General features: G+C 43.0%; 7 protein-coding genes across 21 annotated transcripts; 5 read left to right on the forward strand and 2 right to left on the reverse strand.

The window, feature by feature from the left end:
• Positions 1-8,978: 8,978 nt before the first annotated feature.
• LOC120719177 lies at positions 8,979-33,364 on the forward strand. 7 transcript variants are annotated; one of them, XM_040008194.1, is made up of 6 exons: positions 8,979-8,986; positions 11,616-11,618; positions 18,037-18,083; positions 18,182-18,237; positions 19,214-20,080; positions 20,164-20,218. In XM_040008194.1, exons 3-5 carry the CDS (start codon positions 18,058-18,060, stop codon positions 20,074-20,076), a joined length of 945 nt encoding a protein of 314 aa, XP_039864128.1. In that variant the 5' UTR covers positions 8,979-8,986; positions 11,616-11,618; positions 18,037-18,057; the 3' UTR covers positions 20,077-20,080; positions 20,164-20,218. The 7 variants fall into 7 exon arrangements, with proteins under 7 accessions (XP_039864128.1, XP_039864130.1, XP_039864125.1 ...); XM_040008196.1 differs by lacking the exon at positions 11,616-11,618 and adding an exon at positions 16,493-16,502 and having other exon boundaries at positions 18,048-18,083; XM_040008192.1 differs by lacking the exons at positions 8,979-8,986; positions 18,037-18,083; positions 18,182-18,237; positions 19,214-20,080; positions 20,164-20,218 and adding exons at positions 25,666-25,816; positions 25,910-25,965; positions 31,166-32,641; positions 32,735-32,964; positions 33,152-33,364 and having other exon boundaries at positions 11,616-11,620.
• Positions 33,365-37,634: 4,270 nt separating this feature from the next.
• Positions 37,635-41,918, forward strand: LOC120719178. 3 transcript variants are annotated; one of them, XM_040008200.1, is made up of 4 exons: positions 37,635-37,774; positions 37,873-37,928; positions 40,168-40,971; positions 41,006-41,918. In XM_040008200.1, the coding sequence occupies exons 1-3, from the start codon at positions 37,749-37,751 to the stop codon at positions 40,965-40,967; spliced, it is 882 nt and encodes a 293-aa protein (XP_039864134.1). In that variant the 5' UTR covers positions 37,635-37,748; the 3' UTR covers positions 40,968-40,971; positions 41,006-41,918. The 3 variants fall into 3 exon arrangements, with proteins under 3 accessions (XP_039864134.1, XP_039864132.1, XP_039864133.1); XM_040008198.1 differs by having other exon boundaries at positions 40,168-41,005; positions 41,089-41,145; XM_040008199.1 differs by having other exon boundaries at positions 41,089-41,144.
• Positions 41,919-44,262: 2,344 nt separating this feature from the next.
• On the forward strand, positions 44,263-64,520 carry slc12a3 (solute carrier family 12 member 3). 3 transcript variants are annotated; one of them, XM_040008009.1, is made up of 30 exons: positions 44,264-44,452; positions 44,546-44,601; positions 45,756-48,119; positions 48,194-48,350; positions 54,036-54,435; positions 54,510-54,653; positions 55,202-55,277; positions 55,372-55,467; positions 55,571-55,710; positions 55,809-55,919; positions 56,648-56,759; positions 56,844-56,974; positions 57,121-57,205; positions 57,513-57,673; positions 58,058-58,165; positions 58,506-58,629; positions 59,772-59,873; positions 59,978-60,133; positions 60,217-60,316; positions 61,008-61,119; positions 61,231-61,368; positions 61,468-61,574; positions 61,747-61,829; positions 62,033-62,110; positions 62,207-62,305; positions 62,397-62,508; positions 62,869-62,955; positions 63,728-63,866; positions 63,974-64,041; positions 64,179-64,520. In XM_040008009.1, exons 5-30 carry the CDS (start codon positions 54,154-54,156, stop codon positions 64,318-64,320), a joined length of 3,093 nt encoding a protein of 1,030 aa, XP_039863943.1. In that variant the 5' UTR covers positions 44,264-44,452; positions 44,546-44,601; positions 45,756-48,119; positions 48,194-48,350; positions 54,036-54,153; the 3' UTR covers positions 64,321-64,520. The 3 variants fall into 3 exon arrangements, with proteins under 3 accessions (XP_039863946.1, XP_039863943.1, XP_039863944.1); XM_040008012.1 differs by lacking the exon at positions 44,546-44,601 and having other exon boundaries at positions 44,263-44,452; XM_040008010.1 differs by lacking the exon at positions 48,194-48,350.
• A 982-nt stretch (positions 64,521-65,502) lies between these two features.
• herpud1 (homocysteine-inducible, endoplasmic reticulum stress-inducible, ubiquitin-like domain member 1) lies at positions 65,503-75,516 on the forward strand. The gene is made up of 8 exons (XM_040008017.1): positions 65,503-65,907; positions 66,669-66,746; positions 68,968-69,045; positions 69,766-69,899; positions 70,900-71,010; positions 71,100-71,468; positions 73,658-73,769; positions 73,988-75,516. Exons 1-8 carry the CDS (start codon positions 65,755-65,757, stop codon positions 74,159-74,161), a joined length of 1,209 nt encoding a protein of 402 aa, XP_039863951.1. The 5' UTR covers positions 65,503-65,754; the 3' UTR covers positions 74,162-75,516.
• A 468-nt stretch (positions 75,517-75,984) lies between these two features.
• LOC120719101 (cholesteryl ester transfer protein, plasma) lies at positions 75,985-89,178 on the forward strand. 4 transcript variants are annotated; one of them, XM_040008013.1, is made up of 20 exons: positions 75,985-76,165; positions 76,272-76,383; positions 76,597-76,731; positions 76,965-77,255; positions 77,761-77,875; positions 77,973-78,104; positions 79,034-79,104; positions 80,753-80,840; positions 80,913-80,982; positions 81,070-81,130; positions 82,157-82,248; positions 82,399-82,498; positions 83,446-83,525; positions 84,115-84,165; positions 84,239-84,391; positions 84,531-84,598; positions 85,965-86,007; positions 86,379-86,448; positions 87,635-87,720; positions 87,801-89,178. In XM_040008013.1, exons 4-20 carry the CDS (start codon positions 77,117-77,119, stop codon positions 87,876-87,878), a joined length of 1,497 nt encoding a protein of 498 aa, XP_039863947.1. In that variant the 5' UTR covers positions 75,985-76,165; positions 76,272-76,383; positions 76,597-76,731; positions 76,965-77,116; the 3' UTR covers positions 87,879-89,178. The 4 variants fall into 4 exon arrangements, with proteins under 4 accessions (XP_039863947.1, XP_039863949.1, XP_039863950.1 ...); XM_040008015.1 differs by having other exon boundaries at positions 75,985-76,383; positions 76,960-77,255; XM_040008016.1 differs by having other exon boundaries at positions 75,985-76,383; positions 76,634-76,731; positions 76,960-77,255.
• Positions 88,936-90,806, reverse strand: LOC120719103. Its single transcript, XM_040008018.1, has 4 exons — positions 90,517-90,806; positions 89,945-90,191; positions 89,487-89,624; positions 88,936-89,367 (listed from the first exon to the last, which is right to left on the reverse strand). Exons 1-4 carry the CDS (start codon positions 90,702-90,704, stop codon positions 89,098-89,100), a joined length of 843 nt encoding a protein of 280 aa, XP_039863952.1. The 5' UTR covers positions 90,705-90,806; the 3' UTR covers positions 88,936-89,097.
• Positions 90,807-118,731: 27,925 nt separating this feature from the next.
• Positions 118,732-138,466, reverse strand: chka (choline kinase alpha). 2 transcript variants are annotated; one of them, XM_040007633.1, is made up of 12 exons: positions 137,989-138,466; positions 136,737-136,845; positions 135,229-135,282; positions 127,614-127,727; positions 126,254-126,387; positions 125,400-125,504; positions 125,134-125,192; positions 124,953-125,040; positions 123,156-123,264; positions 122,974-123,080; positions 122,785-122,866; positions 118,732-122,050 (listed from the first exon to the last, which is right to left on the reverse strand). In XM_040007633.1, exons 1-12 carry the CDS (start codon positions 138,222-138,224, stop codon positions 121,991-121,993), a joined length of 1,257 nt encoding a protein of 418 aa, XP_039863567.1. In that variant the 5' UTR covers positions 138,225-138,466; the 3' UTR covers positions 118,732-121,990. The 2 variants fall into 2 exon arrangements, with proteins under 2 accessions (XP_039863567.1, XP_039863568.1); XM_040007634.1 differs by lacking the exon at positions 135,229-135,282.
• Positions 138,467-141,327: the final 2,861 nt, after the last annotated feature.

Here is a 141,327-nt window from a genome sequence, read left to right on the forward strand (position 1 = left end):
AGAAAGTGAGCACAGGAGACACGCTGCCGTTCGCCTGGTCAGTCTTGCCAGAATGGAAAACTTACGGCAGCTATGCACCCGACTCAGTTCCCAAAGCACGCTGCTGCCCCCTACTGTCCAAAGTGTTATACACTCTCCTGGCAACAGGGAACTTACATGACATTGTGGCTTTAAATTACACCAATAAACCAGCAAAAATAAAACATGCAAAATAATCTCCATATATCACGACACTTAACTCACAATTGTGACCACATTTCTGTGTGGATCACATGCTCCCAAACAAAAAAAAGATGGCTCCAGACATTTCAAGAAAATACACAAAAAGTTCACACTTCTTAACACTTTAACTCGCTCACCTAGAAACAGTTCTTGATCTTCATATTTCAGAGCGAAGGTATTTCGTCAGTGTGTGTATCAATATGGGTTTGTGTATGGTACAACAGTGCAGGGGAATGGTTGGTATGGGATGTAGTGTGGCACAGTGAGGGGTGGCATTCCCCAGACTGGCAGGGCCTGTACTGTACAAAGTCCAGCGGGGTTAAGTGACCCGTGTGCTCGGTAAGATGGTTGGCCCAGGGACTCGTATGTGAGAACCCGAGGGGGTTTCCTGCCCCTGGCGGATCTCCTCACTGTGGCTTCCTGAGGAGTCAGCGGTCGAGCCTCATCACCCTCAGTCATTGTCTCTGGACACTCCTCCGCATCAAGGTGTTCTGGATCAGCAACAGAGCAGTCTGCAATTTGGTTTTCACCTTGTTCTTGTTCAACTTCTCTTTCAGGAGAAGTGCCTCTGGGTTGCTCTGCCATATCACCTCCTGACATGTGGCATGTATATTTGTTTTCCAGGGACATTCTGGGCTCCTTCAATATTTCTCTGGGACTGATGTATTGGTCTCAGATTCTTTGTTTGGCGTTGAGCCTGTGGTGATACTCTGAGCCAGTACTGCACTCTGGGTGCTTCACTGTCTGAGTTTTCAGAGTTGCTGCTTTCGGGCGTCTCCATCCCGTCATGTCCCACAGCAGGGTCACTCCTTTTCCTTCGAGCCCCTCTGGATGGCAATGGCCCCCTCTGCAGGTCAGGTAAGTCCACAGGTAGGTTATTTACAAGGTGTAGAAGGTTTCTGTGAAGTATGCGGGTTTTAGCACCACCTGCCTCAGAGCATACTTTGTAAATGGGACTGTCACCCACTTGTTCCTTGACGACATACACAGTTTGCTCCCAGTAGGGTCTCAATTTTCCAGGTCCTCCCCTCTCACTCATATTACGGACTAGGACCCTGTCACCAGACTGGAGAGTGACTGTGTTCTGTATGTGACGATCATAATACTTCTTACCCCTTGCACTGGAGTGCTGGCTGTTCTCAGCTGCAATACGGTAAGCCTCCTTCATCCGTGACGCCCACTTTTTGGCATAACTCTGAGGTGTTTCAGATTGATCTCTGGTTAACAGGCCAAAAATTAGGTCTACTGGGAGGTGGGGGTGCCGACCAAACATGAGGTAGTGGGGTGAAAAGCCTGTGGCCTCATGCCTGGTACAGTTGTAGGCATGCACTATCTGGGGTAGGTGCTCCTTCCAGTTGCTCTTCGCCCTCTCCTCCAGCGTCCTTAGCATTTGGAGCAACGTCCTGTTAAATCGCTCGGCTGGGTTGCCCTGTGGATGATATGGTGTCGTCCTCGAGTGAGCAACCCCAGCCAGGCGTCGTAGGGCCATGAACAGGTCATTTTCAAATTCTCTGCCCTGGTCATGGTGTAGCCGCCTTGGAAATCCAAACCTGGGGATGAAGTCATTGAATATCTTCTCCGCCGCCGTCCTTCCCGACTTGTTTTTCGTGGGGTAGGCCTGAGCAAACCTGCTGAAGTGGTCGATGACTACTAAGATGTACTCGTAGCCCCCCCTACTGGCTTCCAGATGCATATAGTCCACAGACACCAGTTCAAGCGGCGCAGAAGTGGAGATTGATCCCATCGGGGCTCTGATCTGTTTGACCGGCTTCTTTTTCTTAATGCAGGGGCATTTCCTGGTCACATACGCTTCAATGTCCCTCTTCATAAAAGGCCAGTAAAAACGGTCCCTTGCCAAGTGAATGACCCTCTCTGCCCCAATATGACCCAGGTCATCATGAAGATGTTTCAGCACTAGGGGGTGATATTGTGTTGGAAGCACAAGCTGTCTCCGCTGTCCTGCCATGCGATACAGTAGCTGGTTTTCGATATTGAGCTTTCCCCACTCGTGCATCAACTTCCTCACAGGGCCGCTGGCTCTCCTTCTGTCGTCATTCGTTATTACTGTTTTTGTTTCTTTCAGTTTGATCAGTTCGCTGATAACAGGATCCCCCCTTTGTGATGTCACCAGATCACTGTGACAGACTGTAAATGGTGATCCGTTCACCGGTGGCTCCGGGCATGTTAAGCTCAGGGCAGCAACATATGCAACGTCCTCTGTCTTTGCTGACTCACAACCCTCCCAGGCAGCATGGACAGCCTCTCCCGTGAGCTCTTCCGTACACTTTGTGAGATAGGTGTCGATGTCAAGTGGGAACCGGGAGAATGTGTCCGCATCTATGTTCACCTTCCCCGGCCTGTACTTGACATCGAACCGGAAATCTGCCAGCTCACCCACCCAGCGGTGGCCCACCGCATTAAGCTTTGCAGTGCTCAGCACATAGGTGAGGGGATTATTGTCCGTATAGACTGTGAAATGGGGTGCATAAAACAGGTAATCCCTGAATTTCTCACATACCGCCCACTTAAGGGCGAGGAACTCCAGTTTCCCTGAGTGCAGGTTATAATTTTTCTCAGCAGGGGACAGAGTTCTCGAGCCATAAGCGATGACCCTCATTCTTCCACCCTGGCGCTGATACAACACCGCGCCTAGTCCCTCCTTAGAGGCATCTGTGTGGAGTACAAACGGGAGTTCAAAGTCTGGATACGCCAACACGGGTGGGTGCGACAGAGTGTCTATCAGCTGCTCTAGTATCCTCTGGTGCTCATCTGTCCACACGATAGGTGTCTTTGATGGCAGCTGGGCCCCCTTTCCCTTCGTGAGCTTTCCACTTGCTACTGCTGGGGCGGTTTTCACATTCAGCAGCTCGTAGATTGGCTTAGCGATGCTAGAGAAGTTTTGGATGTACATTCTGTAATAGCTCAGGAACCCAAGCAGCTTCCTCACCTCACCCACTGTATTGGGTGTTTTCTCTTGCAGCAGCCTGATCGCATCAGTGTCTTTTGGGTTAATCCTGACACCACCAGCTGAGACCAGCCTCCCCACATACCTGACCTCCTGCCGGAACAGCTCACATTTTGTGGGCCGAAGCTTGACACCATGGGCTTTTAGAGACCTCAGGACCTGACGTACTCCCTCGACATGCTCGTCAAAAGATTTTGCGTAGCAGAGGATGTCGTCGAGATAAGGGATGCAGCAGCTATCACGCAGGGAATCTAACATCTCCTCCATGCTGCGTTGAAAAGCGGCTGGGGCATTGGAGAGCCCAAATGGGATCCTCACCCATTCATAGAGACCCCAAGGAGTGATGAATGCTGTCATGTGTCTGGATCCCTCTGCCATGTAGCCCTGGTGATAGGCTTTGCCTTGATCCAGGATGGTGAACCAGCTGTGGCCTCCTAGTGTGTCTATGAGGTCCTGGATGCGAGGCAGTGGGTGGCGGTCTGGTACAGTCTTTTGATTTAAAAGCCTGTAATCGATACATAATCTCAATGTTCCATCTTTTTTTCTGACACACACGACAGGTGCTGCGTACGGTGACTTTGACTTAACTATCCACCCTTTGGCAAGCAGATCTTGGATGTATTCTTTAACCTCTTTGTAGAGGGGTTTGGGCACTGCAGCATAGGTTCGCTGTACTGGGATGTTGTCCTTTAAATTTATGGACATTTGCAGGCTTGGAATACACCCTATGTCTTCGTCATCACAAGCAAAAGCTCCTGACTCCTCGTATAGCATTTGTTTCACCTTTCTCTGTTGCTCATCACTTAGGTGACTAACATCCACTGGCGGGTGCCACAGTGTAGTAGGGGGCAGGTCACTCATGGAGCTTGGTGGCGGGTCAGTGTTGCCCCGGGCTTGACTGTGCTCGCCGCTTGGGCTGCCTGTTCCTATTACTCCATCAATAGCTTCAATGGTGCCTAGGACCGTGGAGCTGGGCAGGACCACCGTCTCGGTAGAGTGGTTGGAAACTGGTACCTTCACGAAGGGTCTCTCATCCTGCTGGATTGCCAATAGCCCTTCACCTATACTCAGTGGCAACAGTGGTGTGTCATCTAGGTTAGGTTCAAACAGCACGAGTGGGCTAGAGTCACTAATGTCTAAAGATACTCCACACCTAATATACGCTACTTGACCAGGATTAATAGTGGCACCTTTCCTGCCCACCTTTACAGTCGCATTCTGTTCTACTTTTGGTTTGGTCTGTATGAAGCTTACAATAGCCTCTGCCTTTGCACTGTTGATCTCTAGGGCACCAGTCAGCAGGTTGACGAGGATGGACATGATTTTGGGTCTGCTCTCGTTACTCTTGATGAGTTCTTGGATGACATTAAAACCAACCAATGGTCTTTCTAAATCTAGTCGACTAACTAGAAAAGGTACTCTAATGGATAGATCTGGATCGTTGTTGCCTTGCAGGTTTACCACCACTTCCATCCACCCATCATATGGCACTGCCTCCCCCGTGACAGCAGTTACACTGAGTTCCTCATCCATTAGTTCACTCAGTGGACGGATCTCTTTTTCAGGTAGGTACTTGTTCTTCCAGGCGTGGTCTATGATGCTCACATTTGCCCCTGTGTCTAACATGGCAGTCACTGCATAGCCATTCATGCTGCATTTCAATAGGGATTTTCGGCCAATCAGTGGGGCAACTTTCTCAGGTGGGGGTAGGTGGTTACCCATCTGTAAGCTCATAGACTGGTCCCTCTTTCCTAACTCTAGTACTGTGGCATCATGGGGCTGGGATTTGTCCCTTGGATTGGTCAGGGGTTGCCCCTCAGCCCTGACCGGCACTCGTTTCCCGACTGCATATTCCTTTTCAAGCAGCCAATAGCACGATGGCCTACTTCTCCACACGAAAAGCAGTGGTTACAGCTTGGCCTGCCTTGGGCTACACACTCTGGACACCCATATGATCTTCGTGTCTTTCTGTCCGCTTTGGTCTTGTCAGAGGCACTCTGTTGGACAATTTGATGGGCAGCCCCAGGCACCAGGGCTGGAGCAGTGAGCTTTCTCAGTGTCTCCATGGCCTCCGTTAGAGCCTCGACCTGAGCACTCAGTCTCTGAATTACATTGTCTTTACCTTTGACTCTAGTCTCACCCGCAACGCCGGTCATTCCCTCTGGCTCTGCAACTGTGCTGTGGGCTTGTGTGAACTTCCGGTTGGTGCTACGCCCCAGTCTGCGTTTTCTCTCGTTGTCCTCCATTGTGGTCTGGATAACCTGTCTTAAGAGAGCTTCATCAGAAACAGTGGGGTCAGCCAGGAGCGGCTTCAGGTCCCGCCTGAGGTCCTCGTGCCTTTCTCCCATGCCTTGATAAACTGCGTTCAGGAACACGCCCTGGAGTGTGGAGGCATCATACTTTATGACTGAACTTGCCTGCTTGGATGTGAACGTTATTCTCTGTTTCAGTCCGATCATGCGATACAGGAATTGCTGTGGAGATTCATTCTCGTGTTGTTTAGCACACATCAGTTCCTGAAAGAGCTCGGTGCTGGTTTTCTCTCTCAAATGGGACTGTAGGAAACTTTTCAGTTCTGTAACTGTCAGGTCTTCCTTGTTCACAAGCATGTCTTTAAAGTTTCCACCCTTGATTACGCGTAGGACTCCTCTAATTATGTCGTCATCTGTGTGTTGTTCCCTGCGACCGTCATCAATCTGTTTGCAGATACTGTTAAAACTAATGTCCGATGCAGTATCAGTTATTTGCCCACCATGTATTTTGAATTCCTTCCTCTGTAACAGGGGCAGGTCGCGAAGGGCAATCACACTCTCGTGGGCTGGGGCAGGCAGTGCTCCTGCGGCCATGTGATGTTGCTGGGGAATCAGTGGATGTCTGATGTCAGTTGGTGGTGAGTTAGTGGCACGAGGCCCGCTGATGTGACCGCAGCTACCCGTCCTACACTGTGGTCCCTCTGGGTCAGGTGCGTTGATGCTGTGTCTGTGAGATTTTTTCTGCCCCTCCCCTGAATCTGTGAGCAGTTGGTGTATGTCAAAGTTGGGGGTTGCCACTTCGGGAGTGTAGCCACCCATGGGAGATATATGTTTGCCATTAATGTTATCACTGGCTGGTGGCATCACAGGCGTCCCTTCACCACTAGCCAGATCTTTGGGGGGTGGTCTACCCTTATCCCGGTTAGTAATAACCAAGTCAATAGTGTCTTGTAAACATAACAACATGACCAAGCCCTCATCCTCTAGCTGTAGGAGTGTGGAGCTGTTCATATAAGCAGTGATGTACTCAATACAACCTTCCTCATCGTCCTTGTTTAGCCTTTCTGAGTCCAGTTCAGCCACCGGGTCAAGGTGAGTTGCAATGTCGTATGCTTCATCAGCCGTTAGCTGGTAGAGTTTCTTTTTGATGGACCAGCTGAGTCTTCTCCTCTCGTCGCCTGACATGACTTTTGTTGCAGCCTGGTGGCGTTACCGGTCCCACCCTCTTTAGCAACACTGTCACTTTGGGTCCAATGATCACTGGATCAGCCGGACGTGCTCCTCAGACGCCGCCGATCCCGGACGAGCCCCCAGAAATCTGTTACAGGCCCCACTATGATGGGCGCGTAGCCAGATTACGATCCTGTAAAACAGGAGAGAAAGTGAGCACAGGAGACACGCTGCCGTTCGCCTGGTCAGTCTTGCCAGAATGGAAAACTTACGGCAGCTATGCACCCGACTCAGTTCCCAAAGCACGCTGCTGCCCCCTACTGTCCAAAGTGTTATACACTCTCCTGGCAACAGGGAACTTACATGACATTGTGGCTTTAAATTACACCAATAAACCAGCAAAAATAAAACATGCAAAATAATCTCCATATATCACGACACTTAACTCACAATTGTGACCACATTTCTGTGTGGATCACACCTGTCCTGCCTTAGATGTTGTCATACTGTATACCACACACACCACCACATGTAATGTAATAACTGGAATAACATGAATAGAAATGAAGAAATACGCAGATAAAAGAAACACATGAAGAAGAGGAGCCTGTGGAGAATTCTGGTAAAATGTGTTTGGCACAACAGTTCAGATTATTCAGACAGGATTTTAAAAAATAAATAAATAAGATTTTTCCTCCATTACTACACAGCTATTGTCATGACACAAGGTCTTTGCTAATGGCTTCATACTTTAACCACAGCGAGTGGAGTGAGAAATAGCATTCAAGGACACTAGAGTTGTTACTAAAAGTCACTGAACATCTTTCTGCTCACTTTTATCACTAAGTGATTGTTGATTACTTGGATGAGAAAAGTCAGCCAAGATCATAAGCATGGTTTGATTCGCTCAATGACAAGAGGCAGACTGCTTAATGAGCTCAGTTCAAATGCAGTAAGTGAACCTCTGGATCTATACTGCAAACAGCTGGTGTTTCACTGATGAAGCTGGTTATTAAAGCTCTGTGATTGAGCCTTGACTGGACCATGGAGGTTTTTTCTGTTCATGTTCAAGCTCAGCTTTATTTTCTGTGTTTATAGTTTATAAGTCAGCCTAATTTGAAGATTTCCCTGGACTTTGTGAGCTGTGGGTATGTGCACTAGTCTCTGTTTTCCCAGGAACACGCTGAGCTCGCCTGCATGCTGTGGTGAAGCTTTCGGATTCAGCCACAGACCTGCACAAAACCTCTCCCAAACATGTTTGCAGGGGATGCGGTGGTAGATGAAACCTGCTGTCCTCACAGTCTGAGCAAATCAAATCGGAGCTTTATCTTCAAAGTTATGGCCACAGGCCCTCATTGTGTTTCTTCAGACTGGCTTTCTGTGCTGTGCTGCTACGGTATTTGATTCAGCCGCCTCGGTGTGCTTCTATCTTTGCAGGAAAAGCACAGGTGTAATTTAGAGTACTGCATTTCATTTAGCAGAGCTGGCTGTGTGCGCTGATGGTAACTGCCACTGCTCACACAGACTGTGAATGGGACTAAATCATTGTAAGGAAAATTTGCCCCAGCCTCTGCTGTTTTTACAACACGCCAGAAAATCTGCCTTGAAAAAAGATTTGCTGACATTATGTACATATATGTAACGTGTTACGGAAACTTGACCTAAACTTTAACAGCCAGTTTTAGCTGTTAGAAGACACAAAAGGAGGGAAAATGGACTCACTCTCATGTGGCCCAACAAACAATGCAAAAGCTGAAATCAGACATTAATAATAGAGCAATGGTCTGGACAGTGAATAATTCAGCTCACCGCCGATAGACCTCCTGCACAAGGCTGAATGCATAGTTGAGCAGCGTGTAGTCACTGCCACCTAGTGGCTGCTGTGGGAAAAATCAGATCAGGCATTGATACAAAGTAACCACAGAGCTTTTAGAGGCAGGGGCTTACTGTGCCGACAAGTGACGGATCCTTTCTGTATGGATTGTGGATAACAGAAGAGATTAAAGCAAAAACCTCTTTTTCAGCAAGTCTAACCTCTGGGCAGCTTTGTGTAAGCTGTAATTACCACCCACATGCCAGGATCAGTTTAACTGAAGTAGGACACAAAACTATGAGGGCAGCTGTTTGGGCTCAAGTTGGACTCAGAAGGCAGAAGCAGGAAACCCACTGCAGTTTTAACGTTTCGATTGAAAGCAGCAATAATTAGACTGAGTGAAGATAAGAGAGAGGAACTACAGGAAGGTGGGAGTGGCCAAGGTGAGAGTGAAAAGAGTGAAAAGAGCCAAAGTTCCCTCTAATGTTTCATGTGTCTGAGCGAACACACAAACTCCCTGAGCGGTCCCTCGGACCACTGTGAGCAACAGCAGACGTGTGCACTGTGGTCACGCCAGCATCAAATCCATCCAAGTCACATGGTTTATTAAAATAATCAAATACATTTCAATCAATCAATTACATTTACATTTGCCTCCCTCCCCAGGAGATCTACTGCACCTGCCTCATCTGGAAGGTCCTCTCCATTACAGGTGACTCCACTCATCCCTTCAACAGAGTCTTCAGTTTGCTGCCATCAGGAAGGATACTGAAGAGCCTCCGGGCCAGAACACGCAGACTGAGAGACAGCTTCGTCCATCGGGCTGTCAGGATGCTGACCATCTCTGAATCGAGAAGGGGGAAGAGCTGTTGCCAGTAGTAAGACGCCAGTTTCCACCTGAGAACATTTCATGTTTGAGGTGGTCACACCCAAGGTATCAGTGAGCCTAAAGTTGGCCAGTGGCTGGAGAGAATGAGAGTGCGAGCTGAGCTCAATCAGCACTCCTCCCTCACCACTGAACTTACCGATACCGGTGAGATACCCCTTACACTTGTGAATCGCCAGTGGTCTGTCCTTTTTCTGGGTCCCTCTCTTGTGGCTCCCTTCGGTCTCCGGCCTCCAGGATCCTTGCCAGCCCTGTGGTCGCCGAGACCGCCAAAGGGAACAAAACACCTTTTCCTACGCCTCCCTAACTTATCACGTTTGGGACTCTTTAATCAAAAGCATGATCCTAATTATCTTCTCACTTATCTGATCATCAACATCCTGTACACAAAACTGTCGCTGCTGCAAGTGCCTCCACTCTGACCTAAAAGTCACCTTTCACAATAGATCACAAGCAAATCATTAGAAGCGCCTATTATACTGAAAGATCAAAGAGAAAACAACCATTTTAATCAATTAGGTTTAAGCATATAAGCAATTATTCATGCGTAAATTTCATCATAGCTAAAAGCTGCCTAGAAACAACTCCTGTGTGTTAACACCAACTTCATTTTAAAACTCACATTTCCTGTGTTATAACCTGTTCTTGATATAGCATTTTTATTTCATTTTGCTCCTCTATAAACTTTAGTTAACTTATACAGTGGCCCCTTTTGTTAATGGCACGAATTATATCAACAAGTTTCTCCTCTTTTAGCATTAACAACACATAAGACACCTGTGGAGCTGCATGTGTTATTTCGGTACTTTACACGTCACACAGTTTCATTACAAGCAAAACTCCTATTCAGTTCCTCTTTTCTATCACTTGTTGCTAGGCAAGCTCAGCTTCAGTTATAAGCTAAATGAATTTCAGGCCTTTGGCCTGACAGGTTTATGGATTCTATGTGTTTGTAAGCGTGTGCGGCCTTCTATGCTCTAAGTCTCTTACACAATAGATTGTCTGGACATCGCGCCAAACAAAGCTTAAGACCCTCTGTAGACCAAGCAACAACTCCGAATGAGCACAATCGCAATGTATATACAGTGGGGCAAAAAAGTATTTAGTCAGCCACCGATTGTGCAAGTTCCCCCACTTAAAATGATGACAGAGGTCAGTAATTTGCACCAGAGGTACACTTCAACTGTGAGAGACAGAATGTGAAAAAAAAATCCATGAATCCACATGGTAGGATTTGTAAAGAATTTATTCGTAAATCAGGGTGGAAAATAAGTATTTGGTCACCTCAAACAAGGAAAATCTCTGGCTCTCACAGACCTGTAACGTCTTCTGTAAGAAGCTTTTCTGTCCCCCACTCGTTACCTGTATGAATGGCACCTGTTTGAACTCATCATCTGTATAAAAGACACCTGTCCACAGCCTCAAACAGTCAGACTCCAAACTCCGCCATGGCCAAGACCAAAGAGCTTTCGAAGGACACCAGGAAAAGTATTGTAGACCTGCACCAGACTGGGAAGAGTGAATCTACAATAGGCAAGCAGCTTGGTGTGAAAAAATCAACTGTGGGAGCAATCATCAGAAAATGGAAGACATACAAGACCACTGATAATCTCCCTCGATCTGGGGCTCCACGCAAGATCTCATCCCGTGGGGTCAAAATGATCATGAGAACGGTGAGCAAAGATCCCAGAACCACACGGGGGGACCTGGTGAATGACCTGCAGAGAGCTGGGACCAAAGTAACAAAGGTCACCATCAGTAACACACTACAACGGCAGGGAATCAAATCCCGCAGTGCCAGACGTGTTCCGCTGCTGAAGCCAGTGCATGTCCAGGCCCGTCTGAAGTTTGCCAGAGAGCACATGGATGATACAGCAGAGGATTGGGAGAATGTCATGTGGTCAGATGAAACCAAAGTAGAACTTTTTGGTATAAACTCAACTCGTCGTGTTTGGAGGAAGAAGAATACTGAGTTGCATCCCAAGAACACCATACCTACTGTGAAGCATGGGGGTGGAAACATCATGCTATGGGGCTGTTTTTCTGCCAAGGGGACAGGACGACTGATCCGTGTTAAGGACAGAATGAATGGGGCCATGTATCGTGAGATTTTGAGCCAAAACCTCCTTCCATCAGTGAGAACTTTGAAGATGAAACGAGGCTGGGTCTTCCAACATGACAATGATCCAAAACACACCGCCCGGGCAACAAAGGAGTGGCTCCGTAAGAAGCATTTGAAAGTCCTGGAGTGGCCTAGCCAGTCTCCAGACCTCAACCCCATAGAAAATCTGTGGCGGGAGTTGAAAGTCCGTGTTGCTCGGCGACAGCCCCAAAACATCACTGCTCTCGAGAAGATCTGCATGGAGGAATGGGCCAAAATACCAGCTACTGTGTGTGCAAACCTGGTAAAGACCTATAGTAAACGTTTGACCTCTGTTATTGCCAACAAAGGTTATGTTACAAAGTATTGAGTTGTATTTTTGTTATTGACCAAATACTTATTTTCCACCCTGATTTACGAATAAATTCTTTACAAATCCTACCATGTGGATTCATGGATTTTTTTTTTTTCACATTGTGTCTCTCACAGTTGAAGTGTACCTCTGGTGCAAATTACTGACCTCTGTCATCATTTTAGGTGGGGGAACTTGCACAATTGGTGGCTGACTAAATACTTTTTTGCCCCACTGTATGTCATCAGTACCAAAAATATATACTGATTACCTCACTTTGTCCCACCTGGGGCACACAGCAAATGCTTTTCTTTAAATGACTGTGTTTGCCCATGTCTAACCCAGGTGAAAAACCCAAGTGGGTCCTACGTGTGTTTCCCATTTTGGACCAAGTGAAGTGTTTCCCATGTTTGACCCAGCCAGGACCTACTATATGTTTCCACTTGGTTTTGCCCATATGGCTTTCATGTGAGAAACCCAAGTGGGTCCCATACTAAACAATTTTGAGCCCACGTAAAATATATGCCCATATTAACTTAACATAACCCATATGGGGCCCACATAGACATGTTTTCAGGGTCTGACTTGCATTTGCCCATGTGCGACCCATATAGTTGGACTCAGAAGGCAGAAGCAGGAAACCCACTGCAGTTTTAACATTTTGATTGAAAGCAGCAATAATTAGACTGAGTGAAGATAAGAGAGGAACTACAGGACGGTGGGAGTGGCCAAGGTGAGAGTGAAAAGATCCCACAGCGGTTCTAAGGCGTTACTGCTTTGTTTCCTGGACAGGAGATCTGGAGAGCGGACAGGAGAGTGCTGGAAGGCTGTGTGTATTATTGTTATTTAGAATAACACAACAAAGCATAAATTAAAAATACAGAATAGCAGCGTAATTTATTCTACTTCCATTTGTAATATACTATAACTTAGAAGCAAATTTGATCGAAATAGCTTTGATTTGTTTATTTTGTAGTTATCTTATAGAAAAAATTGCTCAGTCACCTCCAGCACTGAGATTAGTGATACACACACAAACAATACAACAATTTGATGTAACTAATTTTGCATATTGAGTATCAATACTACACGGATGCCATTATTTAAGTGGAAGTAGCAGTAGATGGACCTGTGGTATCAGTTTGAAAATCCTGGGTGACTCCTTCTTGCGTTATCGCATTCACAGCCTCAGGTGTCCACCGTGTGCCTGGCAGGGTGACAGTAATGCCCCGTCAGCCTTTTATGACTGACGGGTAAATATTAACCAAATAGAACAAGAATTCAGTCCACAAACCAAAACCTCTGGGTCTGAAATCCAGGACCATGACAGTACAGGCTAATAGGATTGTTTCGTTTATTGAGACATTTCTAAGATTTTGCCAATAAGGACATAATAAATAATTAACCATAACTATCCCACACCAGGTCTTAAAACAGCACTTGACCCGGTTTGGTCCAAGCTTCAGCTGTGGGACACACGGCCTCACACTGACTCTACAGAGGAGCTCATGGTCCACTCAGATCATCGTCCCTCCTCCACCGTGCTGACGGCTGTATGAGGTGTTTGTTTCCTCCAGACGTGCTGCTGTTCGTGATGGACGGACATCTCCACTGTGGTCTCGTCTGTTCCAGGAGTGTGGAGCTTTGTTCAGATGCAGCTTTGCAAACCTACGCTGTCCTGCCATGTTTGTTTTTTAGAGAGTCTTTTCTCCTTGATAACCCTTTTAAACAAACACACATTCAGTCTGTTCTAAGTGTGCTGTCATGCACTTTCATCTTTAACATGCAAACTGGGGCTTGTAGAGTCTGAGATGGAGCTTGAAGTTCATTGCTGATGCCTTTCCTCTCTGGCGTTGTGTTCACACACACCTGGAAGCTCCAGACATGCAGACCTGCTTCTACAGAGGCGCTCACACTTGCTGGTGACCAGTTAATCAAATGTATGTGATCGCAGCACCGGCTGCTATTCTTGCTCTTAATTCTTATTGAAGCAGAAAGACTGGACTTTTCACAGGCTGCTTCTCCATTTTCTTAAATTATTTGGATGAGAAAATTACTCTGAGATTGCATTTACTTCATTTTAAGACCTGCTGAGGACCAGAGATGGGCATGCGTTACTGTAATCTGATTACTTTTTTCAGGTAACGAGTAAAGTAAGGGATTACTATTGCAAAAACGGTAATTAGATTACCGTTACTTTCCCGTAGGAACGCTGCGTTACTGCGTCACTAAAACCGTGATTTTTTTTGCGGGAATGTCTCACGACAGTGACGTAAGCGAGTGCGCCATTAGTGACAACAGCTGTGTGCAGATCAACAGTGGATCACATATCGATTGTGGGAGAGAGTATGAGCGTGCAGCGTTTAAAGCGTGGAAGTACTGACCTTTGAGTTTGATTCCATAAAAAGTGACAAAAACATTAGTGTCCGCTGTGCGTGGGAAGAAAACTTCTTTTTACAGCGAAAAAAAACCCTAAACTTCCAAGCAAGCACCGAGTAGCTACGACGTAATGGGAAACTCACAGAGAAACTCGCGGATTCTTCCACTGACCGCAGCACACCTGCACCAGGGTAAACTTCCGCCTGCCCCACTCCTGCTTTACAGGTGAAAATAGAGCAACAGGACCGCTGAGTCTTTGACTTTATTTATTTTCTGCTGTGTTTTACTTGCATCTATTTGAAAGACTGAGTGTAAACACAAAAAATATTTTATTTTATGTGCTGGAATGTGCAGAAAATAGGTTTAAATGTTAAACTAATTTCTTCCAGTCAGAGAATGTTGCAGATAATTTAATTTTCAGGTTGTAAATTGTGTTTTTAAAAAGTAACTAAGTAACTAAGTAATTAATTACTTTTGAAAATAAGTAATCAGTAAAGTAACGGGATTACTTTACTGATTACTTTTTTCAAGTAACTTGACCAACACTGCTGAGGACCAGATTACTTTAATTATTGTCTGATATATAAAACCTTATTTACACGTAGAAACTTTCTGTTTACTGTGTCGCCTTATTAGAAAGCTCAAATGTTTTGCAGCTCCATTCAGATGTTTGTGGTCGAACGTTGCTCGGTAATGGCTCTCGTTAAGTAAAGGTTACCAACTCCTGCTCCAGGAGCCTCTTACTAATAATGACAGATTGATCAGAAGCTCGGGGAGAAAGCAAATAACATCACTTTCAAAGTGATTTTTTATTGAGCCCAACTATGGTTGATTGGTTGGCATTTGGGCTGCATCGTTCACTTGAAACCACTTGGAATTCACTCATAATTCATGCACAATTAGCTCCAGATAGATAGCACCGCTTCAGCCAGCTGATAGCAGCCCTATGATTTATCCACAAAGAATAGAACCATTTTTTCTCAGTTGTTTCCACCTCATTATTCACCAACACACACACACACACACACACACACACACACACACACACACACACCTCTGTGCCTCACTAAATCTAATAACTCTAAAGTCCCCCTCCCTCAGACAGGTGTCCCACACCATATTATTTCCCCCACGTGTGCCCGCCTTGCCTCTCTGAGAGTATACTTGACATTAAAAAGTTTGAGAAGCCTGTAATTCCGCAGCCTTCCAATTCACACGCCGCCGACCTGATTACCCATTCAGTGTGAAATGACATTTTGAAAGAGCCCAGGCTCTGACAGGTGGCTCTTTGTCATCATTATTCCAGCGTAACACCCGCTCAGCCCTGCTCACTGTGCTGTGGCTTGTGCCAACTGTTCCCACAGAAAAAAAGGCACGGGCGCTCAAGACGCCCATACAAGCACACGCATATTGGATTGTTTAAATCAACACAGCCGGTATGAGGATGAAGTCCTAATCAGCAGAGCAATTAGCCACCGACTCAATGAGAGCTTTCTGGCAAATACATAAGCAAACATAAACAGAGGTGCACGTTTGCACACGCAGCATCTGAAAATGAAACAAAATGAGGTATTGATTGGCTGTCGGAGGGGCAAACAACATCATTTATCCCCCGCGGGATGACACGGAGCACAAAGGAATCAATCCAGAGGAGAACGAGAGGGGAATACATAGGCGAAGAGCAAAGGCCAAACAAACGACAGCAGGCCGGCAGTAAACAATGCTACGGCTGATGGTCAAAAGGTTTAGACTGAGCTGCGCAGCAACACACATTTTCCTTTTGAACATCTGACTTCATCATTTAGAGTTTTAAACGTTTGATTCGCAAATAATGACTTAACATATCTACTTTCAGCCCCCTTACTTATCATTTTAGAAACGTCTTATGGGACTTCTGTAGTTACCTGCTATAAAGATGTTTGACCACCAGGGGTCTAAGGAGCTTGGAAGGAAAAGCGTCTGGACTTCTTTGACTTGTTGAAGACGTTTCACCTCTGAGAAGCTTCTTTAGTTCTAAGAATCAAATGGTGGAGAGTCCCAGTACCATTTGACTCTTAGAACGAAAGAAGCTTCTTGTCTTCCTTAGACTACCATGACCTGGATGACTGAGAACCTTCAGACACCAGAGTGCAACGTTCACCAGAAAGGCTTAGCGTAATAGGACATGCCGTATTTTGTCTAACCTGTGTTTGCATGTGTCCGTGCTTAAACAGTGATTCTACAGCTGGGAGAGGCCCTCTCCTGTCCAACCCCCTCACTCTGTGACCTACGTCTATAAACGGATGGATGGAAGTGCTGCATTGACTTGCTGTGCCATCTTGTGGTATGAATTAGTATTACACAAAAGTGCAGCCCGATCCTCGTTCAACTTCAGCCGATGTCTCACAGCGTAAATATTACTGAATGATATTTACTGACTAGAAGTAATAAATAGAGTCATCTTTTCATTTTAACTTTAACACTGAGCCTGCAAAGCTAAATTTAATTTAAAATATGCATTTGCACTGTGGAAGACTCCAACCTGAGCTGGAGAGACAGAAATCCATCCAGAAAACAGAAGTCTGAAGCACATTAATAATATCACTGTGTGTCTCATAAATTGTAATTGGTAAATAAAAAAAGAGTGTTTTTATTTTAAGTTTTTAATGTAGTTCTCCTTTATTCTGAAAGTGGCTTCATATCTTGACTGCTTTCATTTTTACAGCAGATTTATATAAGAAAATGTGATTGGTGAAGGGAGTTACAGCGAGGCACTGATTGGTCCCAGTATGTTTGTCAGTATTATTATTATGGGGGACTGGATTTAGGTTTCACCTGCAGCTACAGGAAGTAGATAATGCTGTGCTTGTTAAATTCAAACCAGTTCATCAAGCAAAAAGTCGCTGCTGCTGCTGCTGCTGTGGGCCTTGGGAGGAAATAAACCAGCGAGGAAATGAATAAGTCAAAATAAACAAGTCGACACCTTGTGCAGATCCATCATTGTTAAGCTGCAACGGTGACTGCACAGCCGAGGTTCAATCTTTATGGCTCCGACAGCCAGCTTGCTTTGTTGTGACTGGAGTACCAAACAGACTGTTGGAGTACTGTGCATGCATGCAAAGTCACAGTCATAGCTGTGCGATCAGATGCATGGCTTCTTAAAGCAGTTAACATTATCAATTCAGAAAGTTTACTGCAGTTTTTTTATGATTTTAATGGATAAAAACTCAACTCCTAAATATATACTTAGGATGATTGAAATACAGTGCATCATAAATAAACAAAATAAGTTTATGACAGAAATTTTTATTTCACTTTTCCTTTGTAAAGTCTGAATTTAGCAACACGGGTGAGGAGAAGACAAAGATCTGATGACGTGATGACTTCGGTGACATTTAAAGTATTAGGGATCTGCTGTATTGGGTGACCAACGTGCTTCGGCTTGTGGTCTTCATCAGGGTCATAAAGTCAGAATCTAGACAGAATTCTTTGGTCTTCTCTGGATTAAACCTGCGAGGCCCTGGAGCAACAGTTTATGTTTGAGCGACGAACAAAATGAACATGTATAAGTAAAAGGAGAGAGCAGCTGAGCAGAAAATCCTCTGCTGTAATGCATCATATCCTCTGCAGAAGACAGGCAAGTGCTCTCTGCTGGAGCAATCACATCTAGTGGTCACACCTGCGTGAGGCTGCCTGTGTGTGTCTCCCTCACACTTGTATGAGGGAGGGAAGTTGACCTGTTGGGTACCTCAGTTCAACTTCTCATTAAAACAGGCTAATTGGAAACACCTGCAGTAGGAAGGACCTATAAAGACAGCAGCATGTCCTGAACACTTGACTCAGAAGCACACTGGTGTTTGGCTGGAGTAGCTGACAGGGCACGACTGCATGCACAGTCTGGTTGGAGGGTTTGTGAGGACACAGCGAGTGCAGCAGTCATGGCTGCTCGGTTCCTCATTGCAAGGTACCACATTTAAATGTGCTTTCATGATCTACACTTCCTGTACTTCAATGCTACCTTTGGTCATGTTTTATCTTGACTGTATTTGTGCTGCTTGACAGGTTTTTACTGCTTTATGTTTTGAGTGATGTGAACTACTCCTCAGCCTTTCCAGGAGGTGAGCATGCTGAACCCGTGCCAATGATTTTATGAAATGATAACTTGCTGTCTGACTTGAAGACTCCAGTGAAGTCATGCCTGCACCCACAGTCTGCAGCATCTCTTTAGAAAATACTTTATTCATTATTCTACAGACTTATGTTGGAGATTTAGGGAGAAAGTCTGACTGGGTACGTGGGAGGGTATAGGAGATGCAGTAGCCTTGGTAAAAGTTGTAATATGATCGAGAGCACATCAATAATTCAAGTCTTTGAAAGGAGAGGTTTAAGAGTGTCCTTTTATTATTTACACTGGTGCCAATTATGTAGTATGTTATCCAGGCAGTCTTTTCTTTCACTCCCCACTTCAGATGATAAAGCTGTTGGTCACTAAATGTCTCTCAGTGTACTTTTTCAGGACTTTAAAGATATTGGGGTAAAGTTGTGATGCCTCATGTCCAAATCAGCAGGCTTAATTCAGTCAAAGGTATTTAAACAGACTGCAGTAAAACGAATCTACTGATGTGTTAATTGCACTGCCATCCTTGCTCTGTATTTCTAATGTGACAGCTGCACACTTGGAGCTCCACTGCTTTAACGTGACAGCAGAGTTTCATTCAGTGAGGTGGAAACTCTACAGGTTGCATTTACGACTCATTGTAATCAGTCATCGTAAGCTTGGCTGTTTCACTGGTGTTTTATTACCTTTTTACTCCAGTAATCACTTTAAAAGGTAAAGTTCTTCCCTGTTAAATTTGGAAAAGAACAATTGTAACTGTAGATGGTATAAAAATGCATGAATATTATGCTTTGCCTGAGTGGATCAAGCAAATTAAGCGATTTCTTCCCTGATGTTAAAAAGGTATAAGAATGCAAAGGTCTACGACACTGGCTTAAACTCAAGACTGAAGTTGTATCCAAACAATACTGAGAAACTGAAGATGTACATGTGTTTTCAACCTGATAATCTGTATTCTTACCCATGTTCTCTCTCAGCCACAAGTCCTGTGCAGCCTAGAGCGTGGCAGGGTGGAAGAGGGGAACACGATGTGTATGGAAATCCTCGTCCTTTCCAGTACATGAGGGCTCTGCGGCCGACAGAGCCAAAGATCAACCCTAATGTGCGCGATCAGGTCCAAGTCCAATCCCCGAGATCGTATCAGCCACGCTCCAATATTCCCGCCCACAGACCCATGGAAACGTATCCGCTCCAGCCTCGAGCACACAGAAACCACCTTGTGGCCAAGCCCAGGAGCTTTGACTTGAGCCTGAGGATTCCTTTTGCTCAGTCTCGTGATGGTGCTAATCCTCCTCGGTACGGACCAAGCGGCTTTATTATTGACAACAGTTTTAATAATCCCGGCAGACGCCATGGCCATGATGCTTCCAAGCTGGGCTACCAGTTCAGCTTATCCGTTCCCTTTTCACGAGGTTCTCCACGCCGCCAGGAACATCACGGCGGACATCGACACAGGCCTGAGGAAGATGATTTGGGTCACCAAAGACCACAGGTCTATGTGCCGGCTCATACAAGGCCACACCCCGATGACCATCATCATCGTGACCATCATCATCGTGACCACCATCATCATCGTGACCATCATCATCGTGACCATCATCATCGTGACGAAGGCCGCCCTGGTCGGGTCTCTGCATTTCCAGAGCCAGATGGACTGGAACGCCCATCAAGGCCGCGCCATCCTCAGAGATATGTCGACCCTTACAGTGGCTACTACAACTCCCACATGAATCCTACGTGGAACGACTACTGGTGGTATTACCATGGACCTCACTGGGGTCATGTAAAGCATCCATCTTCTGACCCTTGGCCAAATTTCCATCGGTCAGCTTCAGACTGACATGGTGGGTCACTGGTTTTTGGATATTACAACATGGCATTTCTTGATGGTTAAAACCTGTTCCTCATATTTCTTCCTCCTTCACAGCTCTACAGTGCAGCAAGGATCTCCTGTATTTATCTAAAATAAAGTGTGAAAGCTCTCCTGCAGTTTCTCTCGTCTTCTGTCAGGTTGAAAGAATAGCTGAACATTTGGGTTGAGGTTGATCTTTAGAGCTAATGACATTCATGTGTTTGTAAGCAAGAAGCAACAAGTCTATGCCCGAATGTTAAAAGCCACTGACTCTGCAGCTCATTAATGGGTGATGTACATTTTGAACTGCATCTAGAGATGTAACTGAGCCCAGTACTTCACAATTATCGCAGGCTTGACACCAAATCAAGTGTCCCGTCTTTGAGCCAACTCTAGCCCTCACTTTCACTAGAGCTGCCATTTAAAAGTACCCGAGAGTGAATCAGACGTTCCATCCTTCAGTAGTTGCTTGCATACAAACTTGAAATGGTTTTGGAACTTTAATCGAGTGCCTGTCATAAGATTTTAATATTGCTATTCCTTAATCCAGTGCATCATTGTGGAAGCACTGTAAAATGGTTCTACTTCAAGTATTCTGTGCTGGCTGGCAGTGGGGCTGATGTTAGGGGAAGTGGCAGAAATATGTAAAGATGTGTTTGAGGGTTTTGTTAAAAGCTGAACCTCCAAGGTTTGCAAAAGTCAATAGCAATGCACAAAACACAAAGCCCTTCATTATTCAAAGAAGTTGTTTCGTTTTTGTTTTTTTAAAAAAGAGGTTGAAGCACAGCAGTGACACATCACAGCATAAAGGAAATGTGCAACAGACTAGAAAAATGCAGCAGTGCACTGGCACAATGAACGTCCACTAGGTGACAGGTAAGTGCTCTGCACGAGCAGTCGCATAAAACATGTGTTTGAAGGAACCGGTGAGCAGAAATTGAATTGTATGTTGGTGCTCTGTTTTGCAGAGAGCAGCAGTTTCTCCAGAATGAGAGATCTACCTGGAACATCAAAAAAAAGCAGTGGGGCTCTTATGGCTTGATGCACTGACACCAGTAGTCTACAACGGGTTGTTTCAAAGGTTTCCACATCTCAGCCAACAACTGAAACAGTATTTTATTAAGCTGATGACATCTGAACCTCAGTGGTACAAGAGGCTCCTCCCACCAGTGTGTGGGTGTGTCTCAGTGTCAGAGAAGCTTTTAAATGCAGAGAGAAGAGAATGGCAAGACTTTTATACACATTTCCCCTCATGATTGCTCTTGAAGGCCACAGCATCCATAAATATTATTTTTCATCTCTTGCTATAGAGGATTATAGCTGCTATAAAGCAAACAAATTAACAATGAACTTGGGAAAAACTGATTATGGAAACTTTGTCCACTTCCATTCACTACTGTTCACTTCTTTCATGTTGGTTTTGGACTGTAGATCAATAAAGTTGTTTAGCTTGACTGTTTTGTTCTAACTGCAGCCACGATCTAATGTTGCCGCCAGAGGAGACAGTTCTACTCCAGCCTCCACCACAGAAGAAATATCAATCACCCAAGCCCAAAAGCTATGAATTTGGTCTGAGAATTCCTTATTTTGATTTTTTGGTCAGAAATGAAGAGGGGGATTTGTCCAGTGAAGGACGTGATGGTGGAAATGATGCTCCTGCTGTCCCCAAACCAGGTCAAACCGACTTATCTGTTCCCTCTTCATCAGTACAGATATGATTGGATCAAGGCAACCCTTCTTGAACTAGTGCCTCCGAAACACAGGAGCAGACTCATGAGCCAGGTCATGTAAAACCACAAAGTCCCACTCTGCATGAAACAGAAGGCCTTTCTTCAACTGTGAAACCACACTGCAATAGACTTTTGAGTAGAAAATGAGTTAAAGAAAGAAAATGAAAGAAAAATAAGATGTTCTTTGTGTACAGGCTGTGATCAGCTGATCTGGGCTACTGCTGCTCTGAGGTTTACTGCTCTTTGTGGATTTACACAACCGAATTTAACAAGATGTCAGCAGGTGTTTTATGAGTTGTACTATTCCATCCTCTACACTGACAGTTTGTTTTTCCGCACGTTTCACAGCATGAAGAAACACGATGTCACATGTACAGATCGGTATCTCATTGAAAACCACGAGGCTTTACATTTGCAGTTGATCAAATCCCACTGAGCAGAGGTTAATGATAACATCTCTTCTTCCTCTCCTGTCTTTCTTATCTTTCTCCATCTGTGAGTGAAGTTAGCTCTCCATTTTCAAACTTCTTAGCTGGAACTGTGCCAAGCTACTATCGAATCTTAATCGTTGGAGATTTTAACATTCATGTGTGTTGTCCCTCCAATTCGCTGGCCAGAGACTTTTTAAGCTTGATAGACTCCTTCAGTCTTGCTCAACTTGTGTCTGGGCCAACCCAGAAACAGGGTCATACATTGGATCTTGTGCTGTCTTTAGGGTTACCGGTCCGAAACATGGAAATATGTGATGCTGTTTTTTCTGATCACTGTCCTGTTGTGTTTGACATACTTTCATCTCCCCGCCATTTTACACCTCTTATTTCAACACGTCGTTGTCGTGTTTTTAACCCATCTGCAACAGAAGAATTTTCTATTGCTTTTAAAAAAGTTTTAAGATCTCCCCTTGGCTTTGGTACCGAGGAAATGACAGTTAATTTTTATGATAAATGCAAAACTGTCCTTGATGAGGTCGCTCCTTTTAAAACTATAAACTCGAAACCACAACCAGACCCATGGATAAATAAGACCACTCGTTCAGCCAGACGAGAGTGCAGGAAGGCTGAACGTAAGTGGAAAAAAGATGGGCTGCAGGTGTCCTTTCTCATGTTGAGAGACAGTCTGTACAGGTATCAGGACATTGTTAAAGCAGAAAAGTCTCGGTTTCTTTCTAATGTTATTGAGAATAGCTCCAATGATCCTCGGGTTCTTTTTTCAATTATTGACTCTGCCCTGAATATTTCCCCAGCTTCTTGTATTAATAGTTCCTCAGACACCTGTGAAAGGTTTTTGAAGTTTTTTATCAATAAGATAAAACAGCTTCGATCTATGATCGCCCTGCCTTCACATGACGTGTCTAAAATATTCACCTGCTCTGCTGTTTTTGATCAGTTTGAGCCTGTGTGTCTCGATCAGGTGGAGGAAGTATGTAGTGGCACAAAGACATCATCGTGTCCAAATGACATTATTCCAACACATCTTCTAAAAAAGATTTTTAAGGTTGTCAGTTCTGACATTTTAGCTATTTTTAATAGCAGCCTTAGCTCAGGTGTTGTGCCAGCCTGTTTTAAACATGCTGTTGTACAGCCTGTACTTAAAAAACCTAATCTTGACTCCTCCGTCCTCACTAACTTCAGGCCTATTTCAAAGCTCCCCTTCCTGTCGAAAATTTTGGAAAAGATTGTGTTTGTTCAGCTGCAATCTTTTCTAAATGGACACAACGTTCTTGAGAGGTTTCAGTCTGGTTTTAAAACTCTTCATAGCACAGAAACTGCACTTTTAAAAGTTCTTAATGATCTTTTATTAGCCACTGACTCAGGTGACTCAGCTGTGCTTCTGCTTTTAGATCTGACCGCTGCCTTCGATACTGTTGACCACAGCATTTTAATCTCACGGTTGGAGCATTGTGGCGTAAAGGGCACCCCATTAGAGTGGTTCAGGTCATACCTGTCTGACAGGACCTTCTCTGTGAGCTTTGGTGATTTTATCTCTTCCTCAGCTCCCCTTACTTGTGGTGTTCCCCAGGGATCTATACTGGGGCCAATATTGTTCTCCATTTATATGCTGCCTTTAGGTCTAATTTTTAGAAAATACAACATTTGTTTTCATTCATATGCCGATGATACTCAGATCTATCTTCAATTGAAGGGAAACAGTCCTGCCTCACTAGAACCCTTACTTCAGTGTCTCGGTGAAGTTAAATCCTGGATGGCCTCTAATTTCCTTAACTTTAATGAGAACAAAACCGAAGTGATAATTTTTGGACCAAGCGGCAATCCCAACACTTCTAATTTTAACCTGCACAGTCTTGAGCCTTTTGTCCAATCACATGCCAAAAATTTGGGGGTTATACTTGACAGCAATTTCACCTTTGAAAAACAAATTAGCTCAGTTGTACAGCGGTCTTTTTTCAAACTGAGGCTTTTATCTAAGGTGAGATCATTTTTATCTTTTAAAAACTTTGAACGAGCGATTCATGCTTTCATTATATCCCAGCTGGACTATTGTAACTCCTTATATGCTGGAGTCAGCAAGACCTGCCTGGCAAGGCTGCAGTTGGTCCAGAATGCTGCAGCTCGTCTTCTGACACGTACTAAAAGATGTGAACACATTTCCCCGGTACTTGCCTCCCTTCATTGGCTCCCTGTCCGCTTCAGAATTAATTTTAAAATTTTATTGTTGACTTACAAAGCCCTGAATGGACAGGCTCCCGGGTATTTGTCTGACCTCTTGCAGACTTATACCCCCCTTAGATCTCTTAGATCAAGTGATCTTTTGCTTTTAGCTGTACCAAGGTCGAGGCTGGTTCATAGAGGTGATCGAGCATTTGCAGTCGTAGCGCCTAAGCTGTGGAATAATTTACCCCTACACATCAGACAGGCTCCTACTGTCAATCTTTTTAAATCTTCTCTTAAAACGCATTTTTATTTACTGGCTTTTAATACAGCATGAGAGTTGTTTGTTAATTCATAGTTGGTGTTTGCTTTTAATACTCTAAGTTGTTTTATTATGTATGTTGTATTCTTGTACAGCACTTTGGTCAACGCTCCTGTTGTAATTAAATGTGCTATATAAATAATTAAACTATTAAACTATTAAACTATTAACTCTTTCTTTTGTCTCCCTGTGAAATACAACAGCTGGACCTTCAGCTGCAGCACGCTGTGTCACAGTCTCGCTGTGTTTGCTGATGTTTGTTGAGCTGACAGAAACGCTGCATTTGAAATTACCTGACACTGAAAAACTTTTACTCCCTTTATTTGTGTTTTCTTACTTCAGTGTGAAGCATGACTTGCAGTTTTTATATGTAAATGTCATAAAGATAATCACATTATTTAAAGGTTTATGAGAAACCAACCCTTCAGGTTTCTCAACCACGTGAGTGAGCGGTGAATCAGCCAGATCCAACCCTCACTGATCACGTTCAGTTTCCAAACACCAAGAGCTGGTCGTGAGAAATACTGAACTTAAGGGTTCAAGACAGGTTGGGGGACATCACAGAGGCTACATTTATCTTCAATATGGGATCATCGTTTTATACTGTGCCTCCTGATGTCAATACAAGGCCTTTAAAAAAATGTGTGCAAGGTGTATAAAATTATAAAAGAAAGAAAACCCCACTATAATACAGCTCTGCACTTAGACAATCAGGTCAGAAGTTGAAATCAAATGTGTTCTTATTGTCCACATCCCCTCTGGGGCATAGATTCAATCATTCTAACGTCTCAGCCAGGCCAATCACATCAAGTGATCGCACCTGTGTGAGGCAGAGTTTGCTTCAGCCCAACTTTTCATTAGGAAGATAGAAAAGACACACACAGACAGCCGCGTGGCTTGGATGCTCGACTTTGAGTCTCGTGGGCGTTTGGTTGGAGGAGCTGGAAGTTGGGCTTTCTGGATCCACGGCTGACAGGGCAGCTGTGCTGCACAGTCCAGCTCAGCGCTCGTAGCTGTGAGGACACAGCGAGTGCAGCAGTCATGGCTGCTGGCTTCCTAATTACAAGGTAACACATTAAATATGAAACCAAATGGGTTTTATTAGGTTCATTTTATTTACTTGAGTCTACCTTGACTGTGTATTTGTAACTGTTTAACAGATTATTGCTGGTCTGTTTGTTGAGTGAGGTGAACTACTCCTCAGCTTTTCCAAGAGGTAAGCCTGACTCACCTCCTGCTGTTTGGAGATGGGGCTAAAACTCTTCTTGTAAATAAGAGAATGGGCCTTTGTTAAAATACCTGTGTTACTATAACTGAAGAGTCCTGCAAATTAAACCCTGTTAAGCTTTGATTCGTTAGCAACAATTTACCAGCTCCCCTAATTAAAGTGAGACCAAACACTAGGCCTACGATCTGATACACAGCACTGACAATTCAGGGTGGTGTTTTAGGGAAACTGCACTGCTTCATTCACGTTGGCTTCATCTGCAGACTTACAGGCACAAGATGGCTCTAAAATTCTAGAATATTCTAGCAGCTCTCAACCAAACCGTGGTTATTAAAGTGTGCTTTAATATGTATAGTGATGTAAGAGATCTCCATAAGAAATCTGACCTATGTCCTTTTTCTTTTCTCCAACCCTACACAAATCAACAAAGAGTTGTAACAACTTGCAAATGCAGGGGAATGTCTATAAAGGGGTCTCGAGGTGGAACTCTTCTTCAGTCCTGAAATGTAATTTTTACAATCTGAGTCTAATTAATGATAAGAAATATATGCTATTAACTTTTCAAATGTATGTGGTCTTAAAACAGGACAGTGTTCAGGGTATGTTTGCAGCATTCTCACGCTATGGAGTTCTTGTGTACTGGATCTAGATGCTGTCTCCACACTATATGAAATGCAGTTGGTATAAAATGATTTGTCCTGTGCTTCATCTTATGCTGCTTAAATTGTTTCACAGGGAACTAGACGAGCCTTCTTTGAGCCAACTGTCAGGCCGGTTTATTCGTCACGACGCTCCTTTGTTGTCATTTGAAAAACACAGTAACAACACTTGGGTGCAGTCGGGAACTGTTTCTGTGCTGCTAATCATGAATTATGAAGTCCATTAATTCAAATTAGATTGTTGAGATTCTAGAGACGTGTTGAAAATAGATTTTTAATGTCTAAATTTTACTACTTCTTTCTAACCTTTATTTAACCAGGAAGATCCCATTGAGATTAAAAACCTTTTCAAGGGATGGGCAGCAGCAAGTTACAAGTCACAGTTACAGAAATTACTGTTAAACACAGACAGCAACAACACAAATGCAAAATTAAATGAAATGAATAAAATAAAGATAAAAAAAAAAAAATTTTAAAAATCAAAGGAAAATACAAAAATTCAGTTAAAATGACAATCTAATTGAAGCAATTGCATGTTATGGACTTGGCCTCAGGGATTCTTAGCACTTAAGTGCTTTATGAAATAATTCAGTTGTTTTCCAGTCGTTCTGCAGTTTGTTCCAAGCCAAGGGTGTTAAATGTCTGTTATATAAAACTGTATAAGTGAGCGTTCCTCCGACTTGCCGAAGCAGGCCATCCTACCCGAGAGTATAACTCGGTGTTGAGTCTGAGATTTACGGTTAGTGATGAACCTCAGTGAAGCATGATACACTATCAACCATTCGAAGACATTGAGCAGAAGCATTCATGTATAGAATATCTCCATAACCCAGCACAGGCAAAAATGTTGCATTTAAAAGCAGATTCTTTGTATTGTAAGAAAAACAACTTATTTTGAAAATAAAATCTGTTTTAACTTCAGATTTTTCACGAGATTCTCTACATGTGGTTTGAAGGTGAGCGCTGTGGCACTCCGTTGTGCACTGTAACAAATTCAGACCATCAGATTTAATGCACTGAGACATATCACTGAGACAGTTTGAGAACCATGCCACTGCTCTGAGTCCTGACTTGAGGAGTTTAAGTTTTAAAATACAATGATCAACAGTGTCTAATGCTTTTGACAAATTAATAGAAAGGGACGCACAGTGTTGTTTCTTATCAAGTGCAACAGTAATATTATTTGCCACTTTCACTGCAGCTGTGATAGTACTGTGATTTATTTATTTATTTTCTTCCCCTAAAGCCTGATTGATCAGATAAAATGGCATTGGTGTGTAGAAACTCTAACCGCTCGCACACACGAGCTTCAAGAACTGTGGCACAGGACAGATTAGATATTGGTCTATAATTAGTTAAAATTGCTGGGTTGCCCACTTTTAGTAGAGGGACAACAAAAGTTGATTTTCATACTGAGGGAATTTGATTCAATTCAATTTTATTTATATAGGAAGGAAAAACTCCCTTTTAACAGGAAGAAACCCCTGCAGAACCAGGCTCAGGGAGGGGCAGGGCCATCTGCTGTGATTGGTTGGGGTGAGAGAAGGAAGACAGGATAAAGACATACTCGGGAAGAGAAACAGAGATTAATAACAGGTATGATTCAGTGCAGAGAGGCTATTAACGCATAGTGAGTGAAAAAGGTGACTGAAAGGGGAAAAACTACGGTGGCCCTGAGAGGCCAAATGGACTGCAACTTCAGAAAACACTTGCAAAAAGAAAGACGCTGCAAAAAGAAAGACGCTGCAAAAAGAAAGACGCTGCAAAAAGAAAGACGCTGCAAAAAGAAAGACGCTGCACTGCAACTTCAAGAAAAACGCTGCACTGCAAAAAGAAAAACGCTGCAAAAGCACAACGGAAATAGGAAAAAAGACAACGGAAATGTTCCTGGGGAGACAATAACCCGACGGACCAGTTGCACGAACCAAAACAAGCTGTCTTTTTTTTTTTTTTTTTTTTAAACCAAAACAAGCTGTCTGTCACTACCCGATCCGTACCGGAAACCCGATCGGTCACCTGCATGCGCAGGGGTTTTCTTCTTCTGTTCGTTTAATGGCAGTTTACTCCCCAGTGTACGAGGATACCGCCACCTGCTGACTGAGCTAGTGAACCCTATTGTAAACTGAATTAGCGTCATCACAAACGTGTGTTACATTTGATTTAGTGATAATCGAGTGTGTTTATGCTTGTCTGTGTGGAGAGGATTGTTGGAATAGTGATGATGATGTCCGCTATCACTGTCAATTGCCAGTAAACACTTCATCTGGCTGATGAACCTTCACGTGACATATTATAAAGTCTGTATTATTAACTCTGTCATTAGGCACCATTCTTCTTATTTGACGGTGCTGTTGTTCAATAGGGGAACGCTCTCTGTTGAGGAGAAAAGAAAAACTTTGTTGCGGTTACGGATTATCCATTGTTTAAATGTCCCGGTAGTCAAAAAGGCTGTTGAGAAATGCTAGGAGCTAAATGGGTGCTAACCGTGTCATTCAAATATATTGAATGTCGCAATGTTGGCAAAGAGAGGAAGTGACGTAAGATTTGCGCATGCGGGGTACCGTGCAACTGGTCCGTCGGGTTATTGTCTCCCCAGGAACATTTCCGTTGTCTTTTTTTCCTATTTCCGTTGTGCTTTGTGTGCTTTTGCAGCGCTTTTCTTTTTGTAGCATTTTTCTTTTTGAAGTGCAGTGTTTTTCTTGAAGTTGCAGTGCAGCATCTTTCTTTTTGCAGCGTTTTCCTTTTTGCAGCATTTTTCTTTTTGCAAGTGTTTTCTGAAGTTGCAGTCCGTTTGGCCTCTCGGGGCCACCGTAAAAAACAGTCGTCCAGCCTGGAAGTAATAAATGCATGAACTAGTTTTTCAGCGTCACTCTGAGACAGGATATTTCTAACTTTAGAGATGTTGCACAAATGAATGAAGGCAGTCCTACATGTTTGTTTAATATGTGCATTGAAGGACATGTCCAGGTCAAAAACTGACTCCAAGGTTCCTCACAGTGTTACTGGAGGCCAAGGTAATGCCATCCAGAGTAAGAATCTGGTTAGATGCCATATTTCTAAGATTTCCAGGGCAGAGTACAATAACCTCAGTTTGATCTGAATTGAGGAGCAGAATGATTCGTATCCAGCGTGAGGTTGAAAGTGTTGGGAGAGTCTCTGCCACAAAATCGGCTGCCAGTTTCAAGAAGTAAGGATCTAGTACGTCTGGTCATGAAGATTTTCTATCATCTGACACTTTAAGAGCGTTACAGATCTCCTGCACAGAGAAAGGACCAAAGTTAAATGGCTGAGCAGTGTACACCAGAAGGTTTGAGCCGAATTTTAGAGACTGGACTAAGAGAGTCAAAGAGCCAGAAGATATAAAGTGCTTGTTAAAGCAATTCATAGTCTCCTTCCTATCATAGACAGGAACAGAAGCCCTAAAAACCTAGGTGGGTAGAGCGTGGGAGCTTTTACTCACTGAAAGAGACTTAATTTAATTTAACTTAATTTAACCCATATTGTGATCATATCATCTTGGGTATCAAACTGCACACATTAAGATGAAGACTCTTAAGCCCAGGTGAGGATTTAAATTCAGATGGTGTTTGACTGCATTGCAGCTCAGGGCCTGGTCTAGGTTGAACATCACCAGATAAGAGCAGTATTAAGACAATCATAAGTCTCTGCTTTGAGACTTTGAGTTTGAATTGTGAAATGTTGAAACTCAGCAGAATTTTTCATAACTTTGTAATCATACAAAACAAGGTTTTGAAGATGAGGTAAATCTTTGTGTAGATCAAATGAAAAATCCGTGTCCTGTTCCAAATACATTGGAGATCGTACAGGATGTACAGCAGCAGTGATGATATAGATCTGGGATCATGTCTCGCAAAGTGAGCACACTGTTAAATGTGCTTGACTTAGAAAAATTCAGTGTCCCAAAGTCCCCCACAGCCAATAAGCAAAGTTATTTTAAAAAGTAATTATCCAAAACACACGACTATTGTTGATACTGAATTAAATGCATCATCAGGCTGCAAAGACCTAGGATGTTCCAGCCAGAAGCTCATGTCCTGGTGGCTTGCTAGCAGATGACTTCTGCTAGCAGCACATGCACCAATGTGGTGTAGAGGGCTTCAATCAACAGCACAGGCCCCGATATAATGCAGATGAGCTTTTGCTAGCAACACAGGCCTTAGTGTGCTGTCGATAGGTCCAGCCAGCAGCACAGGCCCTGGTGAGGCTCAGTTGGTTTCTGCTAGCAGCACAGGCCCTGGTGTGGTGCAGACGACTTCTGGTAGTAGCAGAGGCCCCCAAAATGGGCCACTTTCCAAGAACTAACAGAATAGTTTAAAATACCTTGTTGGAAAACACTAGAATCCATTTAAAATAGTAAAAACAGAAAAATACCCAACAAATTCAAAGCAGACATTCAACAAGGAGACATGCTGCTGCCATCTTGGTCAGCGGTCTTGCCATCTAATCTTGCAGAAATTACAAATTACAATGTAATATTTACATTAACCTTCACTTGTTTTCTTTCATAGCCAGAAGTTTTGTGCAACCGGGAGTGTGGCAAAGTGAAGGAGAGGAAGAAGCCTACAACTATGAGAACTGTCATCCTTTCTACTACATCAGTGCCCAGGACAAAACATTGGAAAAGCAGGGACGTTTTAGGACGGCCCCTTTCCATATCTGTAAACAAAACCATCCCATAGTGTACCAAAAAGCCTCAAACCTCAAGCCTGCAAACCCCTTGCAGCCACGATCTAATGTTGCCACCAAATGGCCAAAGGAGACCGTTCTACCCCAGCCTCCACCACAGAAGAAACATCTGTCACCCAAACCCAAAAGCTACGAATTTAGTCTGAGCATTCCATATTTTGATCTTTCGGTCAGAAATGAAGGGGGAGATTTGGCCAGTGAAGGACATGATGGTGGAAATGATGCTCCTGCTGTCTCTAAACCAGGCTTTCAAATAGACTTATCCGTTCCCTCTTCATCTGTCTCTCAATATCCCAATATCCCAATGACCAGCTATGTTGACAGTTCAGTAAATCAAGAAAATCCAGAGAACACAGAGTTTGTCAATTACGGTAACATAAAGCAGGAAATGCCACAATCAAGGCAACCTTTCTTAAACTCTGCTGGTAGTAGTTACTCAGAAACACAGGAACAGGCTTATAAACCATATTCCATCGAAACACAATCAAGTTCAACTCTTACTGGATCAGAAAGACCTTTTCTACATTTTCAAACACAGGAGCAGACTTATGAGCCAGTTCATGTTAAACCACAAAGTTCCACTCTGCATGAAACAGAAAGGCCTTTCTTCAACTTTGAAACAACACCACAACAGACTTTTGAGCCAAGTCGTGTTAAACCCCAGTCAAGTTCACCAATAACTGGATCAGAATGGCCTTTCTTTAACTCTGCAGCAACACAGCAACAGACACATGAACCAGGTTATCTTAGACCTCAATCAAGCTCAACCCTTGGTGGATCAGAATGGCCTGCCTTAAACTTGGCACCACCCCGGCAACAATCCTTTGAGGCAGGTCATCTTAAGCCTCAAGCAAGTTCAGCAATAGCTGGATCAGAATGGCCTGTCTTCAATTCGGCACCACCCCGGCAACAATCCTTTGAGGCAGATGGTCTTAAGCCCCAATTAAGCTCAACCCTTGGTGGATCAGAATGGCCTGCTTTAAACTTGGCACCACCCCGGCAACAATCCTTTGAGGCACATGGTCTTAAGCCTCAATCAAGCTCAACCCTTGGTGGATCAGAATGGCCTGCTTTAAACTTGGCACCACCTTGGCAACGAACCTTTGAGCCAGGTCGTGTTAAGCCACAGTCCAGTTCAGCAATAGCTGGATCAGAATGGCCTTTCTTTAACTCTGCAGCAACACAGCAACAGACACATGAACCAGGTTATCTTAGACCTCAATCAAGCTCAACCCTTGGTGGATCAGAATGGCCTGCCTTAAACTTGGCACCACCCCGGCAACAATCCTTTGAGGCAGGTCATCTTAAGCCTCAAGCAAGTTCAGCAATAGCTGGATCAGAATGGCCTGTCTTCAATTCGGCACCACCCCGGCAACAATCCTTCGAGGCAGATGGTCTTAAGCCTCAATCAAGCTCAACCCTTGGTGGATCAAAATGGCCTGCTTTAAACTTGGCACCACCTTGGCAACGAACCTTTGAGCCAGGTCGTGTTAAGCCACAGTCCAGTTCAGCAATAGCTGGATCAGAATGGCCTGCCTTAAACTCAGCAGCAACACAGCAACAGACTCATGAGTCGGGTTATCTTAAACCACAATCAATTCCAGCCCTTGGTGGATCAGAATGGCCCTGTCTTCAATTCGGCACCACCCCGGCAACAATCCTTCGAGGCAGCTGGTCTTAAGCCTCAATCACGTTCAACCCTTGGTGGATCAGAATGGCCTGCTTTAAACTTAGCACCAATTCAGCAACAGACTCATGAATCAGGTTATCTTAAGCAACAATCAATTCCAGCCCTTGGTGGATCAGACTGGCCTGTCTTCAATTTGGTACCGACTCGGCAACAAACCTTTGAGGCAGCTGGTCTTAAGCCTCAATCACGTTCAACCCTGGATGGATCAGAATGGCCTACCTTAAATATGGCACAAACTCTGCAACAGGCTTCTTTACACAAGAACTAACTCAGTGTCAACTCTGTTCAATCTGTGCACAAAGGTTATTTTACTTTTGGAGCGCATTTCTGCCAAGACTGTAACTCACCATGCAAATAAATACACAATTTCCTTCTTGCATCTGATGTCATTTATATTTTCATACTTTTACTCATACATCTCTAGTCCCTTTAGGGCAAAAATAACTTGGTATTCACTTATATTTTCTAAAATGTCCAATAATAGTTTTAGAAATCTTTAACATTTTATAGGACTTCTGTAGTTGCCTTCTACAAAGATATTTGACCACCAGCAGGTTGCTTTGCCAGAAATGTTGTCACCTCTGTAGTAAGAAATGCAGTGTTTGATCTTACATCAGGGCCTGCTGTTTCTGTGTTTAAATAGTGATTCTATATTGGTGTTGGGTTTGGATACCAGAGTGAGTAGTCTTGCCTTATTACAGCTGGAATGGGTCCAACTCCCTCACTTTTATAACTGGTAAGATGAGAATAGAAGGATGACGGGATAAAGACATGCTGTGGAAGAGAGACAGAGATTAATGACAAGTATGATTCAAGGAGGTGTATTAACACATAGTGAGTGAAGAACTATCAACCAATGCATCATGGGAATCCCCCAGCAGTCTACATCTATTGCCGCATAACTGAGGATTCAGGGTCACCTGGTCCAGCCCTAACTATATGCTTTAGCAAAAGAAAGTTTGAAGCCTAATCTTGAAAGTAGAGATAGTGTCTGTCTCCTGAATGCAAACTGGAAGCTGGTTCCATAGAAGAGGGGCCTGAAAACTGAAGGCTCTCCCTCCCATTCTACTTTTAAATACTCTAGGAACAACAAGTAGGCCTGCAGTGTGAGAGCAAAGTGCTCTAGTAGGGTGATATGGTACTACAAGGTCATTAAGATAAGATGGGGCCTGATTATTTAAGCCAATGGAGGGAAGCCAAAACAGGAGAAATCTGCTCTCTCTTTCTAGTCCCTGTCAGGACTCTTGCTGCAGCATTTTGAATTAGCTGAAGGCTTTTCAGGGAGTTTTTAGGACTAATAATACTAATGACTAATGATAATAATTAGTCGTCCAGCCTGGAAGTAATAAATGCATGAACTAGTTTTTCAGCGTCACTCTGAGACAGGATATTTCTAACTTTAGAGATGTTGCGCAAATGGAAGAAAGCAGTCTTACATATTTGTTTAATATGTGCGTTGAAGGACATATCCTGGTCAAAAATGACTCCAAGGTTACTCAGTGTTATGGTAATGCCATCCAGAGTAGGAATCTGGTTAGATACCATATTTCTAAGCTTTTCAGGGCCGAGTACAATAACCTCAGTTTGATCTGAATTAAGAAGCAGAAAGTTAGCAGCCATCCAGGTCTTTATGTCTTTAAGACATTCCTGCAGTTTAACTCATTGGTGTGTGTTACCTGGCTTCATGGACAGATAGAGCTGGGTGTCATCTGCATAGCAGTGTAAATGTATGCTATGTCTTCTAATGATACTGTCTAAGGGAAGCATGTATAATGTAAACAGAATTGGTCCTAGCACTGAACCCTGTGGAACTCCATAATTAACCTCAGTGTGTGAAGAGGACTCTCCATTTAAATGCACAAATTGGAGTCTATCAGAAAGATATGATACAAACCACTGCAGCACAGTACCTGTAACACCTACAGCATGTTCTAATCGCTCTAATAGGATATTATGGTCGACAGTATCGAACGCTGCACTGAGGTCTAGCAGGACAAGCACAGAGATGAGTCCACTGTCAGAGGCCATAAGAAGATCATTTGTAACCTTCACTAAAGCTGTTTCTGTGCTGTGATGAGCTCTGAAACCTGACTGAAACTCTTCAAATAAACCATTCTTCTGCAGATGATCTGTTAGCTGTTTGACAACTACTCTTTCAAGGATGTTTGATATGAAAGGAAGGTTGGAGATTGGCCTATAATTAGCTAACTCAGAAATATCAATTGGAGAAAAAGACTCTAAATGTTGCATCTGTGAGATGATTATGGGTAATTTTTTCTCTAATTGTTAAAATTTTATTTGTGAAGATGTTAATGAAGTCATTACTTGTTAACGTTAAAGGGATAGTTGGCTTAACAAACATGTTACTGTAATCAGATTACTTTTTTCAAGTAACGAGTAAAGTAAGGGATTACTATTGCAAAAACGGTAATTAGATTACAGTTACTTTCCCGTAGGAATGCTGCATTACTAAAACCGTGAGTTTTTTGCGAGAATGTCTCATGACAGTGACGTAAGCGAGTGTGATGTTCGTGACAACAGCTGTGTGCATTTAAAGCGTGGAAGTACTGACCTTACTTTGAGTTTGATTCCATAAAAAGTGACAAAAACATTAGCGTTCGTTCTGCGTGGGAAGAAAACTTCTTTCTACAGCAAAAAAACCCCTAAACTTCCGAGCAAGCACCGAGTGCGCTGCCATGGAAATTCACAGAGAAACTCGCGGATTCTTCAACTGACCGCTGCGGCACACCTGCACCAGGGCAAACCTCCGCCTGCCCCACTCCTAGAGCAACACCACCGCTAGTCTTTGATTTTATTTATTTTCTGCTGTGTTTCACTTGCATCTATTTGTGTGTAAACACAAAAAATATTTTATTTTATGTGCTGGAATGTGCAGAAAATAGGTTTAAATGTTAAACAAATTTCTTCCAGTCAGAGAATGTTGCATTTAATTACATTTTTGCTTGATGCATAAAGTTAAAAGATTAAAACTAATAAAACAAGTTTTAAAAAGAGACTTTTCCATTTGATTACATTTTGTATGATGGATTATGCAGAAAAAGTAGAATTGGGCTGAAAATTCTCTCACTTTATCACCCATTCAGGTTGTAATTCGTGTTTTTAAAAAGTAACTAAGTAACTAAGTAATTAATTACTTTTGAAAATAAGTAATCAGTAAAGTAACGGGATTACTTTTGGGGGGAAGTAATCAGTAATTAGTTACTGATTACTTTTTTCTAGAAACTTGACCAACACTGCTCAAAAGAGCTCTGACTTTTTGTCAGCCTGGCTACAGTGCTGAAGAGAAACCTGGGGTTGTTCTTATTTTCTTCAATCAGTGATGAATAGTAAGATGTTCTGGCTTTACAGAGGGCTTTCTCATAAAGCAACAAACAGTTTCTCCAGGCTAAATGATGATCTTCGAAATTTGTGCTGCGCCATTTCCTCTCCAACTTACAAGTTATCTGCTTTAGGCTACACAGAAACTGCACAGAAAACTCTGTGTAAGGCCCAGGTGGACGATAGATGATAACAAGTAAGACTGGTTTCTGAGTTTTACAGCTGGGGTGGACGAGGCTAAGCATCAGGCTTTCAAATGAATTAAAAGTCTGTCTGGGTCTTTGGTTGATTAATAAGCTGGTGTGGAAAATTGCTGCCACACCTCCCCCTCGGCCTGTGCTTCGAGATTTGTGGTAGTTAGAGTGACTCGGGGGGGTGTTGATTCATTTAAACTAACATAATCATCCTGCTGCAACCAGGTTTCTGTAAGGCAGAGTAAATCCATTTGTTGATCAATTATTAACTCATGTACTAACAGGGACTTGGAAGAGAGAGACCTAATGTTTAATAATCCACATTTCACTGTTTTACTCTTTGGTGCAGTTGAGGATACTGTATTGTTCTTTCTTTGTGATTTTTTTATGTTTATGTCACAACATCAAGCATCACTGAGTGGACGAGAGCATCAGGAGGTCGACCCTGTGACCCGGTGCAGAGGGAACGCTCGGCGTTTGTAATGCTGACAAAACAAAACCATGTGGGAGATTCAGTGTGAATGATTCGTACCATCTGAACTCGTGGGGTAACATTTTTGAAAATGCTATAAATACAAAGAAATATAATATAAATACTCTTTCTGCCACGATGCCACGTCTCTTTTTGAAATTGGATTTTTAATCTTAATTAGATGTTTTTACCTGGATAAATAAAGGTACTGCACTGGGATAAGAAATAATAAAGTCCATAGTGTGAAGGCTCTTCTTCTTTAAAGCCTAATGGCAGCTGGTAAACCAACTTAAAGCCACATTACCGCCACCTACTGGAGCGTGGATGGGAAAATAGCAGGAAAAAATAACTATGTTGTCTCCTTCAATCCTGTAACGGGAAGATATTCAAATGAAAGATTTTGTAATTCTGTGTTGCTGTCCTAAACAAATTCCTCAGGTTGCTAAATATAGCCACTAATTTCTTCTTTCTCCCTCACACGTGTATGGGGGAGGGAAGTTGACCTGTTGGGTACCTCAGTTCAACTTCTCATTAAAACAGGCTAATTGGAAACACCTGCAGCAGGAAGGACCTATAAAGACAGCAGCATGTCCTGAACACTTGACTCAGAAGCACACTGGTGTTTGGCTGGAGTAGCTGACAGGGCACGGCTGCATGCACAGTCCGGTTGGAGGGTTTGTGAGGACACAGCAAGTGCAGCTGCAGCAGTCATGGCTGCTCGGTTCCTCATTGCAAGGTACCACGTTTAAATGTGCTTTCATGATCTACACTTCCTGTACTCAAATGTGGACCTTTGTCTGGTTTTATCTTGACTGTATTTGTGCTGCTTGACAGGTTTTTACTGCTTTATGTTTTGAGTGATGTGAACTACTTCTCAGCTTTTCCAGGAGGTGAGCCTTACTTGCATCTTGTTGTTATGAATTTTTTCCAAAGCCTGTAGCAAATAACATTTTCAGCCTGTGCTGAAACAACCTGCTCCACAGTTTAAAAAACTATAACAACTTACTGCCTTACCTGAAGAGTCCAGCAAAGTCATGCCTGCACGCAGAACCTGGGGCATCTCTTTAGAAAACACTTAATCATTCTTTAGATTCAAGATTCTTGGGGAAATTATGAAGGTCTTCAGTGGGTACTAAACAGGAGACAAAACAACCTTGGGAACAGCTAATATTCTAGAGCACATAATTAATACATTAGAAGTCTTTGAAAGCTGACTGTTAATGCCACTGTGTGCCACTAAATGGGTCTGCAGTCTATCTTTGTAAGGACAACGCAGCCAATGGGCTAAAGTTCTGTCGTGTCCAGATCAGCAGGTTAAATTTGGTTTGCTTTGGAAGCAGAGAATTGATGTGGATAAAATGTATCAGACACTGAGAAATGTCACCAGAAGACTCTAAAGAATTGAATGTTTCTGATGCTAGAGCAACGTTAAACTGGAAATGCTGATTAGATCCAGTGGTAGGACAAAGTATTCCAGACCAAACCAAAAAGCCAGGTTTTCTTCATCTAAACTGGCTTGACAACATCTAGAAAGCTAGTTGAAGGTGACTGGTGTTAAGGTTCTTGGTGTTTTGTATACAGCACATTTCCAACAAAGTGCTTTACAGACTGAAGTGTAAAATACACAACAATAATAAAATAATTTTTTTAGAATAATAAAATGATACAATAAGACAAACATCTGCAGCAACAGTGACCGAAGCTGTAAAAATTGATGTTTGGGTCAACATGTGCTGAAAGTCAATCCATTAAAGATGTGTCTTTAGTAGAAACGTAAAATGTTCCAGTGTTTGTGCAGCTCCAGTATTTAGAGGCAGGGGTGTCCAACTCCAGGCCTTGAGGGCCAGTGTCCTGCAGGTTTTAGATCTCACCCTGGGTCAACATATCTGAATCAAGTGATTAGTTCATTACCAGGCCTCTGGAGAACTTCAAGGCATGTTGAGGAGGTAACTTAACAATTTGGATCAGCTGTGTTGGATCAAGGACTCATCTAGAACCTGCAGGACACCAGCCCTCGAGGCCTGGAGTTCCCCATGCTCTGATTTAGAGGGAGGGGGGCCTGCCACAGAAGGCTCTGTCACAACAAAATTTAAGTTAGACCATGGAATAATTAACACTGGTTTTTAACTTAACCTCATACTTTCAGGAGCCTGAATAGAAGCTCATATGGGTAAGAAGGGGTTTGGTCGTTTTCATGATGTAAAAACACAACTTGGATCCTGTAAGGAAGCCAGTGTAGGGAGGCTAGCACTGGGGTTATGCTCCATCAGTTTCATACCTGTCAGCAGACAAACTGCTGCATGTTGGCCCACCTGAAGATGGTAAATTGAGGACTGGTCCAAACCAAAAAGTGGAGAGAATTACACTAGTCCAAACTGCAACTGAATGAAAAGATGGTAACAAACAGCTAAATCCTCTTCATGGCACTGAAAACTAACCCTTTGTAAAGTTTTAAACACAAGAAATATCTGTTTATGTAAATACTTTCGTGAAGAAACTGAAATGACTGATTCTAGAATCAAATTTCACTTGCTGGGCCCACGTCGTCATTTTAGGTTTGACAGTGTTTTAGTAGGTAAAGGTGAATGGCTTGGCCAGTTGAGCTGCGGTTTGGGGAAGGCCTCAAAGGGTACTGGCAGCGGCTCCCAGGCCTGGCAGATCCCCCCGTGTACTAAATAGATGTGAAGAAGATAAAGAATTTAAAAGGGAGGCAGGGTGGGGCACGTAAGGGAATGAACAGCTTGTAACTGGGAGAACATGTGGATAAGAACTGGAAGGCGTGTGTTTGGAGGCTTGGGCCCGCTCTTGGAATTCTGATACCTTCTCCAATTAAAGTGACATTAAAAGCAGACTGTAGTTAAACATGTAAAAAGTTTCTGAACCCCAACATTCCCCAGAGAGCCTCCTAAATGAGTAATTGTAGGTCTGTGCAAAAGTTTCTTGAGCTGCAATCATCTGCATTTCTTGCCGCCTTACAGATTAGGAAACAAATTTTGGTCCACTCAGAGAAGACTTATCAAATTTAAGTTACTTTCCTCCTGTTAAGATAAATCTGCATCAGTATACTGTCAAACTGTAGATGTTTTTTAGCTTGGTATAATCTGTATTCTTACCCATGTTCTCTCTCAGCCACAAGTCCTGTGCAGCCTAGAGCGTGGCAGGGTGGAAGAGGGGAACACGATGTGTATGGAAATCCTCGTCCTTTCCAGTACATGAGGGCTCTGCGGCCGACAGATCCAAAGATCAACCCTAATGTGCGCGATCAGGTCCAAGTCCAATCCCCGAGATCGTATCAGCCACGCTCCATTATTCCTGCCCACAGACCCATGGAAACATATCCGCTCCAGCCTCGAGCACACAGAAACCACCTTGTGGCCAAGCCCAGGAGCTTTGACTTGAGCCTGAGGATTCCTTTTGCTCAGTCTCGTGATGGTGCTAATCCTCCTCGGTACGGACCAAGCGGCTTTATTATTGACAACAGTTTTAATAATCCCGGCAGACGCCATGGCCATGATGCTTCCAAGCTGGGCTACCAGTTCAGCTTATCCGTTCCCTTTTCACGAGGTTCTCCACGCCGCCAGGAACATCACGGCGGACATCGACACAGGCCTGAGGAAGATGATTTGGGTCACCAAAGACCACAGTCCTATGTGCCGGCTCATACAAGGCCGCACCCCGATGAGCATCATCATCGTGACGAAGGCCGCCCTGGTCGGGTCGCTGCATTTCCAGAGCCAGATGGACTGGAACGCCCATCAAGGCTGCGCCATCCTCAGAGATATGTCGACCCTTACAGTGGCTACTACAACTCCCACATGAATCCTACGTGGAACGACTACTGGTGGTATTACCATGGACCTCACTGGGGTCATGTAAAGCATCCATCTTCTGACCCTTGGCCAAATTTCCATCGGTCAGCTTCAGACTGACATGGATGGAAGAGACGAGCCAAACTCGCAGGGCTCAGGTGGGTCACTGGTTTTTGGATATTACAACATGGCATTTCTTGATGGTTAAAACCTGTTCCTCATATTTCTTCCTCCTTCACAGCTCTACAGTGCAGCAAGGATCTCCTGTATTTATCTAAAATAAAGTGTGAAAGCTCTCCTGCAGTTTCTCTCGTCTTCTGTCAGGTTGAAAGAATAGCTGAACATTTGGGTTGAGGTTGATCTTTAGAGCTAATGACATTCATGTGTTTGTAAGCAAGAAGCAACAAGTCTATGCCTGAATGTTAAAAGTCACTGACTCTGCAGCGCACTAAATATTTAGGTGATGTACATTTTGAACTGCATCTAGAGATGTAACTGAACCCAGTATTTCACAATTATCGCAGGCTTGACACCAAATCAAGTGTCCCGTCTTTCACAACCTGCTCTTGTACAAATTTACAGGCACTCCAATTTATGTAGAAACTCCATTCGGCCATCGAATGACACTTCAGTCGAATTCCTGCTCTCAGGAGTCTCAAGCTGGGCTCGCTGCCTGCCAAGACACGAGATTAGCCACCCAAACTGTCAGTTTTGGCAGCGTATTAAATGGTTTCTCACATCTTAAACTTGTTCTCCAAGACAGTTCTTGGCTGCAGAGGATGACTTAAATGTTTAAAGTTTTCTCCCTGGTGAATAATGACAAAGAGATTTAGGTAAGATGATTCTTCTAAGGGTTAAATGAGACCTGTCCCCTCCTGAGCCTTTATCAAATGCAGTGGAGCACTGAGGTTTGGCAGTTGCTGAAAGAAGACTTTCTGCTGCACCCAGTCCAGATTGGCTGGCCTTGGCTAAATCCCTTTAAGCAAAATATGTAATTCTCAGATTATATTATTCACCAATATGTTGCCTCTAGACGAGCCCCTAAAATTGAGGCTGTTAAGTTTGAGTGTGCCTGATCTAAAACCTAATGCTGCAGGCTCTCAAGCTTTTAACGCCTGCCACACCACTACTAGCATATCATTCAAGAACCTTGCATTTTCCACCAAATCAGACTTGAAAATTAAAGTGACTGGATGTAGCACAAAACTGTAAGTGGTAGTCTGGTCAGGTACCAGTTTCAGCCCTGTTGGAGGCAATGGACAAAATGCTGATTGGCCTAGAACTGGCAAGAGCTTGAGGATCCCCACACTTGTGTACGGGTAAAAATGGAGATTTTTCGTTTAAAAATATCTCAGTCCACATGTAAACGCTAAAAATGAAATGTTGGCAAATCAGAAGCCTGGGACGGAAAGACTAAAGTACTTCCAAAAAGGTTTTGTTTTCTTGGAAAGGCAGACGAATGTTACTTTTCAAATGCCTTCAGCATTTCAAATGTTAATAATTAAAGTATTTTGGTTGGTGTAGACTTGCAACTAGGAATGAACAATAAAAAGTAAATTTATTCAAAACCACGTTAGGATTGTGGGAGCAGCTATGTTGAATGTAGAGGCCACGTCCGAAGTTCCCTCAGATGCCTGTCTTTCTAAACGGACGGACAGTAACTGTGTAAGAACTGCAGATAGTCAGATTAACAGCAACAGTATTTTGTCTCTATCCGCCATTGTAGAAATTCATCTCATTGAAACAATAACATGGCGCACAGCGTCGCGTCGGACAAACCGCACACCTGTGACGTTCCGTGACTAAATATCAGTTTTCCTCATCCACACGTAAACGCAAAAACGGCATTTGAAATTCTCCACCCTGGCAGGAGTTTTTAAAAATCTGTTTCAGTTTTACGTGTGGACGAAAGGTGCAAATGCACAGAAAAATCTTCGTTTTCAAAAATACCCGTGGACGTAGCCTTCAAGTCATCCCTTGGATATGGACAAATATGATAATTTTTCATAGCTAGATGTACCGCCACTGCATGCCATGAGAGATGCCACATTTTCAGCAAACAGCTCTTTGGGAGTTCCATTATTGGTGAAAAATAAAATTTTATGGCTGTCGTTGGAGTTTCTTTTATTTTTAAAGTTGTCTGTTGTGTAGATAAACACTGGCTCATGTGTTAATGCCTGTTTTATGCTTGACTGATTTGTAGGTCAGGTTTACATTCCTGCAGCTGTGTCCATGGTGGGGGTTTGTTTTTCACACCAACCACACAAAGAAAATCATCAGATCGGGTGAAATAAAACAAAACATTTTCTGTTATCACATTTTGGTGAGTCTGTGTGAACTTGAGCTCACTTACACCTCACTGGGTTAAATCGCAGTGCATCTTATTCTTTAGCCAGAGTGGGTCGTCTGCCTCCTCCTCCTATCCCAGCATCCTCCTCTTTCACTCCACCCTCTGCTTGTCCTCCTTCATTACATCCATGAATCTTCTTTGAGGTCTTCCTCTTTATTGCCTGGCAGCTCTATTTTTGACATCCTTTGTCAGTGTATCCACTCTCCCTCCTCTGTACAAAAAAGAGGAAAAACAGTCTACTCTAGTTTGAATCGGATATTAAAATTTTATTCATCTTTCATCAACCTTTTGAACACAGCTTGAAAGCTTTTAGAGCTGTATTCAAACATGTCAAGCTGATTAACGCACACTGTAAATAATGTGTTCTGTCCCTTTACCATTTTCTGTTCAGTGTTCATTTATTTCTCTCATGATTTTCTCAGTAACATCAAAATAAAAGCACCCAAGTTCACTGTGTGTATGTTGGAGCCTTTACATGTTTTTTTATTTCCTGGCTTGGCCACAGATGACAGACCGACTCATCCTCCTTCAGCTGTTCATGAATTTCCACAGCCAAATCTGGTTGTGGTGATACTCGCAGGTTCTTGTAGTGTGTCGTTGACCAGGCAGGTAAATTAGCTTCAGTTTGTGGTTGAAGGCTCAACAGCACATTCAGTCATGTAGTGTTGCCTCACCCCAAGAACAATTCAGCTATTTAATCTTAAAGTATCTCAAGTCTTTTTTTGTTTGCTTTCTTAACATAAAAAACATATATTTCATACCTCTGATAAATTTGCCTTTAATGTGGCAAATTATGTTGGTGCTTGAGCTCAATGCAAGACCTTTATTATTAGTGTTTTATTTCATGTCAAAATGTGTATAAGTGCATAAAACTGTAAAAGGAAAACAATACAGCACTGTACTGTAGAAGTTGAAATCAAATGTGTTCTTATTGTCCACATCCCCTCTGGGGCATAGATTCAATCATTCTAACGTCTCAGCCAGGCCAATCACATCAAGTGATCGCACCTGTGTGAGGCAGAGTTTGCTTCAGCCCAACTTTTCATTAGGAAGATAGAAAAGACGCACACAGACAGCCGCGTGGCTTGGATGCTCGACTTTGAGTCTTGTGGGCGTTTGGTTGGAGGAGCTGGAAGTTGGGCTTTCTGGATCCACGGCTGACAGGGCAGCTGTGCTGCACAGTCCAGCTCAGCGCTCGTAGCTGTGAGGACACAGCGAGTGCAGCAGTCATGGCTGCTGGCTTCCTAATTACAAGGTAACACATTAAATATGAAACCAAATGGGTTTTATTAGGTTCATTTTATTTACTTGAGTCTACCTTGACTGTGTATTTGTAACTGTTTAACAGATTATTGCTGGTCTGTTTGTTGAGTGAGGTGAACTACTCCTCAGCTTTTCCAAGAGGTAAGCCTGACTCACCTCCTGCTGTTTGGAAATGGGACTAAAACTCTTCTTGTTAAAATACCTGTGTTACTATAACTGAAAAGTCCTGCAAGTCTAACCCTGTTAAGAATTGAGCCATTAGCAACAATTTACCAGCTCCCCTAATTAAAGTAAGACCAAACACTAGGCCTACGATCTGATACACAGCACTGACAAGTCAGGGTGGTGCTTTAAGCAAACTGTGCATTTGCTTTTGTTTGTATCTTGATGTATTTTTCTGATTAGGAACAGCTTAAGTTAGCCTTTCAAATTAAAACTGTCTGGGTCCATGGCGTGGAGGATTGCTGCCATTCCTCCTCCGCCTTCATGGATTCAGACAGAAAGTTGGGGGTTGAGTAATTTAAATTAACAACTTTCCTGATGTAACCGCATTTCTGTGTGGCAGAATAAAGCAATATGTTGGTAATTAAGTCAGTGACTAACAGGAAAGAGAGGGAACTAATACAAAAATCCACATTCCTATATTGCAATATTGTTTTGCTATACAGCAAATGGAGAATCTATAAAGGGGACTCGAGGTGGCACTCTTCTTCAGTCCTGAAATGTAATTTTTACAATCCGAATCTAATGATTAAATATTGTCAGTTAAATACCAGTGTAAGTAAAAAAAAAAAAATAAAAAAAAATTAAATTAAAAGTAAGCTTTATTCACAGTCCTGTTTCAATGTACATGGTCTTGAAACAGGACTGTGCAGAGCATATCTGCAGTATTTTAATGTTATGGGTCTAAATGCTCCACACAATAAATATGAGTTGTCCTGCGCTTCATGTTACGCTGCTTAAAATGTCGCACAGGGAACTAAACAAGAACCTTGTTTAAGCCAACTGTCAGGCCTGTTTATTCTTTATGGCACATCTCTGCTTTGTTCTTGTTCCTCCCAGAGAAACCTCATTGGAAAAAAATGTAATGTAGCTCGGTGCATTAGCAAACTGTTTCTGTGCTGCTAATCACCAATTATGAAGCTAAATAGATCAAATGAATTATGCTCTTATGATAGATTCCTGCAGAAATATGTTGTTGAGGTTCTAGAGGTGTTGGTTTGGAAAATATAGTCTAAATGTTCAAATTTTACAATGTAATTTGTAAATTAACCTTCACCTGTTTTCTTTCATAGCCAGAAGTTTTGTGCAACCAAGAGTGTGGCAAAGTGAAGGAGAGGAGGAAGAAGCCTACAACTATGAGAACTGTCATCCTTTCTACTACATCAGTGCCCAGGACAAAACATTGGAAAAGCAGGGACGTTTTAGGACGGCCCCTTTCCATATCTGTAAACAAAACCATCCCATTGTGTACCAAAAAGCCTCAAACCTCAAGCCTGCAAACCCCTTGCAGCCACGATCTAATGTTGCCACCAAATGGCCAAAGGAGACCGTTCTACCCCAGCCTCCACCACAGAAGAAACATCTGTCACCCAAACCCAAAAGCTATGAATTCAATCTGAAGATTCCCTTTCTTGATTTCCTGATAAGAAATGATGGAAAGAATTCTTCTAATAAAAAACATGATGGTGGAAATGATGCGCCTGCTGTTGCCAAACCAGGCTTTCAGGTCAGCTCATCTGTTTCCTCTTCATCTGTCTCTCAGTCTCTCAACACCCCAACCAATAGCCATTTTGTCCACTTGGCAAGTCAACACAAACCAGAGACTCCTGATGTTTTAAACCCAGAAAAACCCATTTCAGCCACGACTGAATCAAGGCGACCCTCTTTAAACTCTGCTGGTATGGGCCATACAGAAACACAGGAGCAGCCATTTCCCATGAAACCACAATCAAGTTCAACTTTATTTGGATCAGGAAGACCTTTCGTAAGTTTTGCAACACCCCAGCAAGAGACTCGTGAGCCAGTTCATATTAAGCCAAGTTCATCTCTGGCTGAGTCAACAAGGCCTATCTTAAGCTTTGGAACAACACAGCAGCAGACTTATAAGCCAGTTCGTGTTAAACCTCAAAGTTCAACCATGACTGAATTAGAACAGCCTTTCCTAAACTTTGGAACAACGCAACACGACGGTTATAAGCCATATCCTATTAAACCACAATCAAACTCTGCCATGATTGGATTAAGGGAACCCTTCTTAAACTCTGCTGGTACAGAAGCACAGGAGAAACCTTATAAGCCATATCCCATCAAACTACAGTCAAGCTCGACCCTGATTGAACCAGCGAGGCCTTTACGTTTTGAATCACCACAGCATCACATTCATGAGCCAGTTCGTGCTAAACCACAAAGTTCAAACCAGATTGGAACAGAACGGCCTTTTGTGAACTTTGGAACAACACAACACCAGAGTTATGGGCCATATCTAGTTAAACCACAATCAAAGTCTGCCATAATTGGATTAAGGCAACCCTTCTTAAACTCTGCTGGTACAGATGCACAGGAGAAGCTTTATAAGCCATATCCCATCAAACTACAGTCCAGTTCAACCCTGGTGGAACCAGTGAGGCCTTTACGTTTTGCATCACCCCAGCAAAACATTCATGAGCCAGTTGGTGTTAAACCACAAAGTTCAAAGCATATTGGAACAGAACGGCCTTTTGTGAACTTTGGAACAACACAGACTCGTGAGCAACATCCCATTAAACCACAATCGAATTCAAACCTCATTGCATCAGCAAGGCCTTTCCTAAGTTTTGCAGCACCACAGCAAGAGACCTATGAGCCATTTCACATTAAACCACAAAGTTCAACCCCAGCTGTATCAGAGCGACCTTACTTTGGAACCACACAACAGCAAACTTATGAGCCATATCCAATTAAACCACAATCTAGTTCAACCATGGCTGCATCTGCAAAGCCTTTCCTGAACTTCGCAGCACCACAGCAGCAAAATTATGAGCCATTCCATATTAAACCACAATCAAGCTCAGATCAGTTAACCTCAGACTGGCCTGCCTTAAACTATGCTGCTATTGGACACTCACAAGCACAACAGGCTTATGAGCCATTTTACTTGAACTCGCGGTCAACTTCAACCCACTTTGGATCAGAACGGCCTGCCTTTAACTCTGCAGCTGCACGTCAGAATTATGAGCCGGTTCATGCCAAAATGCAATCTTATGACAGTTGGCCATATTTTCAGGACAGGTCAACGATGTCTTCAAGCCAAATGAGAGTCCAAAGACAGGACTCTGCCAGAAACAAACTCAACAGGAAACGTGACTACCCAAAACTTTTTGATGTGGCTGGAAGTGATGGTCATAACAAACTTGCTTATGTTTAACAAGTTCAGGCTCAAGGTTTTAAGTCTGCAATTGTCAAAAACTGTCATAGTTCACAGTTCATCCCCTTGCTTCTAAGACTTCTTTTTTCATATCCAGCCACCAGCCCTTCTGATTTCATCTCCAGTGACAACCAGGATACCAACCCAAACAATCTGGAACCATTTTCATCCTCACCTCTGTTCATCTTACCTAACAACACTTTGATAACATCCTTGTCAGTTCAATTGGAAGCAAAAAGTACCTGAGGTTTAGGTGAGTCATTACATTCTTATGATTTGAATACATCTGTGAAAACTGGTATAATGTCTGAATCTCTTGTCTTACAGTTGTGCACTTGAACTGAAGAGATGTTAATCTACTGTCTACTCATGTGAAAGTGCCCATGCTCCATCCTGTTTAAGTCTTTTGATTGGCTGCTCTCAAGACAAAACGGTGACAGTCATGTCTGTGCACTACAAACTGAAAGCAGGTGTCAGAGCAAAGGTTAGAAATATCTAGCTACTTCAACCTGTTAAGCTGACTGAAGTCTTTTTGTTTTTGTTTAATCCATACAAAAACATGAAGTATAGATTTAGCTCTTGCAGAGCGCAGCTTTCCATGTTTGTGTGGCCGGGTGCACTGATTTTTAGTCTAATCTTGTGCCCTGCAGCTTCACAGCAAAAAGCCTCCAGGATGTCATGGTATTTCACAGAGCTGCAGCCGAGCACAGTGACCTGTAGTTTCTTCAAACTGTATAAATGCAGAGGTGCAAAGAGGCTGTTTTCATGTTTTTGTTGGAGGTTTGAGATTAAAACGCTGACAAGTTGTTGCATTGGCACTGCATCACTACTAGGACATTAATCTAAGATAAGGTGAAGGAGGCACACCTGGAAACCTCCTGGTTTCCATGGTTGAAGTCGCAGTCTACAGGCCACAGAGCCAAGCAGTCTGGCTGGCCAAGAGTTTACCACCATAAAGCATTTTCAGTTAAAGGTAGAGGAATGTCTTGTGGTGTTTCTTGCTTTTTTGTGTGTTTTAGTTCCTGCATTAGCTCAAACTTTAATTACCAACAGATCCAACAGAGTTGTAAATGGTGTGATTGGGAACATAGTCAGTTACGTGATTGTTACATGGTTTATAACCCTTAGGTCACCATCTTGTAGTCTGACCTGTGGGTTAATCACTTGTGGAAGAGTGGCACTGATGGAAAATAAACGATGTTCACTATCTATAGAAAACTAGTCACTCATCCTTTTTGGTCTCTAGAATTGTATTGAGTGTAAAGCAATCCAATAACATTTCATGGTTATATACTGGCCAACTGTGAAACATTTCTTGCTTTTAGTTTTTCTAGAAGTCACTGAATGGTGGATCTTACCCTTTGTATGAAAAGAAAAAAATTAGTCTCCAAATCTAAGCTCTTCGAGGCTTTCCCCCCACAATATATCCCTAAACCTTCTTTGTTTTCCCCTAATGCAAAACTGGTTTATGAAGTTATTTGCTCACCACTGGCATTTTTTTAATTGTTAGCATAAATAATGAGTTGGTCTAGATTCCCGTTATTCCACCACTGGTGAGTCTGGTGGGGCCCTGAGCGGCCCTTCTACCCGTGTTATTATCTAAGAAATATTCAAACACCAGTGTGTTTAAAACAATGTAAAGACAAATTGATCACTCTGCTCAGTCATGTCTCGGTCAGAGTTGGACACACTAGACTGCTCTGCTAGCTAAATTAACAAATATAAAATGTTAAAGCAAAAGAGAGAAATATTGTGGTACTGGCTGAAGTTGTTATTCAAATGTCTCCTCCGCAGATGAGGTTAACCAAGCAGCATTTAGTTATAGTTAACCTTTATTTGCTTTACTCACCACGGTCTTGTTTTTTCACACTCCCAGAAAAGTAACTCTCCACTTTCATGGAGTGGCTTTTGTTGTCTTTAGCTTTGTCTAAAGAGAATCATGTGTGATACTTGTAGTGGGAATCAGGTGGGGCCTCCGTGGGAGCTCAGGTCTTTCCCACTGCCACTGCAAACCTTGCACACTGCCTCCATTACTCTCATAGTTTACTTTTTCCCTTCTAATTGCAAGTTGGTAACTTTGCATTTTTGAAACCGAATCTGCTCGTACCCAGTATTTTTATCACAGCAGGGTATAGTGTTGAGGTACCCGTTTTGTTTTTATTAGCTGCAGTGAAAACAGTTCAGGGTCTTTGTCAAATCTCAAGACTCTTCACAAATGTGTAGTCTATTGTATTCAACGATGAGAACTCACTGGAGTAGTTGAAGGAGCAAGTACATCAAGAGGGAGAGGAGGAAGAGGACTCCAACGTAGCTCTTGAAGTGAGGTTACTGCTGCTTGGTGTGCTGGAAAATCACCACCCATTCACACACATTTTAATTGCCCTTTTAAAATTGGCTGACTGTAGATTATTAAAGGTCTTTACTTTTTCACTGGGTTCAAGAGTTGAGGACATGAATATCATATTTACATCCATATCACCAAACCATATAAATTTTCCATTGAAAATAACTAGTCTGAGTACTTGTACAGTTTGCCAGTGTAACGAACACATCGGGCACGAATGAGAGGAAGCCGGTGTAACATTGAAGCTGCAAGGAGCGGGGGGGGAGGACTTTAAATACCTGGAGTCAAACGTCCAAAGCAACAGACGGAGAAGAGGATGGAGCAGGCAGGGCGACATGGCTGAAGACGAGTGTCAGGGGTGTTTTGTGATGGGCTCAGAGCAGTGAGAGTAAAAGGAAAGGTTTTTAAGCTGACAGCGGCTCTGAGAAGTTAAGATGTTCATTGGGAATGAACAGAATTAGAAATGAGTCCTCAGAGGGAAGCTCGGAGTCCGAGAGGTCAGAAATGGTTTGCACATGTGCAGCCGAGGGAGAGTGAATATACCAGATAAATGCTTCCAGGCGTAGTGAAGGAGGACATGCATGTTGACGTTACAGAGGAGGATGCTGGGATGGGGTGAGACTGAGGAAGATGATCCACTGTCCCCCCCCCCCCATTGCTGCAGTATCGCGTTTGAAATTCATTACAGTTGTGGGTTTTCCTCAGTGGAATCAATGTAACTATTTCCTGATGAGATCATCATTACAGGAAGCGATGGTTTTGTTCCCTCAGTAAGGAATCAAATGATAAAACATAACAATGATCAACTACATCGAAATGTCCATGAGGGCAGAACAAAAAACGGAGTCATGTTTATCTGTCCAGTTTACCTTGGTGCAGTCTATGCCGGGGGTGTCAAACATAAGTCCTGGGCCCACAGTTACCCTGGCAAAAGCTCAAATATGGCCATAGTTTTGTAGTTTTTCCTATTGAGAGAGATACTTACTTCACCACTGACACAACACCTAATAACAGAGTTAGACAAAGTTGCTTTTCCTACTGTCGATCACATAAATGTAATTTTTGTTTTTCATTTTTGTTTGGAAATTAAGACTTTTTGTGAATTAATGAAAACTTCATATTCTGTAATTAAAAATGGCTCTTACCATGAAAAAGCATAGAAAGTGTTTGTCTGACTGGGTGAATTGTGTAAAGCACTCTGGGTGCTCGCAGTGGGAAAAACTCTAAGAACCATTTACCAGTTACAAGAACAGGCTGGACAATGAACTAGCAGAACTTTTATTTTACATATTTAATTTTACTCGGTTGCCTCACAGTGTAAAATGAGTTTGGTTATACCTGATCTATGGGAAGCATGGCAGAGCTTAAAATGCAAAATCCAATAGCACTGTTGTAAATGACAAAATGAAGGTTAATTAAGTAGACGGTACAGATTTAAACAACATGTGGGGCTTAGTTACATTTTACCTGAACACTGAAGGACACTGCAGTTATCTCAGATTTATATAAGAGAAAACGGATAAACCCAGAGCTTTAAAACCTGCTGGGTGTCTCTGTTTGTTTTTCTGCTTCAAGGTCAGTTATTTAAACTGCAGAGCTGCAGCTGCCGAACACACAGCCCAGCTTAATTATTTAACTGTTTTAAAAAGGAAGAAGTAATTCAGAGTAATGAGCCTCCACCTTTAAGTGGAAATGGGTCTTTTCTTTGTTATCAAGGTGTCGTAACAGCACTGTTCAGCTGCAGGCAAAAACTAAGAAGTTTAATTCTGGAAAAATAACCAGGTGACATCACAGTGATGTCACCAAAGTTACTCTTACAGCCCAAAACTTACGAACAGTAAAATAAGTTTGTATTTCATGTCGGATTCTGTGTTACGGTGGTCCGGAAAAAGACAGAATTAGTCCTGTGAGCAAAATAAATGTTTCAGGTGCTCTGCAGCTCGAATATGACAAGAACGTCTGAGGAAGCTGAGTGACGGTGTTATACTGTGACAAAGCAGCGTGAAGAGATGCAACAAGTTACATCTGTCAGATTAACAACTGTTTGTATCTTTCCATGAATGCATGTAGTATGAGTTAATCTGGTTTATTCCCAACATGATGCAGAGTACGAAAAGAATACATCAGTGAAGTGTTAATACTGTTGTTTCTGAGGACGGGTTGGTTAAGTTCTAGGTTTACAGTAGACTAAAAGTTATATTTTGTCACAGTGTCAGGTGTATGTTTGTTCCATAATGTTTCCATGTGGTGGTCGATAAAGTGACGATTCTGTTGTAATCACAGATTGGCACGTTCACGTTAAATTGTTCTAAACAAAAGACTAAAAGGATCTGATCTTCATTAACTTTGAAAAGATGAAACGTATCACCGTATTTCTTCCAACACTAGAAATTTTGTTAATTTTTCTTTAACCTCCTATTCCACGGCATGCATTTTTAATTTCTCTTTGATATTTGGCCTGATTGGGTCCTGATGAATGTAAAAACAAAGAATTACCAGATTTTTTTTTTTTTTTTTTTTTTACCTAATTTTTGTTTCTAAAAACATTAGAGCCACATATGAGGATATTCGTTTAAAATTTTGATAGAACAGTGGCAGTATAATGTCCTCGTAAGTGCATATCAGACCCTTGTAGAGCAAAATTGAGTATTTTGGTCTAAATAACCCAACATGTGATGTCCACATATGTGGACGCCAGGTCCTAGGAGGTTAAAGGATCTCACAAAACAAACTAAATATTTGAAGATCATTTTTAGTTGTCATGCATCATGCAGTAGTAAATATGACACGAATCTCTGTGAAAGTTTGCATTAATCATAGCTTGTATGGAGAGCCTGTGACTTTTAAACAGTGAGATTGGCATTTGTTGTATATCGAGGCACCTGAAAATATTGGGGTGGTACACCAAAAACAGAACAACGGAGGGGAGGGGGTGGCGACGGGAAATTGTGAGGGGCCGACAAAGTGGCACAGTGTGAATGACGACAATTCTATATGCAGGAATGAATAAGTAAATGTTTCGGCTCATTGTAGGGTGTCTTCCTCGGTCTTCTGCTCACGTTTACTAAAATTATTGCCAACATGGGGCAGTCTTGCCAGGGGAGGCCCAGTATTTGGGTGGTGGCCAGTGCCCTCCTGACCCCCCCTTCCCATTTTGGGTGATACACGTTTGTGGTGCTGTGTAGCGTCGCCAAGAAGAACTTTCACAGTGATGCATGTTGTCTGTAACTCTGTCTTTTAGCCAAGATATTCTTCTAAATTTACATTTTCAGACATTAGATATTTGTCTTGATTTTTAGGGTATAATTAACACCATATTGTTTTGATGCAGAGAAACAAGTGAAACTGAAATGCGACTGGAAAAGTCATGATAATTTCAAACTCTTTCATGCTCTGTTGACTGATTTAACTGTCAAGGATACGCTGCAGGTGCGTGTTTGTCTGTAATGATGCTGTTTTACATCTTAACCAAAAGTCCCCTCAGGAGATTACCAACTTCTCGAAACTGAGCAATAAGAAGTACACACAGGCTATAAAATCCCCCACTTCTGGTAACTCCTCCATTATTTGAGCTTTTGGAAAACTTTGAAGTGTTGAAGGGCGTTGCGCATGTGACTCCATAAAAATGGAACCGTGTGTTAACTGGCCCTGCTCAGTCCAAAAGGGGCTGACCCTGTCATGTGAAATTGTCCGTGTCAGGCTTAATAGGTTGTGTAATAAGTTGTTTAATTGTTCACTGAACTAGCCCTCTACCACGGCTTCAGGCTCTTCCTGCATAGTTAAGGTCAAATATAAAACCAACCCCTCATTCATCTTGAACTACAGCATGGCTCCTGCACCGTCACTGACTCAGACGCTGGGATAGGACGCTCAACGTCGGCTCCCTTTCTTCACTAGACTCGTGGTCACAGACATTTTTAAAAAGATAATTCTGCTGTTCTGAATGGAGTTACAAGGAGCCAATGATGGCATTCGCCTGGCTGCCTACAGAGCCAATCTCCCTGCGCCAGTGGCTAATGGTAAAGCGACATCAGGAGGCTTTGAGTCCGATTACTACACATGTGATGGGGATGGCAGCAGTGTCGCATCTCGCGTATCTGTTGATTTAACTGGCTACGAGACTCTGGATGCCCCGCCGCGCTACGACTTCTATGCCAACACGGAGGTGTGGGGCCGACGGAGGCAGTTCAGGCCGTCTCTGTTCCAGCTGCACGCCGGCCCTGAGGTGAGGGATCTCTTATTTATTTAATTACGAAACCTAAGAGAGAAGAACTGAGTTTGGTTTTGTGTCTTGAGCAGGATGACTCCAGACCTCCCATGTATGAAGAGACAACAGGTGGACAGGCGGAGGCAGGAGGGAAGGACAGCTCTGAGGAAGATGAGGATGAGCAAAAGGAGCCGCCAACTGAACCCACGCGCTTCGGATGGGTGCAGGGGGTCATGGTAGGTGGAGGCTTTGACTGATGGGAGGCGATTTTTCTGCTGCTGTTTTTGAACTTGGAGCAATCTTGAATCTCCAGATATGTAAAGTTAAAAGATATTTTTCTTAGACTTAACGTTGTGTTTCCTGCAACTTAATTCAACTTAAACAAGGAATTAGAAAAGATTAAAATCTGAGACTAATGTAATTTAACTGTCGCCTGTTTTTGCACGTGAAGCTGTGAAAATGTGAAATTGTTTCTGAACATGTTTGCTTGTTTTTGACTCCCTGAGGCATTAAAGGGTTACAGAGTACAGTCAACGACTTATTGTTAAAGGAAGTTAAAAATATTACCCGTGTGAAACTTTAAGTTTCTTCCAAAACCAAATGAGGCCAAAACCAAAAAAAGTAGATTGATGACGATTTCATATTTGATGCACTTTCTACAAGCTCACTTTCACCGTGCATGCAGGCTTGGACAGAAACAGGACTTTTACTGAGCCTCCACAGTGATGCCGTTGATGATATTTAAACACCAGCAGGCTTTACTCAGTGTTGCATCTGTTCTCAGATCCGCTGCATGTTGAACATATGGGGGGTGATCTTGTACCTGAGGCTGCCTTGGATCACTGCTCAGGCTGGTATAGGTATGTCCAACGACAGCATCCTTTATCCACGGCACATGTTTCCCAGACGGTGAGTATCCCTCACACTCACGGTGTGTTTCCCTGTTCTCATCAGGGATGACCTGGGTCATCATCCTGCTGTCCTCGACTATAACTGGGATCACCGGTCTCTCGACCTCAGCCATCGCCACCAATGGCAAAGTCAAAGGAGGTTGGGTTTGTTCACTGCCACATGCAACAGCCTAGCTCTTTACTTTTAATGCTGCTGATTCCACACACAATGCTCACTTTTTAATCTACCCTCTCATCTGCAGGCGGGACGTACTTTCTGATCAGTCGCAGCCTCGGTCCAGAGCTCGGCGGGTCAATCGGTCTCATCTTTGCCTTTGCGAATGCTGTAGCTGTGGCGATGCACACCGTGGGCTTTGCTGAGACTGTTACCGACCTCATGCGTGTGAGTAGCATGCCGTTTTATACGTGCGCTTTTATAAAATACAGTAAATAATGTCTGTTCATTGTCTTTACGCGTGAAATGTCTTTGTGTGCCATCAGGAAAATGAAGCCGTCATGGTGGATCGAACTAACGACATCCGCATCATCGGCATCATCACGGTGACATGTCTGCTGGGCATCTCAATGGCTGGCATGGCCTGGGAGTCAAAGGTTAGCTTAACCAGTTGTATGTGACAGTATGATAAGCTGCCATAGTGGTTTGGATTTAAATGAATAGAATTTTTGCTAATTTTGTATTCAGATTATGAAGCCAGAGTCACTAACCAGTCCGGTATCTGGAAAAATCATTAATGCAACATTTTTGAAGCCATCTCACTCTTTCACATACTAGCAGAGGACTCGCCCTCTTCCTAGTTAGCATGTTGACGCTAGTCTTTGTGATAAACCCGGCAAGCAAGACACCAAGTCACAGCCGCCAACGATGAAAGACTGAGCCACACTTCAGCATTAAAATTAACATGTTTCCAGCCTGGTGCAAAAGCAGCTAATGTCCCCTTCAGATTTTGGTAACTCAGCAGTGTGGTGTTCTTAACTGAAAGTTGTGCTGGCACAGGCAGGCTTAGCTCCTGGGTCTCGCCTCCGTTAGCTGAGAAGTTTGCGTTGGTGAAACTGTCGCATTTTAATGGCCTTTTTTCTGCATTTTGTTTTATTCATGCATGGGCGTGTTTATGCTTGCTAACCAAGCTTTCCATGTTTCCATCTCCACCACCTTCATTTCTGGCTCGATAAATAATCTAAATAAAATTAAAAATTAAAATCAAAAAACTGCTTTTTAGTTCAACCTGGATACATAATCGATGCATAACGATGTGACTTTGTCCATCTTTTGTTTACAGTGTGTGCATCTGCATGTTTACAGCCTATTCTTCCTCCCACAGGCACAGGTTCTCTTCTTCATCGTCATCATGGTCTCATTTGCCAGTTACATTGTTGGAACAATCATTCCTGCTTCACCTGAGAAACAATCCAAAGGTTTCTTTAGCTACAAAGGTGACTATGCAGTGAGCCGGTCTTGCAGTTTACGGTAGTTTATCGCCGAGCTCTCCTGTAAACTCACTCTCTTCCCTTTAACAGCAAATATCTTTGCTGCAAATTTTGTACCTGACTGGCGGGGGCCAGGGGGCAGCTTCTTCGGCATGTTCTCCATTTTCTTCCCCTCTGCCACGGGCATCCTGGCAGGAGCGAACATCTCCGGAGATCTGAAGGCATGTTATACAAATGCTTCTTTTTTTTTTTTTAAGAGTGGGAATAATATACAGATAAGCCAGTCTGCTTCATGCACACACACACAGCTTTAAATTCAATTTACGTATGTTCATGTTTTTAAAAGCCTTTGTCGTCTCCTCCTCAGAATCCAGCAGTGGCCATCCCCCGAGGGACGCTGCTGGCTATTTTCTGGACCACAGTATCCTACCTCATCATCTCTGCTACCATTGGTACTGCATGCCTCTGGAAAAAGCTCTATTTTAGAGTTGATACTTTTTTATTTTATTTATGTGAAATAAGCTTACAAGCAAGTCTTGTAACTGCATTTTGCACCTGCAAAGTATCCAAACCACTTTTATTGCAGTTTCTGCCAGAGCAGCTGTTTCCACCACACTTTATCATAACACACACACACAGCTCTATGTGCATAGTATCCCAATAATTGTTGTTTTATGCAACAGCTCCCTGATCGCACAGTTTTCCTCCTGTAGGAGACCAAAAAAAGCAACCCTTAAATTCGTCTTTGTGTCCTCCCAGGATCCTGCGTGGTGCGGGATGCGTCTGGCGTTTTGAACGACACGCTGTCTCCCTCATCAGCAGTCGAGGATTGTGTTGGTACAGCATGCCAGTATGGCTGGGACTTCACAGGGTGCATCAACAACAAGACGTGCGTCTATGGTATTCACAACTACTATCAGGTCAACTCACACACACACACACACACACACACACACACACACACACACACACACACACACACACACACACACACACACACACACACACACACAGGAAATAAAAGTCAGTGCTGCATTTTCTTCCTGGTCATCATGGAAACTTCTAGTCTGTTCTACCCTGATGTGTAAAGTGCTTTGGGGTCCTTAGGGACTAGTAAGGCGCTATACACATACCTGACTAAGGTTATCCCGTTTACACACTTTTACTACTTTTCTGTAATTTCCCCTTACTCTCGCTCCACGGTCACACTCCCGCTCTATTAAGCAGCCACAGCAGGTCACCTTGTAAACACAAAGATGTTTCTGCCCTCTGAGTGTACTGAGTGAGCGTATTTCTGTCTGCAGTCGATGAGCATGGTGTCAGCCTTCGGCCCTCTCATCACAGCTGGGATATTTGGAGCCACTCTGTCATCAGCTTTGGCCTGCCTGGTGTCTGCTCCCAAAGTCTTCCAGGTAGACGCACAGTCGGTCTTCACGGAGGTTTACAACCATCAGATATTTCTTGTGACTCTTTAAATGTTTTTACAGAGTGTTTGCTTTACTGTGGCTTAAAGAGATGAAGTCTGACATCCGTAGATACGGGCAGTAAACTCACTTATATTTAGAGTATGAGAGGAATCTGGGATATCTGCAGGAATATTGTTTAGACACAGGGAGAACATGTCAGACCAAATATTACATCTTCTTGTTTCTTACTCCACAGGTCGCAAACTCAGCTTTAACGATGAAAGTCCCTGAGTGTCTTCTTTCTTGTATTAATGTGTTTCTTATTCTAACCTTTCCCCCCTCACAGTGTCTGTGTAAGGATCAACTCTACCCTCTCATTGGCTTCTTTGGCAAAGGTTATGGCAAGAACAATGAACCGATCAGAGGATACCTTCTCACATATATCATCGCTGCTTGCTTCATCCTCATCGGTGAGACTTTGAAAGAGTCAGAGTTGTGTAATATCTTTCAAATAAGATGAGTTAGAGCAGGGGTGTCAAACACAAATACACAGTGGGCCAAAATTCAAAATTGGAACAAAGTCGCGGGCTAACATTAGTATTTATTGGAAAAAAAATCTTCCTCCAGATATAAGAATGAATCTTTTCTTATGGACTCAAACAAGTTTTGCTGAAAAACTGAATATGGAACAAGCAAAGCTTAATACTAAACGATATATATATTAGGTGTATAATACCAGTAGCCCAGCTCTAATAGTAATTTGGTATGGCTTCGCGGGCCAAATGTAATTAGGCTGCGGGCCAAATTTGGCCCGCGGGCCAGAGTTTGACACCTATGAGTTAGAGGCATACCCGACAGGTTCAGAGGGCAATAACGGAATCATAGATGCAGCAATCAAAATGCTTTTGACAAACTGGAGGAGTCTCCCCCTGCTGGCAGTTAGAAAGAATGCGGTTTCAAGGCACTCCTGCATTGGGAACAGTGTGTCCATCTTTCATCATTAGTAGTCCCTGCTGTTGGGGTTTTAAATGTCAGTATGTGAGTGACATTTCAAACCCAAACAGCAGAGACTACCAATGATGGGGAGCTGCTGAGAAAGACTTTCCTAATTCACAAACATTTCTGCTGTTTTCATCTAATTTAAAAAAAAAAAAAATTCTTCAAAACTGTTTAGAAATACATGTTATTTCATATAATCATATTAAATATAATTTATCTAATAAAAACATTTAATAAACCAGCTCTTTGCAGAGAGAACGTTTAAAAAGAACCGTTTTGCACATTAAATGACTGTTCTGTAGCTTTACAGAGCGCCATAAAGATCCAGTAAGATGTTTCAGTAGGAACGTTTGCTTTGTAAAGAGTCAGCCAAGTTACCAAATGTACATGAAATCAAACAGTTTTGATATTTGTGATGGCATACGCTCTATGAAGCCCAAAGGCAGCCAAGTACTTAAGCTTATCTCACTGCTGATATCTGTTAATGCCAAATCAAAACTGTATTAAGTTATTAATTATGCTATCAAGCTTTTTCCTTGCGGCGTCACATTAAAAGCTTTTTTCATGTGAAACAATCACAGAAAACAGACAAATCCTCTTCTTTTATTGCCAGCTGAGCTGAACACCATCGCGCCCATCATCTCCAACTTCTTCCTCTGCTCCTACTCTTTGATCAACTTCAGCTGCTTCCACGCATCCATCACCAACTCACCAGGTAACCAGCTCAGAGATGGCAGAGCTGACTTTATCATTGTATATAAGAATGAATCATCATCTCAAGTTAAAATATGAACATATGTTAACTGTCTGTGTGCGCAGGTTGGCGTCCGTCCTTCAGGTTCTACAGTAAGTGGCTGTCGCTGCTGGGCGCCATATGCTCCGTGGTGATCATGTTCCTGCTGACGTGGTGGGCGGCCCTTATTGCTTTTGGCGTCGTCTTTATTCTGTTGGCATACACACTCTACAAGAAGCCAGGTAAACACACACAAACTCTCTCACGCACACGTGTGTAAAAACAAAGCCATGCTGCTGCTTCACTCCCTCTCTGCTGCGTTTAGACGTGAACTGGGGCTCATCAGTGCAGGCGAGCTCCTACAACATGGCTCTGAGCAGGTGTGCAGGCCTCAACAGCGTAGAGGACCACGTCAAGAACTACAGGTGAGCCTCTCCAGTGTCTCTTTCTGTTGTGAGGTACACACCCCAAACAGCTGAAGATCCACTATTAGCTCACACTTGATGAACTCACTTTTAAATCTGACATCTTCATCATTATTATTATTATTATTATCAAAATTTGAAGGTTGGATGAGTGTTTCTGGAGATCCTAAATTAAGTTAAGTTTCCTCTTTAGTCCAGCGGATTCTTTTTTTCATTCAGTTTGCAACAGTGTTACCATTTTTTATACTATTACTAAAGTTGGATCCACGGTTGAAATGCAGTAGTTTAACGTTTCTTTTGAAGGACTTTATCAACACTTCAGTTACTTTCACTAACCTCATAATGACATTATGGCAACGGTGGGGAGGAAGAACACTTTTAAAGCCAAGCTTTTTTTACTTTTACGTTCTAAGATTGAACCAATGTTTCTGGAACGATTGATGCTTATTTTAACTTCTTCTGGATTCATGAAGACATGAAGTCTAGTGACTTTTTTCAGGACTGCAATGACCTTGATCACCAAGGACATGCCCCTCAAAAATAAATGGTAAAGTCTAGCTTATGCACCAAGATACAAAAAGCAGAGTAGGACTGATAGAAGTTTTATTTAGTGATTTTCCAGGAAGAGAAAAAACAAAATACGTGAGACATGAAGAGTAAACTGCTCCGTATCTAACTCCAACACTTTCAGGCCCCAGTGTTTGGTGCTAACGGGCCCTCCCAGCAGTCGTCCCGCCCTGGTGGACCTCGTCAGCTGTTTCACAAAAGATCTCAGTCTTATGTTGTGTGGAAATGTGTTAACTGTGAGTTCTCCCACTGATCGCACAATAAATCCAAACAATAATCGGAACAATGATTAATTGTTTGAAAGTGGAGTGATGAAATCTTTCTCCCTTCCTTCCCGTCATTCGCAGGATGATCCCTCTCCTTCAGTACTGGAGAAGGCCATGAGCGACAGTCACCTGAACTGGCTCAACAAAAGGAAGGCCGGGTCGTTCTACAGAGGAGTGGTGGCTGCAGATCTGCAATCTGGGGTTAACGTGTTGCTACAGGTCAGGGGTGAAATACTGTAATTTATAGTTGAGATGTGACTGAGGTGTGAAAAGCACACCTGTGAATCCTCACCTGCTGGTGTTCTGACTGTCCACCAGGGGGCAGGTTTGGGCCGTGTGAAGCCAAATGTTCTCATCATGGGTTTCAAGAAAGACTGGCGGAGTGACACACCTCAGGCTGCTCACAACTACATAGGAGTAATGCGGTAAGCCAGAAAACTTTTATGACCAATACCGCTGATAAAGTATTGCTAACAGAGTATTATTTTTGCGATATCAAATATTTATTGTTTAAAAACTGAACCTCAATTCCATAAAAGCTAAAGGGTTCGAGTGTGTGTTGATGCACATGGTCATTCATTTAAATGTCGCTTTCAGTGATGCGTTCGACCTGCAGTTTGGCATGTGCGTGCTGAGGATGAGAGAGGGATTAGAGGTCTCCAGTCCATCTCAGTCACACGGTGAGAGCCTGCATGCATATCGCAGCAGGCTGCACATCAATGAACCCGGGAATGCTGCAGCCACTGCTACGTTCCCACGGCACTTTGCTCTTGGCATCAACAAGAGGCGTGCTAGGATGTGCAGTCCACATTTATCCATCATCTTTTAAGTAGCTGCCTGCAAATAAATGAATGTGCAAAGAAATTTCTTGTTTTTGTTTCAGTTAATCCAAGTTTTGACGGTGGACCAGAGAGCATCAACAGCATCTCTGTTCCTTCCTGCGTTCAGACAAGCCCCACATGTATGTAAATGCATAATAATATCACAGACACACAGAATACCCAAAGACCCTCTATGGTGTCATTTAAATTCTATAAAACGCGTTGTCTGTTTGCAGCTTCTGTCTCCATCGAGCCCGAGCCTCAGCATAGTACACAGTTTCAGAAAAAACAGGGAAAGAAGACCATCGACGTGTACTGGCTGTCTGATGATGGAGGTCCGAGTACATCTCCATTAGTCGCCTGCTTTATGTCTTAATTCAAGAATGTCCACAGACATTTACTCCTCGTGCGTGTGTGTGTATGCAGGTCTGACCCTGCTGCTGCCTTACCTGCTGACCCGCAGAAAGCGCTGGGCCAAGTGTAAGGTCCGAGTGTTTGTGGGAGGAGACGCAGAGAAAAAGGACGAGCAGAAGCAGGAGTAAGTATCACGCACAGGTCTACAGTGTAGACCGCTTCAAAAAGTTTCTTTCTTCTCTTGGAGTTTTTCCAAATGCACAAATCATCTCAGGAACGCAGCACTTTAGAGTCAAACTGTAGTTTGTTTTTTAATAGGTCAGTAATATAAAAAATAATCTTACTGACAGCCAAGTTTTGCTATTTTCACCGTAAAATTGAACAATCTTGCATCATCATCAGTCTATATTCCATCAGAAAGACTTACTTTGTTTTCCTAAGAAACGGGGAAATGCAGTATATGGTCTGACATCCTGCGTTCTCGCAGACACAGACTGCACGCGGTTAGACATGTGCTCACTCCAGCCTCACGTTCTCTTTCCAGGGTGTTGGAGCTCATCAAGAAGTTCCGTCTCGGTTTCCATAGTGTCGAAGTCCTTCCTGAAATCAACCAGCCTCCTCAGCAGATGAAGTAAGATGAAGATGAGAATGAAGGATGGATGTTTGGGAATGTGAGCCAAAAAAGCTTCTGTCAGCTAACATAAGAATCCCGATCACTCAGTTTTTGTTTTTTTATTTTATTTTAGGGTTTATTTGTTTTTTTTGTGGTACATGAAGTAAATTAGCCAAATCACTAACTTTAATCTTTTATAATATCCCCACCCACCAAACAGCTGTTGTGAAGAGCCGGGAGAGTCTGAGGACTGACTCACTTTTGAAAGCGGCCTCTAGTGGCCATTAGACGAACTGCAGCTTTTGGCGCCATGCTGACTTTAGAGATTGTTGCTTATGACAAAGAATATATTTGAACACAGTATTTCAGAAAAATCTTTAGATAACTGTTTTAAGATTTCACTTAATCTATGAGCTGCTGCATCGAAAAATATTCAATTTAGCTGAATTTAGGAGTTTTATTCTTCTAAAACTAATCAGCAATTCGTTTTACATTTTTTGCTCGGGCGTCTCAGATTTGAACAGAATTGTTTTGGTTCAGAGTTTGAGCATATATAGGGAGATATAAAGTTTTAGCTTCCCTATTTATTTATTTTATAATGTGTCTATCTCAGACTACAGCTGATTTATTTAAATGAAAAATGAATTTGAAAGACTTAAAAAAAAAAAAAAGATGTCTTGAAAAGTACAGTATGATATGTGAAGCTAAAATTTAAAACCAGACAGTTGAACAGAAGGCCCACGATGATTTGAGATGGAATAACTCCAAACTCTGTCTCTGTGTGCTTCAGTGTCCATCAGTTTGAGAAGATGGTCAGTCGCTTCAGGGTGGATACAAATTCTAAGCCGGACTCAGATTCTGGATGTGCAAGCCAACATCAGGAGCCCTGGATGATCACGGACCAGGATTTTGAGAAGAACAAGGCCAAGGTCAGACACAAACTGATCAAATATGTTTAAACCAAGCCAAAACATTTCTTCTTTCCTCGCGCATCCCGTCTTAGTTTGAACGTTTTGTTTTTTCCTGTGGAATTCAGTCTCTTCGCCAGATCCGTCTAAATGAGGTACTGCTGGATTACTCTAGAGAGGCCGCTCTCATTATAACGTGAGTAGTTTTTCTGCTTTTATTTAATAAATGATGGCAAGTGCTGAGTTTACAGGTGTTGTGAAGCTTTCACCTGAGAATGTTTCAAGCTCTTTGTTACTGGGTGAAAATCAGCTGTTTGCTGTGTTTCCTGACAGCACCATGCCAGTGGGGAGGAGAGGAGTGTGTCCCAGCACGCTCTACCTAGCGTGGCTCGACTTCTTGTCTCGTGATCTGAGACCTCCAGTCCTTCTGGTCAGAGGAAACCAGGAGAACGTTCTCACCTTCTACTGCCAGTAACATCTCCAGTGAGACCAGTGGACATATATGAAACCAGTTATCCTGACATTACAACACTTTTCAGGCCACAGAAGACATTTATTTTTCCATAGATTTATTTCTTGTAATTTAATTTTCAGGTATCAGTGAATGTACTGTCTTCAGTAATGAGCACATGAAATGCTTTGTTACATTTTGATTAACTCTGATCACAAAAATTAGTCAAAAGACGTCTACTGTACAGTGTCCTCTGTGTTTGTCAGTTAGGGTCCCTTCATGCTAATGTTGCACTCTCCACTTCATAATATACAATAAAAATAATAAATATAGCTAACATAAATAATTGAAACAATTATGCAAGTCTTTGTTTGACAGATAATTGATATTGACAGAAAATGCTAATGCTTCTTTTTTTTTTTTTTTTTTTAATCTTTCTATTTATTGATTTGTGGCACAGGAGCAATGGTCTCCTATAGCTTCACCATCAGTCTAATTTAACTTTGTAAATAAAGTCTTCAGTACTCTTTTTAATATTAAGGTACAATATTAAGGTAATGAGGTACAATGGGAACACACGGTATCACAACATGTCCTTGTTGTAACTCTCTTGTAGTTAAACCAATGAGCTATGTAATAAATCGATCATTAAATAATAAATACTTGTATTTGTAAGTATATGCATATAATCAAAACATGATACAGTATTAAAAATGTTTAAAGGTGCTGTTGTAGTTTATCTGGTCATTTTTTCACGGCAGTATTTATATTCCGATGTTTTGCTCAGACGTGTCGTTAACATCTTGTGGCTCCGTTCACTTTTCTGCATAAATCTTGTGGGAATATCTGAAAGTTTACAGCTGATGTAACACGCCTGATGCAACTTCAGCTGAGATAGTTTTGCTTCTCTTATCAGAGACGGAAGTTGACAGGAGCTCTCACTATGACTGTGTTTTAGAAAACAGCAAAAGCAAAACCTTGAAGAAAGCTCACAGGAAGTGTACAAAAGAAAACATACAAATGTTTCACTTTGGTGGCGTGTGTTCGCTTTTTACTTGGACTTTAGCCCGGGTCTAAGCGCGTTTATCTCTGCTTTTCGATACCTTCTCAAATGGCACCACAGTGTGGGTTACTCCTAAATAAACGATCTTTGGACGCATAATCAATAACTGCGCATGCTCAAGCGGCGAATATTCTGCAAACCTCCACGTCTGAGCACGAGCAGACGGTAGCCAATCAGGAGCGGCCACAGTGTGTTTGGAAACAACATTCCTCCTCTAAAGTCCCGTATGAGGACCAGCGGAGACACTTCTAGAGCCACCCAGGTCACTGCAGTTTCTCTTTAGCATAAGACGCACTTTCCCCCGGCCGTTCTTCGTGTTAGGGAGTCCAGCGAGTCACGGAGACATCCTGTTTTTCTAGCTCACACATCGCCATTACAACCGGCAGACGGTAAAAATGGATGCAGGAAATTCTGAACAAAAGGCGATCACTCTCATCATAAAGACGCCCAACCAGGCTCAGGAGGACCGGACCATCGAGGGAGTGAGCCTGCAGTGGACCATAAAGGAGCTGAAAGCGCACCTGTCCGCTGTCTACCCGACCAAACCGGTGAGTTTACACAGAAAGCGGCGGAGCTATTCGCGGCTGTGCTGTGGAATGTGATGAGAGTAAAAAGGAGCTGTCAGCCATTTCCCGGGTCACGCGCGTGTATATGCGCGCGCTCACACGAAACCAGTGCAGCGTGCCTGTGAGTCCCATGAGCGCGAGCTCGCAGTCATGTCATTTTTTTCTGTTTAATTAATAAACTGAACTGTGACTGACACACCTGCAGTGAACACGTGTTTCTGTCTGTCTGTTGTTTTGGTATCTCTCTGTAGTTATGTCTCTGAAATAAGTACAACTTCACGGGAACATTCGTGCTATTCAGACCACATCCAGAGGTGTGTCTTAGGCGGGGGGGCTACACATGTCAAACATCAGTTTTGGACAGGAAGCAGAGAAGCAAAGAAGGATCTACGCTTCAGTGGGGTGTAGCCAGGCACAGGCAGTGGACTGAAAAGGTTCAAGTGAGGAGCCAGGTTTCGTCTGTTTACCCAAATGTTGTGGGAACTTGGCCATGTGTTTCTGGTTACGAAATGTTCTCATCAAAATCTTTGTTTTATTGTTTATTCTTTGTTTTGATACTAAGAATTATTTTTTTTACTACAATTAGATATAAGTCTTTGTGATCTACTGCAAACAAATTACTCGACTTTGGCCATATTTCATGGTTTCAGTTTAGTACCTTAAAAAAAACAAGCTCCCCCACCAAACCCAAAGCAGCAAGGAGATCTGATCCGTTACTGACTTTATTCTTGTTTCGTCTCCAGGCTGTGAGTGACCAGAGGCTCATCTACGCTGGCAAACTGCTGCCTGATAACCTGCACATTAATGGACTCTTCATACAGGTGTGTATGATAGCACGAGCTGTCATGTCAAGTTGTAAATGTCACGAACTGATTATGTGCCGCTATGCTGGTGACAAACTGGTGGAAGAGGGCTGCTCTTGCTGCTGCTTGTAGGAGAATAAGGAAGTACACAGTAATTACTGAGACCTGTGAAAGGGCTGTGCCACAAAAACTAGGACAGACTATTTCATGTTTTTTGTTCAAGAATCCCAGTAGAGGCTCATTGCCTGAGAAGGCATGATAGACGTAAGACAATACCAACCGTGCACAAAGGAGCTGTCAGCCATTTATTCTGTAAACCAATCAGCATACAGCTGTAGAAAACCTGCACGCAAGCTTTGGAGCTTCTGCGGCCTTAATTCTGTGGGCCCGACCCCACTTCCTTATAAACTAGAAAAACAAAACAAACAAAACTCATCTTACTGTCTGTCAGCGTTGGGAGCAGCCGGGAGGAACCACTATAGAAAAGAGTGCAACAGAGGGACAGCTCGGACTGAGAAGGTTGAGAGCTGAGGATGAGATGGTTTGGACACGTTCAGGGGGGACAATAGCAGATCTGTTGGACAAAGGATGATGAAGATGGTGCTGCGAGGTAGGAGGAAAAGAAAAGGACCTCAGTGAGGATTCATGGCTGTAGTGAAGGAGGCCAGGGATAGGGTGAGATGGAGATATCAACTTAAATTTCAGTTGTATACAGCACTGTAACGAAACAAAATAACCGTGGACTTTTTTTGTTTGTTTTCTGTAAAAATCACTGATTTGGCATAGTCTGTTTTTGTTCCTCCCATGGTCATCCACAGTTTGAGAACCACTGGCTACTCTGAGTAGACAGAAACCCAGCAGAAGAGCTTCATACCGTACCAGAGCCATGCTTCCCTCACTGTAAGGGTCAAGAGTGCAGTTTTTTTCCCTTTCATTTGTCACTGGTTATCAGACACACACACACTGCAGTGAAAGGCCACATGCAAAAAGAAAAAGTCACAACCTGGACACTGTCGTACAAAATGACTTCATTATTTCTGAGAAAAAGATTCCACAGAAGCATCAACAGCACAAACAAGTTGGTTTAGTTCAGTGGCTTAAATGAGCACAGATGAAGGCTAGTAGACCCCTATCATCTGCCTGATATGGCTAGGGATGGGTATCGTTTAGGTTTTATCCAATACCAGTACCAAACCGGTACTTTTGAAACTGTGCCGGTGCTTAAACGGTGCTCGAACCGGTGCTTAAAGAATGGAGAACACACACTTTGTCCTAAAACCTCTCATGTTTAGCTGTTTGTAAAAAGATAACAATGTTAGCCTTTTCTGCAGCTATATGGCATATATGGTATCACTCTATCAAACAAGAAGACAGCCGCATTGTTGCGACTTTCATCCGTAAATAAAGCCTTTACTACAACGGTGTTTGCTAGTTCACCTTACATGCATTAATGTAATAACGTGGTTAGCCTACTCAACGTAAATTACACACGAACAACATGAAGCTACTCACGCAGAGAAGAACGGCTGTTGCTGCTGCATCATCATCCTCATCATTCCTGCTACACTGGCAGGGCTAGGAGCCAGGACTCTCCTCTCCGGGTTATTGGGGGATGTTGCTAACTCCGGGTCCGATAACAGGCCCCACACCCGCAGTAGATGCGCTCAGTGTGAGGTCTTGCAGCAAGCTATCAAATACGGCGCATTTCTCGGCTTTTAAAAAAAACGCTATGCGTCACCAGGTGTTTCATCAGATTCGAGGTGTTACCTCCTTTGACAGTATCACAGTATCAGCTTAAAGCACTTGTTGCTGCTGAGTTTGCATCTTTTGCTGTGAAGTACAGCCAGACTTTTGACCGCTTCGCCTTGGACATTTTTAATCTGTAGCTCTGCTCTAAAAGAACGTACGCCATCATGGCACCGGATACCGGTACCCATCCCTAGATATGGCACTAATGGAAGTCACCGTGGCCACGCCCCAAATCGTACATTTGGGTTCTAAGAAATTCACGGTCAGTGCAGGCCAAAACATTTTTCAAACCAGGCTGTAAACATGCCTCATAATCAGAGTCTGTGGGATCGACACAGGTGACGTTAAGTGGCCTCCAGAGCTCGTACGTTGGTGTAATTTTGCAGGCTTTGAGGTTCTCAAAGTTTAATCGGGGTTCATTCAGACACAAGTCTGTATGTGTTGGGTGGATGTCACATGTTGTTTACCTGTTTTACCTCCACTTCCACAGACTGACTCAATTCCCACACTGCACCTGGTGTGTGCTGTTAGGAATCCTGCCCAGGGACCTCTGGGAGCCAGACCCAAGGTGAGAACACTTTAGAAGTAACACCCAGTGACTTTTCTCTAACATCAGCACGTTGTTTCGGTCCTCCTGGCTTTATAAAGACCTGCATGTTCACAGTGAAACTCCTGTTGGTGAGGTATTTGAATTCTGAGCTCCTGTAAACAAAGCAGCTGGCTTCATGCCGCCCTCCTGTCCCTACGTTTGCATACAGGCTAGTTTCACACAGCGTCCTTGTGTGCGGTCTGTTACCATCCTTGTGTCTCAGAAATGACACCTGGCTGAGGCAACAGTGCAGTTTGCACTTCAAATGCTTTTCTAAATATTTTGTAAGTTTTGTTGAATTTTCGAGGATATTTTCAGACTGAGTTAGTTTGGGCTCTGATGATGACAAATTCCAATCAAGAAATCAGTGTGAGGTTTTGTAAGTAACCTCAAGACACTGTGGTAAAGAGCGCTGCAGATGTGCTTCTTCACCTCCGCCCTTATTGTTGCCCCGCTGTGTAGTGGAACTGTTCTGCTTCAGCTGTTTTCTACCAGAAGTCAGCCCAGACACTAAAGCTGGCATGCATTAGTATCAGTACACTTCCAAGCCGGAAACAAAGCTGCAGAAACAAAATGTGGTAGATCTGATAACACAGGTCTCAGCAGATGTTTCTTGCTGGGGATTTTTGGTTTGTTTTATTTTGTTTTGGGGGGGTTTGCAGAAAAAAAAATGACATCAAACTCTTCTTCCCTTTGCAGGCCAAAGAGCCACATTCCTCCAGTCCACAGCCCACACCAGCCCAGACTCCCAGCCCACCAGAGCTGCGACAGAGGAGGCCGGCCTCCGCAGCTCCAGCACACACACAGACTGCTGTGTGGCCTCCTGCTGCCATGTAAGCAACAAAGGAAGAACTTCAGCTTGTGTGTCAGTGTGCTTTAATCCATCGCAGCAGTGTTTGCACTGTCAGAGAGAATGACCGCTATGCAGCCAAACCACTGAACATTTTTTATTCACCTTTAATACAACGCAGCTATGACTGCTAACTGTACAGTAAGCCATCGCTGACTTCCCTTCTCCACTTCCCCACTGGGGGAATCCCAGTTTCAAAACCAAGTGGCCTTCGGTTAAACTAACCTTTTAAAAGCTGAAGAACAGTCGAATCCTGATCATGTGATTTCTGGATCTTTGTTATTGTTTGTCAGCGACATTCAACAAAAACCCCAAAAGCTGAACTTAAAAATCATCAATTGTGATAAAGATGCAGAACATGGAAGAAGCCACAGTGCTTTGCAGGTTGTGCTTTCTGAGGGGCCACTGTTTTCTGTGTCAGGCAGTTTTTAAATTGCAAACATGTAGCTGCTTTTAAGGTGGATTAAGGTATAATTTGTAGTTCATTTCATTTAAGCAGTGCAGAGCACTACCTCTGGAACCAGTATCAAAGATCACTGTTTCAGGAGCTCACAGCAAACATCAAAGTGTTTTGAATTTTCAAAAGTAACCACCAACAAACAGAGATGGTGACTGTAGTTCCTGGAACCAAGAAGACTGAAAATAATCAAGCATAGCTGCAAAATCAGCTGATGTTAGTTGGAGCTCCGCTGACCCCGCTCTACACATACAATTACTAAATCTCATTTTATTCATCGTATTAAAGCTGCTTTAGTCTACAGTTGCTGTGCATCTGCAGGCCGCTTTGCAACCCACCATCACTCAGTGCCTGCTCTGCTTCGTACCGGACTCTTTCTGCTGCACTCCACGTATGGGACTGAAGGCAAACACAGTCCCAGCACAGAGATGTTCTCTCGTGTATAAACGACTGCGGATGTCAGAAAATGATTTCTGTTTCCTAAAGAGAAGCGAAGATTAACAGTCTTGTGTCATGTCCCCGGCAGGACTGGAGCTCCTCAGATGACCCAGCCAACCTTTCCCACCTACTCCCTGTACAGCCCCCAGCAGCTGCTGTGGCTCCAGCATGTCTACGCTCGACAGTATTATATGCAATAGTGAGTTCTGCTTCACACACTGAAGGTTTTACACCCACAGCCACGTCTTGTGTTTGTCTGACTACTAATTCTCATTTTCCCATCACCAGCCATGCAGCTTTAGCAGCAGCAGGCAGCATTCCCACAACAGCTCCAACCATTGGCCAGTACCCTCCTGTTCCCGCCCACCAAGTACCCGTCCCTGCCCCGCTAGCTGATCAGAACCCCATCAACAACCTGCCAGCCAATCAGAATCCAGTGCAGGATGGCGCTTTCATCAACCCCGGGGAGGCCAACCAGAACATGCGGATGAACGCGCAGGGCGGAGCCGTTGTGGAGGACGAGGAGGGCATGGAGCGCGATTGGCTGGACTGGTTGTACTCTGCTGCAAGATTCGGGGTCCTGATGATGATCGTGTACTTCAACTCCAACCTGAGCCGCTTCCTGCTGGTGATGGGCACCCTGCTCCTCATGTACCTGTAAGTGTGCAGCTGTGGGTTCAGAGAGCTGCTGTAATCACTAGATTTAAGTCACAGGGGTCAACAAGAGTCTGGTTTTCTGAGTTCTCCCTTTTTAGCGTCACTTGGTGAATTGCACACCAACACGCCTCGCCCATTTAAAGCCCAGCAGCCCGTCTGAGTCACAGACGGAGCCGATGGGTGTGTATACACAGAGCCCCACCTGCAGGACATGGATCCTTTAAACCTGTTACACCAGCAAGGGGAACAAAAAAAGGTCCCTATACAGACCGATATAAGAAATATTATATTTATTTGTCTAGCAGACCTGTACAAATTAGACTCGAGCTGCTGTAAGAGCAGTTTTGGTAACACTTTGGTTACACTTGATATTTAGTGGTAGGTACACTAAAATAAGGCAGTAATGTCAGATTTTTAAGATAAGACTTTATTGATCCCAGGACCGGGAAATTTTTTGCGTTACCTCAGCTCAGGTACAGATATCAGAAGGAAAAATACAAAAAAAGTACAAACAAATTAAAAAATAAGTAAGATAATACATGCATGCAACGGTAGCATACACAGTATGTGATTATGAATATGGTTGTGGAAATATGCAAGACATAAACTATATAACATAACATAACTATTCTACCACTGCTACAGAAGACAAATGAATAAGTTAAGCACTGCAGGTGCTTCAGTTACTACTTTCTTGGTAATTTAGTGGAAAAACAAACTATTTCTTTCTATCCCGTACTGTTCAGGGGCAGCCCTATTATAGAGCAGCTTACCCTTTGCCAACTTCTTGGTATTGTGCAGGAAAGGAGACAAATATTGTGCTATAAAAATGTAAATATGATCTGAAACCGTCACCTCTCAAAGTAAAATAAACTTTTTCAGTGATTTACTGTTAAAGTGGAACTGCATTAGAAGTGAAGATGGTAGACCTATGATCTGACAGCAGACGCGTTCAGAGTTAAATGAAGTGTCATTTCTTTTTTTAACATTATTGCTCTTTTGGGTCAACGAATATCAGTCATGTTTCTGTCAATACTCTGTTTCTTCATATGTACCGACTCCTGTCCTAAGTGAGTCTAAACCACTGAATAAAGCCTGAACTTCCTCTTACTGAAAAAGCTCAGACCGCAGTACTTCCTCTGCTGCGGGGCTGCCACACAATCATTTTTACTGCAAAAGCTTTGAAATATTTGCATCTCTCTGTGAAGGAGGGAGTTTCCGGGCTCAGCTGTGTACTGCTGACTTAAAGTCGAGTGATTTCATTAATGATGGCTGCACTGATAGCCTATCGTGACGCATACGAGTTGCTGTTGACATCGATCAGCCGTGTTGGCAGGATGTGCTGATTCCCTTCCTTTAAAAAGTTTTTCTTTAAATCTTAAAACTCTGGAAGCTGTTAAAGAAAGGAGCGCTCACCGAAGGCTTCGTTTGAAGGGTTTGCTGCTGGTCGTGCTTACACTCTTATTGAGACTGGAGATCACGCTGTCATCATCAGCCGTGCTGCCCCCGGCCCACTTCCCTCTTGCTGACCGACGACCTCTACGGCTCAGTTCTGTTTTTGTTTTTTACTTTTAATCATGATGGTAGACTGTAAATCCTCACAAATGAGTTCACAGGTGTCAGCACTCAGCTGAAGGTTGACTGAAAGCATCACCTGCAGTTAGTTTCTAATCACTTCTTAGTTTTTGGAATAAAAGGCTCTAGACGAGCGCTCACGTGTTTTGTTGCCGTGACAACTTTAAGTGCTTAAATGTCATGTGTAATGTCTTCAGCTTCTCATCGTAAGCAGAAATCTGATCTGACATTTAGTTTTTCTCAATAAATGACTCATATCGAGTTCTGTGAGATCATGTTTTCGAGCCCTGTGCTGCACCCAGCTGCCCACTGCTGACCCCTAGTGTTCATTTTCAGATTTATCTAACTGGTGTTTAGGTGGTGCAGCAGTTTTCCTTAACCACAGGGAGCAGAAAATGGGGGGCAAGAAGTTTTTAACCACAGGCCTGAGCTCTTGATCCAGCGTTCTGATGGAGACTAGCGTGCTGAAACCAGGCACTGGCAGCTCTATGTGGGCATCACGGTGCAGGAAGATCCAACCACGATGTGACGTTACAAACCTTTGGAGCTTCTTTCAGGATTATAGATAGTTAGCTTTTCCTTGTAACCCATTAATTTCCTGCCTTGTCTTCCAGACACACCGTCGGCTGGTTTCCCTTCAGAAGGAGAGTGCAGGTCCCAGAACCCAACCAGCTGCAGCCCCCTGAGAACCAGCAGAACCAGAACAGGAACCCAAACCTGAATCCAGTAAGAAACTCATCATTTTTCTCTCTTGTCCACTTCTTCCTACATTTGATGAAACTCCAGCTAAATGCTGCACACTGAGAAAAGACTGAATGTTTTTGAAATGAGCTAGCAGAGAGACCCGGGTCAGGTCGAGTCGCTAACCTGCACACAGGCCCTGATGTTTGCTGTAGTGGGTGAATTAAGTGCTGCAGGCTGATGTGTGACGTGTGTCTCCTCAGGCAGGTGAGCACGCCGACAGACAGCAGGATGAACCAGCAGCTGAAGGATCAGAGGGAACGATGACAGCGGTGTTGGTGCCTCCTCACAGAGTGTCCGTCATGTGGACGGCCTGGGTTTTCTTCAAAACCTTCTTCTCCTCCCTCGTACCCGAGGCCGCTCAGGCTGTGGCCTAATTGAACATCTGGGACGGAGGACTGATTGCAGACAGTTCCCGCTCTTCTGTCATCTCTGCAGATGTTTCTTGAAGCGTGGGTGGAAGGCGTTTACCGAATAATAAATGGATGCAGACAGAGCGCTGCACCTCAGTGCTCCGAGTTCCTGTGACTTTGATCTTTCAAGTGAGCGGGAAGCAAACCACACCAGCAAGAATCCCAAGAACTGCCAAAAAATGTGGACAGAATCAAAAGATGCAAGACCTGAAAATATATTAATAAATCCTCCAACAGGATCCCAGCCGACCTGACCACATACATCCACTGCCTGCCACCAGCCCCCCACCCTGACCGTTCCCTCCTTTTGTCCACAAAGTGGCAGCGGGTGCCGATAATCCTCCTGAAAGCTGAAACTGTTGTGCCTAAAACGCTCTTCATGTAACGACGTTTACATCCACATGCCTTCTGATTTAAAATCATGTGCCACGCCGTGGTCGCTGCGTGGCCCGGCTCCGTGAATCAGTATTCGGCTCATCCGAGGACGCGTGGGTGCACGGGTGTCTGTAACACTCAATCGGACTGAAACGTTCGCCTCTTCCAAAAGCGGCTAAACTTATCTTCGCATTGAATTTTTAAAATCAGGGTCCTCAAAATTATATGTATATATAAGGATTTCTGTTATTCATATATTTAGGGACCTTTATTTGCTTCCTTACACTTTTTATAGTTAATCAGAAACAAGCTGAAGGTTTGTCCAAACATCCACATTAACACAAGTGAAAACGACACTTTACTCCTCATGTTATTTTCCCTTTCAGTGAGTGGCAATTGTGACCAAATACAATTTGAAATCAATCTGTAAAACAGTGATGGCGGTGCAGTTTAAAATACGTTTTGTAATTCTATTGTATGTACACGAAGCACTTTATAACATGTATCTTATGCAAAGAGAGGTTGGGATTCCTATTAATGCAGAGTTGCTTTTACTGTCAGAGACTGGACAAAGTTTCGTTTTAAAGTGTGACTTGATGTGAAACTGAAATTCAGTTCATCAGCTGTGCTTGTTTTGGGTTTTTTCTTTGGTCCTCAGAAGAGAATAAACAGATGTTGATATCATAACAATGCCTCTGAAAAGAAGCAGCTTTTAGCAGAGGTTAAAGGTCACAGCCCTTCCTGTAATCCAGTCTAGTTTGCTTAGCGCTTAAGCCCCGAGTGTTAGCACTCCGGTTCCCTGTGAGGGGACGACGGTCGCTCGTGGGTCACAGTGTGCGATTGGAAATTTCTTTTTTTAATCATCTTTCCATTACAAATGGATGAATGCTGTACAGTGAAGTGTGTTTTCCAATAATGGATGCAATAAATATTCTTAACTTTAATGATTCCTTATTTTGTGGATTTGTTTCTTCTGATGTTTGAGTTTGATGACCGCATGTTTAAACATACTGAGGCTCGAGTCCCCCCACTGCATGTGCTGCCTGCAGGCACAGTCACAGTACAAATACATTCAAATTATAGGTTCAGCACAGCAAGCTAACAATTATATTTGCAGGTTGGCTTGAGCCGGACGCAAATAATTAATACAAAGTAGAATCCACTAGTTAAAAACAGGCCAATGCAAAGTTTGGCTGCTCTGCCTGCATCCAAGGGGTGTAAGCCTCCTGTTATTAAATGGAATTTTAGTGCATTTCCTTTTGAAATTAAAATGTAATCAGATACAAATACAGGTTATTGCATTAGAAGTCAGAAATAATTATTTAGGTAGTGCAAAATTTCCTGGTAAAGGGAAAAGCGAAGTCAAACCTTTCACCACCAGGGGGCAGTCTTCTTTTTCCATATGGTGTTATTGTAGCTGATGAATAAGTGTCCAGAAAACGCACGTTGTAGCTCTGCCTCCAGAGTTTTCTGCTCCAGCCTCCTCCCTCAGCGTAAACAGGTAACGTGTGGGAATCAAACTGGAGCTGACACGTTACCACAGCAAGTAGCTCATCCACCTGGATGCAGACAGCCACGCTGGATCCTCATGCAGTGAGCTCTTCATGTTCATGTGCTGATAGCAGAAGCACAGAAGATGCGGACTGCTGAGCGACGTTTCTTCATTCATGTAGATGTTTTGCTTGACACTTGGTTTCAGAGCTCGGGAGTACCTGCAGTGTGTCCAAACCTTTCAGGAACAGAGCAATAAGCAGCTTCGTGTCACTGGACCAATCATCTGCAGCAGCTGAGAGCGGGCTGCCTTTGTCCAGGTTGGTGAACTTGTGCCTCCCACAGCCTCTCGTTTCTGTCTCACACTCGTGTTTTTAGAGTGGAAGAACCAATCAATAAAGTCAGCTGATGCCATCGCACATAAAACACCCACACTTATTGATTCCTGTTAAGGCCCCAGCTAGATCAGTGCCCCCTTTGTTGTTACGTCCAGGCTCCGTCAGCTGTACCTCCCCTTTCGTCTCCTCTTACAGGGAGCTCCTGTTTCATTGTGACCCTGCATTTATTCAGGAACGCTGGCCCTGAATGTTAGTCCCCTGATGAGAGGAGGAAAGGCTGGAATCAGAGGCTCCGTGTCCTTTTGCTCACTTTTAAGGCGTCTTTGTGGGGTACGTATGCAGGCAGTGTTGCCTTCTGCTTCTTGTTTTGTCCCAGTTTGAAAAGAAAGGGATGCATTCTTTGTCCTGCTGAAGAGCTCAAAACTCCAGAGTCTGTGCTCATACCTGAGGTGATAGGACAGGTTGGACTTTGATCAGTTTACTTTAACGGGGACAGACCTGAGTCAGTGTTTGTCCTTTCAACGAGTCTGAAGCACAAGACTTGTCTTTCTCTGTCAGCACAGATATCAGGAGCACAGTTTTCCATGTTCCTGATGATCCGTTAGTAAAGCCAGAACCGAGGGAACCAGGATTCACCTGCTGTGCTCCGACAGAACCGTCCACAGGGTTAGACACCTCAGCCAGTTCTCAGAGAGGGAAAACCACCTCATGCACGATGCCCGGCAAAGTCCCGCTGCTGCTGCTGTCGTTGTTGTCCTGGTTCGGCACATCCCACTGCTGCCTGCAGGACCCCGCTTCAGCCTACAGATTCACCGGAGTTGTGTGCAGGCTCACCTACCCCGCTGCTGTCGTGTGTGAGTCTTTTTTTCCTGGAATTTATTTGACTCCATTTATTGATTTTATCTAATCATCCACTCAAGCAGCGACTTTCTGGAACCAAAGAGCAGGAACAGAGTGACGATTTTATTCAAACACATACATTCAGCGAAGTTTCCGGATAGTTTTCCCTGTTTGCAGTGAAATAGCAGCAGCAGCTTTAACATGATTTCATTCAGTTGGTCATCACGTGAAGTGCACGTCACATCTATCTGCCACAAACCTCAGTCTGGTTGTGTTAAAGTTTCTTTTCTCCTCACTGATGTTTTAGGGTCTTATGAAGTTCATTCATGTGATTATTGCAATTTGGTGCTAATAAAACAAAAAGATTAAAACATTTAAATGGAAAATAAGACTTGTTTTCAGCCAGTTCTGAAAGTTTTACTTAATGGGAAGTATTCACGTCGGCTCATCTGTCAGATTAGGTCACCACAGATCACAACCCTGTGGTGTTTTAGAGCACACGTGCTTTTATCTTTGCAGTGAATGAGAAAACCACTAAAGTGATCGAGGCTGCTTTTCAACACGCCCGATACCCGAGCATGAAGGGGGAGAAGTCCCTGCTCTTCATTGGAAAGGTCATGTACGGCCTGGACAAGTGAGGAGACACACACACACACACACACACACACACACACTATAAACATATATGTGACACCCATGGTGAAAAAGCGTGTCCGTCCTTCACCGTCCAGTTTGGAGATTCACAACCTGTCGATTGGTCAGAGCGCGTTTGAGCTGCATCCAGGTGAAGGCATCGCCATGGAGATAAGCAATGTGTCTGCAGTGTTCAAGGGCAGCATCCAGTATGGATACGGCAGCTGGCTGTGAGTATGTGTGACCGACAGTGGCACTTTGTACAGTGTGGTAGCCACAGGTGCGCACACACACACACACACACACACACACACACACACACACACACACACACACACACACACACCACCATATAATCTGATCTACAGATTCTTAGAGACTACTGCACATCACCTCGCTGAATCATGTTACTGTTTGTCTGATGAGAAGTGTGGATACTGGACTCAGTGATGCTACTGTCAGGTTGTGTTTGGTTGTAGTTTAGCCACATGCTGCACAATTGTTACCTTTAAAACAAGATCAGAGAAGCAACGCTGCTAATTTAAACCATAAAAAATCCAAATCCACCTTCGCATTAGAGAGCAGCCCTGGTTTTGCTCAAAACAGGTTACAGTTTTAACACGGGTCTCTATGGAGACTGACTTTCTTTCATGCTAATGCTCTTCATACTCCAACGTGCCCAAAACTTCCACTTTAATTTGAATGAATGAGTCTTCACTTTGGAATCAATGATTATTTCTCAGTAATACGACCACAGCAGCGATCTGATGTCATTTCCTCCTGTAGTTTTGTTTTCAGGGCTTTAGAAATGATTCAGTTCAACGATGACTGAAAGTCGAGCAGTTTTTCTTAGTTTGGTTGTTTTTTAAACTTTGACACAGAGTTTAAATGTCAAATAGCAGCAACATGGCTGACTAGCTGGGATAGCTTTGTTGCAGTTTGAGTCTGATGGGAAAACCACTGCACTAATACTTTGTTTTTAGCATAGGTAGATGGACCTTTGTGCATTTTGTGGGTGTTTTTAAACATTTTTTTAGTTGAATTACATTATTTTCAGCGACTGGGCGATTACTAATTCTCAGGCGGTGAGGATTAGTAATCCCTCCTGTTTCCTGTGATCTTTGACCTTACTCTCATTTGTATTTTTCTTTTTCTTTAGTGTTAACTTCGGACATTCAGTTGACTTTGAGATTGACTCTCAGATTGATCTTGGAATCAACCCCAAACTTTGTAAGTACATCATGTACCAGTTTGTTTGACCTCTCAACAAGCCACCCCATCAGCAGTCACCGTTCCTGGGTTAGGTTTGTGTTTTGTTCCACATTCATCTTGGTAGTTTTTTCCATTTTTTGATGCTTTACGTTCTAGCTCCATTAATGTATTCAAAGCTTTCAGAATGTATCAGGACTGAACATAAAAACATACAATGATCACATAAAACTCAGTGGATTGTTAAGGTTTAGTAAAACAAAAAAAGGGCATAATGAGAGGTCAGAGGAGAATGGCGAGCCTGCTTTGAACTGACAGGGTGGCAGCAGTTGTTACAAGTTCTAACCACTTGTTCAACCAAGCTGTGCAGAAGAGCCTCTCTGAACCTGAAGCAGATGTGCTACAGCAGCAGAAGACCACACTGGATGCCTTCCTGTCAGCTCAGAACAGGAAACTGAGGGGACAGTTCATACAGGCTCACCTAAACTAGACAACAGAAGACTGGAACCTCCATTTCTCCTGCAACATTCAGATGTCAGTGTCAGAATTTGCCATAAACCACATGGATCCATCCTGCCTTGCATCAGGGATTCAGGCTTGTGGTGCTGTTGCTGTAATGGCACATGTAAGTACCCACTGAGCATTGTTACCTGAGTGTTCCTGCTGACCGTGCCCATCACAGTGCAGCCATCTGCTGACGCCTGCTTCCAGAAGGAAAACACACCATGTCTCATCACAAAGCTGAAATAATCGCACACTGGTTTCTTAATAAACATGATGATGACTTCACTCTACGGCCTCCACGGTCACCTGGTCTCAGTCCTGAAGAACACCTTTGGGATGTGGTGGGATGGGAGATTATCATCTCGGATGTGCAGTAACTGTCCCCATGGACCGAGTGAACGTTTCCAGTACCTTTTTGAAGGTGCTGGCAGTTCTGATGGTGAAAGGAGATCCAGTCTGACACAAGCAGGGTCTACTTTATAACATGTAATATTATTTCCACTTAAACAAACATGTGTGCCTTAAGTATGGGAAGAAACCCATGAAGGCACAGCAGACGCATGCCCTGGTATCTTGGACGGCTACACCAAAACTAAAAATCTAGCAAAAGGCTGCCCCCTGGTGGTGGAAGTTTTAGTTATTTTTTGAAGAGGTTGATTGTGTGAAGTACAAACTCAGTCTAACTGCGCCGCTGCACAAATATTGCAGGGATTTAACGTGTGTCGTTTGTGTTGCAGCTTGTCGGCCTTAACCACACAAAATATTTACAGGCGTTTAAGGTTCTACGTGTGAGAATATCCCAGCCTGATTCTGCAGAAAGTTTTCCAAAGTTCATGTGTTGTTGGGAAATTTCACTGCTAAATGAGTGTGTTTGTTTTCCATTAATACTTTACATCTGTATTGTATTTCACACTGTGTTATTAGTAGCATTTTACTTTTCCTCCACAGAAAACTGCAGTAACTCCCAAGAGCAACCATGTCTGTGTATTTTATAATAATAATAATAATAATAATAATACAGTGAAAGTTTGATGTCACCATCCACCATCTTAAAATGTGGTTGCTAGTGTAGCATGTGGCGGTCTCTTTTGTTCCAGCTGACACACAATGAAGCATCATATAAACACTGACTAGCTATCCTCTGTCACCTGTGTGTCCCCGTCAGACTGCGGTGATGGAAAGGTAGCAGCAGACACAGCAGACTGTTACTTGAACTTTCACAAGCTGCGTCTGCACCTGCAGGGAGACAAAGAGTAAGTAACAGAAGTGGGAATGAAGCATCTGCATGAATCTCAGTGTCTGACTGTCAACATTTTTGTGGTCAGGCCGAACTGGCTGAAGAAGCTCTTCACCGACTTCATCACGCTTACTGTCAAGCTGGTCATCAAGGGACAGGTGAGGGCGACAGAGACAAACCTATGATGTGCACAACAATGATTTTTGAGAAGAATAAAGCAGTGACAGGTGTCTTCTCAAATACAGATCTGTAAGGAGATCAACAAGGCGGCAAATATACTGGCTGACTTCATACAGGACACGGCAGGTACGCGAAGACCTGAAGGAAGCGTTTGAAATCTAGAATTAAAATCACTTTCCTTTCCTTAAGCGTCTGTTTCTGCACAAGCTTATTATTGGCACCAAATAATCTCCCATGAACGATGTCTTGGTACATATTTAATAGAAATGCTAAAACATAATGTGACTCTTACTTCTCGGCGGGTGTTTGAGTTGCACGGTGCTCCTGCGGCGGTCTTTTGATTTTGAGGTTTTCAGCTCTTGTTCTTGTTGGATTAAGGTCAGCGTAGGTCACTGCAGAGCTCTTCAGAAAAGCCCGGCTCCTGCTATGTTTGTCGTTTCTTTGTATCGTTTGTCGCTTCCAGCTCGTCATAAACTGACAGTTTTCAAGGACATGTTGGACTACCAATCATGGAGGGCAGTGTGGATGTAAATGTGTGAAACAGCCTGCATACAATGTTCTCTACTGCCGTGGTGTCTGAAGACTGTGGTCTTAACCTTCTGACTATACAGACAGACGAGGTGCAGTGAGGAATTAGTCCTGTCAAACTGCCTGCCTCCTTTTTTTATCTGTTTGAAATCGACACTAAGGGAGTGCACATTAAAATAAGACAGGAAGACGAACTCTTTGAAGCTGAAATTGATGTTTTGCTCCAGAATTCTTCAAAAAAAATAGATTTCATTGGATTTTGAACAGATATTTAAGACAATGAAGCAGCTGTGTCTTGATTTTGTACAGCGTCAGTTTTCATGTTATGGATTATTTTTTCTCAGTGGTGGCGAGTCATTGCTCAGCTTCTTCTCCTGTCGTCCCTGATCATACACGCCAAGGAGAATAGACTTCTTTAAGTTATCACTGCACATGTTCAAAGCAGCAGAAAGTGGGAAAAATGCTTCACTTTCCACAGTTTCCTATAAATGCGTGCAGGCGTGCCAGCAACACTTCAAAGGAACAACATATGATTGTTTCAGTGAGATACCAGAGAAATCAGGTCTTTGGCCTCTTATGTGATCGACCATTTTTTGAAGTTTTCTATTTTATCCATGTGTGCAGAGCAGTTCCTCACTGATGGAGACATCAGCGTGGACATCGGTATCGCTGCTGCTCCGGTCATCACAGCAAACTACATCGAATCATACCACAAGGTAAATGATGACTTTAGATACATAGTTGAATACACAGCAGTGCTGGATCTCCTTTAAATGGTGTAATGTGCAGTAATTCTTCAGTACTGGAGGACACGTAGGGGTCTAATAATGATCTCGTTGGTCACTGTGGGGCTCCACCTCTCCCAGGGACTGACCAAGTACAACAACAAGGTTGCTGTCATCAATGAATCGGTTTTCCAGCCGAGTCACCTGACTGAAGACAGGATGATCTACTTTTGGATTTCAGGTTAGCAGCAGACGCTCTGTTTATCTTGTGTATTTTATTTTCCAGGTAATTTACACCTTTGTGAAGTGAAATTCCACCAGGTACTATAGAAGGCAATGACCACGCTCCCCGTTTCTGTCTTCTCTATCCCCTCACCCCCACCAGTCACAGCAGAGGGGTGGCCCTCCCTGAGCTTGGTCCTCCTGGAGGTTGTTTAAAGGGAGTTCTTCCTCCCCACTGTTGCCAAGTCCTTGTTAATATTGGATCATCCACTTGTTGGGGCTTTACAAGTTTCAGATTAATTTGTAGCTTTGGAAGTCTGCCACAAAAGAAAGAAACATGAAAAACAGTATGTATGTTGGTTAACACATAGACATGCTCAAGACGGCCTGCTGGAGTTCAGTCTGAGCTTCAGAATGGCGCTTGAGTGGCTGTAAACGTGGAGTGTTTTTGGAGCCAGACGAACTGTCGGAGTATTTCAGAAGCTGCTGATCTGCTGGGATTTTCCCACACAAACATCTCTGGGTTCACAGAAAATGGTCTGAAAAAGAAGAATATCCAGAGAGAGGAGCAGCAGAAACTGAAATAAGCCCAAGTTAGAACCAATGGATGTAGAAGAGCGTCTCTGAACCTTAAACCAAAATCAGCAGAAGACTCCTCCAGGTGTCACATCTGTTCAAGAACAGGAAACTGAGGCTTCAAATCACCACACAAGACTGGAACCTGAAATTGGAACATTTCTCCTCAAGGCCGTCAAGTCAAGACACTGAGCCAAAAGAGTGTCGAGGTTATGTAGCTGAAACACTGAAACCAGATAAAGGATGATCAAACTGTGTCCCATCCATGCTCTTTAACATTCACAGGTTTATTTGTACAAAAACAAAATAAAAACAATTTTATTTAAATATATTGAAAAACTTTTATTTGTACGTGGAAAGCTATTAATGCAAATGTTGTTTTGACCGCAGACCAGTTCTTAAACCCGATGCTCAAAGCAGCTCACCAAGATGGCCGCTTTCAGCTCAATGTCTCTGGAGAAGAGCTCACTGTAAGTACTTCAGCCTGACCTAAAAGATCCAAGTCAGACATTTGTGGTATCTTCTTGCTCGATCTGGGATCAGATGTTTGAACTTGCCTGCTTCCTAATTTCCTATTTTTTTGTATGTTTGTCACATTTAAATGTTCAGATCATCAAACAAATTTTTCATTCACCACAGCAAGTCCTCCAGGTCCGGGGCAGCAGACCATCACGCTCACCATATTTTACTGTTGGTATGATGTTCCTTTTCTGAACTACTGTGTTACCTTTACGCCAGATGTAACGGGACACACACCTTACAAAAAGTTTAACTCTGGTCTCGTCGGTCCACAGACGAGCCTTTATGTTCCTTTGCTCAGCAGTGGTTTTCATCTTGGTCTACGCCACCATGCAGGTCCTATTGGAGGAAGACTTTAACTTTGTTTACCCCTTAATAAAAAACACCTTTATTTAGAAATGTGTTATGTTTATCTAATATTTAACTTTGTGTGATCATCTGAAACATTTAAGTGTGACAAACATACACAAATATGAAGTCAGGAGGGGCAAACACGTTTTCACACCACTGTACATGTTTGACTCTTGAATATCATTTCAGACGCTCCTCAGGACAAACCTCTCTACTGCCATGCCTGAGTTTATTAGGAAGGTAGGAGTGAAAGCTGCATATAATATATACTTTCTGAGATAGGACGTAAAGCATTTTGTGTTTTTGTGTTCAGTGTCTGCTGGATTCAGCTTCCCCAGAGTTAAGACTGTGGAGTTCATCTGTTCCACATTTGAACAGTTCCACCTCGGGAACCACAGTTTGGGTGCAGGCATCTGGACGGCTCCACTGTGAGGGCCAAGGCACACCAGTACTCTTCTTTCAGACGGTACCAGCTGCCTTTTCCTATACTGAGACAAACTGGGAAACACTTCTAATTCTCAGTATTGACACATTGCGTCTGTGCAGTGAATAAGAAAGCCATGAATTGCAAAGTCTTCTTTGTGTTCTTTGTGTTTGATGTGTAGGACATGGCCGTAGACATCACAACTTCCTATGTTAACAAGAAAGTCCTCCTGCAAGGTCATCCAACAGAGTAAGACTGGTTGACTCATATTTTTGAACACCTTGACTGATGACCCAGTTTGGTCCCAGCGGTAGCTGTGGCCTAACATTTGGCTCTAGAATGCTTTGGTGTACAGAGGAGCTCGTGCATGAGGTGTTTGGTTTCCTCCAAACGTGGTCCTGTGCATGATGGACGAACATCTCCACTTTGGTCTCGTGTGTCCAAAGCACATTGTTCCAGAGATCTTGTGCTCGTGGGTAATTTCTCTGAGCTTTGCACAGTCTGACCTTTGCTGGGACTTCCACTCCTGGAAAGATTGGGCTTTAATTTTCTTTTTTTTTTAGTTTTTGCTAAGTGAATATTGAGACAGTGTAATGTGGTTGAATGTGTAACACACTGTGTTTTATACAATGATCCCAATAACAAGTTAGTGATCTTGGTATCAAAACAAACTAGTTCAGAGTCTAGTGTAAAGGCAAAAGTGTTGATCTTAGGCTGCGTTCACACTGCAGGCGAAAGCGCATTAAATCAGACTTTTTTGACCCTATGCGACCCATCTATCCCATCATGGTGTGACAGTGTGAACGGCACAAATCCGATATTTTCAAATCCGATCTGGGTCACTTTCGTATGTGGTGCTGAATCCCATACATATCCGATGTTTTAGGAAGCGACTGTTGTTTGATGGTCACGTCGCATTAAATCCGTCTTTTACGTCACTGACACAAGACAGACGCCAATTATCAGCGCCAGAGAAGACATCGCGAACGCTTCCTGGCCATCCAGTGTAGATGTCAGTGAAACTGTTGGGAAGACAACGTTGGAGAAACGTGAACATTTTATTTGTACTGTATAATCTGCAGATTCTGACAGAAATCTGCAGCTATCCTTTGAAGCAGCGCTCCTCTGAAAGAGCAATAAGGATCATTATTAGGTTATTTACATTATTATGTAAATAACAAAATAACTTACAGCAAAAATTGGGAAACGTAAAGTCCGAAGTCTTTATATTAAGGCCATCAGTCAAACAATACTGTTGGTCTGGGTCTAAACAGAGTGCGTTGTGTGCATGCGGCCGCTTTGAGCGTTCACACTAGAGCGCGTTTGCTGTCGCATTTTAGTTGTAGTGTGAACGAGCAGACAAAAAAATCAGAATTGAGCTTTAAGACCTGCAGAGTGAACGTAGCCTTAGTCTGTTGCTTGGAGAAAAGATTTAAAAGGAACTCCAAAGGCTCACCTGTGCTGTCTGACTTCCACTTTTACTGTTCTCACCTAACTGTAAGGATGTAAGTGTTAGACTCTGATATCTGATATAAAACTTATCTGCAGATGTAACTTTGGTCAGTTTGTCCTGTTCGTCTACGCCTGTGTGTGATTGTGATCCTCTTTCATTTAGGATCTCAGTATTCAGAGCTGAGCTGCCGTTACAGGATCAGCAGGTAGGCAGTCAGAATAATACGAGTGTTTTTAACCTGCTCCATTTCCTTTATTTTCGATATTGTGGTGCGGTTGTGCTAATTTTATACCTTTGACATCCTTTAAAGAGCTGCTGTCAAACAACACGTCAAACTTTATGCTTTAAAAAATTCAATCACTGCTGAAAAAGTAATTTTCATGAATTCACCCTGAAAGCATTACACACGTTAAAGTGTTATTTTAGATGTATGACAACCTGCACAGATTTGTACATTATTACTGAACTGTTAAGTGTGAATAATTCAGTCTTTCTTCAGATTATTTAATTCCCAGTTAAACTGAACATTTCCATTTCTGGTTAGACTTCATCGGTAACCTTTCCCTTTCTTTCTAGCGACATGATGAAGCACTCGAGTTCCTAAAGGAAGCTGTGGTGAGAGTTGGAACTCCCAAAGTCCTGTCTGGTAAGAAGCACAGCGCCTCAGCTCCGTCCTCAAACCTTTCACATTATTATAAAGCTTTCCTAAAGTCTATAAGACTGCGTGAGTTTTATCATTACTACGCCTCTCTGCCAGACACTTATGAAAGCACTTGTTGATTTACCATCAAACAGCTGATCCAGTGCTTCAGCTTGAATGATTCTTCAAAGTGAACATAATCACTGCATGTATAAAGGCTCATTTACACCATTTCGCTCTCAAAAACAGGTCAGTAAGTGAAGCTGGATCAGCGTTGACAAAAGTATAGACTTTCTTTACGAAATTACAGATCTCTGTGTTACAAATACTCCAGTAAAAAGTTTAAGCACTGAGTAACTTCTATACTCCAGTAAAAGTAAAACCGTGCAGCCTCAGAAATATACTCAAAGTTAGAAAGTAAAGAGTAGCGAATTCTACTCACCACTTTTGTGAAAAGGTAGCTGAACCTTTTGCTATGTTAATATAATAGGAAACAATATTAGTCCAATCTAAGTTCTAATTGTCACGAAAGCTTCAGTCTGTCATGTCGGACACGTGCAGTGAAGGAGAATTTCATCAAAACAACTATTTTCTGTTGCCTACATTGTGGAGCGTGATCTTTTCAAAGCACTTCTTGGTCCTGTCATTAGTCAGCTGGCATTAATGAATCTAATAGCACAAATCAACCTGGTGACGTAACCTTGTGTACTGACAGAAGATGGTGCTAGACACTTTCTAAAAACTTGAAGCACTTCTTCCTTAACCTCCTAAGACCTGAACTCTTCCACGGCATGCATTTTTAATTTCTCTTTGCTATTTGGGCTGATTGTGGCCCGATGAATGTAAAAACAAAGAATTACCTGATTTTATTTTATTTTTTACCTGATTTTTGTTTCTAAGAAAAATCAGAGCCACTTATGAGGATATTCGTTTAAATTTTCGATAGAACAGTAGCAGTATAACGTCCTCGTAAGTGGATATCAGGCCCTTGTAGAGCAAAATTGAGTATTTTGGTCTAAATAACCCGAAGTGTGATGTCCACATATGTGGACGCAGGTGCTAGAAGGTTAAATCCAGCTTCACAGCCGGTGTTACATCTGTGTCAGAGAGCGAGAGCAGATGGTGTAAACAAGCCTTTGTACAGTTAGTGTGTCATTTCCACTCTGAAGGATGCTTTTGTGGTTTGTTCCAGTTCTGGGAGTTGAGCTAACCAGGCTTCTGGACAAACAGGGATTGTACCAGTTTGATCTCTTTAACCCTGAGGTGCTTCCCCGGGACGTGAGTCTTCTCCTTCCTCTCTTTCTGTATGTGTTGTATCCCTGCATTCTCACAGCTTCTGCCTCTTATCTCTGCTGCAGGGCTTTGTGGTGATTCAGATGGATTTTGGTTTCCCTCATCACCTTCTGGTCGAGTTTCTCAAGAGGACACTGCAGTAACCTTTAAATGTCCGACCCGAGAGTGTGCTTTAATCTGAAAACTCAGCTAGGACTGATGTGAGTCAGAACATGCTTCTGTCAGTTAGTTGGTGAACATTTTGTTTGTTGTCGTTTGGTTAAAATTAAATACCATGTAAAAGCTTCTGCAGGTGATGTACAGTCAGTAAAGATTACTACAATTATTGTGAGACTTTGCCTCACCTGATTGTGTGAGTTATTGAGATCAACACAAGGTGTGAGTGAAAGAAGGCGTCTATGTCCACTGTGAACGACCATCCTTGAACAGAGGAGCTGGCTTACACCTGTCTGCCACCTATAATCTAGTTTTGAGATCCTCTCCTAGACGCCTTCTCGCCCACTCACAGCTTTGACAAATGCCCAGCTGGGACAAGCGCATTTACTCAGGGCTTTGATGATGTGGTGTTCTTCTGTTTCCCTGACGGCTGTATCTGTGGGGATGGTGTTCACTCTGTGCTGGAGCGTCCTGTAGCATACGAATGTTTATTTTCACACTGACGTTTGAGACACTGCTCTGATAAACATAATCACAGGAATCTGTTATTCTGTCTGGAAACAGGAGTGGAGGATTTTACGAGGATGAAAATACACAGTTATTAACTGTTTTATATATTTTATTGTTTGTTTTGTGCCTGTAAAGTTTAGTTTTGCTTTGTGGACAGTCATTGTTTGAGAGATGCTGTAGGACAGAATACCTGCACCGTGATCCAAGTACACTCGTAAAGGACTGACCCTCAGACAGGAGTTTGGATGTTTTACTAGTGTATGTTTTTGTCATAATCTAATGCCCAAGATTGTTCATTAAAACTCACATTCATTCACATTCATATGCTGAATAACGTGCTTTGTTGGTTAGCGTTCTCTTATAAAGTTTATTAATAACTCCTGTCCCCTGGTCTGATAGTAGAAACATTTGTTTGGGCTGTAGCTTCACCTCTTAAAACACAATTTAATGGGATATTCTTTACTGACATCTGAACACAGAAACATGTTTTCAGTGCAAGAAATTCACAGAAGCAGTTTTAGTGAAGCTTTTTTATTCCAGCTTTCAGACAGCAGTCACACAGCCTTGGAATCCTTTACCCACATTTTTTCTTATATCAACTACAACAGAGTTTACGTTTAGTAAACTTATACAAGTATGAAAAAATACTTTATAGGTCAGATTTGTGGGTTTTATTGAGATGTGTCTCTCTCCATTTTAGACCTCTTTCAGCAGAAGGCCATAAGGACGGATGGCCCGTTTCACCATCTCCTGTTCTTTTTCCACCGATAATCCAGCTGGGATGCTAACCAGCCAGTATTTACCGTCGTAGTGTTTCTCTCTATAAGTTGGGTTGATCCGATTCTGCAGAATCACTCTGTACTTCTTGCCATTATGAGCAGAGGTGAATATTTTGGAATAAGGGATGGCCTCTTTGATGTAAGGAGTGGAATAAATCCCTCTGCCGTAGACTTGACCCGGGCCCGGCTGTTAAATAAAAGTGAAACATAATTTACATTTACAGCTACAATTTACTCTGGGCTAACCAGTAACACAGTTTTATTGGAGACAATAATGCACTAACAGTAGTAATAATAAAATCTAACCTTGTAGAATCCTTCGATGATGCCCTCAGCACCTTCCTTTGACGTCCCGTGGTAGGACACGGGCCACTCCCCCGGCACTGACTGGGTGCTCCGGTACTGGGTTCCGAGCCATGCATTTCCATCATACTTGTCCAGGACCTAAAACATTTTCATAAAATAAAAAAGTGATTTTAAAAAACGGAACAGCTTTGCAAAGTTTGGAGCGAAACTCAGAACAAAACCGTTGATCACTGTTGATGAATAAAGGAGCAAAAGCTATTAAAGCATGTTACTTTCTCCACAGGCGCCAGCGCTGAGGTGAGCTTTACGACTGGTGCTAAACTGCATGAACTGAGGGACTATGTTACTGATTTAGCATTACTGACGAATACTGTGATATATTTGATAATATCGATGATGACTGCCCAGATCTTTTACTGTGTAATGTAGTAGTACTGAAGTCAGTCATCTGTGTTTACCTTGATGGCAAAGCGTTGCCAACCACATGGACGTTCATACACCTCTCCACCTCTGTGATAGGTCTCTGTGTCTGTCAGCCCAGTGAAGTCGAAGTCAAACTTGCGGTCAAAGAATTCATCCTGATCGATGATATAAGTCTTTCCCCCTCTTGTCCTTTCATCAAATGTCAAGCTGGTGGAGCTTTCAGAAAGCTTTCCACCTTGGAGAACACTTTGAATCCTGGCAAAGTTGTTTCTTGACAGTGGGCTGTAAGTTAGCAGAAAAGGATGCAGGTTCAGAGCAGATTAGCTATATCTTCATGTTATCCTCAACAGGCTGCATTCTGTTATAGAGGTTAACAATCTCTGGGTGAAATTAATCTTTCTTAAATTAAGACTAAAAATCGAGACTCAGGGGTAGTTTAAATTTAATCCAGCATACGATGAACAATGTCAAAATTTGAATTAAAAATTAACAAACACTCAAGGTCCTAAGTCTCTACCTAGACTACTAAATAAAAAGACTAAATACATAAAGATAAAACCTGCATTCAGTTTTGATGACTAACAAGAGTGACATCGATCATATTTACCAGGTTTGATCGCCACCCAAGACTGCAGAAATGAGCTGGTTTGCAGACAGAGTTGGTGCTGCAGAACTGGAAGAGGCCAAGCCTTGGAAAGCTACACCGCGTGCTTCGGATCTTAGTTTTTGAACTGAAGTTACTTTTGCATTGCAAATTACACCCAACGCTTCAAGTGCAACCTCTCTGTCAATCATCTTGAATTGGTGTCTTTAAGCTGCAGCTGCTCACTTCTTCCTACAAATGCTCTGGCCTATGTGAAAACAGAGCTCATATTTATAACACCTACTGAGTGATGACGCCATTTGCTTTAAAAAAGAAAAAAAGCAGGACATAATATTTTCCTCGTGAGACTAACATCACTTTTCAGTATAAGCCTAACGGACAAAGCTCGTGTCGTAACTCGAAGCCAAACCGTGAGAAGCCTCAATGTTGCATCAGGCCGCCATCAGTTAAGCTTTAACTGACAAAGGTGTGTCGTAACAGTTGGCATCTTTATCACTCATCATCCTTTGTCCATTATATCCACTTTGCCTCTCCTTCACATGAGCAATCTTGTCACAGTCTGGCGAGGGCAGACTGTATGAATTGACGAGAAGGACCCAAAATGCAGACACAAAGAACGTGGAAGAAAACTTGAATATTAACAAAAAGCGAGCCGTTTAATAAGGCTGGTAAAAAAGGTACAAAGAAAAGGCAAACTGAAGTAAACTAACATCAACCTAAACTGGGAGAACTAAATAAACAACAAGAAGAACCTAGACATGAACCATGCCATGGAAAACGTGGCATGAACAACAAACAACTTGGAAGGAATGAACAGAAACACACAGACTAAATACACACAAGGGTGATTAGGGGAAGTGGGAACACACGGGGAAACAGCTGACACTGGTCTGACATAACGAGACAAAGGAAGCAAAGCTGACTATACTGACATAGGACACAGACCTTCAAAATCCTGCTCCTTCCATCTAAAATCTCTGTTTGTAACCGATTTAAAGAACTGCAGCACAAAATTTTGCACAATGTGTATATTTCTCCGTATATTTATAGTAAGTATAATATGGGAACATCTCCAAACTGTCTCAAGTGTAAGGTCAGAGTGGGCACTAGATTCCACTGCTTGTGGGAATGTGCTATTATTCAGTCACTTTGGAAAGAGGTCTGTGCCAATGTTAGTACAGCCATTGGTCATCAGGTGACAGAAAACCCATTAATGTGTATATTGGGATATATTCCTGTCTCACTGGTACAACATGAGCATGTAATTCAGTCACTGTTAATGTTGGCCAGGAAAAGCATTATGTTGAGATGGGTGGGGGCTGAGCCTCCCTCCATTTCTCTATGGAAGTCGCTCATCATTGAAGTTATGACTCTGATCAGGCTGGGACACTATATTGATGGGAGCTCCCGAATTTTTGTGGACAAATGGAAGAAACCACTGGAAGCACTGGGAGTAACCTGTAAACTGGATCCTAGTGAACAACAATTATGGACATAATGTTGTAATATTCTAGTGCTGTGTAGTGTTATTATTTTGGATGTGAACCAGTCTTATATTTGTTGGGGAAAAAAGTTAAATAAAAGTTTTAAAAAAAACAAAAAACATAAACATCAAAATAAACTAAAACTCAAAACGCTGTATCAACAGACCCAGGAACGTGACAAATCTACTACTAGACACGAACAACTCCAAGCTGTAAAAAATATGAAGGCCAAACCTTTGTAAATATATGCAACCGTGAATCATATCAAGTAATTTTAAGCCAGAAATAACTTGACTATAACAAATTAAAAGTAGCCATCAGTTTGTAACAAAGTGGCTTTTATATATCCTGGGTAAAACTTTTCATTGAAATCAAAAGAGGGCAACAGAAATTAAAACAAATATAAATTTACAGTTCTATAAACATACTTTAGGGAACCAAAAATAACTAAATTTATTAGAATGTGGCTACAATTATGCAGTGCGATAAAAATACTTGCAAGACTTGGCCCAACTCTGTGTACTGCATGTGTACAGTAGGCAGCCAGCTTATAAACAGCTATAAAATGCTTTTCTTTTTTCAGTTTAGTCCTTTAGCAATCACCACAACAGGTCATCTGCCTCCATCTGACCCCTATACCTGTCACACCAACCCCCTGCATGTCCTCATTCTCTACATTCTAAATCTTTTCTGGGTTTGTCCTCTTTTCTTCCTGCCTAGCAGCTCTATCTTCATCATCCTTTGTCCAATATATCCACTCTGCCTCTCCCTCGCATGAGCAACCTACCATTTTGATGTTTTAATCTTTAAATGTCAACTGGACATTTAAACATGCTGCTGTTGTTAGACGGCACCATAAATTCTACTAACAGAAAAGCCTCTTATTCTGTTAATGCACAGCAGCAGCAACCTGTTGATTCAAAGGTTTTATTTAGACATCGGCTGCTTTTTCACTCATTTTCAATCCGGTCCTTGTACCTGACCATTTTCACAGGAATGCTGTGTTCGTTAACCCACTTAACACTGACCTGTGAATCATTCAAGCACAAGAAGGCTCCTAACTGAAGAGGTAAAGCTGTGTTGCATCCATAACAGACAACTTAACAAAGAAGCAATTTTCAGTCATTTCTCCGAACACTTTACCAGCAGAAAAAACATCATTTGTCCTCATTCTTATAGTTCAATCTAAAAAAATCTTAAAGATCTACATTTCTGCACATAGAGAGAAGGGTTTCACTTCCTAACTTTAAGTGGTATTACTGGGCCATCGACATAAAGCTCATGAAAATGTGTATTAACAAACTATACAAGTCATAAATGACTTCAAACATAGTTCATCTGAGCACTGAAGTGTAATATATATGGAATAAGCCGAGCCGAGATGGGAGGCAGAGCCGCTGCACCACGGCAGGTGAGTGAGGCGGCAGGTGAGTGAGGCGAGGAGCTGAATGGCGAGAGACGCTCACTACAACTGGTTGGCTGACTGAACTGAACACACAGCAGTGACAACATCAATGACAAGACAATGAACTGGTGGAAACTGAGGACTTAAATACAAGATTAACGATGATGACGATTGGAGATGGGTGAGAGCAAGGCTGAACATAATCTGGCCAATTATACATGGAAATAACTGGAAATTAATGCATATGTTCATATGGAACATATGGAAGATAACTAGTGAACATGGACTGAACGACCCAGGAACCCTGACACCTCGCTGAGGTAACGGTCCATTTCTATCTGCGCCTTCTCCTCCAGTGTGCAATTTGGCATTTAGTTTGTCCATGTTTGGACTTCTTCTGTGTTCTAAACGCATAAATCAGTCTGTGCATGATTAATTTGCTCCACCCATCAAAAAGTCTGCGCATGCGCGAATATATCGCCTATCGGATTATTGGACCGACGATTATCGGTTGGAAAATTTTTCACATGCTCCAGGTGTCGCTGTGGATCATGACATCATCAAAATAAGAGCCAGCATATGCAGCATGCGGCCGCAGCACATCGTCCATGAGGCGCTGGAAAGTGGATGGGGCTCCCAACAAGCCGAATGGAAGTTTGACAAATTGGTACAAACCGTACGAAGTGGAGAAGGCCGTCTTTTTCTTGGGCTGCGGAAACAAGAGAATCTGCCAGCAGCTCTTGGTTAAATCCAGCGTCATGAAAACGTGAGCAGTGCCTAACCGGCCCAGGAGCTCCTCAACCCAGGGAATGGCCTAAGCATTAAAACTGTGATACCTCATTCACCTGGCGTTAGTCGACAAAGAACCATATAGACCCATCTTTTTTCATCACAAGAACTATGGGGCTGTGTCACACAGCTGAAATTTGTGTATATCTTGTATATGGGTTTAATTCTGATTTTTAGTGTTTATTTATGAGTGTCATTTTATTTGCATGGTTTTATTCTGTTTCTATTGCACGGCTTTTAGTGTTTTATGTGACATGTTTTTTATCCACTGTGGACCGGCTGCACATGGGACAAATTAGCGGATAGAGACCACCTGCTGAGGCAGAGGTGTACCTCTGTCGGCATATGTGAGTAACGCTTTCCCCACTGTCGTATGCTGGGTGCAGCTGTGCTGGGAAAGGGTTGCCATGGCTATAAGCCAGAGTCTCTTCAATTGACTGAAGAAGATTTTTGAGTTTCTTATGTTTTGGTTTGATTTTGTATTATGGGTTATTGTTCATCTCTGGTTGGGTCTTATTGATGATGATTAGAATTAGAATTAGAATTAGAATTCAACTTTATTGTCATTGCACATGCACAGGTACAGGGCAACGAAATGCAGTTTGCATCCATCCACAAGTGCTTTAGTGATATACAGTGGGGCAAAAAAGTATTTAGTCAGCCACCGATTGTGCAAGTTCCCCCACTTAAAATGATGACAGAGGTCAGTAATTTGCACCAGAGGTACACTTCAACTGTGAGAGACAGAATGTGAAAAAAAAATCCATGAATCCACATGGTAGGATTTGTAAAGAATTTATTCGTAAATTAGGGTGGAAAATAAGTATTTGGTCACCTCAAACAAGGAAAATCTCTGGCTCTCACAGACCTGTAACGTCTTCTGTAAGACTCTTTTCTGTCCCCCACTCGTTACCTGTATGAATGGCACCTGTTTGAACTCATCATCTGTATAAAAGACACCTGTCCACAGCCTCAAACAGTCAGACTCCAAACTCCGCCATGGCCAAGACCAAAGAGCTTTCGAAGGACACCAGGAAAAGTATTGTAGACCTGCACCAGACTGGGAAGAGTGAATCTACAATAGGCAAGCAGCTTGGTGTGAAAAAATCAACTGTGGGAGCAATCATCAGAAAATGGAAGACATACAAGACCACTGATAATCTCCCTCGATCTGGGGCTCCACGCAAGATCTCACCCCGTGGGGTCAAAATGATCATGAGAACGGTGAGCAAAGATCCCAGAACCACACGGGGGGACCTGGTGAATGACCTGCAGAGAGCTGGGACCAAAGTAACAAAGGTCACCATCAGTAACACACTACAACGGCAGGGAATCAAATCCCGCAGTGCCAGACGTGTTCCGCTGCTGAAGCCAGTGCATGTCCAGGCCCGTCTGAAGTTTGCCAGAGAGCACATGGATGATACAGCAGAGGATTGGGAGAATGTCATGTGGTCAGATGAAACCAAAGTAGAACTTTTTGGTATAAACTCAACTCGTCGTGTTTGGAGGAAGAAGAATACTGAGTTGCATCCCAAGAACACCATACCTACTGTGAAGCATGGGGGTGGAAACATCATGCTATGGGGCTGTTTTTCTGCCAAGGGGACAGGACGACTGATCCGTGTTAAGGACAGAATGAATGGGGCCATGTGTTGAGAAATCAGTTTTACCCCGGTTCTTTTTATTCCTCGAGCATCCAGAGATGGCACCGGACTCAGTAGTCATTTTTACAAAATCTTTTATTCATCTTTATTCTTCTTCATTTAAGCATGCACTTCTAGAAGGGAAGATGAGGCCGGTGTCCCTCTGCAAAAATCTTCACCCCTTTGTTTGTTACAGTCAGCTTTATAGAAGTGACCCCATCATAAAAAACCCCTACGGTGTGCTGCAAACTCTGTCTGTGTCTATGTGCACGAGCACGTGAATGCCTACATGTGCACGTTCCCACGTGTCTATGTGAGTGCTCGTGTGTGACTGTGTACGCATACCTGTGTGTATGTGTGAGTGCACATGAGTGAGTGTGCGTGTGGATGTGTGTGTGCGTGACAGTTAAAACACTGTGGGTAAAGATATCTTCCTAGAGGTCATAAAACCCCCCACGGTTACAAATGTTAACACCCCCACCTTAAAACATCCTCTGGGGAATTTCCGCTCAGTGGGGGAGAAGCCTTCTAAAATCTACTCCTAAATTCACAACACAATAAGGCCTTTATTACTTTACAAACAGTGTCTCTACAATAATTCTACATTCTATGTTAACACATTTCTAAACTCTACATCAGCTAAACATTCCTACACATTTATCGTGAGATTTTGAGCCAAAACCTCCTTCCATCAGTGAGAACTTTGAAGATGAAACGAGGCTGGGTCTTCCAACATGACAATGATCCAAAACACACCGCCCGGGCAACAAAGGAGTGGCTCCGTAAGAAGCATTTGAAAGTCCTGGAGTGGCCTAGCCAGTCTCCAGACCTCAACCCCATAGAAAATCTGTGGCGGGAGTTGAAAGTCCGTGTTGCTCGGCGACAGCCCCAAAACATCACTGCTCTCGAGAAGATCTGCATGGAGGAATGGGCCAAAATACCAGCTACTGTGTGTGCAAACCTGGTAAAGACCTATAGTAAACGTTTGACCTCTGTTATTGCCAACAAAGGTTATGTTACAAAGTATTGAGTTGTATTTTTGTTATTGACCAAATACTTATTTTCCACCCTGATTTATGAATAAATTCTTTACAAATCCTACCATGTGGATTCATGGATTTTTTTTTCACATTCTGTCTCTCACAGTTGAAGTGTACCTCTGGTGCAAATTACTGACCTCTGTCATCATTTTGGGTGGGGGAACTTGCACAATCGGTGGCTGACTAAATACTTTTTTGCCCCACTGTAGGATATATTACAATATATATTAGCAATAATATAGATATGTGAGTATATTACAGAAATGGGTCTATTATGGTATGTTATAATGTACACGGTATGAAGTATGTTGTGAATATTCTATAACTATAAGTATGTACAGGCTGTAGTGAGTACAAGCTATGTACAGGCTATGAACAGGATATAAATATGAAAAACTATACAGAATATGAAATAAATAACTTTACAGAATCTGAGATATACAGCTATACAGAAATGGGAACTATGCAACTATGCATTCACACCTAGTGGCAATTTGGATTATCCAATTAACCTATCCCCACAAGCTGCATGTCTTTGGACGGTGGGAGGAAGCCGGAGTACCCGGAGGGAACCCACGCAAACACGGGGAGAACATGCAAACTCCACACAGAAAGACCCCGGCCTCATGGCCTTGAACTCAGGACCTTCTTGCTGTGCGGCAACAGTGCTAACCGCCGTGCCACCGTGTTAGCATTATTAATTAATTTATTATATTATATTTTATTTTAAGTTATTACAGACAGGGCAGACATGACTGGGGGATAGGAAAGAAAGAAAGAAAGAAAGAAAGAAAGAAAGAAAGAAAGACAGTGAGAGAAGACACTAAAAAAATCTGTTGAAAGGAAAAAAAAGAAGAAAACAAGCAAAAGGAGAGCAACACAATAAACACAACACCACAGCAATAACCTTTCAAAAAAGCATTTCGAGGTCAGAATTTCCGCTTCCGGGTCCCTCGTGGTGGCCGCCTCGTGCTCTCACTTCAGTATGCCACCCAAGAAAGGCCCAACACCAGAGGAGGTTGAGGACATTAAAACCTCCCTCGGAGCGCTGTGCGGAGATGTGGCCGCAGTCAGGGCGCAGCAGGAGCTGCTTCTGGGGCTTCTGGAGGAGGTAAAACAGCTACGCCTCCAAAATGCCGAGAAGGACAGACGGATCATGGATCTCGAGCGGCGGGTGGATGAGCTGGAGCAGTACACCCGTACGAACGATGTGGTCATCAGCGGTATTAAAATCAAGCCGCGCTCGTACGCGCGCGCGGTGGCCGGGAACTAGGGTTGCCAACTCCCTGAAAAATAAATAAGGGACACCTCGTGGCAACCCAGTTCACCCTTCCCAGTGTGGTAGCTCTTTTTTGTGTGTGTGAAATTATTTTTTAACCATTTGACTTGAATTTGATTTAAGCAGATGCATATTCTTTGTGATATGACCATATGGGAAACAAATGATCATTTAGCCATTTATTTTTAGCTCAACATGACAACATTAACACAGTAAAACAGGTCTCTTTCTTAAACAGAAGCCTGTCATGCTTAACTTTTGAGAATATAAGTAAATCTTTCTTTAAAAGAACTCTGTCCTGCTTAACTTAAAATTATATAAATTAATAGAAAACAATAGAATGAAAAATATTCTTGTAACTGTGCACATATGGTGCATTTAGTACAATTGGCTTCAGTTGAGGTATTATTTCAGCTTTTCTAATGCTAATCAGCTGCTCCTGTTTGTAAACCCGCTTGTTCCCATGATTACGCATCTTAACTCATCATCATTATTCATCTATGTATTACTTTTATGTATTAGTCATCTATTTGTTGTAATCATCTATCCTTGCAGTTGTTTATTACACAAAATGTAATAAACGATGATGCAATTCTACACCGCAATCATCGAGTCCATCCTCACCTCCTCCATCACCGTGTGGTACGCTGGAGCCACTATCAGGGACAAACAGAGACTGCAGCGTGTTGTGCGCTCTGCTGAGAAGGTGATTGGCTGCAGACTCCCATCTCTGCAGGACCTGTACACCTCCAGGACATTGCGGCGTGCAGCTCGGATCTCAGCTGACCCTTCTCACCCTGGACACAGTCTGTTTGACCTGCTCCCCTCAGGCAGGAGGCTCCGGTCCATTCGCACCAGAACCTCTCGCCATAAGAACAGTTTCTTCCCCTCTGCTGTTGGACACATGAACAATAACCACATGACTGTCCCCGCCACTAACACATGACCCTACGCTGTGTCACTGCATCATTTCATGTTTGGCACCGATCACCACCTGCACTCATGTATATATCTTTCTACGTAGCACTCATAAGTCTTATTCTCATGTATATATCTCATGTATATCTCATGCACATATCTTTCTTTCTACATAGCACTTTAATTCTTATTGTTTGCACTGAAGCACCGCAGCAATTTCCTAATGTTGTAAACCTCAACATCTGGCAATAAACCCCATTCTGATTCTGATTCTGATTCTGATTCTGAAAATAAATTATATTACCACACTTCTGGCCACATAGCGCTGATATTCACTGCACATGCCCATATTAACCTTAACTAGAGGGTTTAAAAAAACAAACCAGTGTTTACATACCATATCTGCTTCTGCCGTGGCCTGGTGGACAAAAAATTGGTTAAGGGTTCCCCGAGCTTTCATGCCCCTCATGTTCTTCATGTGCCCACCACTAGAAGCATGCCTATGGAAAAAGTGCGCCGACACACAGTGCAGTGCGCTTTAAAGGTGTTATCGTGCACTTTCCCAGCCAGGTGTTTTCCTTTTCCCATTCCTCCCTGTACTTTTGCAGCCTTTTTTTCTTTCTCTGAGCGAACAAACATTGCTGCTCTAATGCTGGGCTTACACTGTGCGATTTTTGGCCCATTTTGAGCCGATTTTTGAGTCGTGCAACCGATTTGGTGATCGGCCCGATTTTGGCCTTCATCGTGCATCGTGTAGTATACGTGGGATAACGAGAAGTGATTAACAACTCGAGCAGCTCCCGATCATCAATCGCTCGTGAGGGTGTCACCGCAGCTGCTCACACTGCGCACGCGCAAACACATAAACGTCGGTGAAAAAGATGGAGCAGCACGGCTGTGCAGCGTGTGATCTGGACACAAGCGATGGAGGCACAACTTGTAGAACTTTGGAAAGCTCATCCGAGCCTTTTCGATGTGGCATCACAAAATTATCACGACCACAACAACCATGAAAATAGTTGGATTTACATTGCTGCTCAATCACAGCTGCCTGATCAATGTTTTTCATTAGCAATTTAGCAAAGTTGATGGTGGTGGTGAATAAATTCTTTACAAATCCTACCATGTGGATTCATGGATTTTTTTTTCACATTCTGTCTCTCACAGTTGAAGTGTACCTCTGGTGCAAATTACTGACCTCTGTCATCATTTTAGGTGGGGGAACTTGCACAATCGGTGGCTGACTAAATACTTTTTTGCCCCACTGTATTGTGTGGAAGTGTGGGGAAATACATATAAAAATACAACTAATCCATTAGTCACAGTACAGAAACGAGCACTGCGTATTATTCACAAGGCTGGTTATCTAGATCATACTCACAAATTCTTTCTTCAGGCAAAGTTACTTAAATTCCAGGATCTGGTTAATTACAATACATCCATAATTTTGTATAAAGCTTTTACTAAACTTTTACCGGCAAATTTACAAACTAGATTTGAAATTCGAGAAAAGGTTTATAATGTGAGAGGCTTTGGAAAATTCAAATTACCCAGAACTCGAACAACCCGTAAAGGTTTTTGTGTGTCTGTATGTGGTGTGAAAATCTGGAACAGTCTGAGTTTACAATTGAAACAATGCAAAAATATTCATAGATTTAAATTCCTCTACAAACAGTTGGTCTGGTCACAGTATACTCAATGATGGTTTTTAGTGTGCTCTGTAATGTCTGTTCTCTTACCAGTGCTGGTATGGATTCCAAAAAAAAAAAAAAAAAAAAAAAGTGTGTGCGTATGTATGTACATATATGTACATGTGTGTGTAGATATATATGTATGTATATGTATGTGTGTTTGTTACTTGTAGTTATTACTGCCTGTTACCTGTGGTAATGCAATTTATAATTTATATATTCTGTATTCAGTTATGAAAGCTCTAATTGTTGTTTGTGAGCTGCCGTTTAGATGCTTGTATGTGCCCGGGGCTGTTAATGGGTCTGTATGCAATGATGGGCGTAGCTGCGGGAAGTTTGTTTTTTTTTGTTGATGAGTGAGCATAGGGGTGGGATTTAATAAGTTTTCTTCGTCCCACTCCTTTTTCAGGCAATTTTTGTTTTTTGTTTTGTGCATTTTATGTTCAATATAGGTATTTGTTGTGCCTGAAAATGAACAAATAAATGAATGAAAATGAATGAATGAACCTAGATAAATATAAGGAACAGTAAATACTAAATATTGAATGTTATTGTGCAGTACGCAAGAGGTAGCAGCCAAGAAAGATATAGTGTATGTCTGTGAGCACCTGTGCGTACACCTGTGTGCGTGTATTCAAAAGGTTTCTCCATGTAACAATCTGCTAGAGGTTGTGGGAAGCCATAGCCCTGCCCCCCCAGGGCATGAAGTAGGCATGGAGGTGATCCAGGCCCAAGGAGGACCATCAGAGGGGCCACCGTGCCACCCTCCTGGAGAGATCTGAGGAGAGCCCCAAACGTGGGGTCACCCGATACAGAAGCCACAGGAGGCTCCGCCGGCAGCCAGCTGCGCCAGAGTGAACCAAGCCCCAGGCATAGTCAGGCCCAAGGTGTGAGGGCCCAACACCCCCTGGAAGTGGCCCGACCGAGCCACGGGCGCCAGGCAGCCACTGGGAATGTACATACCTGAGCGCCCGGCCCCAGACACCAAGGACCACCAACGCACCAATGACTGAGGGCATCCCCAACTTGCAGGGAGTGTGGTAGGGGGAGATAGGCCCCCAAAGCTGGGGGGGCCTGAGATGTTCCCAGAGAGATGGAGTGTAAGACCCGACCTGACATATCAACACAGACAAACAGGCACACACAGACACAAACATGCATTCCCACCGCCATGCACACATATACAAATACTCGGCACTCGCCCAATGTGGAGACAAACAGAGATGGACACTGTACACACATTCACACTCCCCAAACATACTCTATACCCCTGGTCGAGGTACCCTCGCCCCCAGAGGGGCAATCAGGCTGAAACAGACGAACAGTAAATGAGCATGGAGGTATTGTGAGTCCAATGGGTTTGTTATTTTTTGCATTAAAATGTTCGATGATTACACTGTTTTAACCTAATGTACAAAACCGTAGCTGCCTCCACCAGTGTGTGAATGCGAGAGTGAATGAATAGTGGCATTGTAAAGCGCTTTGGGTGCCTTGAAAAGCGCTATATAAAATCCAATCCATTATTATTATTATTATTAAAATAATGTTGGCTAAGGTTACTCAGAGTTTAAAGGTGAAGCTGCTCAAATAACCTATTATGTTTCTGCCTTATTTTTTTTAAGAAGAAAAACCACTTTATGTTGAAATTTTATCAGTGATATTTAAAGACAATGCCATTTTGAAAATGTACATAAAGTAAAGGCCACCGAAATGAAAGCCTTCCGCCACTTGGCTGCACCTAGAAATCCTGTCCATAACAATTATGAACAGAATTGGTGACAAAGGGCAGCCCTGGCGGAGCCCATCACCCACCGGGAACGAGTCCGACTTATTGCCGGCAATGTGAACCAAGCTCTTGCAACGGTCGTATAGGGATCGAATGGCCCATAGCAATGGGCCAGACACCCCATACTCCCACAGCACCTCCCACAGGACACCCCGAGGGACACGGTTGAATGTCTTCTCCAAGTCCACAAAACACATGTAGACTGGTTGGGCAAACTCCCATGCACCCTCAAGTATCCTCGAGAGGATAAAGAGCTGTTCAAGTGTTCCACGACCAGGACGAAAACTGCATTGTTCCTCCTGTATCCGAGGTTCGACTAGCGGATAAACTCTCCTTTCCAGCACCCTGGCATAGACTTTCCCAGGGAGGCTGAGGAGTGTGATCCCCCTGTAGTTGAAACACACCCTCCGGTCCCCCTTCTTAAAGATGGGGACCACCACCCCGGTCTGCCAGTCCAGGGGTACTGCCCCTGATCTCCACGCAACATTGTAGAGGTGTGTCAACCAGGACAGCCCTACAACGTCCAGAGCCTTCAGGAACTCGAGGTGGACCTCATCAACACCAGGGGCTCTGCCACCAAGGAGTTGTTTAACTGCCTCGGTGACCTCACCTCCGGAAATTGGCGGGTCATTCCCCTCATCCCCAGACTCTGCTTCCTCCTCGGAAGACGTGTCAGTGGGGTTAAGGAGGTCCTCGAAGTATTCCTTCCACCGCCTGAGAATTTTCTCAGTCGAAGTCAGCAGCGCTCCGCCAGCACTATACACAGTGCAGGTAGAGCACCGCTTTCCCCTCCTGAGACGTCTGACGGTTTGCCAGAATCTCTTCGAGGCAGTCCGAAAGTCTTTTTCATGGCCTCTCTGAACTCCTCCCACACCTGAGTTTTTGCTTCAGCCACTGCCCGAGCCGCATTCCGCTTGGCCTGTCGATACCTGTCAGCTGCCTCCGGAGTCCCACAGGCTAACCAAGCCCGATAGGACTCCTTCTTCAGCCTGGTGGCTCCCTTCATCTCTGGTGTCCACCATTTGGTTCGGGGATTACCACCACGGCAGGCACCAACCACCTTGTGGCCGCAGCTCAATGCAGCAGCTTCAGCAATGGAGACGCTGAACATGGTCCATTCGGACTCAATGTCCCCAGTCTCCCTCGGAATGCTGTTGAAGCTCTGCCGGAGGTGTGCGTTGAAGATCTCGCGGACTGGGGCCTCTGCTAGACGTTCCCAGCACACCCTCACTACGCGTTTAGGTGCACCGCGTCTGTCCAGCGTCCTCCCCCACCACCTGATCCAACTCACCACCAGGTGGTGATCAGTTGACAGCTCAGCCCCTCTCTTTACCCGAGTGTTCAGAACATATGGTCGCAGGTCTGGTGATACAATTACAAAATCGATCATCGACCTGCGGCCTAGAGCGTCCTGGTGCCACGTGCACTTATGGACACTCTTATGTTCGAACAGGGTGTTCGTTATGGCCAAACTGTGATTAGCACAGAAGTCCAATAACAAAGCACCGCTCGGGTTCAGATCAGGGAGGCCGTTCCTCCCAATCACGCCCCTCCAGGTCTCGCTGTCGTTACCCACGTGAGCATTGAAGTCTCCCAGCAGGACAACAGAGTCTCCACCTTCCAGCCCCCCCCCAGGGACTCTAAGAAGGCTGGGTACTCCGAACTGTCACTCGGCGCATAAGCGCAGATGACAGTCAGGACCCGTTCCCCGACCCTAAGGCGCAGGGAACAAACCCTCTCATCCACCGGGAAGAACCCCAACGTACCGGCAGCAAGCCGGGGGGATATTAGAATACCCACCCCAGCCCGCCGCCTCTCACCAGGGGCAACTCCATACCATACCATACCATACCACCTTTATTTATAAAGCACTTTAACATAAAACTAGAGTTCACAAAGTGCTGTACATGCTAATAGCATAAGTAAAGAAAATTAAAATGAGATAAGCAGGTCACTTCTCAGGAAGCCTATCTGGCAGAGCTGTGCTGAAACAGCTGGCATGAAGCCTGTAAAGATATGAAGGGCCATTTTAAAGATTCTACTGAAGACCTTTTTACAGCTGGTAATACACATGTGCAGCATAAATCTGATCAGGTGAGGGAGTGTTATTGGAAAGGAGCGGCTGCAGGTCAGAGGAATGATACCACTGTGGTAAGTGGTGAAAGACGTGATCAGAGATTTTACTTAAGTACAAAGACAGAAACATACAAAAAATACGCCCTACATGTAAAACTCAAACATTAAAGATCTCACTTGAGTAAAATTCAGGTGTCCTAAGTAAACTGTTTAAAAATGAAAGTAATGTATTAGATGAAGTGTTTAGATAATTAGAACTTCTACATAGTTTTGTACAACAGGAAACTAGAGGGGCTATCAGAGGATTGATGGATTCATTCATTGATTCATTAATCAGCTTTTAGTCTTTGTTTTGATCTCTATCATTTTTTTTTTGTACTGGTGAAGTATTTATGTGTTGTCAAAACATTACTTCTCAGGAAGCTCTACCTGGCAGAGCCGTGCTTTAACAGTTGGCATGAACAACTCAAGGGTGTAAAGATATGAAGGGCCAAACCCTTTGTAAATATCTGTAACTAAATTCACCTGTATGAAAGTTAACTGTGGAGAGTTACCACAAGAAATAAAAGACATTGCTCTCACGGAAATTTGAATGTAGTGACTTTAACCTGTGTTGGATTCTCAACAGTGAAAAACGAAGAAGATTTTAAACCCTTTAACACAAACAAACATTTACAATTATGAAGCTTTACTGACAGCGTGTTTGTGGTCTGAGTTTGTACGACCAGAGCCGGTGTTGTGCCAAAAACTGATTTCCAGTATTTGCCAATCAATGATCAATGGAAATGAAGCCAAAAATGACTAGCTGGCCTATTATCTGTCAAAACATATTGCTCATGTATGATCCACAACCGTCCCCTTAATGTGGATGGGTGGATGTGGGTCAGCATTCCTCCTGTAGTCCACGATGAGCTCCTTGGTCTTCTCGGTGTTAAGCAGCAGGTTGTTTGTGTCGCACCACTCAGCCAGACGATCCACCTCCTCCCTGTAGGCGGCCTCATCGTTGTCACTGATGAGGCCAATCACCGTGGTGTCATCTGCAAACTTAATGATGGTGTTGGAACCATCAGCAGGTCTGCAATCGTGGGTGAAGAGGGAGTAGAGGAAAGGGCCCATCACACAGCCTTGTGGTACACCGGTGTTCATCGTGATGGTAGATGAGCAGCGGTTATCCAGCCGGACATGTTGGGGGCGGTTGGTCAGGAAGTCCAGTAACCATTTGCAGATGAGGGAACTGATGCCCAGGTCTGTCAGTTTCCTGATGAGTTGTGAGGGGAGGATTGTATTGAATGCTGAGCTGAAGTCTATAAACAGCATTCTGGCGTAGGTGTTGTTGTTGTCCAGGTGTGAGAGGACAGAGTGCAGTGCGATGGAGACTGCAGTCTCCTGCAGAGACTACGGTCTATTTACCAACATAAGTAAACACATTAGGCATAAAAACATCAGAGATCAGTTTTTGGCTCAACACGAGCAGAAGCATGAACTAAGTGGCTGCTCAGGGCTCCCATTACCACTGCAGCGCCCAGGGGCAATAAGTCTTTAAAATTATGATGACGATGATGATTATTCATTAATAATACATTTATTTTCTTAGTACGTCTTTGCATACATTAATTAGCTACAGATGATTATAGTTGATTTTGCCTTGTTTCAGGTACCTCTGTTTGTTTACATCATCATTTATGTATTTGTTTGATATTGTTTTATTTTTTTTAATAGTTTGATTTAACACTGTCTGTTTCACAGATTTTTTGTTTATTTTCATATGCAGGATATTTATGAGGCGCTGTTTAAGTGAAGTTCTAGTTTTTGGTGTTTGTGTTTATTTACAGACTTCATTTAATCTCACAGCGAATTTTCATTTATTACAGCAGCTCAAGGGCCAGGGAGAAAAAGTGAATTACAGCTATATAGTTATTATTATTACTATTAATTCAATTTATTATTATGAATAAATAGTTTACAAAAATGCCAAAGTGCTATACTGTGTACAGATGGTTACTGCATACACCAAGATTTGTCTTTTTCTTCTCCAAAGCATCCCAGCAGGTCTCACTGCCGTCCTCTGAACCTTTCCTTTCAGTTTTACTGCATCTCTCACATTGCAAAAGATTTTGTTTCAGTACAGAGGTGGGAAGTAACGAAGTACAAATACTTCTTCACTGTATGGTAGAATTTTCAGGTATCTGTACTTTACTTGAGTCGTTGTTTTTCTAACGTTTTACTTTTACTTCCTACATTTTAAAGAAATATCTGTATTTTCTGCTCCTCACATTTTTAAAACTGGCTCATTACTTTTGGTTTAACAGATTCGTCACTCCGAGCCTTCAAACATCAAACTGATTTGAAGAAGTTGAATTAGTACTTCAGCTTTTACTGGAGTAATTTTTAACACTAGTATCTGTACGTCTACTTAAGTACAGAATGTTTCTGGAGTTTCAGTACCAGCCCGATATCTGACCTCCACTACATCCCTGTTGGCTGGATGATGGCGCCCTCTTGTGTTTGCATCAGTGTTCAGTTCCTACCGCGCTGGAGGACACACACACTTCACTGAGCCTTCAGCAGCACAATCAAAGATCACATATTGGTTTGTTCTCAGGAGTCACACTGATGATGCGTTCATGTTCAAATTCATGTTTATTAGTACTGAGTATACATTTACAATCAACTGATCAATCAAGTAAAGAGTGCAGCAAAAGAAAAAAAACTATACTGTGAAGACTTGATGGAACTAGAGGAAAGAATGTGAGCTGCGTTTAAGAGAAAAACTGGTCCTTTTTCAACCTTTTATTTATAGATGAACGTCGAGATGCATTTTTACAACTTTTACAATCTCTTGAGACATTTTCAAGATATGTAACAGTTATTAGAGTTCATAAACAGACTGTCATGGCTGTGTGCGGGCAGGCAGGAAAAAGGACCCAAAATGCAGACTCTGCTTTACTGCAGGCATAAATCAGGAAATGGAACAGAACGATGAGGGCATGAAACTGAACTGCACAGGCCAGAATGAGGGTACGACGCGACGACGAGCAGGAGCAGTCACAGACATTAAATACAAGAGGAAAGCAGGGCAGCTGACATCAGTTAGCAGACAGGACACGGAGACGCCAAACTAGAAACACTAACGCATGGCCCAGACTGTCAAAGTAAAGCAGGAAACAAACAGAACAAAACCAATACTAAACACCTGAAATCTCAAACTACAAGAAAACAACAATACACAAAACACTGGGTCACCGACACCGTGACACAGACACTCTAAATAACTTTTTCCATTTAGCACTTAGTTTAATGTCTTATGACTGGAGATCTGCTATTTTCCTCTGACACAAATTTATGCAAAGTTCAATCAAATATAACTTTTTTTCATTAAAGTACTTAAACCTTATAATAGCTCTTGGGTTCATGTAGCTGGAAGTGCACAGTGATCAGCACCAGGTGGCACTGTGGGACAACAGTTATTGCAACATCGCTACTCTGCACTCGTCATATGTTGCCAGGACAAGTTTCTTCTTCTTCTTTATGTTTTTCTTCTTATCATTATTATTGTTATTATTGTTATTATTGTAATTTTCCAAAAACTGCAGCCAACAGTTTCTCCAGCAATGCCATTGAACAATTTCATCTGTCATCAGCATGATATTTTGCCCCCTTTGAACTCCCACTCACTGGATTTTTTTTCCATTTTGGACCTCCTGTAAACCCAGGAGACTTTACTGCATGTGTGCAACTGCAAAATCCACCATCCAAAAATGTCTGAAATTGTATCCTGTTATAGGGCGTAGAATCTAGTGTTGGTTGTTATTGCCGACACATTCAGGGTCAATTTTGTTGCTACTGTCTGTATCTGATTTACCAAAAGCAGAAGTTGTAGATGTCAGCTGTGGAGAATTCAGTCAGTCTGATTGGTGGTTGTGTTTAGGTACTTTTATTGTTGTTTGTGGAACAAAAATGTTTTTCTGCCTCATTTGTGTTTGCGTCCATGATTCAGTATTTAGGTTTATGTTTGGTGCATCTGAAGTTTATTGCATTTGACAGATAAAAGCTTCATATAAATGTTCTGTTCCACTAATGAAGGCTTCATGTCCCCAATGTTTTATTAGCTCTAAACAGAGCGTCCAGGCTAAATCCCCGCCCCCTCACTCACCCCGCCTCCAATGTTATTTTCTTAAGGATGTGGAATTGTACATAAAATCAATATCAGACTCCACCAGCAAAAAGTCTCTCAAAACACAACATATATGTGAATTTTTTGTGAATCGTTTTTTTACCCCTGGTTATTTGTATTCATGTTCTATTCTCTTGTATACTTCATCTGTGTGTGTGTTGTAAACTCATTCTTTGTTCAATAAAGTTCTTGTTTAAAAAAATTGTATCCTGTATCGCAATATTTTGGAATAAAAGGTTTATAGGATGTACTTCAAATAGATAAGAACAATCGACTTTGCCAGCAAAATCTAAATTGTGTTTTTGTTACTATTGATGCTGCTGAGAAATAAACATGGTTCCAATTAAATGTTTGTTGACCCTCTGGGTTTGTTCAAAAATCCCTTCAGCTTGTTCGTGGACAAAAATGTCCACCAGCAGATTAGGTCTGTAATTTTGTTCCCAGGTCCAGTTTGTATTTGTGGATTTGTGGAAGTTCTTGTTGTTTTTGTGTCTTTTGATGAGTATTGTAGGTGTTTGGAGAGGTGTGTGTATATCAGTCCTTTTGTGGTAGTGAGATGAGGGCTCTGCCTGCTTGGGGGAAGAAGCTCTTGCAGTGTCTGGTCGTTACGGTTTTAATGCTGCGAAACCGTAACGACCAGATGGAAGGAGGGAGAACAGTGCATGTGAGGGGTGGAGAGTGTCCTTCACTATGCTGTTCGCACGTTGGATGATGTGTCTGTCATAGAGTTGGGAGATGGATGTGAGAGGGCCTCCAGTGATCTTCTCTGCTGTCCTCACGATCCACTGCAGAGACTTCTTTCAGTGAGGGTGCAGTTCCCGTACCAGATGGTGATGTAGTCCAACTTCTTTACCAGCTTCTGGGGAAGTTAGGTTATATATTACCAGTAACTTTTCAGATCAAAAGGTGATAAAGTTCAGATTTTTTTCACCACATCATTGATGAAACTTCCTTTTTTTAAATTTGAGCATCAGGGACAAGGCTGTTAATTGTTAAGGTCAAGGTTAAGCATGTGAATGTACTCTGTGTGTGAACACTCGAGAGCAACAGAACATGTTCTGGGATGCACTGAACAGGTTCCTGAAAACTGTGGAACAAACCAAAAATGCTTATAAACATGTGACTTCATGCAGTGTGTGCACTTAACAAACAATGAAAATAGAGATTTTCCATTATTAAAATATGTAAAAGGACTCTGATGTGTGGGTGACGTCTATTGTTATATCTTACACCGATTAGTTTTCTCTGATATCTAAAAAGAAGCAGCAAACAGGTACTCACCCTCCGTCTGTTCTCACCTATCATTTTAGTGATAAATATGTCTTGAATTCTCGAATTGACTCGTTAAATATTTAACCTAATTAAACCCTAAAAATGGAGTCATAAGACTTTTGTCCAAATGTTACCTGCAGTCACAACAACAGTCACCTGAAGGGGCTGAATACTGCAAAGACCCCACAGAACAATCAGACGATCCACTGTCAGTAAATGTGAGTAAATCTGTGATTCTGTGAGTAACACACTGGCTCCAGTTTGGAGGCTGAAGTGGAGCTCTCCCTCGCCAGGCCGACAGCCGTCTGTGTCACAGTTCATCTCATGCAGTGCTGATTTAAAAACTCTCACATATTTTGGACAATCTATAATCTTCTAACACAAAAACATACAAGTGTTCACTGAAGTAAACACACAGAGCAGTAGCAGATTTTTTTTAAATGTGTTTTATTTATTTTCATTTGCTGCTAACTGCCTTGTTTTCATTTGTAGTTTTTGTAGTAGGAAGAACTACAAAATCTACAAATAAAAGTGCAGTTAACAAATGTAGTGCTCTCCACTATGTGAACCCCTCACCTGAATTTTTAGGTTTTTCAGTTCAAGCCAATTAAATGAAATCCAAAAATTCAGCCCCAACAATCAAATGATCCCCTATGAGCAAGCACTCTGGCAACGGTGGAGAGGAAAAACTCCCTTTTAACAGGAAGAAACCTCTGGCAGAACCAGGCTCAGGGAGGGGCAGTCTTCTGCCATGACTGGTTGGGAGGTGAGGGGCAAAATAAAATCAAACATAAAGGAGAGCACAGCGTATTTATAAGATAAAGTTTTATAAAAATTTTATTTGGAGATTATTATTATTAAGATTATTATCAGGGGTGCACATAAGTGGTCCGCAGGTGCACATGCGCTGTCAAAATAAAAGACGCGCACCAGCTAAGAAGTTGCAACACGCAAGATAAGGAAGATAAGGTGAGATCTCCTCAAGATGTGGAAGATTCTCAGAAAAGTGGTTGCAGGAGGTGAGCTGGCTTCAAACAAATGATTTTCACGGCATACTCTGCACCACATCTCTGAGCGCTCATCGTTCGTTTGCATCTTTCTTTCAGCTTAACGAGTGAACCGTCAGCTCGTTCAAACACACGTTAAAGTCCGTTTGGCTCGACACCACCGAACAGAGGCAGCAATATAACATAGCTAACATTAACAGTGCAGTGGATCCTGCTTGTGCCGTGATGTTCAGGACTGCAAACCGAGCAGCATTCACTTCGTCACGTCGCTGGGACGTAATCGGCCCCTGAATTGGGATATAGCCAACATACATGCCGAGGGTGGGGAACTCCAGGCCTCGAGGGCCGGTGTCCTGCAGGTTTTAGATGTGTCCTTGATCCAACACAGCTGGTTTAAATGGCTAAATGGCCTCCTCAACATGCCTTGAAGTTCTCCAGAAGTCTGCTAATGAATTAGTCATTTGATTCAGCGACCCAGGGTGAGACCTAAAACCTGCAGGACACTTGAGCCCTGGCGGTCCCCACCCCTGCTATATGCCATCTTAAAATGTGTCACGCTACAAGGTGAGAGTCCCCTTTGTTGTGTCAGTTAGTGATGGAGACATATACAGGTATTTGCAGCAAACTATAATTGATTGTTCTTCTCTCCTAACTTTAGTGCAGCTTGTAGAATAAAAATATAAATGAAACCGTTAACATTAAAGTTAACAGCTGGCTGCTTTCACCTTTACTTTGTGCTACATTCCTGTTCATCAAAACATCATTGCAGACAAATAAGGTCTCCATGTACCTGACCTGAGTGCATCTCTTAGAAACAAAATATCACCTCTCATTCTATTGGCTGTACCTTCATGATGTAAACAATGACGTGCATGCAGCGCAGGTATCGCCTCCAACTGTGCAGCCTTACTGGGTTTGCTGTGAAATATTTAAAGAGATCAAATATTTTTCCTCTTAATGGAAAGCATCAACAAAGTCAAGGAGTGTCTCGAAGGCTGAGACGAGCTGAGGCACGAGTGCAGGGATCATTAACCGACAGACCGAAGCAAAAGGAAGATTTTAGTGTCTGTTCAAAAAAGCAATTGAGAGCCCAAAAACAGGAACTGAGATCCAAGCGTGCACGACGCCTCCAACTGACATAATTGCTCGTTATTACCTTCAGATTACCAACACACACCACAGGAACGTCTTTTCACTGAGGGCCACTTCCTGTGTGGATGAAACAAACAGACAGCAGGTCTGCTCAGATGTGATTGGCTGGAAAAAATGTCCTTTATTATTGACGCTTGACTTATTTTCCTTATCACACCTGAGTCTGCTGTTGTAAACATGCAGAGATGTGAGGGGTATGTGACTGAATTAGCTTTTTAAAAGTGTTGGGTGAAACATCTGCAGGACCTGTTGTTCTGTCTTTACTCTTAGAGAAAGAGAGAAACTGGAGGGGCTGTTCCTGCTCTGCCCCTCACAGCAAACTGGACTCTATGAACTAAAATTAGTTTAAACAATTGGTTAACATTTCTGTTTTTACGTTTGACTACGCACGTTTAGCTTCATTTCTGCAGTTCCACAATAGTATGTGTGTTTTATCCCTGGTATGAAAAATGTTCAGCTGCTGACGGGACAGAGTTCTTTGGAGTCGTGATGCAAAAACAACCTTTATCTTCACGGCGATGTCACACAGACACACTGAACACTGATTCTGAGGAATGCTTGACTTAACAAACACTGGTTGTTGCATAATCACAAAGCAGAACATGAACATATTTCAGTCTTCTTCTTCCTCCTGCTCCCTTCAGGGGGCGCCACAGCAGATCATCAGCCGCCATCTCCTCCTATCCCAGCATCCTCCTCTGTCACACCAACCCTCTGCATGTCCTCCGTCACTGCGTCCTTTGAGGTCTTCCTCTTTTCCTCCTGCCTGGCAGCTCCATCTTCATCACTCTGTCCAGTATATCCACTGTCCTTCATTCCCTGCTTGGTCATCTCTTTTCACTTCCTGTGTCATTGTCTTTTATTTTCTTATCTCTAGTCTATGTCAGAGCGCCTGTTTCCAGGCCCCGTCTGCGGTCTCCAGTTCCTTGTGCCTTTGGATTTTCTCCCTTTAGGACTTTTCACTTTTGCCCATTGGGACTTTGTTTTGTTTTCTCATTGTTTGTTAAATCTCACCTGTTTTCCATGTCTGCATTTTCACATCTCAAAGTGATATTTGAGTCAATTTCAGGGCCTGTAAAGAAGTTTAATCAGTAATTCAGCTTCTACCAGGTTCTGACTGTGAGCCTCAATTACACATACAGTCGGGGCAGATGGCCCCGCCCCTCCCAGGGCCTGGTTCTGCCGGAGGTTTCTTCCTGTTAAAAGGGAGTTTTTCCTTCCCACTGTCGCCAAAGTGCTTGATCATAGGGGGTCAGATGATTGTTGGATTTTTCTCTGTATGTAGTATTGGAGGGTCTACCTTACAGTACAAAGCACCTTGAGACGGCTGTTGTTGTGATTTGGCTGTATGAGTCAAACTGAACTGAACAAACAGCATTAAAACATAAAACACAGATGATTAGAGCTCATAGCCAAAGCCAGTGCAAAGAGAGCCAGAACTCTGCAGGGCCAAAAAACCTGTAGCTGTGCAGTGATGTAAGTCAACGTTACCTGCTGCTCTGACAGTGGTATTTCCTCCTTTTGCTCGTGCTATCTGTAGATGCTGAACACCAGCTCACACCTCATCGGTCTTAACATAATAAACAGATTTAACACAGGTTGCTAGGCCTGTATGCTAACACAGTTATTTCAGATAAATCACCCTGAAAAGCCCCAGGAATCCTTCATCCAGTAAATCTGCCGCCTCTCTAACTTTGTCTTCCTCAATTTTTTGTTTTTTAGATGTGATTATCCTTGACGGTTGTCTCCTGGTGCACCTCTGCACTGCTTCCACTCTGCCTTCTATTTTCTCACTTTATGTTTTGATTTGGTTCTTCTCTGAAAGTGCCATAGCACTTGGCTCTTCTTTTCTATGCTCAAGTGCTTTCATCTAACATTCACACTCAGATGGATGCATTGGAGCAACTTGGGTTGGCCAACCAACCTTCCAGTGTGAAGATGACCTGCTCTGCCTTCTGAGCTACAGCCTCCGCATCCTGCAGCACGTTACAGGAGTTGCAGGAATTTCATGCAAGAACTGGCCGTGTACTACACGTGACAACCCTTCTTCATGGTATTCTTCACTTTCAGGCTTTAGACTATGGTGGCATGTCAGAGCTGCCTGATCCTTCCAGAAGCTGAAGGAAGTATCATAAGAGGAGAGGAGATTAAAAAATGGACGGAGAGGAACCAAAGACAACAAATAAGGGAGGACTTCTTGACCACATGGCGTATGTCGAGGAACCAGCATCCTCCTCGTTGAACGCTGGTACAGGCAGGAATAAACATGCTGCTGTTGTTAGACGGCACCATAAATTCTACTAACAGAAAAGACTCTTATTCTGTTAATGCACAGCAGCAGCAACCTGTTGATTCAAAGGTTTTATTTAGACATCGGCTGCTTTTTCACTCATTTTCAATCCGGTCCTTGTACCTGACCATTTTCACAGGAATGCTGTGTTCGTTAACCCACTTAACACTGACCTGTGAATCATTCAAGCACAAGAAGGCTCCTAACTGAAGAGGTAAAGCTGTGTTGCATCCATAACAGACAACTTAACAAAGAAGCAATTTTCAGTCATTTCTCCGAACACTTTACCAGCAGAAAAAACATCATTTGTCCTCATTCTTATAGTTCAATCTAAAAAAATCTTAAAGATCTACATTTCTGCACATAGAGAGAAGGGTTTCGCTTCCTAACTTTAAGTCTTATTACTGGGCCATCGACATAAAGCTCATGAAAATGTGTTTACCAAACTATAAAAGTCATAAATGACTTCAAACATAGTTTATTTGAGCACTGAAGCATGATATATTGCAATAAATGTGAAAATTCTTTTTGAAAATATTTTCAAACTTGGTAAACGAAGTGCTGTCTTTCAAGGTCAAAATTAAAATGAAGAGAGCAAAACGGTAGCCAAGAATTTAGTGCAAGTAACACACAGCTTTTCTTTTAATCAGCAACTCAATGTATAAAGGCGGGTGACGAGTGCCCGCCTTTATTTACTCTACAGGAGTCTTTCAAACTTAGTGAAACGAGTCTGATGCGAGTCAGTGAGTCAGAGAAGCTCACGGCAGCGATAATGAGGCTGATTGTTGCGGCTATGCTGATCTTTTCTGTCAGTAATCGCTGCTGTTTTTGTTGGCGTTAGCTTCTGTTAGACGACATAAGGTAGTGGATACGTTTGCGTACATGAGAACGTAATCGAGCTGAGTGTGAGAAAAGAGAGGGGGACTTTTAGGACACTTGCTGTTGTCAACTCCGGGGAATAAATGATGCATGTTTTCATGTGTTGAGCTCTGCCTTTAGTTCAGGAGATGAGACGACACGAGGAGCAAGAGGATGACATATTTTTAAGATGTTGGTGGCAGTGTCCCTTTCCTGTTTTCATTTCTTTGGTAAAAATGTTAAAAATGCCAAAAATCCCATTGATGCGAGATCGCATCACATTTCACTTCATTTGGAGTATTTGCAGACTGCTGATTTGGTAATACTGATATAAAGAAGAAACGTCTCCATGCTTTGGTGCCATGTTTTCCTGACTTTAGGACCTACCAAGACAGAAGCAAACTTTAAACTGTTTGGTTGAAGTGACTTCAAAAAAAGATACTGGTTTAATTCTTCTGAATTCTCTGTGTTATTATGAGCTTGTGGCTCTGATGCATATTTTTAATCTTAACTAAATTTGTTGTGAGTGAGTCAGCTGTGTATATTTTGCATCAGGGCAAAGAACAGAGCTAACTTCTGGTGATGAATGCTCCAAAGAGAGTGAGCTGACCCCCATAAATGATGCACACCATAATATGAACCAAACACATGTAAACAGGCTCCCACTGTGTTGCACAACACTTTATATAATCAACTGTCAGAACTGCAGTGCTGCTTACTAATGGTAAAGAAGCACCACGCAGTTGAGTTTCACATTTATGGAGAGGTTTTATTGTCCTAACTTCCAATTGTAGGATCTGCTTTAAGCCGCAAACTCTCAGTTCGTTATTATGGAATTTGATACATTGTAGCTGTGTCATCAAACAGAGCTGCCCTTATTGGCAACATGTTGATGCTGGCTAAGGTGATCTTGATTTTGAGCAGTGCGTCCGGCTGTAGCTGGGCTGCTCTGAGCCAAGTATGACTCATCACTGTTCTCAGTGCGACATTCCCTCGTCTCCCTCGTCTCCCTCGTCTCAGCCTCCATTATCTCAATGAACATTATACATTAATCTGTCCCGCCCCTACTGTGCCAAACACTCTGCGGCATTCAAGCAGGAAGAACACAAAAGAACGTAAAAGTAAATCAAGCAAAGTCACATATAAAGTAGTGAATGATCATCATATCTTAAAGACCTCATGCTACATCACTTTAGTTATATAACAGGATAAAAAATAATGTTTCCTGGGATGCAATTGACAATCTTCTTACTGGGAAAACCCACTTTCTACTTTTAATAATTCAAACTTTCCTTTTTGATAAAGCTTAGAGTTCGGGCTGGATCAGGTGACCCTGAGCCCTCCGTTCTACAGGCTGGGGGACTTCCCATAGTGCAACTACTGCATATCATGAACCTTTGTCAGCTCTCTCCTTTGGTTGGTATTTCATCCATGATCTCTCTGCCCCTCTTTTCTCTGTTCATTTTCTTATCTGTTCCCATCGCCCCGCCTCCCCCCTCCTTAAACCTGGTTCTTCCTTCCCACTATCACCAAATGCTTGCTCTTCTGGAGCCACAACATGACTGGACTGGAAAATTAGAACACAGTTAATCTGTTGTGATGTAATGAGGAAACTGAGATACTGTGTTGGTTTCCATTCAATTTGATGAATGATCACTTAACATGCACGACACCAATTTTTGCTATTTTTAACCCAGCATAACAGAGCTTCAGAGGCACCGCGCGTCCTGGCAAGTGCCAATCATACAGGGAGTGCAGAATTATTAGGCAAGTTGTATTTTTGAGGAATAATTTTATTATTGAACAACAACCATGTTCTCAATGAACCCAAAAAACTCATTAATATCAAAGCTGAATGTTTGTGGAAGTAGTTTTTAGTTTGTTTTTAGTTTTAGCTATTTTAGGGGGATATCTGTGTGTGCAGGTGACTATTACTGTGCATAATTATTAGGCAACTTAACAAAAAACAAATATATACCCATTTCAATTATTTATTTTTACCAGTGAAACCAATATAACATCTCCACATTCACAAATATACATTTCTGACATTCAAAAACAAAACAAAAACAAATCAGCGACCAATATAGCCACCTTTCTTTGCAAGGACACTCAAAAGCCTGCCATCCATGGATTCTGTCAGTGTTTTGATCTGTTCACCATCAACACTTGCGTGCAGCAGCAACCACAGCCTCCCAGACACTGTTCAGAGAGGTGTACTGTTTTCCCTCCTTGTAAATCTCACATTTGATGATGGACCACAGGTTCTCAATGGGGTTCAGATCAGGTGAACAAGGAGGCCATGTCATTCGTTTTTCTTCTTTTATACCCTTTCTTGCCAGCCACGCTGTGGAGTACTTGGACGCGTGTGATGGAGCATTGTCCTGCATGAAAATCATGTTTTTCTTGAAGGATGCAGACTTCTTCCTGTACCACTGCTTGAAGAAGGTGTCTTCCAGAAACTGGCAGTAGGACTGGGAGTTGAGCTTGACTCCATCCTCAACCCGAAAAGGCCCCACAAGCTCATCTTTGATGATACCAGCCCAAACCAGTACTCCACCTCCACCTTGCTGGCGTCTGAGTCGGACTGGAGCTCTCTGCCCTTTACCAATCCAGCCACGGGCCCATCCATCTGGCCCATCAAGACTCACTCTCATTTCATCAGTCCATAAAACCTTAGAAAAACCAGTCTTGAGATATTTCTTGGCCCAGTCTTGACGTTTCAGCTTGTGTGTCTTGTTCAGTGGTGGTCGTCTTTCAGCCTTTCTTACCTTGGCCATGTCTCTGAGTATTGCACACCTTGTGCTTTTGGGCACTCCAGTGATGTTGCAGCTCTGAAATATGGCCAAGCTGGTGGCAAGTGGCATCTTGGCAGCTGCACGCTTGACTTTTCTCAGTTCATGGGCAGTTATTTTGCGCCTTGGTTTTTCCACACGCTTCTTGCGACCCTGTTGACTACTTTGAATGAAACGCTTGATTGTTCGATGATCACGCTTCAGAAGCTTTGCAATTTTGAGACTGCTGCATCCCTCTGCAAGATATCTCACTATTTTTGACTTTTCTGAGCCTGTCAAGTCCTTCTTTTGACCCATTTTGCCAAAGGAAAGGAAGTTGCCTAATAATTATGCACACCTGATATAGGGTGTTGATGTCATTAGACCACACCCCTTCTCATTACAGAGATGCACATCACCTAATATGCTTAATTGGTAGTAGGCTTTCGAGCCTATACAGCTTGGAGTAAGACAACATGCATGAAGAGGATGATGTGGACAAAATACTCATTTGCCTAATAATTCTGCACTCCCTGTATTAACCAAGACTGCGTATCCAAACAAACACCAGAGTCAGCTGTTTTCTCATTTAACTTTTATTTGTGCAAAGCAGTAAATTTACAGCCAAAGTCATTTCTGTGTCGCTGCAGTTCACCTGAAACCTTTAAGTATGCTGTTATCTGTACGTAAGCATTCAGTATAGCTGCATAGATAGCAAAGGTTATCGCTACGAGCCACGTGACAGCGTAGGTGGGGCTGCTCTTCACACAAAACAACATCTTTATATAAAAAAGGTGGATTGAATCAACACAAAGTACATTCACAGTAACAACAGTAATGTAAAAGGTTTTCATTAGTTATAGTTAAGTAATGTTTTCTATATAGTTTAGTGAATAGTGCCAAAGAGAAACAGAAACAGGAGTGAAGGTTTTTGTTCCCCTGCAAGGGTTTAATTACAGTTGGATTAGAAGAACCAATTAAAGACTCATTTTAGTTCCTTTGGTCCAAAATGTGCATAAAACCTAAAGTAACGAGTACAGAATGTTAAATACTTGTACGTTGTGATGTTGGTTTTTTCAATATGGAATGTAAGAACACATAAAACATCACAATACTGAGAGACAGCATGTAGAGCAATGAAAGGTCAGGGCAAATTTCAAAAAATTAAAGACAACTTCAAGTAAAGACGTAGTACAAGAAATGATCGAGAAAATAGAAAAACAAGTACTGTAACGCTTTGAATTTGAATATTTATCGAGTATAATCCACTGCTCGCAGACCTTAAGTCTCATTGTATCAAAATTTCACTACACCTAAAAAAAAGAAAATATAGTAACTATACAAAAGTACACCTGCATGTAAAATAAAGTCACAGTTCGTCACCTCCTAAAACTGTCCTCAAAAGTGCCACAGTAGACATTCAAACACCTCTGCATGCTTCTGCCGTCAAATGTTTAGTGTAGAGAAAAGTTTCGCTTCCCCATCAACAGGTTCCCTCCACTGGGAAACGCAGCATTCGCCAGGGTCACATTTTCAGTTTGGCTGCTTCCACAGCGCCTTTGTGGTAGCTGTACGACTTTCATTTGTAGCAGCACGATCACATTTTTCAAATCTGGGGTCAAAGTAGGATCTAACAGAAGAATCCTTGGTTCACATTTTGGACTGGCTTTTGGTAAACGCCCACATCCGAACAGAGATTTTACAATCATGGACAATCACACACTTACTGATGCTGCTTATAGTCTAGTTAACAAAGTCATTAAGGACAGCCATCGACCCCAACCACCGAGTCCCTTTCGACCAGTCTAGGGTTAGCTTTTGTTTTGGGCACAACTAATCCTCAGTGATGATCTGAAACCTCGCTTGTGTTTAACTTTAAACTGTTGTCCAAAGTGTTGGGATTCAGGGAAGCGAGAATAATCGTTTTAACTGACATGCATTAAAAACTATTTCCATTTTTTTCTTATTGCTTTTCTCCAAAACAAGAGTGAGGATTCATACCGAGGGCTGGAGTCACCACCACCGCCGATGACACCTCCTTTACATTTTCAGAAACTAGATTTAGATCAGGTCTCATACATTTTAGGATTGAAAGCTATAAACCTGTTAGAAGGATTGTCTTTCTACAAAAAGGTCAAAGTCTACAACGGGGTGGGCTTTGATTAAACCCAACGCTGACGCCTAAGCCTAGACGGGTGGCCAACGACCTGATGGATGTTAAAAGGTTAATAAAGTCGATATACTAAGAGTTGGTAACGAGGTCGAAAGCGATGTCAGCAGGAGTCCTTGTGTTACATTAATAGTGTATATTGATTTTTTTTAATGGAAAGCTTTGTTGTCATTGTCAGTCTAGCAGGCACTGCTATGCCCAATTACAGTATGAAGAGGTACAGAAATAACAGGAAGATCATTTTTCACAATGTCATTTAAAGGCATGAAAAATGATGCCCCACCACTGATTGGTATACAATAGCAAAATACTGCAATGATGCAATTACAACTAATCAGGGTGAGGTAGAACTTAGCTGGTCTCAGGATGTCTGCATGATCTCTTTGTGCCACGTCTCTATATCAAACCTCTATATCACCGCCTAAAAGTAGCACCTCAGAGGGAAGCTTGACATACACAGGACACAGTGTTTGTCTGCTGCACTGCTGCATTTCTACCTTCACTCAAGCAGACAGTGGCCATAATGTGCGCTTGGACGTGACTCACATCAGTGACTCAGCTCTTGGAAACAGAGCGCTCTTGGTCTTAACTAAATGCCCCTTCAACAGCAGTCCAGTTACAAGAAGTAATTATGCCAAGTTTGACTTTGCAGCAACCGTCAGCATCATTACTCTGGATTACGGCTACAATGACGAGCCAGCATGGCAGCAGGCACTTGGGCCAAAACACCAGAGACGTCACCAACGAATCCATCACCACAATAAGGAGCCATTGTCGTGTGTTCAGTGTGAAGCTTTCTTCAATGCGGCAACAACATCTGGTTCCCAACAGACGGTTTAGCAGCCAGGCTAAATCAGACAACACGACGTAACGTGTGCAGCTGTCACAGTGAGCCATAATAATAATGATAACATGAAACCACCACACCTTTGTCCCTTAAACAGTTAAGTGAAATCACAGGACTATAAGTAAGTCAGCTACAATGTGTCCTGTTGTAAGGAAGATACCTGACGTTCGATAGCTTTCGTGTCGACTTGTTGAGGCTACCCCAGAAAAATATTCACATGTTTAGAAATTCAAAATAACCGTGTTTGCCCTGGCCTGAAGATAATGTCAAACACAAACACACACAACAAAGAAAATGAAACAAACATCAAGTGGGAAGAAAGTGGAACCTGTTAATCCATCAGCCCACCAGTAGCAGACAGAACCAGGCTACTGGGAGCTCTGGCAGAAAAGCTGAGGTTCTGATTCTTTCCCACACAGCAGACACATACTGTACATACACACTGATGCAATGCTAACACTTCTGAGCTAGCCACGCTCTCAGAACGTTCATGTTAGTGATATGGTTCAAACTGGGCCGAAACAAACTTCTGGCCAGCGATGAAGGTTAGTGCGAGTCCATGTGTTTCCTCTGTTTTATTTTGGGGGGTTTTGGCCTTCAGTTACGCCGTGTAAACTTTGAGCTGCAATGATTGTGGGGCATATTCGAAGCACCTACTAGCCACGTGATCAAGGTTTGGCTTTGGTCAACACAACACCAACAGTAGCCAGCAAATACCAGCAAGGCAGGGAGTGTAAGTAAAGCGTAGAAACTTTATCAGCCCGTGGGTCCTTGACGTTTTGGCTGAACGTGCTGTCAGAATACTGAATCGTCTCGCCTCCTTTACACAGCCCAGGTCTTCTTCTGCTGGAAGTAGGCGTCAAACCTGGCCTGTGCGTACTCCTGCAACACAGGTAAGCAAATGAATATGTGGAAACAAGGGCTTGTTTTAAGTAATAACAATAAATCCAAATGTAACCCTGTGTGCTCCGGGTTAAGTCACACTAATAGAACATCAGTTCGTGTCAGTGTCTTTGCACAGTGAATTCTTCCTTCTTCTTGTTTTAGATGTTACATCAGTTTGCTTGAAATTCACATTCGTGACTTTGCACTAATATCCGAATTAAGTGTTGAAAATGTTATTTAAAAGTCACACTGATGAGCTTTAAGTCTGGATCGTTTTAACCAGCACATATCCCAGAATCTGTGCACGCTTCGGATTTTCACCAAGCGCAGCTTCCTGTCAGGATACCAAAGCCCTGCCAGCTGGCGTGACAGCGTCCCGCTGCATGGCAGCCCGATCTGACCCGAGGCTGTCAAAGAAGCTGAGCACAGCCAGGCAGAAGCTCAAACTCCAACCAGAGGTAACGGTAACTTCTGTCACTGTTCGTCCTGAACAAACATATAAATTCCATGATTCTCTCTTTTAATGACCACTGCGCATCTTTTGTGACAGCAGAGGAGACGACCAGGAAAGCCCTGAACTACCTGTTTCGATGTATCTCAGTTTGGTTAAAATTAAATCCTCCTCTTCCCCACTTGACATTTTACCAAGCTGAAGTTCAGATCTGTGCCCCGAACAACTTTGATATTGAGTAAAGTAAATAAGGACTCAAGTTAAGGAAGCAAAGACTCACCAGATATCCAAATTTGATGGTGGACAGCTGGACCTGGATGATGGACCACAAGCCCCAAAAGAAGTGAGATGCCAGCGAGAACCTGCATCACAAAGACACAAAGTGTTTTCTACTTCCATTTAGCTTTTCACTGCAGCATCCTACGACTTCCTCTGCGTTAGGTAACGCATCTTTGTACCCTAAGCTCACCTGTTCACCTCCACGTACAGCTCTTCTTTCAGCTTCATTTGGTCCTCTGCGCTCAAGCCGTCGAACCCTCGATCGGACTCGCGCATGTAGCTCTCAATGAAGTGGAGCTACGAGGAAACATTTCATGGCAGTCAGCAGTCCGTTAGAGAAATCGAATGAGCCCACTAACGTATTTTACACACCTGCTGGGCCTTTGAAGGGTAGTTCTGAGCGCTGACTTTAAAGAAAGGAAACTCATCGCAGTTGTAGTCGTACATCCATTCACAGAAGTGGTTACCGATGTCGAATCCCCTGCAGGGTCAGAGAATGGCAAAGAAACAAGAGCACGTTTATGAGCCAGTGCTGTTCCTTGTTTTGGTTTAGTTATAATTAAAAAGATAAGATTCTCCCACAAGCAGTGACTGAAAAGTCGCAGTAATCCCGTGTGTGATTCAGTCTCATTCGTCCCTCAAGTATTCCCGAGTGCCGTTTCCCACACTGTTATCAGGAGCAGGACCTCCCTGTGCAGTGGGGGAGGCAGTGACCTGAGCTCGACCCTTTGCTGTCGCTTCCAGAGAGAAAAAGCAATAACCCACAGCATGTTTTGTTTTGTTGTGTTCTTCCTGTGCATGTGCTATAGCACACGTGCCTCACAGGGTCACGTGTGCTATGTTATACACGGGGAGGACTTAAAGGGGCCAGGCTGAAGGGAGCTGGGAGGAGCAGGGAGTTATGGGTAATATGCAGTGTTTCCCAGAAATGAGCGACGCATAAAGACAGAGAGGTGCAGAAACACAAGCACATCGTTGTATTCTCGTCTACTTCGGGTCATCGTCGCCTTTCTCTGGCCTTCATCCTGTGTGCCCTCAGCAGCCTGCCAAGTTCTGGTTACATAACAGCTGCAGTTAATATTTCAACAGATTAGGGTGGGCGTGAGTTAGGACGCTCGACATAACGATATATATCGGGTGACGATATAAAGACGTCTATTTGTTTCGTAGTGTGGCAAAATAAACAGTTTTGATGGTCGCTGTAGTGGCTGTATTCATTTATTAAAGTTCTCTCTTTCTCTTATATTTAATATGACCACACTACGGACGGACAAGCGCCGGTAAAACAATGGCGTGGCTCCGCCGTCCGCTTGTTTGTTTTGCATATTAACCTTTCACAATAAAGCTCAAGATCATGTTGAGACTTTTCAAAATAAACTAAATCCCGTGAAAGAGTATGCAGCGTTTACGGATGAGAGGCAAAAAAGAGGCGTCAGGTGCTAAAAAATAAACCTTAGACGCAAACGTTAGAACGCTTTTCCCCGCAGCACGCCGTGTAATAAATATTCACAAAGAAAACGGCGGCTGTTACAACTTGTGTTTAAAAATGTATCGTTTCATGCATCGGCTAAAAGTCTCGACTCCAGCTGGAAACACTTCACGCAAGTCGAGCTGCCCGAGATTCACAGAGTTTACAGAAAATGTTACATTTTTGATTTATATCGTTATCGGACGATAGATGTCTTATATCGGGATATGAGATTTTGATCGTATCGCACAGCATGAGTGTAGGAATATCACTAAAACGCAGCCATAAGCCGACTGTGGCGGTTTTTCTTCTTGTTTACGCTCTGATTCTAGTATCTTTGTTTACCATTATAACCAGATTACAGGTTATAATCTGGTTAGAGAGCACTGAATGTGACACAGGTTGGTAGGAGATGAGTGACGGTGACGCAGCAGCTCAGCACTCGAGTCAGGCTGTGCTCAGTTTCACCAAACCATTAAAAAACTGTAAACATGGAGGTGTTTTTATTTCTAATATTTTTATTTCATTTGAATTTTTATTTTTAATGATGCTGATCCGGTTTATCGATCTGCTTCTTGTTTCTAATGCTAACCTACAATAATAACAGTAATGACATTAATAAAGACAGCAATGGACTGATGCAGAAACAGCTGGTGAGGGTTCCCAGGTCAGATGTTACTGCAGGTGTCCTGCTCGTGTACCTGTAGTTGTAGCTGCTGTATTCAAAGTCAATGAGCATCAGCTTCTGTTTGTCTGAGCTCTGGCGGCCTTTCAGCAGCAGGATGTTTCCTGAAAGGAGCAAACACACACAAGTTAGCACTGCTACAACAGAGGAAAAGAAATGGATGGTATGAAGGGCGACCTCGCGTCTTCAGGTTTTACCTTCCTGACAGTCGTTGTGGCAGAAGACCACGGGAGAATGAGTGGACTCGAGCAGAGACCTGCACAAACACAAAGGCGGTCACTTCATTATAAAGTCATGGATGTTTAGAGACTCTCAGCTGTGCTTCCTTTGCCCTCTGCGCCTGTGTAGCCTAGATTTTCACGCATGTTTCCTGTGGTAAACCAGCAAGTCTTGCATAACAGTCAGGAAACACGCATGTGTCATGTGTGCAGTGTTTTACAGCTGCGTGTCTGCAGCAACATACTTGAGCATGTCCATCTCCTGTGGGAGGTTATAGCTGAGCAGGCGGTTGAAGCGACGCAGGTGCGCCTCTCTGGTGAAGCTCAGCCTCATCACTTGGCTCAGGTACCTGATCAAAGTGTTACATCCACACACATTAATGAAAAGAGGAAAAAGTCATAGTAGATATGTTGGACATGGAACACACTTGTGTTGAAGTTACATTTAGTCAATGATAGCTTAGTTTTAAAAATAATAAACAATAGTTTTTAAAACTTTTTCTCCAATTTTTAAGCTGGTCTAAAAATGTCTTTGTGTTTTTGCTATTTGCTCACGTTGGCTGCTATTTCAATTTGAGCAGACAAATATGTAGATGCATGTAAGGCCCACAGTTCAGTGAACTTCAAATATATTCTAACCACATCTGCTGTATGGGTGTAATTTTCTCTTTACAGGAAACCAAAAGAATGGCCAGATAATCTCATCACATCTGGCAGCTTCCATGTGTTTCCCAGGACAACAGTTCCCAGGTTTTCCCGTCAATCTTTTGTGGCGGGAAAATCAGTCAAAGAGCCGAACGGCCGGACTCAGGAGGCGATCAGCCAGACATTTAGGCATGTATGAGGAATACTGATGGAAAAAGACAGCGGCCTTTATCAGCACACGCCAACAAACATTGTGCAATGTAAACCTCGTAAACACTTGACGCATGAGGTTGAAGGTATTTCAAGGGGAAGTGCACGGCGATAGGCGGACGGCCACCTGCAGAAGTCGATAAGTAATCAGTGCTGTGACACGCTATCTGGGAGAACTTGAACTGAGGAAAATTTTCATGTGCTCACTGCCTGACGCGGTGACGTACGGGCTCGGGTGACTCACTTGTCCATGGTTCCAAACAGCCACTTTGGTTGCTTGTTGAAGGGCATCCTCATCCCGTGAAACCTGGCCATCTTCTGCGCAACCTCGGCCGAGATGCTGGAGTCGCTCAGCTCACAGGTGTCCAGTTTACGGCTCTGTCAGCAGGACATCATAAAACTGCATGAAACCATGACCGTTGCTGGCTCTAACTGCATAAATCACAGGTTTGGTCAGGGTTTCTTTGACATCCAAACTAAAATCTTATCTTGCAGAGCCCCGGTGTGTGAGAGCCAAATAAGAAGCGTTGGGGGTTTTTCAGACATCTGAAAACAATCTGGTCACTGCATCCAAACGTTAAACAATTTTTAAGGTCAAATTCTGTTCTGTAAGTAATTTAAGCCTCTAAATTCATCACTGAGCAACTTTTTAAAAATATCCAGCTTTGTTGTCACACCTGATATTCCTGTTTGAAAAGTTTTACGACTTATCACAAACTGCGTTGAGCAATTTTGAAAAGCCCCGGACCTCAAACTGTACACGAGCTGGAGGGTTGTGTGTACACTTGTTTTTATCCTGACACACACACACACACACACAGTTGTGTATTCATATCATGTGTGGACATAATGCTTTTCCCAGCCTCTTACCCTAAATATAACCTAATTGTAATCCTGTAACTAAAACCACATTTTGTGTCTCAAAATGCCGTCAGACTTGTGGGGACTGGTCCCCACAAAGATTTGAATACAAACACACACACTCTAACATTTCTTTCCTCTCAGTCCTAATCTTGAAAAATAAAGTTGTGAGTATTGGCAGCAGTATTGGACTTCTTTGAGTGCTCCTAAACTGCTAAAAAAAAATCAAATAAACCACAAAGAGAAAATATTTTCTCTAAAACAGATTTTTGTAAATGAAACAAAACTTTGAAACCAGGTGAAATGTATTTGGAGTTTGTTCCCAACTTCATTAAACTAATCTTTATAAACTTTAGCAAAAATGAAAATAAAATGCACATTGTTTTGTAAAAAGACAGGATGTACGTCAAAATAAACTATTTCCAACAGGATACTGAGAACATCAGTACTTTGGGATAAAGTTCAGCAGACAACAGGAGTGCAGCTTTGAGAAGCCTTGGACAAAAACAAGGAAAGAAATACATTTCCAATTGTGTTTATTTATAAGTGACATCACTTCCTGCTGTTGCAGCTGGTGTCCATGAAAAGGTGATTTCGTGCTGACAACGTGATAATGCCTATTCATCCCGTAACAGCTGATCAGATCGATAAAGCACCTGCGTCTGGATCATAATGTTTGCTTCTAACTTGATTTCTGTAGAAGGAAACCTGATGCGTAAGTGCAGCTCCGCACGGGGACTTACGGGGACGTACTGCTCCAGGCGGCCCTGAGGGAAAATACCGTAGAGTTTGGGTCCGAGCTCTCGCTCAGCCAAGATGGCGAACATCACGCTCTCCAGCACCATGGCCTCGGCGCCCTGAAGATACACAACAGCAACACAATCAACGTTTCAGGCAACACGGTGTCAGAGTTCACAGCACCTCCACCGTTAGCTCCCATCACAGCCGCAGAATAGCAAATGAGACAAAGAGCTCTTTCTGGTCACGCAGGCTGAAAACGTTAAGATTAGAGTGGATGAATCCTCTCCTCAGACACTTTCAGACACAGGCAGACTGCCTTTGAAGAGGAAAAATGTTCTTTTCAGGGTTTCTGGTAGGCAGCCTGCCAAAGCTGCTTTACATGAAAAGGTCTGACGTGTGAAAATGGCACAACTTCAGCAGAGTGAAGTGCACGTCTGAAAGGGGCTTAGGAGGCAATCAGGTGGTGGAGGACAAGGATGGATGATTCTGAATGAGGAGAAATGTTGTGGTTAGGGTTAGTAGGGTTTGCCTGTCAAAGCGGTGAGGAGAAACACAAGAGGTAGATGAAAATCTCCAGGAAGACTTGGCTTTGCAGTTGAAGCTGCTGGAGCAGAGGAGACAGACGGCCTTGTGTTTTCTCGTTTAATCTTAGAGACGCACAAAGCTCCCACGGCAACACGTGCAGCCCGGAGACCAACGGGGGGGTCTCATGCCAGCACAGTCACGTGTCCTCAAAGACAAAACTGTGTGCCGACTCGATTCTGCTGGAAACCAGGCTTCTCACCAAATATGCACCAGGTTTGGAGTTAAGTCTACAGTCGGGTTTCTTACTTTTACTGGAGTTTAGTTTAGGGAAAGTCATGAACAGACCATCCATGCGATTAAATCCTGTCAGGAACCAAAGACCACAACTATCATTGATTTGTGTTTACTTCTAAGATTAGGCTTAAAACTTTCCTTTTTTAGAAAGCATATGGTTACAGCTGCATAAGCACTCTATACTTTGACTATTTCTTCTTCAGTCCCCTTTTTCATCCACCATGTGTTTATACACATCTCTGAATTTAATCATTACTTATTATCACTCTGTCTCTCCTCCACAGCGCGTCTTTGTCCCATCGTCCTCGCCTCGCCCCCAGCCGGTGGCCCCGCCCCTCCCTGACCTGGTTCTGTCGGAGGTTTTTGTTATTTGGCACTATATGAATAAGACTGAACTGAATTTTCTTGTATTGCTATATCAGCTTCAAACTGTTTGAAAAGTTTGGAACATGCAGCGTTCATCAGCTCAGTGATTTCTGAAAAACTATTAACTTTTTCAATTTTCTTTAGTCTCTTAACTTTGAAAATGTAAAGTGTAAATTGCTAAAGTGCCCATTTGATTTGAATAACCTCCATGTTGTGCTGCAGTTCAAGCCTTGAAATAAAAATCAGTGATATATTGCCATCCTCATACTGTTGAGTGAATAACCTTCAGATAAACTGCAGCAGAGACAGAGGTTTGGATCCAAACGTGCGCCTGCTTCTTTGGATAACAGCCATGGGAATGTTTCATAATGAGTGCCCGACAGGAAGCCGGCTCAAAGAAAACAATGCTGCCCACTCTGTGGCCTCCTAAACATTATGAATTATTATGAACCACGTCCGTCTCAAAGCAGAACAGGACTGATCTCCCAACAAGGAAGCACAACATTGGACTCCAGGTAAAATCTCTTTAGGGATTATGGGAATCTCTGCTGTGACAAAGCTGCATGCTGCCTACACATCCAGTAACCAGTCTCTGTTTACCACGTAACTCATGGGACCGCCCAAACTTGGTAAAGCTATACACAAGGATGAGATTCTCTCGGTTCTCATGTGTTACATGGACAAGGTGTGGATGAGAAGCATCATAGGAAACTCACATGGAAGTAGATTATAGTAGTGCTATACGAATAAGTCTGATTTAAACTAAACTGAACTGAGTTTTTGGAAAATTTGACGTCACCTGACTAATTTTCAGCAGAATTTTAGCAGATGCACGTTTGGTAAAACGTCGCCTTGCTCTCGAGTTATCACGTTTACAGCTGCCTGGTGGGATGACGACAATATTCCATCTGCCTTTTACGGCAGCTATGTGGCTATTTTCCTGTTTTCTATCATATCTGCTGAAGAAAAAAGCAGAACAAACAATGCAGCACTAACAAAACACCAGTGAATTGGGCAGTACTTCGAATCTCTCCCTGGTTAGCATTGTTGCCCGGCTGGTGTAAAATTTGAATGTTCTCTTTCGTCACATGGTTCAAAAACATACGTGGCCGTTGGCTGAGCCTGTGGTTGTGTATGTGAGCGTCACTGGTTGTCAGTCGGGTGTAGCGTCCTCTGATCCTGTGATGGTGTCTCGAGGCACTCAAACTGGTTTGTGAACCATTTCCACATCAATGATTGTTCTCTGAGCACTTTGTTGCTAACATCCACAGTTAGCCACCAATAACAGTGGCAACCTATTTACAGTAACTGTCAGCACTGCATGAATTCTGGGATTATTAGCAGCTTAATAGTTTATTGACCTGGTTAAGGGAACGTCTGAACTTTGCATAAATACATTTAAAGCAAACTGTTATTTCCTTTTTTCACGGTTATTTCAGTCGATTATTAATAGCATAGATATCCTTCTGCCTACATCCAGATACTTCTGTCTACGTACTGTTATGCAGTACACTGTGTAATTATGTAGTACATGAATTTTGACAGGGCTGTGGTTTTCTAAACTGCAAACAGCAAGCTGCTGATTTACTGCAGTTGATTGTTGTGCAAGACGCAGCATATTCTGAATGTTTAAAACCACAACGTCACTCAAACAGTAACACTCAGTTCTTCCTGCAGTGAAGACGACAGCGTTGCTTTAATAAATGCGACCGTGCATGATGTCAGTGCCTGAAAATATCTGCCGTTAGCTTGTTAGCTAGCGCTGGCAGTGCTGACTCCTCTCATCCCACCATTAAACCAAAATGTGAGGCGGTTTAGAGGATTCCTGACTTTTTGACCCGTATGGGTGCATCATACAGGTACCCGTGGTGCTCTTCATGCAGCCATACTTGCTAGTATGAACACGATGGACGTACAGAGCGATGGAAGTGAACGCGTTAGCTCCCTCTCCCGACCGCAGAGCAGCTCGTTCACGTTTATTCCCCTGCTGTTCACTCAGCGAATGCTCCCTGTGCTTACGTAATGTCTTATCTGCAAAGAGCTGATCGCAGGCATTTTCAAATCTCCGACATGAATTATCCACATTATCATAATCATCTTGACGCAAATGCTGGCAGATAACGAGGCCTCAGAGCGATCACACTGTGCTGAAAATAAAGGTGCTCATATAAAATATTGGCTTTCAAGCTCATTAGAATTGCACAAACTCTGTTTCCATTGATGTTTGCAGCTTCAAAACTCCCCACATTGATTTACTGCACATTATAAAAAAATGAGGGATGACTCAAAACTATAATTTCACCTATGAAAAGAAGTAAAATGCAAACGTCTTTGTACCTCATGGCAAGTTTTTAGTAAAGCTTTGTGTTTTAATGTGGGAGTTTTTTACCTTTGAAGCCAGCATTTAAAGTCCATTGGTCCAAACTGGAGTTTTTGGCACTTCTGAGCTGGTTTAACACAAACGTGTCTGCCAGTAAGCCAGCAATTTAAAAAATCTAATCAGGGACTCAGCCTGTGCACGTCCTAACATTTAAAAACGTGCTTCAGCCTGGACATTAGAGCTCAGTCATTCATTTAAATGTTAAATGATAAAGTGAAAGCATACTAGTGACCCAAATGTCAGTTAAGTGAATGCACTGGTCCATTTCTGTTTGATGGGCTCTTTAGAGGCTGCTGCATCAGCCCACACGGTGAGCGTGGTCGGTATCAGCCTGCAGTCCTCCCTCGACCTCACTTTCACTTCCTCTGACCTATTCCAAATGCCAGTGTCTGTTTTACATGCATGTTTGACTTGCTTTCTCTCCCACAGGTTTGTTAATTATCAACCACCGTTAGCCGTAACCCCGGCTCGCGGCTCGGACGCAGAAGAATCGAAACATCCCTGATGAAAAACTCCTCCTACAGTTTTCTTTCTTGTTAAATTGTATTGTATTTATTTAAATTTTTACTTTTTAATTTATTTTATTTGCATTTTTTAATCACTCTCTTATATTTAAATGTTCATTTGCTATTTCATCTAGGGTTTGAGAGTAACGAAATTTCTATTCTCTGTATGTCCTGTACATGTGGCAGAATTGACAAATAAAGTTGACTTTGACTTTGACTTCTGTCGCCTGACACGGCATCGTCTGTGCTGCTATCCGAGGAACATTCGGTCTAACGTGCACTCTGTTCCTGGTGAATATTTGATTATGACTGAATCCAAGTTGTTATGCCAGTCATGTGCCAGTGCTGCGTCTCTGCTCAGAGGTATTTCGCGGGCTGGCCTTGGAGCAGGTGCACTGTGAGCTTCAGACAGCTGCTGCTCTAACCTCAATACTTATCCACTCTGCTATGAGTGTAAGACGATGGATTAATGAAGGTAATAAAAGGACATCAAAAGAAAGCACATTATCTAAGAGAATAGATCAAACTGAACTCCCTTTGAATAACTTACGCGTTCCTCCTCCGAGTACTAAGTGATGATCACAACGCTAACCCTGACCTTGACATATTCAACTAATCTGCCAACGGCTTGGTAACAAAAATAATCTTTCTGCCTGACACACATTAAAAAAATTCACGTTTTTACCCAAAATATCTGTTTTGGTCTTCTCCAAAATATAAGATAAGGACCGAGGTTACCGTTACCACCTGTGACAACTTAAGATCTCAGAGAAATACAGGAGGAAAGGGGCGGCACAAGCCTTCATCGCTAAAAATGGCCAACGCTTTTATATCAAGCTACATCTTGAAACCAGCACAGGGTTTGTAGCCTAACTGTGTCACTGTGTCGTCTTCACCTGGATGTAAACTCTGTCCGACATGAGAGCTACAGCTCTGCTGTGACGACTGAAACATCCAAGGAACTAAGTCCGCATCATCCTTTCTAATCCAAATGGGATTTACGTTGAACACTGCATTGTTAGGGAAGGCGGATCTAGGCGAGGTTATCTGAAGACACTCGCAGTCCAGCGTTAGCCTCACGGCGAGCTGAAGATTAGAGAAGTGGAGTCGAGGGGGAGGAGCTGCCATCTTTATGGAAAGATACTTGAGTGGAAACAATGGCTAACTTGCTGATGACCTAATCTCAGTCCCATGACAGAGTCATGATTCAGCTTTGTAAGGTAAAGGTCAAAGGGGGTCACATGATGCCGTGTGGGTACAGAACTTTCTCAGTCAGTGGGTTTAAGGCTCGGTACACTGCCTGCAGTGATACCCTGAACACATCTGTGCTGGTTATCTATCACTAAAATTAGTCTTTTTATGAGGCTTGCGTAACGCGCAAACTTCCTTCACTTGTGCATTTCAGCATTTTATCTTCCTGTCTGCACATTAAGAACATGCAGCCTGTCAGCACTCAGCTTGTAATTACCCTGAACATGCTTTTAGCAGGTTTACAACACACGTATTGTAAAATGTACAGCAGCAGGATGCAAATAAACAGATCCAACGAATCAGATCTGCTGTTGACTATAGAATGAGATGGAAATAGTGAAATAATACCAGTTCACCTCAGACGCACAGCTACTCACATGTAGTCCCAACTCTGCCAACAAGAGCTCAACTGACCCTGAAATATGGACGAAATCCTGAGCTTCACCTCCTCAACTGAACCATGAAATCCTCCCCGCTCATGCCTTCTCCTGAGAATTGGACCAACCCAGAATCTCCATGTCTTCCTTTTCTTGTGAGGAAACATTGGCACCCACTCATCGTCGCTTCATGTCGACTTAATTTGTTTTAGGACAAGGTGTGCGTATATGTTACATCACAGGTTGGCATCCAAAAAGTTTAGAGGACTGCGAGGGAAGATAACACAAGAACTACATCCTTCAAAGCAATCATCAAAGCAGCACCTCTTTAAGCCATTGTGACCTTTGTGTGTGGGGCTGCAGTGATTGTAGGCAGTGTACTCCATAAACCCTCAGACTGTATGAACTATTACACATTACATTTATGATTCATTTGGGGTCAATAACGATAGCCTGCATCACTGCTGGCCAGCTGACGCCACATAAGCCAACAAAGACATTCAGAACAGTTTATTGTAACATTGTAACATCTAAAGACTTTTTTGAACGAACCTTTATCACCTTAACACGTACGTCTGCAGTCGTAGATGTAACTCTAGCTACTTAAATACTGCATCATCTCCTTTTTGTGTTTTGCATGTTGTGACCACAGTGTTAAGGTGCAGTATCACCAACTATGAGGTTAGTGTCAATCAGATATTTTTCATATGTGTACCACTAACATGACATCAGTACTTTACTTTTTTAATTTCTCGCTAAATTAAAATTGAAATAAAACTTTTTTGTTGTCTGTTTTGCTTTTTAACCTTTGACCTAGTTTTCTGTTTTCCTGTTTTGAAGATATACACGATCGACCTGGGTGGCTGTGGTGGCTGTGGTGGTAGAGCAGAAAGGCCAAAGTATCCTTAGGAAAGTTACTGAACTCTGATTTGCTCTAAATGCGTTCACCAAAGAGTGCACTTTGAGTTCTCGAGCTGAAAACTGCTGTAAACGAACCAGAACATTTACCTTTGCTGGAGAATAATGGAACTAAATGACACTAAATGACCTTTGTGGTGCACAGAGGCAGCAAATTCAGCTGCAATGTCATAAAACAACAACAATTATTTTTAAAAATGCACAAATCATGTTAATTACATTTGTATCATTAATATGTCAGTTTAATGTGATATCAAAGAGTCAACAGAAGTACATTGCAAAACTCCAAACGGTGGTAACATTACACATTTAATAAAGGCGTGTTCACACCGACTGCAGAGAAAAAGTCCCTGCAAATGCGCGACTGTGAAAGTCTTCTGGAAGCAAATACACATCCACGAGGGCTGTTTAAACTGCATGTCATGCGGAAGAGCGTGTAAACACGGGGAATAATGTCACGTCTGCCACCGGGTAACCAGCGAGGGCGAGATTTATGCTGAAAGGGCCTAGTTTCAGAAACTGGAAGGTGTTACCGTTCAAATCAAGCCTCGAGATGCATTTTGACCAAATGAGTGAAAATGTGGACCTAACCTGTGAACCTCTGGTCGTCGGGGACGTTGAGGATGCTAAGAGGTTGATGACCAGCTACAGTTTATATCTCCTGGGTGTCTGTGCTTTGATGTTAAAAGACAAAATCAGAAATTGAACGGAAGAAAAAAGCAACACTTTAGATTTTCAGTCATGCAGTGTCGGGTGAGCCAGGTATGAAATTAACTGGTATTCGGCCGTTCCTGTGAATTCCCCCAAAGCCCCGCCGACGCACGTGCTCAGAGAAACCTGGCGGATCCTCTTCAGGCTCAGCGTGAGTTAGAGAGGAATTTAGGGGAGGAGAACAAATCTTCTGAGAAATCAGTGAGACGGGGGAGGGGGCATACACATGTGAGTCGAGTGTTGCTGTGGACGTACACTCTGAGTAGAGAAACTGTCGTCTGTTACTTACTTGGAAGTGATTTTCTTTGTTTGACTCTCGAGAATCCCCTTTATTACAGGACATCTATCAACAAGAGAAAAAGGGAAGAACTATCCATGAATACATGCCGCCAAGCCGCCCGTCAACATCAAAGCTGTGCCCGCGGTGCAGACAGTACAGTATGAGCTCAAACACACACCGAGGCTTTTGGATGCGACAGTGCAGAAGACTGTTCAGGCAGCGGCCCTCAGACTGAAGGCAGGAGCAGAGCAGAGGCAGATGGATATGAAACCTGCACTTTTACTGAGAGCTGCAGGTTTCTGCTCATCAGCATCACATAACTTTATTGCTCAGAAACAGTCTCCAGTGCAGTTACGCTCGGTTTAATCATTAGTAGCTGTGCACTCAGACAAAGGCATTCGTCCCCTAATCATATTAGCTTTTTGATTAGACATCATTAATTCCTCCTGCGGCACGGCGGAGACGACCGCAGTTACCTCGGTTAAAGGACTCTGTGATGCGGTGCTCTCGTACATCCCCGGCAATAAAAGCTAACTGCTTACGTGCTCATTAGCAAGTACACAGAGCAGAGTTAATACTTAATGCAGGTCTCCTGCTAATGCACTCTCAGCTGCAAATGCCAAATTTAGTGGCTGAATCTCAGTTGTGACTCTGTTGTGTTCTGATCGCCAGCAGGAGATTAGAATATGCTGTGCAAACATCTCGCTGGCCTTGAACTCTTACCGCTCGCTGTTTGCAAGCAAAACCACTCCAACGTGGCGAGTGCCAGCAGCTAAGCGCTATCGTAAGAGTGGATCTGCTGATGAGTCTGACATCATGAACTCTGGACTCAGCGGCCACGTCATGCAAAGAGATTATTTTTTCCAAACAAAGCACCTGATGGGCAGCAGAAATCTGATCTATCTGATCTGAGCCGTGGACGTGCCATCATCAGGTCTGCCGTTTGTCCGCTAGCTTGAAACTGAAGCTGACTTCTTAATGATTAAGAATCACAAGACAGGGATTTAGAGCAGGAAAAGGACAGGCAGGAGGACTTTGTTCTCCTTCCTAGCGGCTGAGCTACATGAGTGTGTGTTACATCTTTGTATTAGGCTGAGACTTCATAGATCTCATACTGTACCGTGTTTTTGGGTGGGTTCACCTGGGAACAAGAGTGCCCAAGGCACGCTCCTTTGGGAAGCCTACGGCAAAGAACACATGCATGTACAGCCATGGGGGTACATCACCATGTACAACAATGGCTAACACGCACACAAACACACATACATGAAGGCATAACTGCATGCATACACTAATATAAGCATGTGACACACATTCACACATAACGGCACTCTCACTCGTCTATTTTGTTGTTTCTCTGTAACACTTTTACATGTCTGCTCTTATTTGTGAGTGTGAGTAAAAAGCAGTAACTGCAGACTAAAAACTACAGAGGGGGAACTACTTCCTTACGTCCTCGTGGCGACTCTGGGTTACTTTTTGCACAGTAAAACACTGACATGTGATGTGGCTCCCACCTGCAGGATGGCCCCATAGAGGCGCAGCAGGACGCTCCTCGGCTCGTCCCCAACACAGTTCAGGCTGTCGGGGAGGCTGCACAGAAAGAGCTTGTTGCTCAGACCACCCCTGGAACACAGACAGACAGCGAATATGATATTGATATTTGCGTGTGTGTGATTAAATTATGGATTCACCAGTATATAGAAGAAAAACACCAAAACTAGCAGCTCTGTAGTGGTTTAACATGTGCCTAACAATAAAAAGATCCCAGGAGGACACACTGCTCTCTTTTCCACAGAAGTTTTCCTCTTGAATAAGGGAGTGGCTTAAAATAGCATTTAGGAGCCAATATTGTTATCGGGCTGATACTGATATCAGCACAGCGACTGTAAACGCAAGAAGATAATTTAAAAAATGACAAGAAATAATGTCATCAGCTGTCATCCAAGTTCTTGTGTTAAACACAGATACAGCTACCAGCCATCATTTTAAACAGACGACAAGAGGTCATGACCTGAGGTTTCATTGTTCTGGAGCACTACATCAATCAATCCTAATCTACACTCAAAGGTTCGTTTATTTAAAAAGTTTATCATTGAGGAAAATGTGCTTTGTGTAGGGTGAACGTTTACCAATCAAGTAAAGTGGACCAGATCCCATTAAATCTAACATTTTACACTTCATGTAACAAAACTACAGTTTTACATGTAATTAAATTATTTAAAGTCAGCCTTTCTGGAGTTTTTTTAGAGTGAGCACGATCTCTTTTAACACTGCTTCTCTAACCACGGTGCTCCACAAGGCTCAGTCCTGGGCCCACTAATGTTTCCTTTTTAATGTTTTCATTATATTTCTCATCACTGTTAAAAGTGCACATTTGTACACTTTTAAGTAAAAACTATCTGCAATAAAACTCATTAAATAATCACAACACTGATGCCAGAGAGGTTTAACAGTAATGACTGAAATGAGTTAAAGTCGGCCTGTGGGACAGTTTTTTTCTTTTCTGAGTGTAGACCAATTTGATTTTTTTTTTCTTTTGAGTGGGAGGTAGGCTCCCACTTGCTATCAACTACATCAGCCGTCGGGCTAAGAATACAGACTGCACTATAGCAGCAGATTCTGACACAGGAACATGAAATGAGCTCTGCTGTTTCGACCACTCTGGGTCACATGGCTCTTGTGAGATGATCTCATCATACGGTTTACAGAAAAACACATCGGATGGTGAAAATAAACAGAAATAACGGTTCCGATGATCATCCGCACCTGATGATGGTGATCTGGAACAGGTCCTCGGCCAGGCTCTTCCAGGCTCCGTGCAGGAACTCCCTGCACCACAGATAAGCCCTCCTCCGGGTGTCTGGGTCGGGCTGGTCGGAGCGGACCAGCTCGTCACAGTCCTCCTGGGTGTCTGGCTGGACCTGCAGGGCGTTCTCGGTCACCAGCAGGCCCAGCGACATGGAGGGGGAAGAAGAAACCCCGTTGATGAATTTGGTTTTCATTTTTTCGACAGTAAGACAGGAAGTAGGCGAACGCGGGCCCCCTCCGGTGCTTGTGTCGCAGAAGGATATATTTCAGTTGTTTCTCTCGGTGTGGAGCCCGCAGTGCGGCAGGTTTCTGCTCTTTAACTCTTTTTAACAATAATAATAACAGTGACGATGAAAATAATCGTACGACCTTCGCAAATGATGGAGACAAGCTAGATGCGTCTGTCCGCGCGCAGGGAATGAATCGCACTGAGAGACGCGCGCGCAGCATCTCGGAGTGGCGTACAAGGAGGGGAGGGAGGGGTCACATGACACGCCCGCGACCCTTCTCGTCTCTGATTGGATGGCTGTTACACAGCCCCGCAGGACCAAAACAAACCCTGACGGTGCGTGCAGGGAGTGTCGGACAGAGAGAGCAATCCTGAAGTCCGGGAAAACAAGACCCCCAGCCTCAAACATAAGGCCCGGGGGCCAGAAAGACGCCAAACTGGTGATAAGCTACCAGAACCTTTTTGGCAACTTTTTTTTTTTGCAGTTGTTTTGAAATTTTGAACTTCTTGTTCTTTTACTAAGACATCTCAGGTTTTAAATGTGTGGTTAAACTTCGTTACACTGACACAAAAGGAGAGTTTCACTGGTGACAGTAAATGAAACTGAATTGGTCTGGCTGTAGTTGTGTTTGACATTCCTGTATTATACTGAAGTTTAAAGAGTACAGGCCCCCTGTGAAGCCTCTTTGGCTTGCTGTTTTCTAGAAGAAGGTACAAGAGCATAAAAAGGAGGACCAGCAGATTAAAAAAGCAGCTTCTCCCATGGGCCATCAGGCCCAGCATAAACTCTGCCGATCCCTGTGCAACATGTACTTTAGGTGGAAAGTGCAATAATTAAAATACCTCTCTTATATCCATATAATGTATTCCACTTCCACTGTAAAAGCTGCTATCATTAGAATTATTAGCTGTTATTTATGACAGCATAAAACATATTTGTTATTACTCTTTTATTCTAATAGTGTGACTTTTTTTAGTAGATGATGTACCCTATCTAGCTACCTAGGGGTAGCTACAGCTACCCCACAAAAAGATCCAAAAATAACCACAAAGAGGTTGGAAACTACCTCAAAGAGATAAAGGGACTCAAACCAACCAGAAGATTCACAAAACTACCACAAAGAAATGCAATTCCACTACAAAGAGACACAAAATGACCTAAAGATGATCACAAACGTGAGTCACCACAAAGATACTCACAGTGGCCAGAAGGAGACAAAGACAGAGGTCAGAGTTTTACAGTTTATTATTTTAGAAATAATGGTTTCTCTTGGTTTTAATTGTTGATGTATTAGTTAGCTGAAATGTTTGGGTTTTTTCACATTTGTCTTTAGTTTACGTTTATTTAACTATAATAACCGTGGTCCAGGTAGGCCATCAGTGGATCTTAGTGCTCGGCCTCAGGCTGACAGCCTCCTACACATCCCAGTAGCTATCCCATGTAAGTGTGCTATTACAGCTGCTTTAACCTGCCCACACTTGCTGTGCACCACTTTGCAATCCACACTTCCCCTACCCCAGCAACTCTGAGCACTGAGCACATGGATGCGTGAAACAACAGGCATTAAAACACACCTGAAACACTGTGAAGGATTAATAAAGCTGTTTGACTTGTGTCACACAATTGTTGGGTTAACAAATTGATACCAAATTGCATATAAAGTCTTACAGTGCATTTCCTCCCTCTTATAATATTTGAAAACCCCCTTGGCACCAGTTTGGATTTCCAACATTCTGAAGAGTCAGTGAACGCACCGTGAACATCTGCCACATTGTTTTGTTGCTCAGTCACGTAGCCAGAAAATCTCCTTTGGTCCTGGAAACCTGCCACAGTTTCTCCTCATGCATTTGGGCTGGAGTTGTGCTTGTTTTGAAGGCCTCTGCCCCACTTTTACACAAAGACGAGTTCATTATGAAGACAATATGAATGCACACAGGAACGCAAACATATACGCGCAAATGGCTTCCACGGCTAGCAGAACTATGGTGAAATATGATGCTTTAATCTTGCATGTCTGACGTTTGGGGCATTAAATCGTAATCGTACTATTTTGGTATCACTGACTGAAAATCATTTTTGGGATACTCATGAAAATGTATTTTAAAATCTAGGGAGCATGGGGGGGGGGGCTTCTTTAAGTTTCATCGGTTGTAGGTATTTAAACCCAGCTGGGTGTTGTCCCTGAAGAGGGTAGTTGATCATGTGCCACCTCACACAAGTCAAGGTGTGGAAAAAACAGTTGTGAAATCAGCAGAGGTTTCAGGTGAAACCATTATTGTGAAACTTTGCCTCACCCTGTCATTGGACCTATTGAGATAAACTGATGAAGGATGTAAGTGGAGGTTAGGGCTGGGCGATATGGCCCAAAATTCATATCGCGATATAATTTGAAGCGTGTGCGGTAACGATATATACGCTACGCGATTGCTAGCGACACACTCCATCAGAGCCTTCAAAAGTTCAGTCAGAGCAAAGGCCGATGAATCATCGTCACAAAATCCATAATATAAGTCCATCAGTGCCAAAAGGTGGAACCTTGGACACAAAAGCCAGCAGATGGGCTTTCTGCCGTTTCTGACATACACTGCACTTTCCTCCTGTTTTAAAGAATTACAAAGCCCTGGTGTGAAGGGGTTCAAGCAGATTTGCACAGCAGCTGTTTCTCCTCCACATTCTGGAAACAGAGAAGGTGGCAAAGACTTACACCGCACAACAGGAGATGGAAAATGCATCTTCAGACGAGGCCAGAACAAAGGGAGCTGCTATGCTTATGTTTTTTGGTTTTGTGTGATTTTCTCCTCACAGGAAAGGGACAGGTTTGACCCTCAAACCAATGTTTGCTCACTGTGAATCATTTACTAGTTTGGTACCTTTAAATTTCATTCATTACTTTCTACTCATTCACAGTAAAGTTTTGGTTGACACCTATCCCATTCTCTGAGTAAAAAGTACATAATAACTGTATCATGTGCCGGGCCTTGTACATTTGTACCGCGCGCTCTGATTGGTGCAATTCCTGGTGAGATTCTGAGATATCTTTGGCATATCTTGAAAAATCAGCGTTGCG

Source organism: Simochromis diagramma, unplaced genomic scaffold (assembly GCF_900408965.1).
Source record: "Simochromis diagramma unplaced genomic scaffold, fSimDia1.1 OVJJ01000545.1, whole genome shotgun sequence".
Taxonomy (NCBI): domain Eukaryota; kingdom Metazoa; phylum Chordata; class Actinopteri; order Cichliformes; family Cichlidae; genus Simochromis; species Simochromis diagramma.

Bases quoted from the DNA above. Each gene is read 5' to 3' on its own strand.
- herpud1 (XM_040008017.1), top strand. From the start codon at position 65,755: ATGGATGCAGGAAATTCTGAACAAAAGGCGATCACTCTCATCATAAAG. The intron at 69,900-70,899 runs GTAAGCAACAAA...TGTCCCCGGCAG, and splicing joins GTGTGGCCTCCTGCTGCCAT to GACTGGAGCTCCTCAGATGA. The intron at 71,011-71,099 runs GTGAGTTCTGCT...TCCCATCACCAG, and splicing joins CGACAGTATTATATGCAATA to CCATGCAGCTTTAGCAGCAG.
- LOC120719178 (XM_040008200.1), top strand. From the start codon at position 37,749: ATGGCTGCTCGGTTCCTCATTGCAAG. The intron at 37,775-37,872 runs GTACCACGTTTA...GCTGCTTGACAG, and splicing joins GCTCGGTTCCTCATTGCAAG to GTTTTTACTGCTTTATGTTT. The intron at 37,929-40,167 runs GTGAGCCTTACT...GTTCTCTCTCAG, and splicing joins CTTCTCAGCTTTTCCAGGAG to CCACAAGTCCTGTGCAGCCT.
- chka (XM_040007633.1), bottom strand. From the start codon at position 138,224: ATGAAAACCAAATTCATCAACGGGGTTTCTTCTTCCCCCTCCATGTCG. The intron at 123,265-124,952 runs GTACACGAGCAG...CTGACCCTGCAG, and splicing joins TACAGCAGCTACAACTACAG to GGGATTCGACATCGGTAACC. The intron at 123,081-123,155 runs GTGTGTAAAATA...GTTTCCTCGTAG, and splicing joins ACCCTTCAAAGGCCCAGCAG to CTCCACTTCATTGAGAGCTA.
- LOC120719177 (XM_040008190.1), top strand. From the start codon at position 25,791: ATGGCTGCTGGCTTCCTAATTACAAG. The intron at 25,817-25,909 runs GTAACACATTAA...ACTGTTTAACAG, and splicing joins GCTGGCTTCCTAATTACAAG to ATTATTGCTGGTCTGTTTGT. The intron at 32,965-33,151 runs TGGCCCTGTCTT...GGTGGATCAGAC, and splicing joins CAGCCCTTGGTGGATCAGAA to TGGCCTGTCTTCAATTTGGT.
- slc12a3 (XM_040008012.1), top strand. From the start codon at position 54,154: ATGGAGTTACAAGGAGCCAATGATGGCATTCGCCTGGCTGCCTACAGA. The intron at 55,711-55,808 runs GTGAGTAGCATG...GTGTGCCATCAG, and splicing joins CTGTTACCGACCTCATGCGT to GAAAATGAAGCCGTCATGGT. The intron at 56,975-57,120 runs GCATGTTATACA...TCTCCTCCTCAG, and splicing joins ACATCTCCGGAGATCTGAAG to AATCCAGCAGTGGCCATCCC.
- LOC120719101 (XM_040008015.1), top strand. From the start codon at position 77,117: ATGCCCGGCAAAGTCCCGCTGCTGCTGCTGTCGTTGTTGTCCTGGTTC. The intron at 86,008-86,378 runs GTAGGCAGTCAG...CTTTCTTTCTAG, and splicing joins TGCCGTTACAGGATCAGCAG to CGACATGATGAAGCACTCGA. The intron at 87,721-87,800 runs GTGAGTCTTCTC...TCTCTGCTGCAG, and splicing joins CTGAGGTGCTTCCCCGGGAC to GGCTTTGTGGTGATTCAGAT.
- LOC120719103 (XM_040008018.1), bottom strand. From the start codon at position 90,704: ATGATTGACAGAGAGGTTGCACTTGAAGCGTTGGGTGTAATTTGCAAT. The intron at 90,192-90,516 runs GTAAATATGATC...GCTAACTTACAG, and splicing joins TTGGGTGGCGATCAAACCTG to CCCACTGTCAAGAAACAACT. The intron at 89,625-89,944 runs GTAAACACAGAT...AAAATGTTTTAG, and splicing joins GGCAACGCTTTGCCATCAAG to GTCCTGGACAAGTATGATGG.